The sequence below is a fragment of the Ceratotherium simum genome, chromosome 25 (assembly GCF_057802395.1).
Source record: "Ceratotherium simum simum isolate JZ-2026a chromosome 25, ASM5780239v1, whole genome shotgun sequence".
Lineage (NCBI taxonomy): Eukaryota > Metazoa > Chordata > Mammalia > Perissodactyla > Rhinocerotidae > Ceratotherium > Ceratotherium simum.
In genome coordinates this window covers 36955891-37100069 of record NC_141924.1, presented here as the reverse complement: position 1 = coordinate 37100069, position 144179 = coordinate 36955891, and positions in this window count along the sequence as shown.

The following is a 144179-nucleotide window of genomic DNA, read 5'->3' as shown; positions in this document are numbered from 1 at the left end:
ATATTTAAAATGTACATTGTGATGATTTGATATACATATACATTCTGGAATGAATACCGAGATGGAGATAATTAACATATCCATCACCTCACATAGTTAACTCTTTTTTGTGTGTCTGTGGTAGAATGCTTAAGAAGACCTACTCTCAGCAACTTTCAAGTATATGGTAATGTATTATTAACTATAGTTACAATGCTGTGCATTAGATCCACACAACTTATTCTTCTTATAATTGAAAGTGTGTACCCTTCCACCTATACCTCCCAATTTCCCGCTGCCTACAGGCCCTGGCAACCACCATTCTATTCTCTGTTTCTACGAAATTGGATTTTTCTTTTTAAGAGTCCATACATAAGTGGTACTATAGAGTATTTGTCTTTGTCTGCCTTATTTCACTTAGCATAATGCCCTCAGGTCCACCCATGCTATCGCAAGTGGCAGGATTTTCTTCTTTCCCATGGCTGAATAATATTCCATTGTGCGTGTGAATACACACACACACACACACACACCACATTTTCTTTATCCATTCATCTGTTGAAGGATTTTAAGGTTGTTTCCATATCTTGACTATTGTGAATAAGGCTGCAATGAACATGGGAGTACAGATATCTCTTTGAAATACAGATTTCATTTCCTTCAGACATATTCACAAGAGTGGGATTACTGGATCATATGGTAGTTCTATTTTTAATTTTTTGAGGAACCTCCATACTGTTTTCCACAATGGCTGTACCAATTGTCATTCCTACCAACCCTGTATAAGGATTTTCTTTTCCCCATATCCTTGGCAACAGTTGTTATCTCGTCTTTTTGATAATAGCTATCCTAACAGATGTGATATCTAACTGTGATTAAATATCTAACTGTGGTTCTGATTTGCATTTCCCAGTTGTTAATGATGTTGAGCACCTTTTCATGTTACTGTTGGCCCTTTGACTATATTGTTTGGAAAAATGCCTATTCAGGTCCTTTGCCCATTTTTTAATTGGTTTATTTGCTTTTTCGCTATTGAGTTGTATGAGTTCTTTATATAATTTGGATAGTAACTGCTATCAGATATATGGTCTGCAGGTTTTTTCTTCCATTTGGTAGGTTTCCTTTTCGTTTTGTTGATGGTTTCCTTTGCTGTGCTGAAGCTCCGTAGTTTAATATACTCCTATTTGTTTATTTTAGCTTTTGTTGCTTGTGCTTTTGGTGACTTATCCAAGAAATCATTGCCAAAGTCAAGTACCGATGTCAAGATCAATGTCAAGAATCTTTTTCCCTCTGATTTCTTCTAAGAGCTTTATGGCTTCAGGTCTTACATTCAAGTCTTTAATCCATTTTTAGTTAATTTTTGTGCGTGGTATAAGATAGCAATCAAGTTTCATTCTTTTGCCTGTGAATATAAGCTTTCCCAGCACCATTTATTGAGAGACTATCTTTTACCCATTGTGTGTCCTTGGCACCACTGTCAAAGATTAGTTGACCTTATATGTGTAGGTTTATTTCTGGGCTCTTTATTCTGTTCCACTTATCTATGTACCTTTTATTTTTTACACCAGTACCATACTGTTTTATTACTATATTTGTAATATATTTTTAAATCCGGAAGTGTGATGTCTCCAGCTGTGTTCTTCTTTCTCAAGGCTGCCTTGGATATTCAGGATCTTTTAGAGTTCCATAAAAATTTTAGGATAGTGTTTTTTCCATTTCTGTGAAAAATGCAATTGAAATTTTGATAGGGAGAGCATTGAATTTGTAGATCACTTTGGGTAGTATAGACATTTTAATAATATTAATTCTTCCATCCAAGAACACAGAATATCTTTACATTTATTTGTGTTTTCTTCCATTTCTTTCATCAAATTCTCATAGTTCTCAGTGCACAGGTCTTTCATCTCCTTGGTTAAATTTTTTTCTAGCTATTTTATTGTTTTTGCTGCTATTATAAATAGCTTTCTTAATTTCTCTTTTATATAGTTCACAGTTAATGTATAGAGAAGCAACTGAGTTTTGTATGTTGATTTTGACCTGCAGCTTTGCTGAATTCATTTATCAGTTCTGACAGTTTTTTGATGGAGTCTTTAGGGTGTTCTATATATAAGGTCATGTCATGTACAAACAGAGATAATTTTACTTCTTTCTTACTGATTTGGATGAGTTTTATTACTTTTTCGTGCCTAATTGCTATTATTGTATCACCATCTGTTTCTCCCTTTAGATCTGTTAATATTTGCTTTTATATTTAGGTGCTCCCATGTTAGGTGCATAAATATTTACATATGTTATATCCTCTTGATGAATTGATCCCTTTATCAATGTATAATGGCCTTCTTTGTCTCTTATTACAGTCTTTGTCTTTAAATATACCTTTTTGATATAAGTAGTCATGCATTGCTTAACGAAGGGGATACATTCTGAGAAATGCATTGTTAGGTGATTTCATCATGCAAACATCAAAGAGTATACTTACACAAACATAGATTGTATGGCTTACTAGATGCAAAGCTATACGGTACTAATCTTATGGGACCACCATGGTATATGTAGTCCGTCGATCAAAATGTTCTTATGTGGTGTATGATTGTATAGCTACCCCAGTTTTCTTCTGGTTTCTGTTTGCATGAAATAACTTTTTCCATCCCTTCACTTTCAGTCTGTCTGTGTCCTTACATCTGAAGTGACTCTCTTGTAGGCAGCATACAGCTGAGTCTTATTTGTTTTAATCCATTCAGCCACTCTATGTCTTTTGATTAAAGAATTTAGTCTACTTACATTTAAAATAATTATGGATAAGTATGTACTTATTGCCATTTTCTTAATTGTTTTCTAGCTCTTTTGTAATTCTCTGTTCCTACCCTCTTCTCTTTCTCTCTTCCTTTGTGATTTGATGATTTTCTGTAGTGATATGCTTAGATTCCTTTCTCTTTATCTTTTGTGTGTCTACTATAAGTTTTTGCTTTGTGACTACCATGAGGCCTACAATAAACCATCATAGAGTTATAACAGTTTATTTTAAGTTGATAACTACATTCAAAAGCGTTCTAAAGCAACATTTTTACTCTCCCCCACGTTTATATTTTTGATATCACAATTTACATCTTTTTATCCTGTGTATCCATTAATAATTATTGTAGTTATTTTTACTAATTTTGTCTTTCACGTAGATGTGTAAGTGAATGACTCATCACCATTACATCATTAGACTATTTTGAATTTAACAATATATTTACCTTTACCAGTGAGATTTATATTTTCATATGTCTTCCTGTTACTAATTAGTGCTCTTTCATTTCACCTTCAAGAAATGCCTTTAACATTTCTTGGAACGTCAGTTAGTGGGTGATGAACTCCTTTAGCTTTTGCTTGTCTAGAAAACTCTTTGTCTATCTCTTCTTCAATTCTGAAGGACAGCTTTGCTGGAAAGAGTATCCTTGGTTAGCATTTTTTTTTTTTTCCAGTGCTCAGAATATATTGTGTCACTTCTTCTAGCCTGCAAACTTCTGCTGAAAAATCTGCTGATAGTCTTATGCGGGTACTTAACAAGTTGTTTTTCACTTGCTGCTTTTAGGATTCTTTCCTTGTCTTTAACTATTGACAATTAAATTATAATGTGTCTTGGTGTGGAGGTGTTTGGATTCATCTTTTTTGGGACTCTCTAAGCTTTTTGGATCTGGATGTATGTTTCCTTCCGCAGGGTAGGAAAGTTTTCAGCCATTATTTCTTTAAATAATTCTTCCCCTTTCTCTCTCTCTTCTCTTTCTTAGATCCCTATAATATGAACATCTGCTTGATGTTGTCCCTTAAGTCCTTTAAGCCATCTTCACTCTTTTTCTTTCTGCTCCTGTGATTGGATGAATTCCACTGCCTTGTTTTTGAGTTCACTGACCCTTTCTTCCTCTTCATCTAGTCCTGTTGGCTTTCAGAGCTAGATGTTTTGGAAGCCCATCTCTCAGGTGGAAGTCTTAAAATTTAGGATGCCAGATGTGGGGTCCAAACTCTTCACTCCTCAGGGAGAAGCAGGAATTGAGAGTTCCCTCCCAATTGTGTGTTGCTGTGCCAGGGGTAGGGTTTATGACGAGACTGTATCTCAGCCTCTCCTACTTATTTTGATGTGGGATTTTTCTTGTTCTCCTGATGTGTAGGATTGGCTCAGCTAGTTTGGATTTCTTTCAGGGGTAGCTGATGTAGCTGTAGATTGAGTGTTTCCACGGGAGGAGGTGAGTTCAAGAGTTTCCTATGTCACCATGTTGAACTGGAACCCCTTCTTTTTCATTCATATTTCTTTTTTCTCCTCTGACTGGATGACTTCAGGAGATCTGTCTTCAACTTCACAGATTCTTTCTTCTGTGTCATTAAGCCTGCTATTAAAGTTCTCTATTGCATTTTTCATTTCATTTATTCACCTAAAATTCTTCAGGTCCAGAATTTCTGTTTGGTTCTTTTTCATGATTTCTATCTCTTTGTTAAACTTTTCATTTTGTTCATGCACTGTTTTCCTGAGTTCACTGAGTTGTCTGTGTTCCCTTGAATTTCACTGAGACTTTCTTAAAATAATTATTTTTGTGTTCCTTAGTGGTGTCATGATTCCTTGCTTCTTTTGTTTCTAATGGCTTTGTGTCGATGTCTGTGCATTTGAGGGAGCAGCCACCTCTTCTAGCTTTCTCAGACTGACGTCAGTGGGGAAAGACTTTCACCTGAAGGAGGCTGTGAGGACACTGGCTGGGTGGAGTGCAGTATCTCCGGTTCCAGAGAGGGCATAGTGGTGAAGTCTCTGTGAAGCTCCATCCGCTGAGGTCAACATCAGCCAAGACTGTGATAACCTTTTACAGTCAAGATTGTGGAGGTCCTGTGGGTGGCACTGGTAGCTAGGGTTATTGGGGTCCTTGGAGGTGAAGGCTCCTGATGTCCTCCTATTCTCTTTTTTTGTCCTTGGGAAGAAGTTCTAGTTGAGGCAATTCCTCTTGGTGCCAGATGTGGCACACTGGCACTCAGAGCAGCAGTAGAGCTGGCGTCCTGAGATCAGGTACATGCAAAACTACCACAATATCTTGGTCTGGGAGCACATGTGCTCTACTCTCAGTGTCTCAGGTGCAGGAGTGTGCAGATCTCCTGTGAACTGGGGTCTGGGTCTCTAAGGCTCACTGCAGTGACTTGGGCACTGCAGGCAGGACATAGCAGCAGCATGGGCTCGCACTGAACAGGGTGCAATAGTAGCATGCCCTGGGAATGGTGGGTCAAAGTCTCAACTGCCTGTAGGGGGCAGTTGCAGAACATCAGTAGCTCAGCCCACATGATGACAGGTCAAAAGCCATGACTTAGAACCCTGGGGCTGGAACACAGAGCTGAAGCAGTGTGACCTCAGTGATGATGGGTCAAAGCCTCAACTTTGGACCCAGGGGCAGGGTACAGAGCAGCAATAGTGCAGCCCTGATAATGGCACATCAAAGCCACGACTTAGAACCTTGGGACTGGGGCACACAGCTGCAGCAGTGCAGCCTGGTGATGGTGGGTAAAAGCCCTGACTTAGGACTCGAGGGTGGGATGCAGAGCAGTGGAAGCTCAGCCCTGGTAATGGCAGGTCAAAGCCACAATTTGGGGCCTAGAGGCTGGGTGAAAAGCAGTGGCAGCTCTGGTCTTGTAGATGGCAAGCTGCTGTGGCATCCCAGTACCAGATAGCAGGGCACAGCAGTGACTGGGGCACCTGGGGGCAGGTCTCACCACAGTGACATGTGCAGACCTGGGAAGGAGACACGCTAGCTGGGACTCCAGCCAGCTCCAAAAGCTGGGTTCAGCATTGGTGAAGACTGTGGGGTCCTCAGTAGCAAAGTCTGCAAATGTCCAAGGTGCTGATGTTTGCTGGGCTTCTCCTGCTCTCCTTTTCCCATGGGGTCAAATCTCTCTGACAGGAGCCCTCTTGGCACAAAGCTGCTCTGGATTGGGGGTGGTGTGACACAGATAAATGCTTCTTATGTTTTTCTGCAGCCATCCTTGGTTTTTAAACTTAGCAGGATTACTAGTGTTTCTTCATTGTAGTCCAGAACTTTCCCAGTGCTGTTTTCTTTGGTTTGCAGTTGTTTGTTGTTTTTATTCTTTTGGGGGGAGACGAGTATTGGGACCTCCTCGCCCTCCATCTTGCTCAACTTTGACTTGTTTTGTAATTCCCTGAACTCTCTTGTTTTTTTGTTTTAAATAACATCATAAAATATTGTGCTTATTTTCTTTTTAATCTTTGAATTACTTCATTTTTAAAGTTTTCTTTTTATAGGTTTGGATTGAGTCTCCAAGCCTGCTCTCTGTCTCCTTCTCCCTCTCCCTCCTCTTTCCCTTCTTTACTCCTTCTCTTACTTCTCTCTGATTTTAAAGAGTTCAGTTGAGCTCATTTACCTTTTTTAAGACAAATATATTTGTATTAGTTTTGTCATACTTTTTTCTAAAATATATTTTCTCTATTTTAAGGTTTTTTTTTTTTTTAATTTCAAAGGCTATCTTTTTCAGTTCAAGAATTTCCACTTAGTTCTTTATTGGATCTGCCTGATATTTTTCTTACAGTACCTTGTTTTATGATTCTGATTCTTTCATGTTGTCAATCTTTTAAAAAATTTTTTACTTATTTAAAATAAAAAATAAAAAAACAGTTCATCCATTTCTTCCAGCCTCCACCCCACCACTTCTTGCAACCACTAATCTGTTCTCTGTATCTATGAGCTTGGTTTGTTTTTTACTTTATTTTTTTTTTTTAGATTCCACAAATAAGAGAAATCATACAGTATTTGTAAGGTTTTTATAAAATAAAAGTGTTTAAGATGTTTTTTCTTGAAGACTAGAAAAAAGATTGGTTGGTAGCTTAAGAGGAAGACATGCATTCATTTATCCCATGAATATTTATGAAATATATACCATGTGGCCAGTACCTTTCACTGAACAAATGTAGAAGAACCCCTGTTCTATGGAAGACTTGTTTTTTTCTCAGAAGGACTAACATTAGACCAATTGAATAAGTAAACTACATAGTTGGCCCGTTGATAATATATGACATGGAACAAAAATAGAGTGTGATAAGAGAAAAGCATGGAGACTATGAGTTAGGGGTTTTAATTTTAAAGATTTTATTTATTTATTTTTTCCCCTTAAAGCCCCAGTAGGTAGTTGTATGTCATAGCTGCACATCCTTCCAGTTGCTGTATGTGGGACGCGGCCCCAGCATGGCCGGAGAAGCAGTGCACCGGTGCGCGCCCGGGATGCGAACCCGGGCCGCCAGCAGCGGAGCACACGCACCCAACCGCCAGGCCACGGGGCCGGCCCATGCATTTTAATTTTAAATAAGGGGGTCCAAGTAGACCTCATCGAAAAGATGACATCTGAGTGAAAATTTGAATGAGATGAGAGAATAAGCTGTATGGATATAAGGGGAAGGGTACTCTAGGCAGAGGGAATCCAGTAGAGCCAATTACTCTTCTGATAACTGAGGAAAGAGGATGAAGATTGGTGAAAATATAGGTGGAATTTTGAGGTAGACTGTCTTCATGCCTAGTTTTCTTAGAGACATAGGATATGAACACATCATTTGAGGATGGGTTGAAGGTATAAGGGAGTGTTTTGTGTCAATCTCATCTTATTGATAGTGATGCTGTCAGTTAGGATGGCTGGCGGCACTCACTTGGGCTTGTACTACTCTTGGGAGCCCCCATAGACATTTCCCTGACTGGAGCCAATGTTGTGGCAGCACCACCCCTTGTGTTTCTTATTATGGTCGCAAGATGCACCTCAGCAACAACCATCAGGGAACTTTGAAAAGACAGGTTTACTACTCATAGGTCCTGGAGGGTACACGGCATGCCTGCGCCACTCAGCGAGGCTGCAGGTAGAGAGAGAGGGAGAGAGAGTGAGACCGAGAGCATGGACCTGGGGTTTTGCCTTTATTGGGGTCAAGGCTGGGGTGCTTAGGGTTTCACGGACTTACTCTTTATTGGTGAATTTAAAACATAAGAACAGGACCAGCCCCTGTGGCCTAGTAGATTGAGTTTGCTATGCTCCACTTTGGCAGCCCGGGTTCAGTTCCCAGGGATGGACCTACACCACTTGTCTATCAGTGGCCATGCCATGATGATGGCTTGCATACAAAAAAAAAAAAGTAGAGTAAGATTAGCAACAGATGTTAGCTCAGGGCAAATCTTCCTCAGCAAAAAAAAAAAATGACAGAAAAACAAAAACAAAAACAAAAACATAAGAACAGGAACTAAAATACAGGAAGGGAAAAACAGTCATCGGTTAGTCAAATGGTCAATAATCTAGGTCAACCAGAGCTTCCTCTATAGGGGAACTTTATGGGTGGGGCAGCCTGGCCCTTTGTCTCATTGTGTAGCTGGCAATGTGTTTATTCAAGGTGGATGTCTTTAAAGTAGATGCCTCAGCAATCCAAAGCTTAGTGTCAGGCACTTACATTACAATCAAGAAAGCTAACTGTCAGGTACAGGGAGTTGACGAAACATGGAAGAATCATCTTGGGAAAGGAAAAGGGTACAAGCTAGGGATGAGCAAGACTTGTACCCAGAAACAATTTGGGCTGAGAAGAGAATGGATGTTATTCATTTACAGCAGAGCCATTCAGTGCAATTAGGCGATTTTCTATGAAACGCTGCAGACTAGATGTGTGTGAGAAGGGGGCTGGCGTTGGCTCACTACCCACTATATGCTGGCCTTTTGTAGGATGCTTTATAACATCTCCATGCTGGTGCACAAATGATTAAGTTTACGTGTAAGGTAACTTAGACTCAAACGGGATAAGCAATCTGATGTCAAAACATTAGTAAACATCTGAGCCATCATTAGAACACAGTATTGTTTAGGAAAAGAAGCAAAAAAAAATACAGTCTGGTTGATTTTAGGTAATATTTTTATTTTATCAGGTAAAAATGCCAAAGAGCCATGCTGATGAAAAGTGAATTTACACAGACAAGGCGCAGAGGCAGGTGTGCCGACAGGTGATGGACCAGGAAGTAGGAGACAGGCAAGAGGCTGAAAATCACAAGGAAGAACAAGGCAGGACACTTCTTCACACAACAAAAGATTTTAGTTGTTTTTATCATTAGAGTTGTGAATTTTTTAATGGTGAATAACAATATATACTTTGTGAGGTGAAATGGAATACTTTAAAACATTTTCGTCACTTATTTATTGTTTTTGTATTGTAGTATAAAAAAAAACTCTTTGTTGGGCAGACCTGATGGCGTAATGGTTAAGTTCGCATGCTCTGCTTTGGTGTCCCGCGGTTCATAGGTTCAGATCCTGGGCATGGACCTACACATCACTTATCAAGCTGTGCTGTGGCAGGAGCCCCACATATAAAGTAGAGGAAGATGGGCATGGATGTTAGCCCAGGGCCAATCTTCCTCAGCAAAAGGAGGAAGATTGGCAACAGATGTTAGCTCAGGGCTAGTGTTACTCAAAAAAAAAAGTCTTTGTTATTGTGAAGTGTATTTATGTGTACTTCTTCCTTTTTCACTCTTTAATGATATATTTTCTCAGTAAGATACAGCATTAATGTAAAATAAGACACTTTATTTGTGGGTTTTTTTTAAGGCTTATATTACACTTGCAGATGGAAATGCTTTCAAAATTATTTATATCAAACATTATCTCTGTGCTGCTTTCTCATGTATTGCTGTGTTGTAAATGTCATTATGGATATCTTGCAGTGGCTATAAAGCACGTTGAAAGGCATTTTCAAAGTAGTGCCAAATATAAGTGATACCATTGGATAGAATTTAATATTGTGGGAGTTCAGTATTTTCCAGTGGGAATGTGCTAATATTCTAATCATTCACTCTTTTGTTGAAAGCAATTTTGATTGAGGTCACAAATCAGATATCATTTGGTCCATGATATTAATGACTCATGATTGAATTTTTATATCGTTATCAATAACCACACACACCATATATGTGGTGCAGTGTTGTTTCAGTTTTCACAGCTAGGTTTTTAATATTTTTATGTCAATATAGTGGCATATCCCATACAGATGCTTCAACAACTATCTAGACACAATGTAAGGTTGATAAATATGAATTATGTTAAATTCATTTGCAATGAAATTGAACAGCCGACCCAAGGGCTTAGGTTAAGAGAGGCAAGTGAATGTATTGTGTGACATCATTTTTTATTTCTTTCGGGTTTGATATTTCTCTGTGATTTGTAATGAAATAGATTAATGGGCTCAATTCTATTACTGATTAAATGGATTTGACTTGGACCTTTAACAGGAAAGTCACAAGCAATCAGCTTCAGATGGAAAGCTTTAAAATAAAAATGAAGGATTGTTTCAGAGAGAAAAGGAACTAGGCAGTGCTTTAGAGGGAGACTTGTTCAAATTCAAATGGAACATTTGATTAAACGCAAGGATCATGCTGCTATATGTTGTTGATAAGCTGGCATGTACAAAGTGGGTACTGTTAAATTATGAAAACACCCCATGTATAGACCAACATTTTATCCATTCTTCAAATGTAGTTTGAATACTTACTATGTGTCAAGCAATATTAGCTGTTTCTATGAGTTGAATTGCATCCCCCCAAAAAAGATAATGTTGAAGTCCAAACTCGTGGTACCTATGAAATGTGACCTTGTTTGGAAATAAGATCTTTGCAGATGTAATCGAGTTAAGATGAGCTCATTAGGATGGGACCTAATTCAATATGACTTATAAGTGTCCTTATAAGAATAGAGAAACTTGGACACAGACTCACACAGAAGGGAGCACAGCCATGTGAAGACAGAAACAGACAAGAAGAAAGCCATGTGACAACAGAGGCGGAGATTGGAGTAAAGCAGTTGCAAGTCCAGGAGTGCTAAGGATTGACAGTCACCAGCAGAAGGTAGGAGGAGGCCAGGAAGGATTTCTTCCTTAAAGGTTTCAGAGAAAGCATGGCCCTGTTGACACCTTGATTTTGAACTTCTTGTCTCCAGAACTGGAAGAAAATAAATTTCTGTTGTTTTAAGCCACTCAGATTTGTGGTACATTATTATAGCAGCTCTGGGAAACTAATACAGAATTATGTATTCTAATAGGCTCTGAGAAAAGTTAAATGGTTTGATCAATTTATGAAGTAAATTGATGCAATATCTGATTCAGATACAATCATATAAATTAAGTATATAAGTTTATACATATAAGTATATACTAAAGGAAGACACTTTGCTAACCACTAGTGATAAAAAAGGGACTCAGTCACAGTAAATATATTTAGGTAACCTAAAATATTAGGAAAATAAGACATATTCCAAGAAAAAATTACAATATAAATGAGAATTTTTCTAGTTTATGACAGTGGTACAGATATGATGCCATGATAATTTCTAGTGAAGAAGAGACTTATCCTTGACTGGAAATGCTTCATGGAAGAGGCAGCACTTGAGCTGAGCTTAGGACAGTTTGGATTTGAATATACAAAGTTGGGGGGAGGAATTTGAAGAGGGAACCATTTGTGGACAAAATCACAGAGGCAGAAAGCACATGTAAGTGGGGCGTTAACACCCGTACTCTTGAGTCTATTCTCAATTTCTTTGGCAGTGACAAGGGCACTGGGCTAAGTTTTGACATTGAGACTATGTTTTTCCATTCCTTTTTCATGAGCTCAGCCTCTGAGGCAGCAGGGAGGGGTTTCTATAAACTATCCTCAGGGCAGAGATGATAAGAGTAAAACAAAAGGAAAAAAAATAAGAGCACTCAGATTCTTCATGTCTGAATGTCGGTAAACCTATGGTGGACACGATGTTTTGAAAAGAATGGACTTTCAATTGCAAGAAACTTGTGCTTGAGACAGAAAAGTATATTTATTTTCCTTTCACTGCCAGAAGCTTCCATTTAAATATGAAGGGCCAGAGCCTGTTGGAACTTGAGCCAAGAATTGATATCTTAGAGTAGGAAAGTAAGGTTTAGACTGATTAGCATATGGGAAAAGAGGTCACAAAGGAATGTGACTAGACCTTAGAAACAATAGTTTTGGGAAGTGCCCATCCCTGTTATTTGGACCAAGCCCCAGAGAGTGGAGGACATGAAGTAAACCCCTAGACACGAGGAAAAAAGACTATTGCTTGGCTTCTCACTGGGTAATATAGAAAGTGGCAAGTCTTATGGGAAAACCACTCTTTTTCCAAAAGGGCACCCAGGATTAGGGTAGCAGTGACTGAACTAAATTCTTAGTCAGATAGGTGTGAGGTTCACCATATAATGAAGTCATGGAGTCGTGTGGGAAAATAAACAGTGTTCCTGAGTACTTAGCCCCCACCAAGTATTCAGAATTTGGGGGAGCACCAAGAGACTGGAAGAGGACTTCTGGTGGGGACAAAGAGGATGGAGATTTTGTGGCTCTGAGAATTACAACCTGATATGGTGCCATGAACTGGGTCAGTGAAAGCAATGAGTAGTGTGGGCCAGATGGAGGTGACCTACATTTCTGGCAGAGAAGCCAGAAAGTAGCATGAGGACCAGATGCCTCCCTTCTAATGCTAGCATGATTTATAACTGCACCCTAGGATTCAGATGACTCAGAGAAATTAAGGAGAACCACGCCTGTGTATGTTGGTGTGTGCCTGGTGATGGTGTGTGTGGGAGGTGGAATTTTAACAGATTCACTATTAAAACAGAAGTAATTTAATTACCATGAATTGGTAGAGTTAAGCATTTTGACATTCGTGGAATTGGGATTTCCAGAACAGTAGTTGCAGCTATAAACAAAGTTATATTTTACATATCTGATTTTATGGCTATATTATGATTTTATGACAATATAGTGGGTGTCTACTATGAAAGAAGTTGACATGGAGGCTGCAATAAATGATAATTTGCCCCAAATCCTATATTTAAGCCAGGAATGACTGCTGATAGAGTCACAGTTGTGAAATACCATGTTTGTAGCAGGTTTAGGCTAAATACTTTCATGTTAATCTTCTCCTACACCATTTAGGCAACTTGATGCTTATTGGTCAGATGGAGGAACTGAAACTCATTGATATTTAATAATATGTCTGACATATTATAGATAGAGTTGATATCAGAACCCGTGTTGGTCTGAGAACCAAGTCTACCATATCATGCTTCATTCTAGTCAGAGCATGTTCCGTATTGCCCAAACTAAATTCTTTTTTTTTATTTATTTGGAATGATTTTATTTAAAAAATGTGAAACAATTTACTAAAAAGATTTACTGAAAAAGAACATTGTGAAAGTTGGGTTAGTAGATACAGAACAAAAATTTTTTTTTTGTTTGTTTTTTAAATTTTTTGTTTATTGCAGTAACATTGGTTTATAACATTGTAAAAGTTTCAGGTGTACATCATTGTACTTCTATTTCTGCATAGATTACATCATGTTCACCACTCAGCCATAAGAAACGATGAAATCCAGCCATTTGTGACAACATGGATGGACATTGAGGGTATAATGCAAAGTGAAATAAGTCAGGAGAAGGTCAAATACCGTATGATTTCCAAACTAAATTCTTTATATAAAAAAATGGCTGTAGTTAGAGGTGAGTTGTTATTTTGAGTTTCTTCCTCTGTAGTCTTCCTTGTTTTTCAATTTCAGTCACTGTGATTACATACATTTCTCCTTATTCTTTCTTTGCTTCTCCTCAGGCTTCCTCTCTTTGCGTATAAATTAGTCTAAAGCATTATACTCAAGAACAATGGAAAATTGTGGTAAGTCAGTATTTAGGCAAGTCCCACCACTGTTTTCATCATCCAGATGGAGAAAGAAAGTTTCTCCTTGACAGAAGTTAACAACGTACACTTGCCTGTAACAGTTTATTGACACAACCTGGTTCTTACACATATTCCAGTAGCCAAATTTAAAGAACACGGTGTCCCCGAAACAGAATGTGATTCTGCCTGTAAAAATGAGTAGGTAATCAATCCATTTTGGCTGCTGTGGTCTTGGTTACTATCGATGTCAAAAGTTAGCTAATTCAGGGAAACAACCAAAATGTTTTGATGATTCTGTCAAAATCACAGGTGATTTTGAGATAGAAACAATGAACATATTTAATATTAATAATCATATGATTAGCTCAAACAAAATCCATTTGTATTAGTTACAAAGATGCCTGAAATATCACGTTCTGTAAACCATGTTTCCCATCAGCTCTTATCATCTTTTGACCATAGATAAAGTTATGTGTCCATAGCATATTTAGGATGTTATCTAAATTCAATCGATCCTTGAGTAAAGTTCAAAATATTAAGAACTGTAGCTTTTTATTGAGAGAAAAATATAAGATAGAAGTGAGTAGTTGATGTTTTCATTACTAGCAAAATAGTTATAGAGATTGATATTTTGAAAAATGGAGTCAGGATAGGTTTTCTCACATTATATCTATTACTTCTGATAAAATATGGACACTTTTATATTTTAAAGCAGAAATATTACATTGTTGATATCCACCCTTTTACTTTAAACAGCTTCTGTTCCTGCTTGGTAAAGAATTCTTATTTTACATGAAGGAAATTTTGAAATGACTTATGTGATTATTTATTTATTTTTCCTTTTCAGGAATATGAAACATTTGGTGGTAATTATGCAAAAAAATCTGAATGAAAGTATCCAAAAAAGGCTAGGTCTAGCTTGCTCTGCTCAGCTCAGCTAAAACATTGATTTGAATAGTCTTTAAAACTTTTTTATACCTAATTTTTCAGTCAATATTTCCTTTGCTCAAGTTGTGCATTTAATGAATAAATATATGGAATAACTTTTTTCGTATTTATGTGGTTTCAGATCATATCTATTAGAATAATTCTCAAGTTTTTAAACCCCTACAAAGTTATTTTTTAAAATATGCATTTTACAACTTGTGGTGAATATTAAAATCTAAGCTTGCCCTTCAGTATTAATACTTAAATCAGTATGTTTCAAACTGGGAAAAAAGTAATTTAATAGCCATCCCTTATGTCTAGAAATGTATGCAAACTCAAACCTCTCCATTCCCTGTTTTTAAAATTTCCCGATCTTTATTCCCAGGGCCGGGGTTCTGCCAGACCTCGTTGCTGGGTAAGTGGCCACAGCAGGTGTAGTTCAAGGGAGGAGGGTAAGTCAGATTTGGGAAAACAAAATCAGTACCAGCGGAGCAATGTCTAACATCAGATCTGAAAGGTGAGTATAGGGCAATCAACACTACATGAAGCAACTGATAAGAAATCAAGTTGAGAAGAAGGTTCAAGAGCTCAAATGAAGAGTAATGGAAAATACTAGGACTCGGTCATGAACAAGGTAAAGAGGTCTAGACTATTCTCAGTGGATTCTGATTTTGAGGCAAGGGTCTATGTCAACCCGATTACAGGCAGGTTGGGATAGAAAAAATATTTGGAGAAAAAGAATCTTCAAAAGCGATGTGTAACTTCAGATTCTATACTGATGACAATTCTTTTAAAATGTTTGTCTTACTATTTAGGCTTTGAGATCATGCTCCCGTTTTCTCAAATTACTGAGACTTTGGAACCCCATTTTTCCTTCGTAAAATTTTCCAGAAGGACAAAAGAAGGTTGTAAAGTAGGAACTGAGAAGTATCTACTCAGCTCCACCCGGGTGAGTGCTTGTTAGTAGGCCTGCTTACTCTGTGCCTGCTGTGAGCGGAGCCAGAGAGTCAGCTCATGGCCACTAACCAGCTTATTTTCTTTGTTTGGAGAGAGCAAAATCTTCTAACATGGCCACTTATAAATTATTTTTGTAATATTTAAAACAAATAATTTTAATATTCCCGAGAATTGACCTTAAAGCACAGAATGACAGACTATAGGAGAAGTTGATTCATTGGAAATTAGAGAATACACTCTGAACTGCTTAGCCCAATTCAGATTATATAAAATAAGTAAGCAAACCAAACCAATGTGTTTTTTATTCCCTTTATTTATTCAGTAAGCATGCTGATATTTTTAGTAACCATAATGTTTTGGGCTATTCATATATGTTTAATTAACACCTGAATATTTTATGTAAGCACAGCTAGAAAATTTAGTAATAGAATCTCTTTTAAAAATGGAAATTAGATTTTTTCTTAAAATTATCTCCCATGCTTTAAAAAATAATTATTTTATTTATATTGTTAATAAAAGTAAATTTTCAATTAAGATATATTCAGGGCCAGCCCTGGTGGCCTAGTGGTTAATTTCGGCTTGCTCTGCTTCGGCGGCCTGGGTTTGGTTCCCAGGCATAGACCTACACCACTCTTCAGTGGCCATGCTGTGGTGGTGGCCCACATACAAAATGGAGGAAGATAGGCACCAGATATTAGCTCAGGGTGAATCTTCTTCAAGCAAAAAGAGGAAGATTGGTGACCAATGTACTTCAGGGCAAATCTTCCTCAGCAAAAAAAAAAAGATATGTTCAAATTCCCACAAAATGTAATTTACATCTCTTCAAGGACTGTTCATTTCTGGTATTTACAATAGTTTATTTCTTCAGCAAACAGTAAGTAATGGGATGTAAACACACAGCCAGCCTAGAAAGATACTTTTTCTTAACTTATTAAAACACAGAAAGACATTTTCCTCAGTGCCAAAGCTACTCCTTGTTTCATATTGTTGCTTTCAGGTCTCTGATGCAATGTGGTGAAATTTATTCCTTGGTACATCCATTTATTTCCTTAGTCAATATATATTGAGCAGCAATAGGCATTGGAGCAATCGCAATGTATTGGCACTATAAAATCCAATAACAGAAGCCTTTGGTTCCAGGGAGCCTATAGTATGGTGGAGTGGGTAAACACTATCACTCTGGTGACAGCTCACAGCTGTCACATGACCTCCGTATTAACAGCTAACATTTATTGAGTGTTCAACACTTTACCTGTATTAACCCATTTATTTCTTATAACAATCCAAGAAGGTGACTCCTTTTAATGTGATCTTCATTTTATAGACGAGAAAAGTGAGTCAGAGAGAGTAAAGTAATTAGCTCAAAGGCCACACAACTAATAAAGATCAGAGCCAATATCTGACCAAAAGCAGTCTAGCTCCAACGTCTGCTTTACTCCACTACACAAGCAATAAAAATGCACAGGAGGCTGTGGGAGCACAGAGAAAATCCATATCAATCAGGTTCAAGATAATCTTTACAGTGCAGGTTAAGTTTAGTTTTGGCAAAGGGGTAGGAGGAAGAGCTCTCTGAACAGTGGGAACTGCTGGCGTGAAGGTGTGAGGAATAAAGTCTGTGTGTTTGAGGACAGTTAGAATTTCTGTAAGGTTGATTAGAAGTGTGCATGTGGGAAAATGGCAGGAAACAAGGCTGGGATTTTAGGGCAAGTTGCAGGACGTGATGGATTTTGGATGATAATCTGAGAAATTTGACCTTTATTCTGGAAGCTGGGGGGAACTACTGAAATATTTTAAGGGCTTTAAGAAAGGCAACAATATGATCATACTTGCCTTTGAGAAAGTTCATCCTGGCAACAGTTTGGAAGATGAATGGAAGGAAGGCTAGTTAGGGGACAATTGAAGTAAAACAGTCAAAAGTTGATGAAAACCCAAACAGAAGTATTGATACGAGAAGGAGATAAAGATAAAGGATGTCTAATTTTAGTATTTAAAATGGCTATCATTTAATGAGCACTTTCTGCGCACTAAGCATTTTACTTGGCATTTCATATATATTTAATCTCTCTAATTCCCAAGCAGTTGTATGAGAGAGATCTCATTAGTGATTTTTTATAACGTGGTAATAAGGGCTTAGAGAGGTTACATAGCTTACTCCACGTTTACAGCTAGTCAGTGATCGATTAGGAATTCAAATCCATGGCTTATGTTCTTTCTAGTCTATGATGCTGCTTGCCATGAAAGTCTTTAAGGACAAAACTTTGCAGCTTTCAAAGCAAACAGGTAGTAGTAGAATGGTAAATTAGAAGTATGAATCTAGATTAATGCTTATGTTTCTGGTATGGATGTGAATTTTGGAGTCATTTCACTAAAATGTTGAGCAGGGAAATTCTAATACAGTTTTCTCATAAGAGATGTTTATAATTGCTGCATTCATTTATTATCTCTACCAGCATAGCTCTTGACAAGTCAGCAATCACCTCCCTGTCTCTAAATCCAAAGAGTAATTTTAATATTCTTGCCAGTCTGCTTCTCAGTAAGATTCAACACTATTTCCTACTTTCTCACATTGAGACATTCTCACCATTTGAATTTCTTGCATCAGTGCCCTTTGGTTTTCTTCCTACGTCTCTGTATCCACGTCAGGCTCATCACTGTGGGCCATAAAATACTGAAGTTGTTTGAACTTAGTGGTAGAACCTCTCCTCTTCTCATCTCTGATATTTTCATTCACCTTTATGACTTCTATTATTACTACCTATGCAGAGATAACACATGCACTTACCTGGGACCCTTCTCTGACATCTATTCTTGGAAATCTCAAAAGCACCTCAAATATAGGATATCCAAAAAATAAACTCTTGATTTTCTCTCTCTTTCCTAGTCCTTTTTCAGCTTTCCTGCTCTCCGTGAATGGCACTGCAATTAATTTATTTTTACAAACAAGGATCTTGGACACAGCGTTTTTCTTCATCCTCCACATCTAAACCAAGACCAAGTCCTGTCAATCATATTTCCTAAATATTTCTCAGATCATTTACTTTTTTTTCATGTGCATGGCCGACACAACATTCCCTGTTGTACTTATTGCTATCACTGGATTCTCAATAGACTACAAACTGGTCTCCCCAGCCTTCTCTAAGCTTAATGACATGTAGAAATTAAGACATTTCTGATCATGTTCCCTCTATACATAATACCCTTTAAGATACAGATTGCTCTGAGCAAAAAAGTCTAGAATTCTTACCATGGCCTTCAGGAGCCTGTGTCATGTGACCTCTACCTCCTACTCTAGCGTCCTCTTGTGGCAGTCCTCCTCTGCTTCCTCTCGTCCAGTGGCACTGGTCTTCCAGTCCTTCATCCTCACCATTTGCATATATTGCTCCTTTGGGTTGGAACACTCCTTTTTCCCCTCTTAGATATTTCCTACTCGTCCTACAGCTTTGAGTTCCCATATCACTTCCTCTAGGAAATTTTCTGACCTCCTTATGTCAAATCCCTCTATTAAGGACCTTAGAATATCTTAAGGGAAGGTCAAAAACAGTTCTTTATCTGTTGAAATTTTAGTGCTCCAGCTGACACATTTAATATAAAATGCCAGTGGATTAGATTAACAAATCACAGTTGGATTTACAGATCAAGTTTCCTTGAATACCCTATCTATAAAAGCTAAAAAATATGTTGGTTTTCTACAAAGTCTGCCTGTTCTTCTTGGATGGAATTCTGCGCCAAATTTACCAATACAAAGGTGTGTGTGTGGGAGTTTATGTGTACGATAGTGTGTATATGTTTGTGATTAAAGGTAATGCAGTCATATTTAATTGTTTCATTTTATAGGTTAAATCAGTGGCAGAAAAATATCAGAAAGAAGGTAGAGGCAGTAGGTATGAGAGGCAAGCTATTTGGGGGAGGATATGCTAATGTACAAGGGACTTGGGGAAAACCAGCTAGGGCAATAGGAGAGGAACAAGACACAAAGAGACAAAACATTTTAAGCCCGTTGGACTAGATAATGATTTGTTCCAAGTATATTTAGGCTTGATTTCATGGAAGGAAGCCTGCCTAGGCAATGGTGCTTTGATGCCCTGGCTTGTGACTTTGAATTCCTAGCTAGCTTCAAAAGAATGGCCTAAACTTGCTCTTATTCTCTTTTTATTAATTTGAATTTTCCCTATGGTTTTTATAAGCAAAAATGCTTTTCTTTGTCCTGCCAAAAATTTAAGAAACAATAAACACAACTAGACATCTCCCTCAAAACTCAGACAGAAAGAAAATAAACTTCTTTTAACTTAGAACTTTTTTCCCATTCAGGATGAGAAGATTTTTTGATCTTTTTTTAAAGAAGTGCAAAAGAGGATAAAAGATGAGTATGCAGATCTTCTAGCCCCACACAGAAAGAGATCAAAATATCACAGATAAATGTTTCATTCAAACTTCAACTCACTTATTACAATCATGTTATATAAATGGTATGGATAACTTTTCAAAAGAACCTTTCTTTGCTTCCCAAGCAAAATTATAATACAGCTCATACTCAGATGAAAACAATGGACTTGTGGTCCCTATCAGATAAACGCATTTGAATTATAATCGAATTTTAACACCTTAAACTTTGTGAGGCTCTCTGACTGCTACCCCAACTGCATTTTCTTCCAACTATGGAAAATAAAACTATTGGATTATGAGGGAACATGCAAAGCATATGAGACACCAAAGTGAATCATAATACATTTATTTATTGAAAATAAAATTCTGTACTTATAGAAACATAGACATAGTATGAATAAATCTACATGGATTTTTAAGACCCAAATATCAACTTGAAAAAACTTTGATACTTATCATGGGCCCTGGGTTTCCAGCTCACTTTCCTTTGATGTCTCAATGTCTTGATGGAAAAGTTTAAGGAGCCATGAATAGGCAATCTCCAAGATTTCCTTAAAGTTTAGTATACAATTTGTTTAAATATTTTTAATAGAAAAATACAAAGGTAAGTGTAAATATGGCTGTGGTAACTTGTGAACACTTTCTTAATTCATGACCCTTTCCTGATACAGCCAACTGAATGCTACTTCATCCTCTTGAAATTGCACAGATTCACATTCTGATTAAGGAGGGATACGGCCTAGTGAAACAACATGGGTTGAGGTCAGATAGATCTGGCTCCAAATCTTCATAATATTATTTAACATCTTAGATAGTTACTTAACTTCTAGGCTTGTTTCTTTGTCCATTTAATGGGGACAAGAATCGTACATTTCATGTTATGAGAACAGAGACAAAAGGTATACACTGTGAAGCAAATGGCTGTTGCTACACGTAAGGTGGCCATCATCATAAACATACATTCTCACTTTTCTAAGTGGATTGATATCCTATTGATAACAGTTAACTGTACCTTATTCATCTTGGTATCCTTAAGACATAATAAAGTGGTTTACAAATTGTGTTCAACACAATCTTTGAATTTAATTGTATTTATTAAGCCATTTGTTTTTTCCATCTTGCATTGAAGATTTTTTTATATGATAAATATATACCCTTGACTTGATATGAACTTCACAAGAAGAAAAGTTATGCCTTAATTGTCTTTCTGTGTCCTTGGGCTTAGCATACTGTTTTGATCATCCTGGGTACACACAGAATACTTGCTGAATCTCTCTTTTCAAACAGCTCCACCTCCAGTGGGAAAATTAGAGGTGGAGCTGTTTGAAGAGAGATTCATTAAGTATTCATCACCCAGGATGGTACCCAGGATGAACAAAACAGTATGCTAAGTACAGGGACACATAAAGACAATTAAGGCACAACTCTTATTCCTTACTCTCACTCTTATTCAAAATCCAATCCAAATTCAAGATGCATCAATATTCTTCTCACAATGTTTCTCATTTCCTTTCTACTTCCACTTACGCTCCCCTTTCTCCAATTGCTCATTACCTGAGAATAAGAATTTTGTAATTATTCTCAATCCATTTTACCTCCTCACTCTTTTATAGTTACACCATTTTGCATTCCACACACATATCAATCTTGACTTGCCTTCTGGAGCAAGACTCTCTTGGTTCTCTTTCTATTTTACTGGTCACTCCTTCCGAGTCTCTTTTACTGACTCTTCTTTATCTCCCTGTCCTCTACATATGGTGATGGCCAAGACTCCATCTTCAGACCTCTATTACTATTTACTCTTTTGGTTTTAAAGATCATTTGTTTGCTGGTGATTCCCAAATACCTATCTCCAATGAGATCTCACCCTGAACTCCAGATTTGTTTATCCCACTGCCTACACAACTTTCATACTTGGATGTCTAACAGGCATCTCGATTCATGGCAGTGGCATCCAAAGATCCTCTCATTATCTGACCATGTATATAGTACAACTATATTTCATTTACTCATTATCTATATTCCTATACTAAAATGTAAGCCTCACGAGGTAGAGATGTCATCTGTCTTACCGCAAAGTACTGTGCCTGGCAGATAGTAATGCTTCACACGTATATGTATTAGGTGAATGAAGGAAAGAAGAAAGAAATCAATCAGTGACTAGTATATATTTTTAAAGTTGACAAATGCTTACTTTTCAGATTGAGTTCCCCAGGAAGCAGAGTCTAAGATGAAGATTAAAGGTTAGGAAGCTTGTTGGGAAGTACTCTCAAGGTAAACTCCTGTTAGGCAAGTGAAGAAAGCAGCATTAGGTCAAGAAGAAGTTAGTCTGTGATTCCAAGAAGAGCTCCGGAGCTGAGCTGGCACTGTAGAGTTGTCCAGAATTGGGGCCAGGATAGGGGGAATATTTATAACCCTCATCAGGCAGGCATTGAAAGCAAGTTCCTTGGTGAAGGAGGCACTTTTCACATGAAAGTAGTCTCTGCCTGGGTTTCAGCCATCTACTGAGCGTCTGGAGGAGCACATGTTTTAGTGCTGAGAGGACCCACAGTATCCACTACACTATTATCTTCAAGGTCAGAGGATACACAGAAACTATCAAAACATTTCAAAATTATAAGAAGAGATTATAGGGACCCACATGATTAAATATATTTAGTTTGCTAAGATATTGGAGAAGTAAAGGCCATCATAGAAGACAGAAAAACGAGTAGAGCAGAACCTGAAAAATATGAAGGATTTCAAAAGATAGAGACAAAAGAGCAATTTTTCGAAGTGGAGGACAGTTCAAGTGCAAATGAAATAGGGCAATCAAGAGGACAAACAGCTACTGTTTTCAGGACTTTTCAACACGCATTTTTGTCAATTGTCTTGTAAGTGAACTCCACACATTTATGCTGCTGCTGCTCACTTCCTGTTTGTTTGAATTCCATGTCACTGTTCCCTCCAAGAATCTCATGGTCTTTTGGACTGCTCCTTCTCAATATCCTTCAGAAGGCCTGCCTCTTCTGATAATCTCTGGAGCAAACTGCTTTTATTTTTTTGGGAGGCTATGAATTGCCTACGATTAGCACTTCCTACTCTGTTCCTTAATAATAGAAATTTACTGGCTTGGAGTAGCGATGTGCTGAGGTAAAAATCTTCGCTTTCCCAACTCTCTTTCAGTTAGGTATAATCATTTGACAATTTTGGTGAATGAAATGTATTTTAGGGTATTTGAAAAAATGTTTTGCCTTTCTTATAATGAGACTTCCTCTTTCTACTTTGTTCTTTCTGTCTAGAATGTGGATATGAGAGAGAAGGGCAGTGCCATCTTATAATCATAAAGTAGCAAGTGTGAATATGACAGCCAACACACTGGTGGATTCCGAGTAGAAATATAGAAACAAGCTAGGTCCTTGAAGGCAAGGTTATACAGTTGGAAAACCCCTAGAGTGATCACCTCTGGATTTCTAGTTATGTGAGAAAAATGAGCCTTTTTAAATGCTACTATTTATTGGATATTCTATTATTATTTGTTGCTAACCACATTCTTATATGATAACATTTTCTTGGTTCCCTTCTCTCCTCATTCTGTATGTTTTCTCCAAATTATGGCTACATAACCCCATATGCTGATAAGTCATAAACCTATATTTCCAGTTGGGTCCCATCTCCTGAGATCCAAAATGATGTATTCAAACCTGTACTGAATATCTTTTCCTGCATTTACTTAAGCATTTGAAAGTCAATAGCTTGGGGCCGGCCCGGTGGCTCAAGCAGTTAAGTGCACGCGTTCCACTGCAGCAGCCCGGGGTTCGCCGGTTCGGATCCCGGGTGCGCACCGATGCACTGCGTGTCAGGCCATGCTGTGGTGGCGGCGTCCCATATACAGTGGAGGAACATGGGCATGGATGTTAGCCCAGAGCCAGTCTTCCTCAGCAAAAAAAAAAAGAGGAGGATTGGCAGATGTTAGCTCAGGGCTGATCTTCCTCACAAAAAAAAAAAAGAAAAAAAAAAAAAGAAAGTCAATAGCTTAATCACATACTCATTGTATTTTTCCCAAATTTTTCCTTTTCTCCTTATTATGCTCACAGGCATTGTCGTCCAGTCAATCACTAAGTAATGAAATCTGGAAATCAGCCAAGACTCCTTCCTCTTACTTATCTTGTTCAAATGGTCAAGTCTTATGTCACCTCCTAAACAGCTCTCAAATTTACCTCCTTATCAACAGCTTCACTGACTTGTCCAGGCTCTTAAATTTCTCTCTTGTTTGGGTCTTCATAGTGTTCGTCTAACTTTCATTACTGTGCCTCCAGTCCCCAAAACCTCCCAGACCTTATTCATGATGGAATTAAAATGACCTTTCTAGTATTGAAATCTAATTTCTAAGCCAGATTAAAAACTCCAATTGTTCCCTATAGGCTTTGGAATAATGCTGAAACTCTTTAGCTGGCCTGTGAGGCCTTAAATGATCTGGCCTCTTCCTGCCTGTGTTAACGTATTTCTGCCAAATCTTCCCTCCAACTCTGCTTTAATTCATCAGTCATGCCAAATTCCTTACAGTGCCCCATGTTCACACTGTTGATTTATGCTTCCATACTTTGCACATGTCAATTTATTTCCATGGAGGATTCTTTTCTCCCTTGTCCACTTCAGGGACTTCTACTGGTACCTTAGCATTCTAAAACATGAATTTGTGCAACCTCCTCTAGCATGCTTTCCTTCAAAAATTGATCTTTTGCAACTTTGTCTTAAAACTTTGCTACATGGATGGCTCTTTTATAGCTTTTAGGGTAGAAAACCTTATCATACGTTGATGTCATGCAAAGGGCTCCTTACCAAAACAACACTCACGGCCCCCTGCTCCACCTTTTACTCCTCCTCATGAAGGAGTGACTTTCTTAGCTGTTGAATGATAAACATCAGTACATATTTTTCAATTGGGTGGAGCTAATCTGTGTGAAAATTATAAGCGTTGTACATTGGGTCTCTGACTTCCCTTTCCACTCCAGATTAGTGTGAGCAACCACTCTAGGTATGTGTGTTTGCCCTACAGAGCCAAAATTTCCTGTGGCTATTTTAAAATTGATGGCAGCCAGCCCTGGTGGCCTAGTGGTCAAGTTAGGTGCTCTCCACTTCAGCAGCTGGGGTTCAGTTCCTGGGCATGGACCTACACTGCTCTGTTAGCTGCCATGCTGTGCTGGCGGCCCACATACTAAAAAATAGAGGAATACTGGCACAGATGTTAGCTCAGGCTGAATCTTCCTCAGCAAAGAAAAAAAAGAAAAGAAAATTGGGAGTCACAAGAAGAGCCAGCTAGCTCATTCGTGTCTCACCCTGTTCATGTTCTCCAACACCTTACTAGTAAAAAAGAAAATTTGTTGGTTTTTATTGTGTTGCTCTCTCAATTGGTTCTGAAAAGGGATATTATTTATTTCCAACATTTAGTGCATTCACTGTGACATTTGAGAAATAGACCAGGAACAAAATTTGGAGACCAAATAACACCTGGAGATAGATGCTTTGCTTGGAGCTATAGTAGGTGAATTTAGATGGATAGGTATATTTGGATATAGTTCTTATTTCTTTTATTTTACTTACTAGATTACCAGTTTATTTTAAAAAGATATTTTAAAGGATAGCCAGATGAAGAGATACATGGAATGAGGTCTGGAAAGGACCTGAGCACAGTAGCTTCTCTCCCTGTAGAGTTTGGGATGTGCTCCCCTCCTGGCACGTGGATGTGTTTTTCAGTGTTATTATTAATTTATTGTAGTACATACACTTAACATAAAATTTACCATTTTAACCACTTTAAAGTGCACAGTTCAGTGGTATTAAATACATTCACTATGTTGTACAACCATCACCACCACCCATTCCCATAGCTCTTCTCATTTTGTAAAACTTAAACTTTATACCCATTGAACAATAATTCCCATTCTCCACTCCCCCAAATCCCTGGCAACCACCAAAGTATTTTCTGTCTTTATGGTTTTGACAACCCTAAGTACCTCACATAAGTGAAATTATACAGTATTTGTTTTTTTTGTGATTGGCTTATTTCACTTAGCATAATGATCTCAAGATTCAACCATGTTGTAGCATATTGCAGAATTTCCTTCCTTCTTTAAGGCTTACCAATATTCCATTGTACACATATGCCACATTTTGTTTATCCATCCATGGACACTTGTGTTGCTTCCTTATTGAAGCTGTTGTTAATAATGCTGCTATGAACATGGGTGTACGCATATCTCTTTGAGACTGTGCTTTCAAATCTCTTGCATAGGTACCCATAAGTAGACTTGCTGGATCATGTGGTAGTTCTGTTTTTAATTTTTTGAGGAACCACCATACTGTTTTCCACAGTGGCTGTTCCATTTTACATTCCCACTAACAGTGCACGAGCGTTTCAGTTCCTCCACATCCTTGCCAACACTTGTGGTGTTCTGTTTTTTTGATAGTAGTCATTCTACTGGGTGTGAGGTGGTATGTTATTGTAGATTTCATTTGCATTTCCCTGATTAATAGTGATGCTGAGCATCTTTTCATGTGCTTATTGGCCATTTGTGTATCTTGTTTGGAGAAATATCTATTCAAGTCCTTTGCCCATTTTTGAACGTGGTTGTTTGTTGTTGAGTTTTAGGACTTCTCTATATATTCTGGATATTAATCCCTTATTGGATATATAATTTGCAAATATTTTCTCTCATTCTGTGGGTTGTCTTTTTACTCTGTGTATAGTATCTTTTGGTACACCAAATTTTTAAATTTTCATAAAGTCCAATTTGTCTATTTTTTCTTTTGTTACCTGTACCTTTGTTGTTATATCCAAGAAATAATTGCCAAATCAATATCATGAAACTTTTATCCTATATTTTCTTCTAAGAGTTGTATTGTTTTTGGTCTTACACTTAGATCCTTAGTCCATCTAGCTAAAGGTTTGTCAATTTTGTTGATCTTTTTGAAGAATCAACTTTTGGTTTCACTAATTTTCTCTATTGTTTTTCTATTCTCTATGATTTCCTTCCTTCTACCAGCTTTGATTTTTATTTATTATTCTTTTTTATTTCCTTATGTTGTAAAGTTAGGTTGTTGATTTGAGATCTTTCTTGTTTTTTAGTGTAGGCATTTACAGCTGTAATTCTGCCCTTAACACCACTTTTGCTGTGTACTATAAGTTTTGGTATGTCTTGTTCTCATTTTTCATTTTCCAATTTCCCTTGTGATTTCTTCTTTGATCCATTGAATGTCTAAAAGTGTGTAACTTAATTTCCACAGTTTTGTCAATTTTCCTTTTGTTACTGATTTCTAACTTCATCCCACTGTGATCAGATAAAATACTTTGTATGATGTCTATCCTTTTAAATCTATTGAGGCTCAACTCTCAATATTTATTTATTTCAAATATTATTTTAAATCTATTGAGGTCTAGCCTGAAAAATGCCCCATGTGGACTTGACGAATGTGTATTTGGTTGTTGTTGTGTAGAGTTTTCTGTATATATCTATTAGATATAGTTGATTTATTGTGTTAAGACCTCTATCTGCTTAACTTCTGTCTAGTTGTTCCATCCATTATTGTGAGTGGGATATTGAAGTCTCCAATTATTATTGTATTGTAATCTCCCTTCAAATCGGTCAGTTTTTCTTCATATATTTTGATGGTTTGTTACAAGGTGCATAAATGTTTATAATTGTATCTTCTTGCTGTATTGCCTTCTTTGTCCCTTATAAACTTTTTTTGACATAAAGTCTATTTCATTTGATATTATTATAGCCACCTCGGCTCCCTTTTTGTTACTATCTGCAAGGAATATCTTTTTACATCTTTTCACTTGCAACCTGTTTGTGTCTGGATCACAAGTGGATCTCAGGTAGACAGCATGTAGTAGGATCATGTGTTTTTAACCATTCTGTCAATCTCTCTTTTTTGATTTGAGAGTTTGATGCATTTATATTTAAAGTAATTTCTGATAATAAAGGACTTACTTGTTGTCATTGTGCATTTTGTTTTCTATATGCCTTATAGTGTTTTTGCCCCTCACTTCCTGCCTTGTTTAGTGTTTAGTTGATTTTTTTTGTAATGAAATGTTTAAATTTCTTTCTCATACTTTTGTGTATATTTTATATTTTGTGTACAAGCATACTTTGTTTTATTACTTTGCTTTATTCTGCTTCACAGATACTATGGTTTTTTACAAATTGAAGATTTGTGGCAATCCTGTGTCAAGCAAGTCTATCAGAGCCTTTTTTCTCTCAGTAGCATTTGCTCATTTCATTTCTCTTTGTCACATTTTGGTAATTCTAGTGGTATATCAAGATTTTTTCATAATCACTATATTTGTTATGGCCATCTGTAATCAGTGATCTTTGATGCTACTATTGTAATTGTTTTGAGGTGCCACAAACCACACTCATATAAGATGATGAACTTAATTGATAAATGTTGTGTGTGTTCTGACTACTACACTCGCTGGCCATTCCCCCATCTCTCTCCCTCTCCTCAGGCCTCCCTATTCCCTGAGACACAACAATATTGAAATTAGGCCAATTAATAACTGTACAATGGCCTCTAAATGTTCAAATGAAAGGAAACTTTGCACGTCTCACTTTAAATCAAAAGCTAGAAATGATTAAGCTTAATGAGAAAGGCATGTCAAAAGCTGAAATAGGAGAGTGACGTCAGCATCATGGCGGAGTGAGCTTTCCCATGAACTCTTCCCCCACAAGATACAACAAAAGCAACAGCCACAGACCAACAATGGAATCCCAGACACTGAAAACCTAGAGCGGAGGGATCCACACTGCCGCACATCTGAGAGCGGAACATGCTGGGCCCCCGGAGGAAGTGGGGAGAGGTAAGGAGAACTCTGCTCCCTCCCCTTCAGATCAGCGATCCCGGTCTGCACGGCTCCCAGAGGGGGGGAGGGGCGGCCCTCGGCGGGGAAACCATGGCTCTTCGGACTCTCTCAGCCAGTGGGAAACTCCCGCACAGAGGACTCAGAGGAGCCACAGGGCTACCATCAACATCTGAGCACCCCAGAGAGTGGATAAAGAGGAGCAAACGAGAAGCCCCCCATGTCAGGGACCCAGAGGGCAAAAGAGAGAGCTCCCCCCTCCCTGCAACCCGGAGTATGCAGCTCGACCAGACCAGACCTAGCGATCCGAGGCAGTCCTGATCAAACGACTGGACCCGTGGATCACAGCGGGGAAAAAAAAAACAAAACTGTGGATCGCAGCAGAAAAACTGGGGCAGAGCACAGGGGGCTTAGACTACACAGCCTTTTACCACCAGACAGTGGCGACAGGTGGAAATTGCAACCAGAGGCTTCCAGGATGAGGAAAAACAAAACCAACACAGGAACCACAATGCAAGAATATATGAAATCACCAGACCAGAAACAAAATGACAAGCACCCAGAAATCAACCCCAAAGACACAGAAATCCATAAACTAAATGACAGAGATTTCAAAATAGCTATCATAAAAACACTCAATGAAATACGAGACAACACAGACAAACAATTCAATGAGATTAGGAGTTTCTTCACAAAAGAGATTGAAATCATAAAGAAAAACCAATCAGTGCTGATGGAGATGAAGAACACAATGGAGGAGATAAAGGAGAATCTGGAATCTTTAAAGAACAGAGCTGACAATAAGGAGGAAAGAATTAGTACTTTAGAGGATAGGAATACAGATATACTCCAGATGGAAGAAGAGAGAGAACTAAGACTAAAAAGAAATGAAGAAAGACTCCGAGAAATATCTGACTCTGTTAGAAAATGTAACATAAGAATTATAGGTATTCCTGAGGGAGAGGAGAGGGAAAGAGGAACAGAGAGCCTATTCAAGGAAATAATAGCTGAAAATTTCCCAAATCTGGGGAAGGAGCAGGAAATACCAGTAAGCGAAGCCAACAGGACACCTATATACATTAACAGACAAAGGCCTTCACCACGACACCTAATGGTAAGGCTAGCCAGGGTCAACGACAAAGAAACAATATTAAAGGCAGCTAGACAAAAACAAAAAATAACGTACAAAGGAACTCCCATCAGGCTCTCAGCGGATTTCTCAACAGAAACTTTTCAGGCTAGAAGAGACTGGAATGATATATTCAAAATACTGAAAGACAAAAACTTTCAGCCAAGAATACTCTATCCAGCAAAAATACCCTTCAAATATGATGGAGAAATAGTAACTCTCCCAGATAAACAAAAGCTAAGGGAGTTCATGGCCACGAGACCCCCACTACAAGAAATACTCAAGAAGGCCCTCAGGTGTGAAAAAAAGAAGAGAAAGGGAACACAAAGCTTGGAGGAAGGAGAAAAGTAGGTAGACAAAATCAGAGAAATAGTAGATCTTTACCGGAATAGGTTAGAAACCACTTAAATACTAAACTCAAAGATCAAAGGAAGAAATTCACCAAAAATAAATTTAACCTCATCTCTGTAAACACACAGCCACAACACAAGATAGAATAAGGTATAACAAGAGCAACTTAGAAGGGGAAGAGGAAAGTGACTGAATTGACTTAGTATAAGGAAATAGGAGGCTATCAGATAATGGACTATCTCATACACAAGATTTTTTGCCCAAACCTCAATGTAACCACTAAACAAATAATCAAAGCAAAACCACATATGATAAACAAAGAGAAAACTAGAAGAATCATAAGACAGTACAACCAAACTGAATTGGCAGTCCAAAACAAATGGGACAAGAAACAAAGGAAATGCAAAAGAACCAGAAAATAAGTGACAAAACAGCAACATTAAGCCCTCATATATCAATAATTACCCTAAATGTAAATGGATTGAACTCTCCAATCAAAAGATACAGAGTGGCAGGATGGATTAAAAAGCAAGACCCAACAATATGCTGCCTTCAGGAAACACATCTTAGCACTAAAGACAAGCACAGGCTCAGAGTGAAAGGATGGAAGACAATACTCCAAGCTAATGGCAAACAAAAGAAAGCAGGTGTTGACATACTCATATCAGACAAAGTAGACTTCAAGATAAAACAGGTTAAGAAAGACAAAGAAGGGAAATATATAATGATAAAAGGGGCACTCCACCAAGAAAACATATCACTTATAAATATATATGCACCCAACATAGGAGCACCAATGTACATAAAGCAACTATTAACAAACCTAAAAGGAGAAATCAACAACAACACAATAATAGTAGGGGATCTTAACACTCCACTTACAGCAATGGATAGATCATCCAGACAAAAAGTTAATAAAGAAATATTAGACTTAAATGAAAAACTGGACGAGATGGACCTAGTAGACATATACAGAGCACTCCATCCAAAAACAGCTGACTACACATTCTTCTCAAGTGCGCATGGAACATTCTCTAGGATAGACCATATGTTGGGAAACAAAGCAAGCCTCAATAAATTTAAGAAGATTGAAATCATAACAAGCATCTTTTCAGACCATAAGGCTATGAAACTGGAAATGAACCATGAAAAAAAAACTGGGAAAGTGACAAAAATGTGGAGATTAAACAACATGCTACTGAGCAACCGATGGATCATTGATGAAATTAAAGGAGAAATCAAAAACTATCTGGAAACAAACGAAAATGATAACATGCCATATCAAACCATATGGGATGCAGCAAAAGCGGTCCTTAGAGGGAAACTCATAGCAATACAAGCCCACCTTAACAAACAAGAAAAGCCCTAATAGGCAACCTTAAATTACACCTAACAGAACTAGAAAAAGAAGAACAAACAAAGCCCAAAGCCAGCAGAAGGAGAGAAATAATAAAAATCAGAGAAGAAATAAATGATATTGAGACCAAAAAAACAGTAGAAAGGATTAATGAAACAAAGAGTTGGTTCTTCGAGAAGATAAACAAAATTGACAAACCCTTAGCCAGGCTTACTAAGAAAAAAAGAGAAAAGGCTCAAGTAAATAAAATTAGAAACGAAAGAGGAGAAATTACAACAGATACCATGGAAATACAGAGGATTATAAGAGAATACTATGAGAAATTATATGCCAACAAATTGGACAATCTAGAAAAAATGGATAAATTCTTAGACTTATACAACCTCCCAAAATTGAACCAAGAAGAAATGGAGAATCTGAATAGACCAATAACAAGTAAAGAGATTGAAATAGTAATCAAAAACCTCCCCAAAAATAAAAGTCCAGGACCAGATGGCTTCTCCAGTGAATTTTACCAAACATTCAAAGAAGATTTAATACCCATCCTCCTCAAACTATTCCAAAAAATAGAGGAAGATGGAACACTTCCTAAATCATTCTATGAGGTCAACATCACCCTGATACCAAAACCAGACAAAGACAATACAAAGAAAGAAAATTACAGGCCAATATCGCTGATGAACATTGATGCAAAAATCCTCAACAAAATATTGGCAAACTGAATACAACAATACATTAAAAAGATCATACACCATGATCAAGTGGGATTTATACCAGAGACGCAGGGATGGTTCAACATCCACAAATCAATCAACGTGATACATCACATCAACAAAACAAAGAATAAAAACCACATGATCATCTCAATAGATGCAGAGAAGGCATTTGACAAGATACAACATCCATTTATGATAAAAACTCTCAATAAAATGGGAATAGAAGGAAAGTACCTCAACATAATAAAGGCCATATATGACAAACCCACAGCTAACATCATACTCAACGGGGAAAGACTGAAAGCCATTCCTCTGAGAACAGGAACGAGGCAGGGCTGCCCACTCTCACCACTCCTGTTCAACATAGTACTGGAGGTTTTGGCCAGAGCAATTAGGCAAGAAAAAGGAATAAAAGGAATCCAAATAGGTAACGAAGAAGTGAAACTCTCACTATTTGCAGATGACATGATTGTATATATAGAAAACCCTAAAGAATCTGTTGGAAAACTATTAGAAACAATCAACAACTACAGCAAAGTTGCAGGGTACAAAATCAATCTACAAAAATCAGTTGCATTTCTGTATGCTAATAATGAACTAACAGAAAGAGAGCTCAAAAAGATAATATCATTTACAATTGCATCAAAAAGAATAAAATACCTAGGAATAAATCTTACCAAGGAGGTGAAGGACCTATACAATGAGAACTACAAGACATTATTGAGGGAAATCCATGATGACATAAAGAAATGGAAAGATATCCCATGCACGTGGATTGGAAGAATAAACATAGTTAAAATGTCTATATTACCTAAAGCAATCTACAGATTCAATGCAATCCCAATCAGAATCCCAATGACATTCTTCACAGAAATAGAAAAAAGAATACTAAAATTTATATGGGGCAACAAAAGACCCCGAATAGCTAAAGAAATCCTAAAGAAAAAGAACAAAGCAGGAGGCATCACAATTCCTGACTTCAAAACATACTGCAAAGCAATAGTAATCAAAACAGCATGGTACTGGTACAAAAACAGACACACAGATCAATGGAACAGAATTGAAAGCCCAGAAATAAAACCACACATATACGGACAGCTAATTTTTGATAAAGGTGCTAAGAACATGCAATGGAGAAAGGAAAGTCTCTTCAATAAATGGTGTTGGGAAAACTGGACAGCCACATGCAAAAGAATGAAAGTGGACCATGTGCTATCGCCATTCACAAAAATTAACTCAAAATGGATCAAAGACCTGAAGGTGAGACCTGAAACTATAAAACTCATAGAAGAAAATATAGGCAACACACTATTTGACATTGGTTTTAAAGGAATCTTTTTGGATGACATGCCTACCCAGACTAGGGAAACTAAAGAAAAAATAAACAAGTGGGACTTTATCAGATTAAAGAGCTTTTATAAGACAAATGAAACCAGAATCAAGATGAACAAACAACCAACCAGCTGGGAGAGAATATTTGCAAAACATACATCTGACAAGGGGTTGATCTCCATAATATATAAAGAAGTCACACAATTGAACAACAAAAAAACAACCCGATCAAAAAATGGGCAGAGGAAATGAACAGACACTTCTCCAAGGAAGATATACAGATGGCCAATAGGCACATGAAAAGATGCTCAACATCACTAATCATCAGGGAAATGCAAATCAAAACAACACTAAGATACCACCTCACGCCTGTTAGAATGGCTATAATCACCAAGACAAAAAACAACAAATGTTGGAGAGGATGTGGAGAAACAGGAACCCTCATACACAGCTGGTGGGAATGCAAATTGGTGCAGCCTCTATGGAAAACGGTATGGAGATTCCTCAAAGAATTAAAAATAGAGATGCCCTATGATCCAGCCATCCCACTACTGGGAATCTATCCAACACACCTGAAATCAACAATCCAAAGAGGCTTATGCACCCCTATGTTCATTGCAGCATTATTCACCATAGCCAAGAAGTGGAAGCAACCTAAGTGTCCCTCGACTGACGATTGGATTAAGAAAATGTGGTATATATATACAATGGAATACTACTCAGCCATAAAAAAAGACAAAATCGTCCCATTTGCAACAACATGGATGGGCCTGGAGCGTATTATGTTAAGTGAAATAAGCCAGAAAGAGAAAGACAAACACTGTATGATCTCACTCATATGTGGAATATAAACCAACACATGGACAGAGAAAACTGGACTGTGTTTACCAGGGCAGTGGGGGTGGGCACAAGGGGTGAAGGGAGTCATATATGTGGTGATGGACAAACAAAAATGTACAACCCAAAATTTCACAATGTTAGAAACCATTAAAACATCAATAAAAAAAAAAAAAGAAAAAGAAAATAAAGTTGTAGTGACCATGAAAAAAAAAAAAAAAAAAGCTGAAATAGGCTGAAAGCTAGGCCCTTGAACCAAACAATTAACCAAGTTGTGAAAACACAGGAAAAATTCTCGAAGGAAATTAAAAGTGCTACTCCAGTGAGCATACAAATAATAAAAATGTGAAACAGCCTTATTACTGATACGGAGAAAGTTTTAGTGGTCTGGATAGAAGAACAAACTAGCCACAAAATTTCCTTAAGCCAGAGCCTAATCCAGAGCAAGACCCTAACTCTCTTCAGTTCTCTGAAGGCTGAGAGAGGTGAGGAAGCTGCAGAAGAAAAGTTTGAAGCTAGCAGAGGTTGGTTCATGAGGTTTAAGGAAATAAGCCATCTCCATAGCATGAATGTGCAAGGTGAAGCAGCAAGTGCTGGTGTAGTAGCTGCAGCAAGTTATCCAGAAGACATAGCTGAGATAATTAATAAAGGTGCCTACACTAAACAACAGATTTTCAATGGAGACAAAACAGTCTTCTATTGGAGGACTTTCATAGCCAGAAAGGAGAAGTCAATGGCTGGCTTCAAGGCTTCAAACAACAGGGTGACCCTCTTGTTAGGGGCTAATACAGCTGGTGACTTTAAGTTGAAGCCAATGCTCATCTGCCATTCAGAAAATCCTAGGGCCCTTAAGAATTATGGTAAATCCACTCTGCCTGTGTTTCATAAATGGAAAAACAAAGCCTAGATGACAGCACATATGTTTACAACATAGTTTTCTTAGTATTTTAAGCCCACTGTTGAGACCCACTGCTCAGAGAGAAAGATTTCTTTCCATATATTATTGCTCATTGACAATGCACCTGGTCACCCAAGAGCTCTGATGGAGATGTCCAATGAGATTAATGTTGTTTTCATGCCTGCTAACATAACATTCATTCTACAGCTCATGGTTTAAGGAGTAATTTTGACTTTCAAGTCTTATTATTTAAGAAATACACTTCATAAGGCTATAGCTGCCATAGCTAGTGATTCCTCTGATGGATCTGATCAAAGTAAATTGAAAACCTTGTGGAAAGGATTCACCATCCTAGATGCCATTAAGAACATTTGTGATTCATGGAAGAGATCAAAATATCAATATTATCAGGAGTTTGGAAGAAGTTGAGTCCAACTCTCATGGATGACTTTGAGGGGTTCAAGACTTCAGTGGGGGCAGTAACTGCAGATGTGATGCACATAGCAAGAGAATTAGAAGTAGAAGTGGAGCCTGAAAGTGTGACTGAATCGCTGCAATCCCATGATAAAACTTCAACTGATGAGGAGTTGCTTCTTATGGATGAGTGAAGAAAGCAGTTTCTTGAGATGGAATCTTCTCCTGGTGAGGATACTGTGAAGACTGTTGAAATGATGACAAAGGCTTAGAATATTACCTAAACTTAGTTGATAAAGCAGCGGCAAGATTTGAGAGGATTGATTCCATTTTCAAAAGAAGGTATACTGTGGGTAAAATGCTGTCAAACAGCATCACATGCTACAGGGAAATTGTTTATGAAAGGAAGAGTCAATCAATGCAGCAAACTGCATTGATGTCTTATTTTAAGAAATTGGCACAGACATCCGAACCTTCAGCAACCACCATTCGGATCAGTCAGCAGCCATCAACATTGAGGCAAGACCCTCCACTGGGAAAAAGACTGAGTCACTGAAGGCTCAGAGGATGGTTAGCATTTTTTAGCAATAAAGTTTTGTTTTGTTCTGTTTTTTTTTGGTGAGGAAGATTAGCCCTGAGCTAACATCTGTTGCCAATCCTCCTCTTTTTGCTGAGGAAGATTGGCCCTGGGCTAACATCTGTGCCCATCTTCCTCTACTTTATCTGTGGGATGCCTCCGACAGCATAGCTTGATAAGTGGTGCATAGTTCTACACTCAGGATCTGAACCTGCAAACCCCAGGCCGCCCAAGTAGAGCACGCAAACTTAACCACTATGCTACCGGGCCAGCCCCAATAAAGTATTTTTTAATTAAGATATATACATTGATTTTTTAGACATAATGCTATTGCACACTTAATAGACTATACTGTAAACATAACTTTTATGTGCTCTTCAAGATGAAAAAATTTGTGACTTGCTTTATTGCAATATTCACTTTATTGCAGTGGTCTGGAACTGAACCTGCAATATCTCCGAGGTGTGCCTGTATATTTTATAGCTATTTTATTCATTGTTTCCATGGGGATTGCAATTAACATCCTAAAGTTACAACACTCTAATTTGAATTTATATCAAATTATATATATAACCTCAATAATATACAATAACTCTGCTCCTTTACATCTTTTTACTCACCCCATTGGTTGTTGATGTCACAAAATTACATTTTCATACATTATGTGCCAAAAGTGTAAACTAATAATTCTTTTAAATGTATTAGAATCTTAATTTATGCAGAAAACAATATTTGGAGTTATAAACCAAATTTACAACAATTCTAGCTTTATACTACTAATTATTTTTTTAAAAATGTATCAATCTCTTAAATCATGTAGAAAACAGAGAGCGTAGTTACAAACCCTTGTTACAATAATACTAACTTTTACAATTCCCCATGTATTTATCTTTGTTGAGATGTTTATTTCTTCATACAGCTTTGATTTACTGTCTAGTGTTCTTTCATTTCACCTTTTAGGACTCCCTTGAGCATTTCTTGCAGGGAGGTCTAGTGATCACAAACTCCCTCAGCTTTTGTTTACGTGGGACTGTCTTAATTTTTCCATCAATATTGAAGGGCAGTTTTGCCATATCTAGGATTCTTGGTGAACAAATTTTTCTTTTAGCACTTTGAATAAAGTCATGCATTGTTTAATGACAGGGATATGTTCTGAGAAGTGTGTCGTTAGGCAATTTTGTCTTGTGAACATCATAGAGTGTACTTACACAAACCTAGATAGTATAGCCCAGTTCATACCTAGGCTGTATGGGACTAATCTTACGGAACCGCCATTGTATATGTGGCTTGTCATTGACCAAAACATCATTATGTGGAGCATGACTGTATATCAGCCCACTGTCTTCTGACCTCCCATGTTTCTGATGAGAAATCTGCTGAGGATCTTATTGAAGATCCCTTGTATGTGACAATTTGCTTCTCTTTGCTGCTTTCAAGATTCTTTGTCTTTTGAAAGTTTCATTATAAATGTGCCTTGGTATGGATCTCTTTATGTTCATCTTGGAGTTTTTTGAGCTTCTTGGATATTTATATTCATATCTTTCATCATATTTGGGAAGTTTTCAGCCATTTTTTTCTTCAAAAATTCTCTTAGCCTCTTTCTCTTTCCCTTCTTTTCCTGGGACTCTCATGATGCATATGTGATCTACTAAATGGTATTCCATAGGTCTCTTAATCTCTGTTCACATTTTTCCAATTTTTTCCCCATTCCTCAGACTCAATAATGTCCATTGTTCTATCTTCAAGATTTTTGCTGACTGCTCATATTTGCCTTTAAATCTCTCTAGTCTATTTTTTATTTCAATTCTTGTACTTTTTGGCTCAAGAATTTCTTTTTTTGGTTTCTTTCTAGGTTTTCTATCTCTTTATTGATATTTCCATTTTGTTTATAAATCTTTTTCTTTCTTTGTTTTTTCCATAAATTGAGGTAATTTATTTAAATCAATGTTTCTGAACTTTTAAAGACATTTGTCCCTTTAGATGAAACTGAGAATTCCATACACACACCTCCCAATATTCTGATCTAAGAGGATATCCTTCGTGAAGGACCCCTAATATCACTTGTGTGCCTCATAGTCAGTAATGTATCACTAGGCTTTATTGAATATAATTTCTCTTACAAGAACAGTAGTTTTTTTCTCTTTTAATATAAAATTATAACTTACCATGTGTTTTTTTTTTGATTTATTATAAAGCAGTTTAATCAAATATTAAGATATTGGCTTAAGGGGTAAATGTATTTTTTTTTGTTCGTTTGTTTTAATTTTTTGTTTATGGCACTAACATTAGTTTATAACATTGCATAAATTTCAGGTGTACATCATTATACTTCTATTTCTGCATAGATTACATCATTTTCACCACCCAAATACTAATTACAACCCATCACCACACACATGTGCCAAATTATCCCTTTCGCCCTACTCCCTCCCCACATCCCCTCTGGTAACCACTAATCCAATCTCTATCTCTATGTGTTTGTTTGTTGTTGTTATTATATACTACTTAATGAGGGAGATCATATGGTATTTGACCTTCTCCCTCTGACATTTCACTTAGCATAATACCCTCAATGTCCATCCATGTTGTCACAAATGGCTGGATTTCATCGCTTCTTATGGCTGAGTAGTATTCCATTGTGTATATATACCACATCTTCTTTATCCATTCTTCCCTTGATGGGCACTTAGGTTGCTTCCAAGTCTTGGCTATTATGAAACGCTGCAATGAACACAGGGGTGCATGTATCTTTATGCATTGGTGTTTTCAAGTTCTTTGGATAAATACCCAGCAGTGGAATAGCTGGATCATATGGTAGTTCTATCCTTAATTTTTCGAGGAATCTTCATACTGTTTTCCATAATGGCTGCACCAGTTTGCACTCCCACCAGCAGTGTATGAGAGTTCCTTTCTCTCCACATCCTCTCCAACACTTGTTGTTTCCTGTCTTGTTAATTATAGCCATTCTGATGGGTGTGAGGTGATATCTTATTTTAGTTTTGATTGGCATTTCTCTGATTGTTAATGATGTTGTGCATCTTTTCATGTGTCTGTTGGCCATCTGTATATCTTCTTAGGAGAAATGTCTGTTCAGGTCTTTTGCCCATTTCTTAATTGGGTTGTTAGTTTTTTGTTGTTGAGATGCATCAGTTCTTTATATATTTTGGAGATTAACCCTTTGTCAGATGTATGGTTTGCAAATATCTTCTCCCAATTGTTAGGTTGTCTTTTCATTTTGTTGATAGTTTCCTTTGCTGTGCAGAAGCTTTTTAGTTTGAGGTAGTCCCATTTGTTTATTTTTTCTATTGTTTCTCTTGCCTGGTCAGACATGGTGCTTGAAAATGTGTTGCGAAAACCGATGTCGAAGAGTGTACTGCCTATGTTTTCTTCTAGAAATTTCATAGTTTCAGGTCTTACATTCAAGTTTTTAATCCATTTTGAGTTAATTTTTCTATAACATGTAAGGTAATGGTCTACTTTCATTTTTTTGCATGTAGCCGTCCAGTTTTCCCAACACCATTTGTTGAAGAGACTTTCCTTTCTCCATTGTATGTTCTTGGCTCCTTTGTTGAAGATTAGTTGTCCATAGATGTGTGGGTTTATTTCTGGGCTTTCAATTCTATTCCATTGATCTGTGTGTCTGTTTTTGTGCCAGTACCATGCTGTTTTGGTTACTATAGCTTTGTAGTATATTTTGAAATCAGGGAGTGTGATACCTCCAGCTTGTTCTTTTTTCTCAGGATTCCTTTAGCTATTCGGGGTTGTTTGTTGTTCCATATAAATTTTAGGATTCTTTGTTCTATTTCTGTGAAAAGTGTTGTTGGAACTTTGATAGGGATTGCATTGAATCTATAGATTGCTTTAGGAAGTATGGACATCTTAACTATGCTAATTCTTCCAATCCAAAGCACGGACTATCTTTCCATTTCTTTGTGTCTTCTTCAATTTCTTTCAGCAATGTTTTATTTATTTTATTTTTCCCCCAAAGCCCCAGTAGACAGTTGTATGTCATAGCTGCATGTCCTTCTGGTTGCTGTATGTGGGACTTGGCCTCAGCATGGCCGGAGGAGCGGTGCCTCGGTGCGCGCCCGGGATCAGAACCCAGGCCGCCAGCAGCAGAGTGCGTGCACTTAACCGCTAAGCCATGGGGCCGGCACTCAGGAATGTTTTATAGTTTTCGGTGTACAGATCTTTCACCTCTTTGGTTAAGTTTATTCCTAGGTATTTTATTCTTTTTGTTGCAATTGTAAAGGGGATGGTATTCTTAATTTCTCTTTCTGCTACTTCATTGTTAGTGTATAGAAATGCAACTGATTTTTGTATGTTGATTTTATATCCTGCAACTTTACCGAATTCGTTTATTACTTCTAAAAGTTTTCTGGTGGATTCTTTAGGGTTTTCTATATATAGAATCATGTCATCTGCAAATAGTGACAGTTTCACTTCTTCCTTTCCAATTTGGATCCTTTTTATTTCTTTCTCTTGCCTGATTGCTCTGGCTAGGACTTCCAGTACTATGTTAAATAGGAGTGGTGACAGTGGGCATCCTTGTCTGGTTCCTGTTCTTAGAGGGATAGCTTTCAGTTTTTCATCATTGAGGATGACATTAGCTGTGGGTTTGTCATATATGGCCTTTATTATGTTGAGGTACTTTCCTTCTATACCCATTTTATTCAGAGTTTTTATCATAAATGGATGCTGTATCTTGTCAAATGTTTTCTCTGCATCTATTGAGATGATCATGTGATTTTTATTCTTCATTTTATTAATGTGGTGTATTATGTTGATTGATTTACGAATGTTGAACCATCCCTGCATCTCGGGAATAAATCCCACTTGATCATGGTGTATAATCTTTTTAATGTATTGTTGTATACGATTTGCTAGTATTTTGTTGAGGATTTTCGCATCGATGTTCATCAGTGATATTGGCCTGTAATTTTCTTTTTTTGTGTTGTCCTTGTCTGGTTTTGTTATCAGGGTAATGTCGGCTTCGTAGAATGAGTTAGGGAGCTTCCCCCACTCCTCAATTTTTTGGAAGAGTTTGAGAAGCATAGGTATTAAGTCTTCTTTGAATGTGTGGTAGAATTCACCAAGGAAGCCATTTGGTCCTGCACTTTTATTTTGGGGGAGGTTTTTGATTACTGTTTTGATCTCCTTACTGGTGATTGGTCTATTCAAATTCTCTATTTCTTCTTGATCCTGTTTTGGAAGGTTGTATGATTCTAAGAATTTATCCATTTCTTCCAGATTGTCGAACTGGTTGGCATATAGCTTTTCATAGTATTCTCTTATAATCTTTTGTATTTCTGAGGTGTCTGTTGTAATTTCTCCTCTTTCATTTCTGATTTTACTTATTTGAGACTTTCTCTCTTTTTTTCTTGGTGAGTCTAGCTAAAGGTTTGTCAATTTTGTTTATCTTTTCAAAGAACCAGCTCTTGGTTTTATTAATTTTTCTATTTTTTTAGTCTCTATTTCATTTATTTCTGCTCTGATTTTTATTATTTCCCTTCTTCTACTGATTTTGGGCTTTGTTTGCTCTTCTTTTTCCAGTTCCTTTAGGTGCATTGTTAGATTGTTTATTTGAGATTTTTGTTGTTTGTTGAGATAGGCCTGTATTGCTATAAACTTCCCTCTCAGAACCACTTTTCCTGTATCCCATAAATTCTGGCATGTCATATTTTCATTTTCATTTGTCTCCAGGTATTTTCTGATTTCTCCTTTGATTTCTTTGTTGACTCTCTCGTTGTTCAGTGGCATTTTGTTTAATCTCCATGTATTTGTGGCTTTTCTTTTTTTATTCCTATAGTTGATTTCTAGTTTCATACTGTTTTGTCAGAAAAGAGGCTTGGTATTATTTCAATCTTCTTAAATTTATGTAGACTTGTTCTGTGGCCTAATATGTGATCAATCCTGGAGAATGTTCCATGTGCATTTGAAAAGAACGTGTATTCTTCAGTTTTTGGATGGAATGTTCTGTATATATCTGCTAGGTCCATCTGTTCTGGGGTGTCATTTAAGGCCAATGTTTCCTTATTGGTCTTCTGTTTGGATGATCTATCCGTTGGTGTAAGTGGAGTGTTAAAGTCCCGTACTATTATTGTGTTACTATTTCTCTTTTTATGTCTGTTAATAATTGCTTTATATATTTAGGTGCTCCTACATTGGGTGCATAGATATTTACAAGTGTTATATCCTCTTATTGGCTTGTTCCCTTGATCATTATGTAATGCCCTTGTTTGTCTCTTTTTATAGTTTTTATTTTAAAGTCTATTTTCATTGACTTTCTTTTCATTGACATTTGCGTGGAGTGTCTTTTTCCATTCCTTCACTTTCAGTTTGTGAGCGCCTTTAGGTCTGAAGTGTGTCTCTTGTATGCAGCATATATATGGGTCTTATTTTTTTATCCAATCAGCCACCCTATGCCTTTTAATTGGAGCATTTAGTCCATTGATGTTTAAAGTAGCTATTGATAAGTATGTACTTACTGCCATTTTTTTAACTTTTTTTTTTCTCAGTGTTTTAGTAGTCCTTCTCTGTTCCTTCCTTCTTCTATACAGAATTGATGGTCTCTTTAGTTTGACCTCTGTCTGAAAGCTCTACTCTTTCACTCCCCTCCTCCCTCATTTTATGTTTCTGATATCAAATCTAACCTCTTTTTTGTGCATTTGTATCCATTACCCTCTTATCATAGAAATAGATAATTTTTCCTATTTGTGGTCTCCTCTTTTCCCCTTAAATCAGTCCCTTTAACATTTCTTGTAGCACTGTCTTCTTGGTGACAAACTCCTTTAATTTTTGCTTGTCTGGGAAACTTTTTATCTTTCCTTCCATTTTGAATGATAACCCTGCTGGGTAGAGTATTCTTGGCTGTAAGTTTTTTCCTTTTACCACTTTAAATATATCATGCCACTCTCTTCTAGCCTGTAAGGTTTCTGCTGAGAAGTCAGCTGATAGCCTTATGGGGTTTCCTTTGTATGTAACTTGTCTATCTCTTGCAGCTTTTAGGATTCTCTCTTTATCTTTAATTCTGGACATTTTGATCATGATGTGTCTTGGTGTGGGCCTCTTTGGGTTTATCTTGTTTGGTGCTCTCTGTGCTTCCTGTACCTGGATGTCTGTTTCCTTCCTTAGGTTAGGGAAGTTTTCATCTATTATTTCTTCAAATAGATTCTCTGCCCCTTTATCTGTCTCTTATCCTTCTGAGACACCTATAACATGGTTGTTAATGCGCTTGATGTTGTCTCAGAGGTCTCTTAGACTGTCCTCAGTCTTTTTAATTCTTTTCTCTTTTACCTGTTCAACTTGGGTAATTTCCTCTAGTCTTTCATCCAGGTCGCAGATCCATTCTTCTGTATCCTCTACTCTGCTTTTGAGTCCCTCTAGTGAATTTTTCATTTCCAGTATTGTGTTCTTCATTTCTGATTGGTTCTTTTTTATATCTTCCATTTCTTTGTTGACATTCTCACTGAGTTCTTCTATTCTTCTCCCCAGATCAGTGAGGATCCTTAACACTCTTTGTTTGAACTCTCTGTTGGGTAGGTTGCTCATTTCTGTTTCACTCTGTTCCTTTTCTGGGGTTTTGTCCTGTTCCTTACTTGGAACATATTCCTTTGCCTCCTCATTTTGACTCTTTCCTTGTGCTTTTGTCTATGTATTAGGTAGGTCAGCTACATCTCCTGCTCTTGGATAGGTGACCTTATATAAGTGATGGCATAGGAGGTCTGCAGTGTGCTTCCCTCAGTTCTCAATGATCCAGGAGTGACCCATATGAGGGCGACGTGTTTCTTTCTGTTGTGAGGTGTTTGCTATCCCTGTAGGCTCCCAGGGAGGCTGAGTTATGCTCCTGGCCAGCTGTTGTAATGCTCAGCTGCTTGTAGTTGTTGTGGGCCCTTCAGTCTCTTTATCAGGTGTGGGAAGCCCCAGTACAGTTGGCTGCAAGTTCTAATAGCACATTTGTGTTGCAATATTTCTTTTAAGTGAGTAGGCCCCCAGCGTGGCAGGTTGTTAGGCTCAGAGGCTTACAATTGCTATAAGCCTCCAGCATTTAGGTCTCTTGTCAGCTCTCTGAGGATTGCAGCTGGGTGGGGCTGGCCTCAGGCATGGGAGCACACAATTGTTTCAGGCCTTGGAAGATGGGGCAAACCCCCTATGTGGGTCTTTGAGAAGCACAAGTCTACTGCAGCTGACAAGCCCCACCGCCCACACATCCACACATACAGTCAACACAGTCCTGCCCCGTGTGGGAGCCCTGACCTCCTGAAGTTGACCCAGTCTCTCCACGGTGGGAGCCCCACACTCTCCGTCTGCTCCTTGTGCTCGCCCTGCCCCACTGAAGTGGGCTCACTTCTTGGGCTGCAGTGAATCCAGTCACCAATCTATGCAGGTCCACAAGTTGCCTGAGGGCTTGTTGTTGGGTGTGGCCAGTTCCTAGGGTGGGCTGCCTGCCCTGGATGAGTTGGATTAAATTGATGCTCTAGTGGGTGGGGCAGAACCTGGGCTAGCAGGCCCCAGGGAGAACTCAATGGTGTCTGTGTCAGCATGCCCAAACCAGGCAACAACAATGGCCACTGCCAGTGTCCCAGTCCCTGGAGAGGTCTCACCTCTCACTGTGATGCACTCAGAGCCTATCAGGTGAGTCTCTTTTCACCAAATCACTCTGCACTTTTCTTTCTGGTGATTTTATGTTGCTTTCTGAAACAGGTGAGTTTGCACGCGGGTCCTTTAAGAACCAGTTTTAATTTCTTTGTGAACCAGCTTTTCTGGGGGTACTGCCCAATGTTTTAGTAGCAGGCAAAGTCAGATATTATGCCACTCATCTCGATTGTGCTGGGTCCACAAAATGCCCACAGCGGGGGCAATTCCAAGCTCTGGCCCCCACTCCTCCAGGGAGGCTGCGTACCTGTGAGCTGCTCCTGGCGACCGTGAAGCCGGCGGCTTGTGAAGACGACGTTTTTCTCTCCAGAAGGGAGTTTCTGCCTCTTCCACATCAATTAGGATTGTCCTTTGTTGCAGGAGTTCCTCTTAATCAGTTTTCAGTTCTCTCTCAGGGGTAATTTTTCCATGAGTAGCTATAAATTGGCTGTGTCCATGGGAAGAGGTGAGTTCAGAGTCTGCTTATGCCACCATCTTGACTTCTCTCTCCATACATCATTTTCTTGACTTTCTCCACATCTTCCTTTAGTTCTTTGAGTATCTTTAAAAGAGTATTTTTAATGTCTTTGTTTGATATATGTTCCATTAGGTATTTTTCATAGGTAGTATTGTTGGTTTTTTTTTTTTCCTTTGAATGGGCCATACTTTCCTGTTTATTTATATGCTTTGTGATTTTTTTGGTTCAACATAGGACATTTGAATCTAACATTGTGGTACTTCTGGAAATCAGATTCTCCAGGTTTTAGTATTTTGTTATTATTTTTGTTATTCTGATTATCATAGGCTGTCTCTGCTGAGGATCAACCTGAGGTGTTAACTTAGTCTTTTATCGTGTCTCTTCTGATACTTTTTCTGCTCATGCACAGTCACTTTCTAATTTTCCCTATATATGCAGTTGTTTTGGAATGTCCTTGTGTTTAATATCTGACTCCTGAAAGGGGAAAATACAAAAAAAATGAAGGAGAAAAAAGGAGTGCTGTTCCTTTAAATCCTCTGGAAATTACTTAAGCTGGAGGGAGGGGGCTTTCATCAATGCAGGGAGGTGCAACAACAATGACTGCTCACCTGTGTGTCTGCACCTCTGTGATCAAAAGCAGTGATCAGACCAGAGATTCCTGATATTTGGGAGACAGGGTCATTTTTGCCCACCTTAGATCCAGCAAGCTGTGTACAAGCTGTTCCGGGAACATGATGCACAACGGCCTGCCTTAGGGCTGGTGGTGGGGAATAGGTAGCTGCTACTTTGCTATGATCTGAAATTGACCAAAATTAATTGCAATTTACTGTCTAAGTCTTCCTCTGGAAGTTGAAAGAACGTCAACGGCCTTCAGAACTCCAAATAATTACATCAGACAGATTCTGCCGGTGGAATTGTTGTCCAGATGTGGAGAGATTCTTGGTGTTGCCTACTCTGCCATCTTCCCGGAATCTTCTTCTGGATATATTTCTTTGACTTTGACAGTCTTTCTCAGTTGGTAAGACCCATGTAAAATTAGCTTCTGAGTGTGAAAGTATCTAAAAATTGGTTGATAGAATTATTTAGTTCTTGTGGTTGTGTTTTTCAGCCATGTCTCTTGTACTACATGATATTTTTTCATTAAGTGATGATCTTCATGTAAGACCAATATACTTATGTCGAAATTACAGACTAGGCCATCTATTCCCTCTGAGATTTTACTCTTTATTGTCAATAAATAGTGGTTGTGAGAATTGGAAACTACATTGTGGCTTTACCCACATAAATACAGAGGGCTTTATTAAACACAAATAAAACTACCTTGGAATTTCATATCATTGGGAATATTTTCTTATTGGAAAAGTGGTAGAGACAAAGCTAAATCATTACAAACCCAAATGCAAAACAAATAACTAAAATGTGTCTGTGTCTGGGATATCTCAGTTTGGGAATTTAGACCATCCTACAAGCAATGAAAACACTTAAAGAAAAGTTGATTATTTTTGTAAGATAAAGAAAGCTGATTACTTTTAGGGTAGTGTTTGTCCACGGATGCGCTCTTGGTACTGGCATTTTAGGCAGGACAGTGTTCTAATGTGGAGGATAATCCTATTTGTGATAGTATATTTGACATTCCACCCCCACCCCCCAAATGCCAAATATTCCCTCAGTCATTTTGACCCTCAAAAGAGCCTCACGCACTTCCAGTCACCTCCCTAGTTTGAGGACCTTTCCTTTTAATGAAAGAGGATGGTTATTAGGGTAATTAAGAAAAAAAAGCTTTTCTTCTGGAAATAGCAAGGAATATATTTGGGAAGAATTGAGATATGTAGAAAAAAATTGATGAACTTCATTGGAGACTTCAAGTTTTAAACCCACTTAATCCTACATTTAAAAAAATAAAATAAAAGGCACGTGTTTTAAAAAATATACCTAGATGTAATTTAAAAAAAAATGCTAAAAAGAAGTGAGTTTTAATGGTTACTAGGTTAGAGAAGTCAATGTAAGTCAAAGAGAACAAACAGGATAAGAAAGGAGAGATCTCATGGGAATCCTGGAATAAATAACCCAGAGAAAACTAAGATCCAAAAAAATTGATATTTATTCTGTCAAGTTGCAGATAGAATTTCATAAGAAAGCTAAGTGAGGAACCACTGAAGTTTGGGACAACTATCGAATATAAGTACACAAAATTTGGACAGCTTAAAATACTGAAAGCATTATTGGGTGTGTTTCAAGGTGACTCAGTTATTAAAATGCAGAAGATGCTTGTGCCCTGGAAAAAAACGCTCAAGAAATTTGTGTAATTAGAAATCTAAGAGAATTTAGGAGCATGATGTAAAACTAAAGGGGAAACAGGCAAGGCCACAATTAGTAGAAATAAATCCTGGGCTAGATATCAAATAAGGGAATTTCCTCTAGATGGAATAACTCTAACCGGGAGAGATACGATGTTTTTGAACAATGAGTGGTGGTTCATGGCCAGGCCAGGCATTGGCCTAACAATACATTAGAAATAAAGAACAGAAGCTGTAACTGAGGTGCAAAAAGAACCATTAAATGCTGAAATGGTCCATCACCCAGTCTAATGGTGTAAAAAATTGTGGCCTGTGTTCTTCGTATTTCTGATCTGTTTACTCAGAGCAGCTTGCATTTACCATTGAACTTTGTGCACATCTCTATAAGGACCTGGGGAAGCATTGGGGAGCTATGTTCACATTTTATATATGATGTGCATTATCTGCTGATCTTTCAGTAGTTAACCCAAGTGAAAGTAAGTGAAACCAATTCTGAGTTGTCAGTCTTCTAGTGTTGCTCAAAATGAATGCTCCCGGATAATGTGGAACTCATAAATTTTAAATCATTTACTTTTGCCATGTCTATGTGGTTAAATTTGGAGACATACATTGGAATGATAAATTTATGTGTTGATAAATAGAGAGAAATTAAGAATAGTAGCATAGGGGGGAGGGAGGAGGGCGAAGGGGATAATTAGGTACATGTGTGTGGTGATGGATTGTAATTAGTATTTGGGTGGTGACCATGAGAACATGATGGAATTCATGCAGAAATAGAAGTATAATGATGTACACCTGAAATTTATACAATGTTATAAACCAATGTTACCACAATAAACAACAAAAATTAATAAAAAATAAAATGTCTTTTTGAAAAAAAAAAAAGAATACTAGCTTAACCAAGTTTCTAAATAGAGAGCAGGAATATAGATCATGGGGGACCCTAAAAACGAGCACTCCTTCCAAGGAGAGGAATAAATAGGATAAAATTAATGGAATTTAGAAGACTTGGGAAACTGAAGATAGCCATGAATGATTGGAAGGAGTGAGAGAACCACTTGGGGAGTAAATGACTGAGGTTATCCACATTATAAAGCTATGAATGTTGCCGATAGAATTATCTGCTATAAATATAAATTACCCCACTCTCAGGAGAAATCAGAGTTTTTAGAACTGGTTAGGAGTCCAACTGAGATAACAGATAAACCTGATGAGAGAGAGAGCAGACCAGTCTTATGGTCCTGGCACTTTGCTAGGCCTGAGGTGTCTATCTTAAACTCAGGGGATGGTGAACAGGTAAAATCCATGGGACTCCATTATTGATATTGAGGTTTGAATTTCCAAGGTTAAAGGTATCCTTCCTAAGACTGAAAGATTTGAGAGGTTGTGAATTCTGAGGCTATCTAGTTCAAAGAGGCAAATTTAAATCTGTATGTGGAGGAAATAGGTGTGTGAGGTCCTTTTAGCCTATTAACTGTTAGGCATCTGATTGAATTAAGAATCATTATAGATTTGAGCAAAACACAATTTGATAGAGGTTGGTTTATGTCATACCCATCTCTTGTGCATCCACAATTATTAAATCCTTAGGAAGTTAGGAGTGACTTCAGATGAACATCATTTAAAGAAATGGATGTCTGGCCCCAGTATTTAGGTAGTTGGTCAGCTCCTGTATAGGTGAAGCTCCTAGGAGGCCCTCCAATGAACCATAAACAGCATAGTATACCCTAAGAATCAATAATTGAAAGGGATATTCAGAAAAATAACTGATAGGCCTTACTTCTGTACCATATATTGACTTAATCTGTCTGTACAAAAGCCAAATGAGACTTTAGAGACTTATGATCAATTTTACGTAGGATAATCATATATCTCAGTTTGGGACTGTCTTGTCTGACTCTTGTTGTTTCTGTATGACTATTAATACAGCCATGTTTCTCTCTTAGAAGGGTCCCTTTTTGGAACACAAGTCACATGGTTATCATGCAATTGTAGAGGACTTAAAGCAAATATCAAACCAATTGCTTTCACAGTAGCCAGAGATTAAAATGGAAAATGTTTATAAATGGGAAAGTCCTTGGGAAAAGGACTTAGATTTAGGAAATAAATTTTGGTCTATACCCCTGAAAGATACGGCAGTACTAAACTGCATTTGGGGGCAATTTATACAGTGGGTGCAATTGTTATTCTCCACATTCTCTGGTACAAGTCAGGAAATTTCAATAGATATATGAAGGAAGCTATCAAGGATAAAACATATGATAGAATTATCTTATTAATGTCCACATCAGAGGATAAAGATCAGCCTATAAACAGACTATCTTAGGGACTTAACGATGGTTGTTTGGAAATAAATGAGAAAGAGGCAAGTAATACTTGAGAGTTAATTCTCAAGAGAGAAAAGAATAGATGGGGACAAGATCAAGTTAACTAGGTTACTACTTACGTCAACAGTGAAATATCTGACACTATTTCTGTTTTTACTAGATTCTGCCAGGAATTTAAACACAACATAATGTTGCGGCTGTTGCCCTGCCTAAAGACCCAGGTTGTATATGACACCCACAAGGACTGGACAGTCCATCCCAGAATAATGGAAAGTTAGCTTTCTTGGGCAAGTGTGTCTGCTTTTCAGAACCAAAATATCCCTCAAATGGGATAGGCATCTCAATGTTTATTCTTGTAAGTACAGGCGATGTTACAGGACTGGCCTTTGGACTTGAAGACTAAGCTTCCTTCTCTCATAGTTTTATTATTTTATTGATATTGTGGCCTCTTTCTGCATCTCTGTCTGAGTTGATTCTGAGTTTAGGAGGGGGAAATGAACATAATTATTGTATTCTCTCAAATTCCAACATTAGCTCATATTTTTTTATATCCAGGTCTCTAGAATATTTGTCATTGCAGCCACAGTGCCTAGTACAGGTCCTAGAAGATAGTAATGTTTGTTGGAACAATGCATTTATTTTAGTACATTTTAATTATTTTAATTGATTTTAATCCTTTAATAGCTTTGTGAGTGAGGTATAAAAAACCTGTTTTAACAAAATGGCGAACTATGGCTCAAGAGGTTGAATGACTGAGAATCAAACTCACATCTGTTCTCAAATTTTATCCCTCTTATCTTATGCCAGCCTTCCTTTCCACAGGGAGGGGAAGCAAGATAATCATCTTGGTGAATAACCTGGCAGGGACGTAGTAATTGGAGATAAACTAAACAAGTTGAGGGGCAATTTGGAAAGTCTTAAATACTAGATTAAGAAGTCTGAAATTATGTTGGTAAGTTATTGAGAGTCATTGAAAAAAATCTGAGGAGAAGCATGTGATTACAGTTGTGGAGACAAACAGTAAATTAGAGGGTGGTAGACTGAAGCTTCGAGACCATTTGGGAGACTGATGCCTGTTCTGGTGCATGAGCTTATAGCAGCCTAAATTAGGCTGGTGACAATAGAAATAAAAAATGATAGGAGTTTTAGGATATTTAATTTTTTTAATTAAGAAATATTAAAAATATTATTAGTGTATTATTATTAGTTTGGGTTTACATTCTGTCTTTGTTACTCAAGAAGTCCATCTAAGTAATTATATAGTCCCGGATTATTCATAAAACACCTAACAGATGCCAGAAAGTGATCATTACTTACTATAAGTCTATGAGCAACCATGGGTAATGTTATTTCTCAAAGGCAAACTCAATGCTCCCACATCTAAAGTAGTGCCAAGGTTAACAGCAGTGAAAAATTAAATTATCAATCATTAATCTTCCTCCTCCCTACAGTGCCACTTTGATTCTCCTATTTCTCTGCTAAAAATCCTTCCATGGTCCCCATTATCTTCCAGAATCCAAAACTGGCCCAACCAAACTTTTTATCCCTATCACTTCTATTTCCCTATATAAAATCCATAGATTTAAGGAAAAAACATAAAGGATCAACAAATCTTATTCTACACTCAACTTTTATTATCCTATCTTTGTATCTTTGTTTATAGAATTCCCATTTTTAGTCTTAGCTCTGAAGTGAATCTGCTCAGTTGTATGACTCTGGACAAGTTCTGTGACTTCCCTGTACCTTGATTTCTCCTCCTTTTCCTCCTCCCTCCCCTCCTCTCCTCTCTCCCTCCCCCTCCTCTTTTTTCTTCTTCTTTTGGTAAGAATTAAATAGGTAATATATAGCGAGACTTACAGTCATGTCTAAGAAGTAGTAGGCACTCAAATATTAGTTATTATCAATATTGTTATTTTAACTAGCAGGTCTGATCTACTCCAAAATAAAGAATATTTCTTGAAATACAGACCTGTTGTTTTTCCTTTAAAGTTTTTGCAATGATTTAACTAAAATATTATTGGTGTCATATTTCTGGGTGTGAGGTGTTTGGAACAAGAAAATAACATGGCTAATTCATTTAGTTTTTGAGCAGCTAAATAGATCAGTTTCTTTCTCTAAGCATCCATGTGGTGTGTCAGAGAGAACTCCGTTCCAATAGCTACTTAAGCTATGTGAAAGAAAAGAAAATACTAACTCTCGATGTCTTTATTTCTGTTCCCTGAGGAAGCATAAGGGCACATCCTAGCTGACGTCTATTTACTCCTGCTGACTTGAAAATTTTATGTCGGAAATGAAATTCGGCAGCTTACTCTAATTTCCTTATTGATAGCTAAATACTTTAAAGGTATTCTATGAGAAATTTCTCAGGTGAGTATAGTAACTAAACAAACAGATAAGGATTTTTAGCATCAGACTACCTAAAGAATAATCTATTGATGATACTGATGTATCTTAAGCAGGAAAGATTATTAACTGGGAAAATAAGGTCTTTTATAAATTACCTACTGGAATGCAGCCTTCTCATTTTAAGTCAGAAAGACTTGTTGTTTCATGATGTTGATTTTGAAATGCTTACATTCTTATTATACGACTTCAGAACTTTTTAGTGCCTTCTGGTATGACCTATTTGTACTTTTGTTGTTGTTAATTTTATTCCACAGATAAAATTATGTTAATTAAATGTTAGGTGCTATTCCATCATTCATAATAGCCCTGTATTTGAGTCAATAAGTTTTCTCTACATAAACAGAGATGAATGTTTACAGTCTGAGGTTAAGGTGGCAGAAAAGGCACGTGAACATATTTTGAGTTGTAGCAAAACAGATGATTGTTTTATTTAGTGTATTGGAAAAATATTTTTAAAAAATGGATACTTACTGTTTCTTTTTAAATAAAAGTGACTTTTTTTATAATGCAGAGTTCAAATATATAGAAAGATAATCTAGGTGCTGACTGAGATTCTCCCTTTTGGGACACTGACAGGTCTTGGCACATCCTTAACTACTGAGAGCCATTAAAAATAAAATGGGCTTCTTAAACAATCAAAAAGGTTTAAGAGAAAACCACGACCTAAGGCAGGGTTGAACAATAAGGTTCATCTTCTACATGAGGCCAGTCCTTCAAGGCTGGGAAGGTGGCTGTTTTTTCTAATGCATAGAAACCACACAGAGAGTCTAGGCAAATGAAGAAACAAATATGTTCCAAACAAAAGAACAAGGTAAAACCTTAGCAAAAAACCTTAATGAAATGGATATAAATGATTTACCTAATAAAGAGCTCAAACTAAGTGATAAAGATGCTCACTGAGTTCTGCAGAAGAATGAACACAGTGAGAATTTCAACAAAAAATATAAGAAAGTACCAAATAGAAGTCAAAGAGCTGATAAATTCAATAGACAGTCTCAATAGAGACTCAATAGTCTTTGCTATTGAGTTCACTGGCTGAAGAACAGTGAACTCAAAGAGCAATAGAACTCACCCAGTCAGAGCTGCAAAAAGAAAAATGAATGAAAGAGTGAAGATAGCTTAATGGACTTATGGGACAACATCGAGTGGAACAACGTCTACATTATAGAGGTCCCAGAGGGAAAAGAGAGAGAGAAAGGGGCAGAAAACTTATTTGAAGAAATAATGACTGAAAACTTCCTTTTCCTGGGGAAGAAAACAGACATCCAGATCAAGGAAGCCAAGAGAGTTCCAAATAAGATGAACCCATGCCACCCATACCAAGATACATTATAATTTAATTGTCAAAAGTTAAAGACAAGGAGAGAATTTTTGTTTTCTTTTATTGAGGTAACATTGGTAAACAACATTATATAAATTTTAGGTGTCATTATATTTTGACTTCTGTATAGATTACATTGTGTTCACCACCAAAAGTCTAGTTGCCATCTGTCACTATACAAATGTGCCCCTTTACTCCTTTTGCCTCCCCCTCACCTTCCTTTCTCTTCTGGTAAATACCAATCTTTTCTGTATCTATGTGTTTGTTTTTTATCTTCCACGTATGGTATTTGTCCTTCTCATCTGACTTATTTTGCTTAGCATAATATCCTCAAGGTCCATCCATGTTGCAAATGGCAATATTTCATCTCTTTTGTATGGTTGAGTAGTAGTCCATTGTGTATATATATACGACATCTTATTTATCCGTTCATCTGTTGGTAGGCATTTAGGTTGCTTCCAAGTCTTAGCTATAGTGAATGTTCCAGGGCTGTCCCCTGTATGAGCTGTGTGTGCCCTTCTGTTGTGGCAGGGCCACTATTGTGGCAGCCCCAATATGGCTAGTTGCTAGGCCCAGGTCTGTGCAACTGCTGCAGGCCCCTGGTGAGACAGGTTGGCTTTGCATCCCAGCAGTGCACAACTGCCTCGGGTGTACTGGTGGGTGGGGCAGGCCCCTGCACTAACAGGCTAGAGAAAGAATTCCAAAATGGCACCTGCCAACACCTGTGTCAGCATAGCTGAGTAGGTCACAAAAATGGCTGCCACTACTGTCTCAATTCCTCAACAGGCAGAGGGGGCAGCTGCCTCTCCAGGATGTGCACCAAGCTTAGTAAGTGAGTCTCTTTTACCAATGTACTATGCATTTTTCTACCTCGTATTTTTGTCCTGGTTTCCTGGTCAAGTGAGTCTGTGCATGAGCTCTTTAAGAGCAGGTTTTCCCTTCCCTGAAGTTCTATAGATTAGCTGAATGTATTCAGTTGGTTTTCAAAGCCAGGTGTTTGGGGATCTCATGTCTCTTGAGCTGGATCTAAAGGCTGGGTTGCCTAATGTGGAGCTTGAATCTTTCCCTCTTTCATGAAAAGCTCCATACCTTTGAGATCTCTCCCAACTGTGAAGCACCACTGCTAGGGGGTGACTTTTTTCTCAGCAATACTCTATCTGCCCCTTCCACCCCTCTTATTCCTTGTTGTGGAGGTTCTTTTCTTATATCTCTCAGAGGAAATTATTCCATATGTAGTTGTAGGTTTGTTGTATCTTTGGGATCCTCCTACACCATCTTCCAAAAACCTCAAGGAGAGAATCTTAAAAGCAGAAAGACAAAAATAACTTTTTATATACATGGAAAACCCCATAGGTCTATCAGCTCATTTTTCAGCTGAAATTTTGCAGGCCAAAAGGGAGTGACATGATATATTCAAAGTGGTGAAAGAAAAAACTGCCAACCAAGAATACTCTATCAGCGAAGGTGTCCTTCAGATTTGAAGGAGAGAGAGAGTTTTCTAGACAAGCTACAGGAGTTCATCACCACTAGCCTGGTCTTGTAAGAAATGTTAAAGGGACTTCTTTCAGCTGAAAAAAAGGGCACTAATTAGCAACAGAAACACATTAAAATATAAATCTCAATAGTAAAGGTAAATATGTAGTAAAATTCAGAATAATCTCATATGAAGGTGGGGAGTTAATCACTTATAAAGCTAATATGAATGATAAAAGACAAAAGTAGTAAAAATAACTAACTACAATAATTAGTTAAGAGATACACAAGATAAAAAGATGTAAATAGTGATATCAAAACCATAAAATGTGTGTGTGTGGGGTAAAAATGTAGATCTTTAGAATATGTTCAAACTTAAACTGTTAGAAACTAAAAATTGACTGTTATGAATAAAAGTTGTTTTATGTAAACTTCATGGTAACCACAAAGCAAAAAACCTATAAAGATGTACAAATATTAAGGAGAAAGGAGTCTAAGCATACCACTACAGAAAATCATCATCACAAAGTAAGAGAGCAAGGGATGAAGAAAGGAAGACAGGAATTATAAAATAGCCAGAAAATAATTGCATTAAATGTAAATGGACTAAATTCTCCTATCAAAAGACATAGAGTGGCTGAATGGATTAAAAAACAAAACCTACCCATAGCTGCCTAAAAGAGACTCACTTCAGATGTAAGGACACACACAGACTAAAAGTGAAAGGATGGAAAATGTATTCCATGAAAATGGAAACAAAAATAAAGGTTGAGTGGCTACACTAATATTAGACAAAATAGACTTTAAGACAAACAGTGTAATAAGAGACAAGGAAAAACATCATATAATGTAGGGGTCAAGCTAACAAGAGCATAGAATACTTGTAAATATTTATGCGTCAAACATAGAAGCACGTAAATATGTAAAGCAACTATTAACAGACCTAAATGGAGAAATAGATGGCAATACAATAATAGTAGCAGTCTTTAATATCCTCCCTTTCATCAATGGATAAATCATCCAGACAAAAACATAAGAAAACATTGGCCTTAAATGACATGTTAGACCAGATGGACTTAATAGACGTATAGAGAATGTTACATCCAAAAGTAACAGAATACACATTCTTCTCAGGCACACATGAAACATTCTCCAGGATAGATCATATGTTAGGCCACAAAGCAAGTCTTAATAAATTTAAAAAGTTTGGAATCATATGAAGCGTCTTTTCCAACCACAATGGTATGAGACTAGAAATCAATTACAAGAAGAAAATTGGATAATTCACAAATATGTGGAGATTAAATAACATGCTACTTAACAACCAATAAGTCAATGAGGAGATTAAAAAATACCTTAAGACCAACGAAAATGGAAATACAACATGCCAAAACTTATAGGATGCAGCAAAAGCAGTTCTAAGACAGAAGTTTATAGCAATAAATGCATACCTGAAGAAACAAGATCTCAACAACCTAACTTTACAACTCAAGAAACTAGAAAAAGAACAAAGGCCAAAGTTAGTAGAAGAAAGGAAAAAAAAGATGAGAGTGGAAATAAATGAAATGAGACTAAATAGACAATAGAAAAGATCAATAAAAATAAGAGCTTGTTGTTGGAAAATACAAACAAAATTAATAAAACTTTAGCTAGATTCATTAAGAAAAAAATAGGTCTAAAATAAAATCAGAAGTGAAAAAGGAGACATTACAGCTAATACCACAGATATACAAAGAATCATCAGACACTAGTATAAACAACTATATGCCAAAAAATTGGACAACCTAGAAGAAATGGATATATTCTTAAAACATACAACCTACCAAAACTTAATCATGAATAAATAGAAAATCTGAATAGACCAGTTACAAGTAAGAAGATTAAATTAGCAATCAAAAACCTCCCAACAAACAAAAGTCCAGGACCAGAAGCCTTCATTGGTGAATTCTACCAAACATTCAAAGAAGAATTAATATCAATCCTTCTCAAACTCATTCAAAAATTAGAAGAGAAGGGAGCACTTCCAAACTCATTTTACAAGGCCAACATTGCCCTGATATCCAAAACCAGAAAATGATACTACAAGAGAAGAAAATTATAGGCCAATATCCCTAATGAATATAGATGCAAAAATCCTCAACAAAATATTAGCAAATTGAATTCTATAATACGTTAAAAGGATCACACACCATGATTAAGTGGGATTATTCTTGGATGCAAGAATGGTTCAACATCTGCAAACAATCAGTGTGACACACAACACTAACAAAACAAAGTATAAAAATCATGATTTTTTAAATAGATGCAGAAAAAGCATTTGACAATATTCAACATTCGTTTATAATAAAAACTCTCAACATAGTGGGTATAGAGCAAACAGACCTCAACATAATAAAGGCCATATATGAAAAGCCTACAGCTAATATCATATTCAATGGTGGAAAGCTGAAAGCTTTTCCTCTAAAATCAGGAACAAGACAAAGATGCCCACTCTTGCCATTTTTATTCAACATAGTACTGGAAGTCCTAGCCAGAGCAATGAGGCAATAAAAAGAAATAAAAGTGATCCAAAGTGGAAAAGAAGAAGTAAAATTGTTACTATTTGCAGATGAAATGATCTTATATATAGAAAATCCTAAAGACTTCACCAAAAAACCATTAAAACTAATCAACAAATTTAGTAATGTTGCAAGACACAAAATCAATAAACAAAAATCTGTTGAATTTCTATACACTAATGACAAACTATCAGAGAGAGAAATTAAGAAAACAATCCCATTTACAACTGCATCAAAAAGAATAAAATATCTAGAAATAAATTTAACCAAGGAGGTAAAAGACCTGTGCACTGAAAATTGTAAGACACTGATGAAAGAAATTGAATAAGATGCAAATAAAGGGAAAGTTATTCCATGCTCATGGATTGGAAAAAATTAATCTTATTAAAATGTTCATACCACCCAAAGCAATCTACAGATTCAATGCAATCTCTATCAAAATTCTAATGGAATTTTTCATAGAAATAGAACAAACAATTTTAACATTTGTGTGGAACAAAAAAAGACCCCAAATAGCCAAAGCAATCTTCAGATTGGAGGCATCATGCTTCCTGATTTCAAACTATATTACAAAGCTACAGTAATCAAAACAGTATAATATTGGCATAAAAACAGACACATAGGTCAATGGAACAGAATAGTGAGCTGAGAAATAAACCCACACATATATTCAATTAATTTATGACAAAAGAGTTAAGAATATACAATGGGGAAACGACAGTCTCTTCAATAAGTGATATGGGGAAACTGGATAGCCACATGCAAAAGAATGAAACTGGGCTACTCTCTTAAGACCGTACACAAAAGTTAACTTAAAATGGATTAAAGACTCAAATATAAGACCTGAAACCATAAATCTCCTAAAAGAAAACATAGGCAGTAAGCTCCTTGACATTGGTCTTGGCAATGAGTTTTTGGATCTGACTCCAAAAGCAAAGACAACAAAATCAAAAATAAACAAGTGGGACTACATCAAACTAAAAAGTTTCTGTACAGCAAAGGAAATTGGCTACCTACCAAATGGGAGAACATATTTGTAAATTATATATAAGACATTAATATGTAAAATATATAAAGAAATCATACAACTAAATAGCAAAAAAAAAAAAAAAATCTGATTAAAACATGGGCAGAAGATTTCAACAGACATTTTTCCAAAGAAGAAATACAGATGGCCCACAGGTATATGAAAAGATGCTCAACATCACTAATCAGTAAGGAAATGCAAATCGAAACCATAATGAGATATCACCTCACACTTATTAGAATGAATACTATCAAAAAGAGAAGAAATAGGGGCCGGCCCAGTGGTGCAAGCAGTTAAGTGTGCGCGCTCCACTGCGGCAGCCCAGGGTTCGCAGGTTTGGATCCTGGGCGCGCACCGACACACTGCTTGGCAAGCCGTGCTGTGGCAGCATCCCACATAAAGTGGAGGAAGATGAGCACGGATGTCAGACCAGGGCCAGTCTTCCTCAGCAAAAAAAAAAAAGAAAGAAAGAAAGAAAGAGGAGGATTGGCAGATGTTAGCATAGGGCTGATCTCACAAAAAAAGAAAAAAAGAGAGAGAGAGAAGAAATAACAAGTATTAGAGAGGATGTGGAGAATAGGAAACCCGTCTGCACTGTTAGGGGAATGTAAATTGGTGCAGCCACAATGGGAAACAGTATGGAAGTTCCTCAAAAAATTAAAAATAGTACTATCATATGATCCAGCAATTCTACTTCTGGGTTTTTATCTGAAGAAAATGAAAATGTTAACTCAAAAGGACATATGCACTCCCATGATCACTGCTGCATTATTTACAAAAGCCAGGATATGGAAATAACCTAAGTGTCCATCAAGGAATGTATGCATAAAGAAGATGTGGCATACTCTCACACACACACACACACACACACACATACATATACACACTATTATACTATTAAGCCATAAAAAAGAAGAAAATCTTGCCATTGGCGACAACATGGATGGACCTTGAGGCCATTATAATAAGTGAAATGTCAGACAGAGAAAGACAAATATTGCATGATCTGACTTATATATTGAATCTAAAAAAAAAAAAAGCTTATAGACACAGAGAACAGACTGGTGGTTGACAGAAGTGGGGGGTGGGGGGGGGGCAAAATGAGTGAAGGGGGTCAAAAGGTACAAATTTCCAGTTATAGATTAAATAAGTCGTGGGGATGTAATGTATAGCATGGTGACTATAGTTAATAATACTGTATTGCATATTTGACAGTTGCTAAGAAAGTAGATCTTAAAAGTCCTTGTCACAAGAAAAAAAAATGTATAACTATGTACGGGGATGGATGTTAACTAGAGTTATTGTGCTGATCATTTTGCAATAAATACAAATGTTGAATCATTATGTTGTACACCTGAAACTAATAAAATGTTACATGTCAATTATAATCCAATAATAAAAATTTAAAAATTAAAAAAAATATTGCTAGCCAGTTGTTAAATTGTTAGTAGCTTGAAATTAGTCACTGTAGGAGGATTTACACCACAGAAATCAGCAAAGACTACAAATTGGGAGCCCCCCCCAACCCCTGTGAGCTGGCTTACCTGTACATCACTGCCCATTTTCTTCCTTTGCCTCTTTGGTTGAACAACCAGGTGGCTACTGAGAAGGCCTTTGTGCTCTTACTAAAGTTGAAGACCAGAGCTTAGTAAAACATATATATATGATATATACATATCAATGTCAGCTTATGCCCTATAAGCCATTGAAAGATCTGATCATTCCCCTTCCCACGGAGGCTTTTACTCTGGTAAATTGCCATGGGTCCCTTTGGGGGCCTGTAAAAGTAATCAGTACCATATAGACTTGCTGGGTGTTGCAGTGTCCTTCCTCAAGAGGACCCAGCCGCTCCTTCAACTGATTGGCTCTTAGACTGAGAACTTGAGACAATTGCAAAGCCTAGGGGAGGGTTTCAATATTTTCTATCGTCATGAACAATATCATCCTTCTGCTTCCCCACTCTTGATATTTTTTTGTAATTTTTTATTTTGACGTATTTTTTTTTTTTTTTTTTTAAAGATTTTATTTATTCAGTTTTTTCCCCCCAAAGCCCCAGCAGATAGTTGTATGTCATAGGTTCACATCCTTCTAGTTGCTGTACGTGGGACTCGGCCTCACGTTGGACGGAGAAGTGGTGCCTCGGGGCGCTCCCGGGATCCGAACCCGGGCCGCCAGCATCAGAGCGCGCACACTTAACCGCTAAGCCACGGAGCCGGCCCTGACGTATTTTTAAATTCAGAAAAAGTTGCAAGGATGGTACAAGGCTCTCCTGTTTACCCCTTACTCAGATTCACCAGTTGTTTATGTTTTGACCTCACTGCTCTTTCGTTGTCTTTCTTTCTCTGCGTGTTTCAACATTTTGTTTCTGAATCCTTTGAAAGTAAGTTGAAGATAACACGCCCTCTTTAATCTTAAATCTTTTAGTGTTTATTTCTTAAGAACAAGGACATTCTCTTAACAACCATTGCACAACTAGCAAAATAAAAATTGACAGTAATGTACTTCTGCTATTTAATCAAAGTCCACATTCAGATTTCATTAGTGGTGTCAGTACTGTTTGCTGTAGCTGTTATAATTTCCAGTCTAGGATCTAATCCAAGAACATACATAGCATTAGGTTTCTTGTCTCCTCAATCTCCATTTCTGTGAAAGAGTTCCACAGGCTTTAATTGTCTTTCTCAAACTCGGCTTTTAGGAAGAGTAGAGGGCAATTATTTTGTAGAATTTTTCTCAGTTTGGGTTTTTCTGATATGTCCTCATGAATAGACTTATTTTTTTATTTTTTATTTTTATTATTTTTTTTTAAATTTTTTGTTTATTGCAGTAACATTGGTTTATAACATTGTAAAAATTTCAGGTGTACATCATTGTACTTCTATTTCTGCATGGACTACATCATGTTCACCACCAAAATACTAATTACAACCCATCACCACACACATGTACCGAATTCTCCCTTTCACCCTCCTCCCTCCCCCCTTCCCCTCTGGTAAATAGACTTAGATTAATGCATTTTTGAGCAGGAATATGATGGAAGAGAGGTGAAGTCTTTCTCATGACATTATATCAGGAAATGCATGTATCCATTTGCCCCAATATTGGTAATGGTAACTTTGATCACATGGTGTCTGCTTGTGGGGGTGTGCGAATGGCAAGCATCATCTTTCAAGGTGCCTGCCTTATCTGAGGACTTTGCATATGATTCCTAGATTTGAATAAATCAGTTTCTTTGTTTCAATAGGCTAAGGCAAAAAAGCTGTGGTCTATAATGATATAAAGAGTGTAAAATTGACTATTTTTTCTCTGGAGATATCTCTAAAAGATATTTTTATATGAGTATTTAGAGTCAGAATTTTACAGTTGTTAGAAATTACAACTAAAATTGTCTTATTTTACAAATAAGTATAGAATAACACAAAAAGTTGTTTATCTATGGTCTTGGAATTATGAATGCTAGAGTCCAAAGTGGAATACTTCACTTGGCTTAATGGTTATTTGTTTACTTTAACGTATTTTTCTCATCATAGCAGCCATTGTAAATTATGTACTGGATGATTGCTTGACTGTTCCAGAGAAACATTATGTTATATTCTTTGTACATAAGACAAACATAACCTTTCCTGCACCATGATATTAAGTATTTGATTACAAAGTCACATATCCTAATTCTGGGTGGAATTTGATGTCTATATGACACACATCATTTGGTTACAAAAGGAAAATGCAGTTAGCAAGTGGGTTGCTGGTCCACAGCTATATAGATATAAACATTATGAATGAGGTGAAGTTTTATTTTGGGGTCATTTAGTCTCCTACATGTTTGCTGCTTTCAATCTGCACTCATTTTAATGTCATCAGGCAATTTTCTGCCTCCTCTCCGGAAAAATTGATGGCAATATATTTGTAGTGAAACCTCAGGAGCCAATTTTATTTTTCACGCCCACACATTCTCTTTCCACAGTTACTCTATAAATCTTTGTTTTCCTTGTTTATCTAGAGTTCTCTGACACCACACTTCAGTGACGGCTTTAGTTTTCTTCCTTCTTGGCAGTACTTTTTGCTAGTGGCTCTCCTAGGACCATGAGAGTATCTGGGAAATTTAACTGGTCTGTGGAGCAGCACAAACTTGGCTTTATACCCTTCTGAATAAAGCCTACATATAAATATAGAGAGTTTAAATAATTTTGATATGATTTATTGTCTTTATATTTATATAACTTAGATGTCGTGAAATAATTCTTGTTCCAAGGATAACAATTTGATCATCCATATAGAGGACTGTGGAATAATGTTTGAGTTAGGGTCAGTGTATATAGTAAGTTCAAGCTCGTAAAGATTCTGTATTTTACCCACTCTGTGTAAGGATATAACAGCTTCACCCAGACTTTGAATGTTAGAGATGTAAGCTAATATCACAGAATGATAAAAGGGATACTTCTTGTTCCTTCCTAATAGATGAGTAGGGCCCCAGCTGAAAACAGAGGCATTCTAAAGAGAGCAACAAAGAATTGGAGACATAAATATTTTTTCAGGATTTGTTAAGAGGCTGTACATTGAGTCCTGCTACACTCAACCATTAACCAAACACTCAACCCTCCCTCCTGGCAAGAAACCATTCCTTGCCAGTTGCAGAGTAAAGGAGGAATGAAAGTATGGATCATGTGCCTGCTCCTAATGCTCATTCCTTAAGTCATGAGTCTTGTGTAAGATGGAGAAGGGAATAAATTGTGCATATTTGTGTGTGTGTGTAAATTGAAAACATGCTGTTTTATAACTAAATCCTTTAATTTGTATGTCTTAAGAACAAAAGCATTCCCTTACATAACAATTGCATAATTATCAATCAGGATATTTAACATTGGTACATTATTATCTAATCCACTGTCTATATTAAAAATTTTCATCAATTGTGCCAATAAAATTTATTTTCTTTCCTTAATGTATATCCTTCTTTTTTACATATATATATATATGTTAAACATAGGTCAACTACCTTGTGGGATACCTCTCAATATGGATTTGTCTGATGTTCACTCATGTTTAGTTTCAGCTGTCACATTTTGGCAGGAATATCACAAGAGGAATGTCATGTCCTGCTTAAGGCATCATGTAAGAGCACATGATGTCAGTGTATCACAACACCGGTAATATTAACGTGATCATGTGGTTAAATGTTATCCACAAGTTTTATCTACTGTGAAGTCACTATATTTCCCTTCATAATTATTAAGTAATTTGTGGAGAGATATTTTGAACCTATGTAAACATAATGTTTCTTATCACGCTTATGCTGTCAATTATTTTAGCATTCATTGATGATTTTCTAATTCCATCATTTCTTCTACATTTATTGATTGATATTTTATGAGAGCCAATCCTTCCTCCTTCCTATCAGCATGGCTTTATGAATTCTTAGTTATTTCAATGGGTTTTAATTCCTTATTATTATTTATTTTGATGTTCAAAATATCCTGAATTGGCCAATTTGAGCACCTTCAAGCTGGCATTTATATACTTTTTATGTGTTCCCATCATTCTTTGAACATGTTCTTCATTAATTCCATAACAAGAAGTTCCAAGAAAGATTCACTTTTCCTATATTTAGATTCGGTCTTTTTTCCAACAGCTCTGTTTCCCTTTAGTGGAGAATGGCTTTTAAAAACGAAGGTCTGGGCTCTGAATGTGCTCATTGTTGTTGGTATCTCATTGCTTTTATGCCCTTTCAGTGGACAAAGCTAAGGAATATTCATCAACAATGTTCTCCCTGGCTCCTCTTACTTTAATGCATTTACTTATTTGCTCATATCTATATAATACACAAAAAGTAGTTTGAGAATTGATAATCCATGCCATTGTGAAAAGCAAACTTATTGATCAAAAATTGTTTGTAGTTATTTTTTAACGTAAAATGTACATGTAGCGAAATGTTCAAATGCACACACCTATGTAACACACACATTTATCAAGACATGGAATATTTTCCATACCCCTGAACCTTCCATCCAGCCACTTCCTAGTCAGAAGAGATAAATCAGAAATGAGATTAGAATTTTAAAATATACCAAAGTGCATTTTGATAACTAAAGGAACTGATAAATTATGAGATTTTTTCCAGGATATAGTTTAGAGAGAAGAAAATGGTTTTTGTTTGTTCATTTGTTTGACAGCACATGGCTAAAATAAGTGATTGGAAATATAGAAGTATTTTGTATACTATTTTACTGAGGAATATGCCATTACACAAGGTTTGACTTCAGTAACTCCAATCTCGTTCTTTACCGATAAGATGACTGAAGCTGAGAGAGGATCCAGGCTTATCTCAACTTACAAAGTTGCTTTGTACTATCAATAAGATGAAAAGTTACAGATTTCCACACACAACAACTTGAAATTGTTTTTATATCCTTCTTAAACAGAGGTCTAGTTCAACTCCAGTTTTTAAAAAACAACAAAACAGTATGCAGGTCATCAGTTCAACATCACGACTGTCTCACAAGCTCCAACATGATCTCATTTAATTTCTCACTAACATATCATTGGATACACAGAAAAAGATCAAAACTTGCAGCACAAAAAGCCCAGATTGACAGATAACTTAATGAGAGAATCTGGAAGGAAATGACATTAACCATAAAATCTGCTTATGCTTCAACACAAGATAAACCTTGGGTTTGCTACATGAAGCACAGTGTGGTAGATATTGCTAATTTGTTCCCAATTCTTCACTCCCTTTCTGTAATAGGACTAATCAATGCACTTTCTTATTTGACTTTGCAGTAGGTAGCTCTCAGTAGAATGGGCAAATTATATTTTCCTGCCCCATTTATTTTGAACTTGACTTTGTAATTTGCTTTGACCAATAGAATGTGGACAGATGTGACAGTGTACCCCTTCCAAACCAAGATCTTAAGAAGTATACTGTTTCCACTTATTCCTCTTGCACTCCTACCAGTCCCCATGTGGAGGATGTGTCCCAGGCACAAGGAGGGTGGGAGACACATGGGACACGTGGGAGACCTGAAGCAGCGCCTCCCAGCTGACCAACAGACCAAGGAGCAAGCAAAATAAATGTTATTTTAAGCCATTGAGACATTGAGGTTGACTGCTTCATAGCAAAAAGAGATTAATGCACAGAGAGTGCCTGAAAATAATGCACAAGGTTGGGAAAAATTTCCGACTTAGGGACACAAAGTATTTTTTTTACCCTTCAAGAACTGTTTGGTGAGGATGGTGTACTCTTTACTCTGTTATTTTCAGCTCTCATTGCAATGATTGTTGCATACAGGCAGAGACTTCAAAATAAAAACTACAACAACAAAACGCAAAACTTCTTAGTCTGAACTGGCAGTTGTCAAGTGGTAAGATGGACCATTGGGTGTTCGGGATATTCTAAGAAATGTAGGCAACAAGGGAACATGACTTTAGATAAACGCTGCCACATTATGATTTAGCTAGCACAGTGTGCTAGGAATAGTAGTTTGTCATACACTATATCTGTCTATAAGAGTAGAAAATAGTAAGATGAGTAAATGCCACCTGAGTCGAGACAAAGCTGATGAAATCCTGTTAAAGATGAAGAATTGGACTGGGGGTGGGGAGAGCAATTTGCATTCCAGCATTCCAGCTGTAGATCTGAAAAAAAGACCACACAAATGAAGAGAGATTGAGACCAAGAAAAATTTCTTTATTCTTTCTGTTCACAAACACAAAGACTTGACTGATGACAAGCAAGGAAAATCGCTGTTTTTTTGACTGATGATGAGTAAGGAGGAAAGTAACACAAAACAAGGTAGGGCCCATGAGCGAAAAGTGCTGTGGGTGAGAGGAAAGTTGTTGGGAAAAAGACTCAGTATACTAAAAGGGAGAAATCCTCTGAATATAATCCACTGCTAAATACAAAGAATTTCTATAAAACCATTTGATGAACTTAATAGTATAAAAGAATACAGAAAGAATAGGAAAAGAGAAGAAATTCACGAGGAGGAAGGGAGATAGTGAAAGAAATAACACTACTACAGAATTGGATTAAAAGACAACAAGAAGATATCTAGATAAATATAGATAGATAAATGACAAAATAAAAATTAGGAAAAATAATATTTAATGCTGATAATATTTTTTGGAAGCATGTACCATGATTTAAAGTGTCCATACTATTGAATATTTAGGTTGTTTCCATTTTTTGAAATTATAAAGTGTTTTCTTAAGGATATTAACATTTTTATTTTAGATGATCATTTTCTTTATTCTTTATGAAGTTAAATATTTTGGATGTTTTTAGATGGCTATAATCTTTTATATGTATGACTCTGGAAAATAGTAATGGCACCCTTAAAGCCCTTTCATCTAACGATAAGTAAGGTTTTGATTAACTTTTTGATGAATAAAATATTTTTATTATGATTGTTTCCTAAGATTATATTCTAGGAATTGGATATTTTGGCCAAAATATCAAATTTTAGAGGTGCTATGTGACTTCAAAAAGTTTATTCATGTTCCTCATAGTATACCGTCTCTCAGATGTTGACAAATTGCCCTTCTACAATGGTTCTACTAATTTGCACTCCCGTAAACAATGTAATTTGTCAAGCTTTAGCTAGCACTGAGTATTTTGTTTAAGCTTTAGGAATTGGATAGAATTTTAGTAATCAAGGGACCTTTTCTGGAATTCCTGGGAAAGAGAAGCTCTCTTTCTTATACTTTGGAGCTGGGAAGCTGTAAGTCTGTAATGGCCAGGGACCCCTATGGGGAGCAAAATGAAGATAACACAGAGAAAAGAAGAGACACGTTTCAAGAAAATCTAAATTCTGACGGCATCACCTGAATTCTAGTATTTAATATTACTTCAAGCAGTATCCCAGAATATTTTATTTATATGTTAGTGAATTCCTTTTTTTTTCTTTTTGCTTAAGACAGTTTGAGTTGGATTTCTGTAACTTAAAACAAAATGATATCTCCTAACACATAGGTAAATGGTTATTTTCACACATTCAATTTGAATATTTTTCAGTAATTGCAACTTGTGATAATAGCATTGCCAATTATGCTAAATAAGCTCAATATACATTTGCAATCTAAGCTTTTCAGAGTTTTGATCTCAGCCATTTAAAAGCTCTCCAGCGAACATGAAGTTGCCTTCTGTTTCAATATTAGAAGCTTAACTCTGATACCTACATATTGGGATTTAAAAAATTTTTTGTTTTGTTTTGTTTTGCTCTTGTAAACTATGCGTATAGGGCATGGCTATCTATTAATGAAGTCTATGTGAATTTTACTTTATTTTTGTTTTTACATGAAGAAAAATAAATTATAAACCTAGTCTGAAGAGAGCAGAAATAAATGTTCTGCTTTCTTAAACAGCAAGCTTATTTTGTCATTTCCATTGAATTCCTTTTTTGTTGTAAATAATTCTATTCTATCATTTATTTTTGGAAAATAATGTATTCCATCTGAAATAGGATTTATTTTTGTTAAAAAGACATTGGCAACTTAAGGAAAGTCTCAGATACATCATTGTATTTGTAACATCCTGTGCCTTTTATTAAGCTATTTCTGTTTTATATACAGAGAATTATTTTGTGATTGATGTTTCAGAGTTCACCAATTCATTTTGACCTCAAATACATTTGCACGTTTTAGTTATTTTTATTTATATTCTATTTTTGCACAAAAATTCTTTCAAATACAATGCCAATACAAATGTGTCTCCACCAAGGATGCTTAGAATCTTTGCCTACAATCGTCTATCAAAAGAAGAAGAAGGTTTTCCTGCAAATCTGGAGCTCTTCTCTTTCTTAGATACACAAATTTTTAGAGATCAATAGAGCAAGAGAAGAGTCTTTGTGCAATTTCTATCACGTTCCATTTTACCTTCTTCTTGTAAATCAGGGGTCAGCAAATTTTTTCTGTAAAAGACCAAATAGTGAATACTATAGACTTTGCCAGCCGTAGAGTCTGTCACAATTACTCATTTCTGCTGTTGTAAGAGAAAAGCAGCCATAGACATATGTAAATAAATGTGTGTTGCTGTGTACCAATAAAACTTTATTTATAAAAACAGGCAGTGGTCAGGATTTGGCTCAGGAGCTGTAGTTTTCTAACCCCTGCTGCAGAGATAATCTTCTCATTGGCAATGAACTTAGGGGACACTTACACTAGAGAAAGATGCTATGCTTTAATAATTGCAGTATTTGTAGACTTCCAGTGTCTATAGCCATAATTCTTGCCCCTAAGACATAAGCAATATTGTGAGACAATTTTTGCAAAAACAAAAACAGGCAGTGTACTCAATCAATATAAAAATTAATACAGTTCACTTTGATCTATAGCAGGCTAGACATTCTCATGAAAGTAATTGAGTTCTGAAGGGTCTGAAGAAACTATTTTTTATTTGGATGTAACGAGTAGGGTCGGGAAAGTAGTTATAGGACAAACAGCTAAAATTACTGTAAAGTTGATAATTGGGACTTCAACAGATACACTAACTTTTTTCCCCCCCTTCAAACCACTATTTGTGAGAAGCAGGCAGAGGGTAAAAGGTGCAGAACAGAAAGAAACTTGCAATCAGCTTCCCAGCTGTGATCCAAGTCAGTTGATCAGAAAAATATATACATTAAATCATTGAATAGAAGTGGCTAGACTGGATATCCTTGTCTTCTTCCTGATCTTAGAGGAAAAGCGTTCAGGTTTTCACTGTTGAGAATGATGTTAGCTGTGGATTTATCATATATAGTCTTTATCATGTTGAGGTACATAATACAATGGAATATAATAATAAAGTGGAATATCCAACCTTAAAAAAAAGAGAATCCTGCCATTTGCAACAACGTGAATGGACCTGGAGGACATTATGCTAAGTGAAATAATCAGACACAGAAAGATAAATACTGTATAATCTCACCTATATGTACAATCTAAAATAGTCAAATTCATAGAAGCAGAGGATAGAATGATGGCTACCAGGTGCTGGGGGGAGAGGAAAATGGGGAGGTGATGGTCAAAGTGTACAAAGTCTCAGTTATGCAAGATGAATAAGCTCTGGCGATCTATACAGTATTGTGCCTATAGCTAACATTACTGTATTTTACACTTAAAATTTTCTAAGAGGATAGATCTTGTGTTGTGTTCTTACCACACAGAAACAATAATGATAATAATAATGGAAGTAGGAGAAATATTTGGCAGGTGATGGATATGTTTATGGCCTTGATGGTGGTGATCGTTTCATGGGTATATACTTATCCCCAAATTCATTGAGTTGTATACTTTAAATATATACAGGTTTTTACGTGTTAATCATACCCCAATAAAGTGGTTAAAAAAAAACCCATTTGTATTTGAGTAATAAGCGTAAGGTTTCAACATGATAGCTATTTCTATATACTAACAGAAAAAGAAGAAGATCATAAATCACAGACCACTGGAAAAAAAATACAAGAAAGTTGTTCCAGAAAAAGACATTTAGCAAAAAAAATAATACCCCATGTTCTTAAAATTATTGAAAACAAGATACCCCTTGATTCTGTAAAATATTATTCAGAGAAGAGTTAATAAGATAACAGAATGACATCGAAAGTGAAAACAGAGAACAGTGCTCATCAAACTATAGATTACAACCTTGTCATTACCAAAATAAAATACGCATGAGAAGCAAAGAGAAATAGATTGCATACAAAGTCAATTATGGATGACAGACTGGAGGGGAGAAATATGATAGAAAATTTAAAAGATCAACAGAAAAAACTTGATTAAATAAGAGTAGCTATGAAATATGAAGACAGTCTGACATAAAATTGTGTTCCTGAAAATAAGTACAAATGGAATGGGAATAATATTTAAAAATAAAGGAATAGTTGTCTTGAAAGAAAGAGGACCTTCAATTGTTATCTAACAGGTCAGAGTTTATCAATGATAAACTGATAAAGAACAAAAAAGAGCAAAGCATATCTTGATGAAGTTACTAAAATTTAAGTACAATGAAAGAATCTTATAAGCATTTAGCTATGTAAAAGATCTCAGCTATAGGAAGAACAAAAATATTTTGGCCACAGCCTTCCCCGCAAGCAATGAAAAGTGCCAGAAAATTATTAAAAATATCTGCAACAGAAGTAGTTCTCAAAGTGAGGTCTGAGTTCCTTAGGGGGCTCTAAAATCTTTCAGGTGGCTTATAAAGTCAAAACTAATTTCACATAAATATTAAGATATCATTTGCTCTTTTATCTTTCATCTTCTATTAATGTATAACAGAGTTTTCTAGAGACTATATGATGTGTGATATTGCAGGCAATTGAGGAAGCAGATATGCGAGTCCATTCATTTTCTATTAAACTGAACAGTCAAGAGATTTGCAAGAATGTAAAATGATGTGGTCGGAAAGATGCTTGATATGACTTCAGTCTTCTTAAATTTATTAAGATTTGTGGTCTAACATATAATTTATCCTGGAGAATGTTCCATATGGGCTTGAGAGGGCTTTAATTAACTTAATAACCTTGAGCTAGCCATTTTAACTTTCTAAACTCTGACTGCTTCATTTGTTAAAGAGAGCGGTGTGCTGTGATTTTATAATCCCCAACACCATCCTTTTTGTGGCTCTTCATGGGGTTCTGGTCCCATGGTGGCACTACCAGAATTTCCCCTCCTCTTTTGTACTTCATTGTCTCACAGCCTTTTAAGTGAAGGCCTCAGCAAATTAACGCGTGTCCTCTTCTGGTTACTTTTGCATTTTGAATCAGGAGTACTATAGCGATTTATGCTCAGTAACCCCTCCTCCCATGATATAATCCAGAAATACGGAAAAGAGTGGTTAAGGAAGTAGAGGGCATGTTCTGGATATTTTTAGTGTTTACTATATGTCAGGCATTCTGCTAGATACTCAGGGTATAAACAAGGAGCTAGAAAAAGTATAACAAAGACAAAAAAGGCATCTACAGAGAGGCTAAGATAGAGGCTATTAGAAGGACACATGGAAGCAAGTGAAGTGAAGCTCATTGCTGGGGTTGTGAGGTTTCTCAGAGGACCAAACCACTAAAGGGCACGTAGTGATTTCGAACAATGGTAAAAATAATATTTTATCCCAAGGAAGGGAAACATTAAAATTATTTTTCCAATGTCTAGCTTCTCCAAACAGAGCTTTTCATATATAAGCCTCATATTCCAACCAAATACTCATAGGCTGGTGATTCATTCCACAAGCACATGAAATAGCCAAAGAGTATCAGACAAAGTAGAGCAAAACATGGTCCCTAGCTTCAAGATGATCTCAATTGTCTCTCTATTTTTCAAAGTCAATTTACTCTTACAGATCTAACAGTTCTCTTAGTGAGTAAATGTGCCTGACATTTAGTTTCCTCAACTTGAATTTTCTCTCTTGCCCACATTATTAGTAAAAATAAAGTAATTTTTTCCAAACTCCCATAAACTGCTGTTCATTGTTAAATATCCCCCCTTCTCTTACATGTTTTCTCATCATGAGTTTTAAAGACACGGTAGCCAGGTTCAAATTCCAGGTTTGTCACTTGCATGCTAGGGAAACATGGGCAAGATGTTTAAAATTGCTGAACATCCATTGCCTTATGAATTAAAGATACAGTATGTAAATTTTCAGCACAATGCACGGACATAGTAGGCATAATAGTGACTAGATCAATTATAGATATGCAGTGAGAAACTTGTCTGCTCTCTCACACCAATGCAAGATGGAGAATACTCTGCCTTCACAACTCTCTCCGTCATTTGTAATCTCATGTGGTGTTGAAGGAAACTCCTTCCAGGGTTTCACTGTTCCAAATCAAAGGTATGGGAAGAAAATGCAGTCTGATTCTGCCTAATCACGTATTCTCCCAACACTTTTTATATTACATCTGGAGCTCAACTTTTGAAATTAAAAGTCACAAATTTATTACTATGAACATACTGTCTGGTTTTGCCATTAAAAAACGCCTGTTAAGAAAGTGGTGGTCTTATATGGTTAATGCATGAATTGAAGAAGGCCTGAGGATATCAGATAAACCCTCACAATATCATCTCTCTTCCCCAAAAGGTCACTTGCTCTCTCGAACTTTTCTTTAACCTAGATGTCTACCATTCTCCTCCTGTGTTAAACATAAATTCTATTTTAGAGTAGTCTTCACAGATATCTTCAGCACTTTCTCACCTCCCAGAAGAAAAGCAAACCACACAGTTTGTGAGTGACACACACTGGCAATCAGTAATTTATTTATATAGCAATTTGATTTGTGACACTTTTTCATTTATATGGGAACCACACAGTCAAGCAAATAAAAGTAAAATTTTTTTTAGTATTACATGGATTTGACTATGCCAGATAAAAATAAAATGAGCAGAGGGTTTATTAATTAATGGTGCTTAGAACGGCATATGCCTCCCTTGGCCTGAAATGAGATTGGGGCATTTTCCCTGAGACATGATCAAGTGACTTTCTGAATAAGGATAAAAGTGTTATTTTTTATCAGCTCCATTTTATAATTCTAGTAAAAGGCTATCAAGTTTTACTCATGATATTTTTAAACCTATTTAATAGTCCCAATACTACTCTATGTTAATGCCATAGTTTTACTAGGAATTGAAGTTGGGCTCAGAGAAGTATAATTTCCAGGGACATATTTCATGGTACTTCATAAGTTATTTTATTCTCTTGGCTTCACTTCATTGGCCTTTTTAATATATTGGCTGCATTATAGTACAAAGCTCACAGTAAATTCTAAGTCTGCTCACAGAGACCCTGTATTATATTTACTATGCTCTAATTCAAGGTGCCTAAAACATTTTAACGGTCCTGGTGGTTCAAACAACAATGTGAAAATTCCAAGGATGTTTGAGAACCCGACTGATGTTACTACAGAGGAGAACAGCAGTTGGAAATAAACATTATTGTACATTTATTTTAAAATTATGTTAGACATGTCCACAATGACTTATCCACATTTCCAAATCCACAAAGCTCTAAAAACACAAGGACTTTCTTTTAAAGTTTGTTTGTTAGTTTGATGCCAAAACTCATTTAGCAGCTAAATCGGACACAAATGGAAGTGAGGCTATTTATAATCTTTATTTATCCCACTTAGTGTGAATATTCATATGCTTTCCTATACATATATTAATGTGGTTAGAGAGTATTGCCCTAGACTTAGCTGAATATTACATAGTAATTGGTAGACATGTCATAATAAGTTAAAAAAATTAGTGTAGTGTAATATGCGTAAAGAATAACACACGTGTCTTAGTTTGCTAGGGCTGTCATAACAAAATGCCATAGACTGCATAGCTTAAACAACAGAAGTTTATTTTCTCACAGTTCTGGAAGCTAGAAGTCCAAGATCAAGGTGTTGGCAGGTTTGGTTTCTTCCGAGACCTCTCTCCTTGGCTTGCAGGTGGCCGTCTTCTCACTGGACCCTCATACGGCCTTTCCTCTGTGCACATTCACCCTGGCGTCCGTGTGACCTAATCTCCTCTTCTTATAAGGACATCAGTCATATTGAATTAGTGACCATCCCAAGGCCTCAATTTAACTTAATTATCTCTTTAAAGGCTTAATCTCTAAATACATTCACATTCTAAGGTACTAGGGGTTATGGCTTCAACATATAAATTTTGAGGGGACACAATTCAGCCCATAGCAAGTAATTTGGCAAAATTTTCACACACACACCATTGTCAGCACCACAGAAGCCCCTTTTGTGTCTCCTTCTAGTCACTACTCCCGTACCAACAAGGAAATCTATGCTAATTTCTATTGGCGTAGATTAATATTTTTCTCTTGTATTTTATATTAATGGAATCATGTATCACATGCTCTTTTGTGTTTAGCTTCCTTCATTTAGCTTCACCCATAATGACTTGTATAGTTGTAGATAATTCATTCAAATTATTGTATAATAATTGTGTTGATAAATCATTTTGTTTATCTATTTTACCACTGATGGGCATTTAGATAGTTTCCGGTTTTGAGCTATTACAAATAACAATGCTATGAACTTTCTTTTACATGTCTTTTAACGAGCATTGTCGAGGAGTGGAATTGTTGGTCATAGGGTATGCTTATGTTCAGTTTTAGTAAATCTGCTATATTATGTTCCAAAGTTGCAAGACCAATTGAAACTACCATTTGAACAATATTATGTACATGATGTCTGTTTCATGAAGGAAGATACTGTAATTTAGAATCAATATAGGAAATCAAAGATGGTACAGGGAAAGCATTAGAGAGGAAATGGTAGCCCGCAGAACATTTACTGATGATTTTAAGACGTGACACATACATCAGATAAGAAAGCAAAGTAGTATTGTAGTAACACTAAGAAGTCAAGGCTAAAAGTGAAATGGCTAGGTTTCATAACCACTTTTCTTAACTGACAAGAACAATAGATATTGTTCTTGAAATATAAGTAACTTTCTGACTCAAGGAGCCATGATTAGACCACATAACTGATTACCAAGGAAAGTTTTGAGGCAATCTTTCTTCCAGGAACAAAATGATTAGAAAAAAATTAAATTAAAAAATGTGATAATCTCTTAAAAACTCAAATACCTTACTACCCTTCAATCTCTGAAGAGTGGTCATGACAATAAGTGTGCTTGTCACTTCTCCATTTGCTCTCAATCCATTCCCTGAATTTCTCCCAACCTAATTTGCATTGATGGGCATTGAATCCTTCAAATTATCTTTCCAAGGATCATTTACCAAGAGGATTCTAGTTGGGTTTAGCCAATAGAAACACAATAAGGAGTTTGGAGGATTTGAGAAAGGGAAATAACCAGCATTTTCTGTTTCTATTCAATTTTTCCAGCTCTTGTCAGGCAGCCTCCACCATAGTTCCAATTTCCACTGGTTGGACCTGACTCTGGTCACACCATCTCCCTCTTTGGTTTCCCCAAATCCAAAAGTGTTCATGGTCTTCTGCTGTTAGTAATTTTTGGTTGCCTCACCCCCCTTGTTTAGCTTTACACATCTTCCATCTCTTTGGAATTAATTCACTTTACTGAACTAGTCAGGATGGGGTGTTTCGCTGATTAAACCCTACTAATCCAGTCTTAGTACCAAGAGCGGTTCCACAAAAGAGACTCTCAGTGTGGGATTCTGGGATTGGATTGCTCTTCTTTTGGAGCTTGACTACATAACAGCTTTTTTTGCTAAAGGAAAACGTGATGATAGCAATCTTTGGCAAGCAGATGCATCGGGATTGTTCATATTATCACATATTATCACTTTTAGTCATTTGAGATGAAATGCCAATATAGGGAAAAGCTTTAAGATGTCAAGTATTTGCTGACTACTTCTAAAAATTGTGAAGAGCTTTAAAAAAGACAAAGGCTCAGGCTTTTAAACTTTTATCTTAAGAAATCAGAGGATGAGAGAGTTCTCATTGTGGCCTTAAATGTCTTATTTTTTTGTAGCTGTAAGACAGGCATGGCTAAAAGTCTTAACCCAAATCTAATTAGGCTGATTCTAGAATTAAAACAGAACTCAAATGCACAACATTGCCATGTTTTTTATGTTAAGATCTGGGCATTAGAAAGTGTGGAACTCTAAGACTGGGATGAGAAAAACTGAGAAGACAGATGAATCTGGAAATATTTGAACCTTCAAATTATGCTGAACCTTGCTCATCAGCAGAAGTACCCTTCCCCTACTGTCTGAGGAGACCAGCCTTCCCTTTCTTGAAACTCTGTAATAAATTCATCTGAGATATTTGTTTGTAAGAAAATATCTGTCATGCTCAATTGTATCACATTTTGTTGCCTCAAGACTGGTAATTAAAGGAATGTAGGAAGAAATTTTGATGAATGAATGACTCTTATAACTGTTCTAATCCAAGATATCAAAATATATTCATTTGGTTCAGATCTGTGGAATTGATAAATGCAAATCATCATAAGGCATTAATCACAGGCTTGCAGAAAGTATACGCAAAAAAATAAGTACCAGGTATTTTCTCACTTAAGACACAAACTGTTAATCTAAGAATGTGGCTTTTTGTAAAAGCTAATTAACCACTTGTTTTTTTTTTTTAAAAAAACACAAAACTTGTCTTTTACTTGATATTTTGTAAAAAATTTGAGCACTTTTAAAAAATGGTAGTTTCTTTCTGAAGATTGAAATAATTGCTATCACTAGCCATATTTGTCATATTAACTTTAATTATAAATTATAACAAGGAGATTGGGAGACAGGTTGAAAATGGCACATACAATCAATAATCTTTAAGGTCTCATTTTCCTAAATGTTCTACTTTTTATATTCTGGCAGGTTCTGCTATGTCCATATTATGATGAAAAAGCACATGATTTATCTATCAATCCTGTTCCAACAGAATCTACTTACTCCTCTAAGATCTATGAGGTTAGGAATTATGTAGGTGTTTATTCAGCATACTCTCTTACATAAAGTTGGCTCTTATAGTGGCCATTACTTCTGTATTCTGATATTTTCAATTTTCCTCCTTCATGGCACAGAGTAGGAGTAAACTCCCTTACCTCTTGAAGTTAGATGTGACTGTGTGATCTGCTTGGATGATGAAAAGTCAGCAGATGCACCCAGCAGCGTCATCCCTGGAAAGAAAACTGTAAGGGAGAGTGAATGATTTGCCTCCTATCTTTTTCTCTGTCAGAGTAAACAGAGATGCTGTAGATGGTCTCTAATTATGGACAAAATGGAGCACAGCCCTCTGCTGAATATATAGCATGGTTTTAAGTCCCTAAGATTTTGGAGTTGTCTGTTAACAAGACTTATTAAATTTTTTCTTGATCTGATTTCTGATGATGGAGATTTTTAAAAAATTAATTATTACCCAGTACAGTAGTTTCAATCCTGTTTTAACCATGGAATCTTTTCTTTAAGTAAAATTTTATGCCAGATAATAACACCTGAAATTGGACTATTCTGGGTTGGAGGGCTTGGTTGCTTATGGTCCGCTGGTCTGCCCACCCCTATGAGTTGAGCTGTCCAGGGGCATCTCTGTGGCTCCACCAAGACTCAGTTGAGCATAGTTAAAAAACTGAGTTGGAAATCAGGAGACTCGTTTAATCACAACTAGTAATTGATGATACATACACTTTGTCTATTCTTAATCTTCAAAAATATCTCCATAATTCTATTTTCTTACACACAAGATATACATACTGCAAGAATCATTCCTAAATCCTACCTCATATTGGTTGTAGAGTATCATTTGGAATGAGGGGTGAAGAATATTTGGTTTGGCTTTGTGTTTGTGTGGGCATGTATGCGTGTTTAAGAAATGCTATAGGACAGTAAAAGGATATAATGAGATGGTACCTTTATGGTTTCCAATCAAATGGATTTTCTGAATCATAAAGCACTATGAGGATATAAAGTGTTATTATTTTAATTAGTGCATTTAGAGAAAACAAAATATAAGCACTATTTTTTAAGATGATGGGCTCTGAGTTCTTAGTTCTAATCCAGGAAAAGGAAACTGAATGATTTGGCTTTTTCCCCCACTTAATGTACATAATAAGACTAAACAGGCTGGGCAGCATTAGGAAGGGTAGGAAACAAATACAAAACATGAGCTTATCCTACTGTGAAATTATTGGAAGGCCCCATCTGCAATATTCTGTAGTATGATTTCTAATGAAATGAAAGACACAATGTTGACAGAAAAAACTCAGGAAGATGTAATTTAAATGGCTAAGATGATGGAATGCCTCCATGAAAAACCAGAAGATTAGGAGTCTTCAGTCTGAGAAAAATGAATGTGAAGAAAGTTCATTAAAATGAATTCATTAAATTCATTAAAATGAATAAACTGGTCTCTGAGGCCCATTCTAGCTCAAGGTAATCTTGCAGGAAATGACTAAATAATAATGGTAGCGAACTTTACTGAATACTAACAATTTGCCAGATTCTTTCTGAGAGATTTATACATGCTTATTTTTTTTTCAACACATAACCCAAGCACTGACTTTGTCCCCACAAGGAATTATGAAGTAGCTATTATTATTATAATCACACTCCTACACAGATGAGGTCAATAAGGCCCAGAGAAGTTAAGTAACGTGCCCAAAGTCCTCTACAGTGGGTAAGGATTTGAGCACAGATCTGAACCTGGGTCATGTGCTGACAAAGCCTGCAAGTTTAGCCATTGAGCAAACCTGCCTGAATTTAGTCCTGACACACAATCCAATCCACTCCCTAATTTGCTGAGGCCAGTTTGAGCTGGGTTTCTTTCCCCTGTAATGATTTCCTTCTCCTACCGTTTGCCTCATTTTTTCTTTTTTTTGGATTTGTTTTCTTTTTTGAATTTACGTATTCATTTTTACTGAGCATATTATTTTTTTTATTGAGGTAACATTGGTTTATAAATTTGTATAAATTTCAGTATACATCATTATATTTCTATTTCTGTGTATTCTACATCATGTTTACCACCCAAAGACTAATTACCATCAGTCACCATACATATGTGCCCTATCACCCCTTTTGCCTTCTTCTCTCCCCACTTCCCATTTGGTAACCACCAATCTATTCTCTATATCTATGTAGTAATCTTATAAATACATAACATTCTCAAAAGGGAGAAATATACAAAAGCATATATATAAATCAGTAGAAACTGAACAACTCATACAACTAGAATAACAACACTCATATAATTAGAATAACAACCCCTTCCGGGACATGAGTAGTCAGAGGGCTTAAGCTTAAATTTCAACTCCCACTTACTGTATTTGATCTGAAACAAATTTAACTTCCCTAAACCTAAATTGCATTATCTATAAAACTCATATGAGATTAGATAGTTACAGATTATTTTAAAACTAAAGTGAAACAACATGTATAATTACAGATATGCCACTGTATGAGAAAGTAACAAGATATAGCAATACTTTCTCTTGAATTATCAATATGCTCTTATATAAAGTGTAGTATACTTTAGTGATTTAAAAACTAAGTTCTCAAATCCAAAGATTGAAATTAAACTCCAACTCTACCAATTTATAGAGGTGTGATCTTAGGCATATTTCTTAATATCTTTAAGCCTCGGTTTCCTCAATTGGAAAAAAGAAATTTAATTTATTGTACCTCACCACCACGTAGTGACACTGAGACTTAAACGAGGAAATGTATATAAAGTTATTAGCATAGTTCTTTGAAAGTCCTTAGGAAGCCTTAGAGTGTTCAATATCTTGTTTTTATAAAAGTGTATAATTAAACATTGTTTAACATGTTCAGACACCATGGTAAATGAACATGAAAAAGACTAAAAAATGTCCCCTAAATTTCCTCTGCTTCTTCCAGTTTTACTATTTGTGTGGATATCGATGCCTGTGAGGTATTCCATTTCTAATCTATAACGATATGTGATCGTTATATAGCTGCTGCTCCAGGGCAATTGGATTTGTCTATTTAAATATAAAAATATATTAAAAAATATTTAAATATTATCAGACTTTAAAACAGAGATATAGTTACTAACCTAACTCAAATGTTAATTGAATGACTTTTTCCTTGCATCATGAAATTGTAGAAAACGAAAAATAAATATTGCCTTACTATTTACTCATATTTAGTAGTTTAGCAAAAGGGAGATGAAGGCTTTGAGTAGAATGCTTTTCTCACTCCTAAATACACCAGGCCACGGAAAATCTGCATTTGGTTTCCCTTACACATCTTGAATGTATTTCATGTATTTTTTTAATGTTTTCTTATGATCTATTTCTCACCAACCTCCGCATGCCTGATGGAAGATGTAAAAAAGCTATTCCATATGCTTTGTGTAAAACATGTTGAATGGAGAAAATTGGGCATGAAACTGTCTACTTAGAAAAAAATAAGCAGAACAACTGCATGATTTTTCCATCTGAACAGGCGAATTATATTTAATTGGTCTTTTCAGGTTTAAATTTCCAGATTCAAAATTCAGGTGATATAAAATTTAGTAAACAATTAAATAACTGGTCTTTTATTATAAAGATAAGCATGGGTTACTTGAGGTGCACTTTCTAAGGTAACTTATAACACAGCTATGACAGATTAAGAATCATGCAAAAATAGGAACAAGATTTTATCTAACTCATTAGTTTACAATTTGTGCACTAAATAGCTCCCATAAAGAATTTAAATTCTTTCAATTCACGAGCACAAAATAGCTTTACATTTCTTTGTGTCCTCTTCAATTTCTTTCAACAATGTCTTATGGTTTTCAGTGTACAGGTCTTTCACCTCCTTAAATTTACTCCTAGGTATTTTATTTTTGTTGTGATTATATTTATTTATTTATTTTTTGTGAGGAAGATCTTCCCTGAGATAACATCTGCCAACCTTCCTCTTTTTGCTAAGGAAGACTGGCCCTGGGCTAACATCCATGCCCATCTTCCTCCACTTTATATGGGAAGCCGCTAGCTACAGCATGGCTCAACAAGCGGTGCGTCGGTGCGCGCCCGGGATCCGAACCGGCGAACCCCAGGCTGCTGCAGTGGAGCGCGCGCACTTAACGGCTTGCACCGCCGGGCCGGCTCCTATTTTTGTTGTGCTTATAAATGGGATTGTATTCTTGGTTTCTCTTCCTGCTAGTTCACTGATAGTGTATAGAAATGCAACTGATTTTTGTACATTGATTTTGTACCTTGCAACTTGACTGTATTCATTCATTATTTCTAGTAGTTTTTTGGTGGATTCCTTAGATTTTTCTCTATATAAAATCATGTCATCTGCAAATAGTGACCTATTTTGCTTCACATAATACCCTCAAGGTTCATACATGTTGTCATAAATGGCAAGATTTCATCTTTTTTTCTGGCTGAGTAGTATGTATTCCATTGTCTATTTATATATATACACACCACATCTTCTTTATCCATTCATTCATCAACTGAGTCCTTAGGTTGTTTCCAAGTCTTGGTTATTGTGAATCATGCTGCAGTGAACATAGTGGTGCATATATCTTCTCAAATTTGTGTTTTCATGTTCTTTGGATAAATATCCAGAAGCGTATAGCTGGTCATACGGTAGTTCTATTTTTAACTTTTTGAAGAATCTCCCTACGGTTTCCATAGTGTCTGCACCAATTAATATCCCCACTAGCAGTATACCAGGGTTCCTTTTTCTCCACATCCTCTCCAATGCTTGTTATTTCCTGTCTTTTTACTAAGAGCCATTGTGACAGGTATGAGGTCACATTTCATTGTGATTTTGATTTGCTTTTCCCTAACAATTAGTGATGTTGAACATCTTTTCATGTGACTGTTGGCCAACTCTTTATCTTCTTTTATAAAATGTCTATTCATATCCTCTTCCCATTTTTTACTTGGGATGTTTATTTTTTTTGTTGTTAAGTTGTATGAGTTCCTTATGTATTTTGCGTATTAATCCCTTGAAAAAGGTAAAGGGGGATATTTGTATGGTGATGGATGGTAACTAGATTTTTGGTAGTGAACATGATATACTCTACACAGAAGTCAAAATATAATGATGTACACCTAAAATTTATATAATGTTATAAACCAATGTTACCTCAATAAAAAAATATAATAAAAGAATTTAAAGCTTAAAAGGAGCATAGTCAATAAGTTTTAATAAGCATATATTTATGAAGCAAATCCTATGTTAAATACTTTTGTTAATGAAATTCATATTATTTCAAATTAAATTTAGATCTTAGTCTTTCTGTACAGTATACCTTAAAGAAAATTAAAAATTGAAATAGGGGCCTGCCCGGGGTATAGCAGTTAAGTTTGTGCATTCTGCTTTGGTGGCTTGGGGTTCACTGGTTTGGATCCTGGGCGTGGACCTACTCACTGCTCATCAACACATGTTGAGGCAGTGTCCCACATTGAAGAGCTACAACTCTACAGCTATGATACACAACTATGTACTGGGGCTTTGGGGAGAAAGTGAAAAAAAAAGAGGAAGATTGGCAACAGATGTTAACAAAGAGCCAAACTTCAAAAAAAAATTGAAATAATATTTCCCATAAAATATAGTTTTAGTGTTCAAGAATGTATGAGGCCATACCCTAGGTCTCATAATGTGTCATATCTTAGTTGATATTCCTTACAACACAAGAGAAGGTATTATTATTATTCTTTTACAGATTAGGAAACTGAGGTGGAAAGTAATTTAAAAAGCCATGCAAGTTTACACAAAAGTAATTTACACAAAAGTAAGTGATGAAAGTTAGGATTTAAATTCTGATCCCTCTAATCCAAATGCCAATCTCTTTCCCGCTGGTTAACATGTCCCTCCATGATCTCTCCTGGAACACATTCTTGCAAATCACCAAGTCCTGCAAGGAAAGCCACACATACACAGAGAGAAGAAAGTCTAATAATAATAAATTAAATATAATAATTAAGGTATTTAGTGGAATATCTATTACATTTTCAAATGTAACCAAAAGATCTTCATCTAGGTAAACTTATTACAGGATATTGGCCTAAGAAGTCACCAGAAGAATAAATGATTTATGTGTTACTTATTCCCAATAGTAATCCTTACTCTAGAGAAATGAATCAATTAACACTCCCCAGTTTCCTGACTAAAATCATGTTAATGATATAATATTATATGACGAAAATTGTCTGTCTCCTATTTTGCTGAAATTACTTATAAATATTTTAAAGTCAGATATTAATAATTAATAATATCCACATTAAATTATCATTGGTAATGTCTGAAATGATGGTAACTTGGACTAGAGTGGTCACAAAGGAAAAGTTAATGACTAAAAGTGGTATGGAAGACACATTTGATGTGACTTGATAAAGGACTGGATACAGAGAATGAGGAAGAAGAAGTCAATGACTCCTCACTTTCTGACATGTGAAACTGGACGAAGAAAACTGAAAGAGGATGAGTTACGAGGTGACTTTAAATAACTGTGTGATAATGCCAAATAATGGGTGACTATATCCATCTATGCTGAGAGGAAAGATTAGGGCATAAAATATAAAGAAAACTTCCTCAGTTAGAGAAGTTCATGAGAAATACATGCATGTGGCTAAGAGAGATAATGTAAAGTGAGAAGAAAGGAGACTTAGGGCTAAGCCTTTAAGTAACTCCAGCATTTAATGGCCAGGTAGCAGAGAATGAGCCTACAAAGTAGATGACCTAGAAGATACCAGAGATGTAGAAGGAAAACAGATATAATTCCACCAATGTAGGTGGAAAGAAATCCAAAATGAGAGAGAGCATTGAATAAGTGAAATGCTGCTAAAAATAAAATGAGTTGAAGCCTGAAAAATCCATTTCATTCATTCATTTATCATAAAAAAGCTTTTATATTTATGTTTGTTTCCAACTTAATCTATTAATGTGTGGTTTTTTGCCATTATTTTAATGCAAAAGTGTTCTGTTGGACACTTAATTGATAAATTCTATCAACTCTTTAGCTTCTAAGCATTAACAAATTGAATTCAATGAAAGAAATTGTAATGGAGAATTAAGGATACAGGTCTTTAAGGCTTAATAATTTCAAAACAATTGCTTTATATAGACCCAGATTTATCTTTGAGAAGTATTTGCAAATTAATATAAACAGCTTTAGTGTAATGTTATCTCTTGAAAACTAAGAATAGGTATTAGATTAAGAAAAATAATTTAAATAAACTTAGTTAAAATAATTTGCAAAGGATGAAGATTACATTGAAGAATCAGTTTTCTCTTTGAAGTTCTTCTTAAGTATATTTTCATCTAACATTTTCATCTCATCTTCTTAACCTAAGTACAATTTAGATACACAGAGTCTTTACTACGAAAGTATCTCAAACACATCATGAGGAAGAAAAATAAAATTACTTTAAGTTACATATAACTGAAATCTATGGAAATCAAGTTTCAATCAGAATAGAAACTTATAACTCATTATCGAACTGCGAGTTGCCTCAAAATGGGAAAAAAAAATATTTCACAGAAAGGTCTTATGTGGATTCCTAAGTGTGTGGATACCTATGCACACACATATACATTTAGTGTTTCCACATGTGGATTAAATGAATATGTGAAATATTTACCATACTATCGTGAATGAAAATTAAAACTGAAATCTGTTTCTCTGTGTTTGGGTTTTTAAGTTCAAATAAAAAACATCTTTTTTCCCCCTCTTAAGTTTGGAATTAATTGTGATATAAGGCATAAAAGACAAAGATGTTGAGATGAAAATGTCAGTTTTATGACAGTAAGGCTGTGCAGAGAATTTGCATTAAATCTGCATCATAGAGGGCTTGCTAATACTTCAAACTAGAATTAAACGCACTTGAATAGACCTAAAAAATTCAAAGCTTCCCCTGGCAACCTTTAGACTGAAAACACAAAAATTTGAGATTTTTGAGGCTGATACCAAAATAGAGAAGGAAAAGGGAGATGAATTGAATGTACATAATTCCTTCTACAAAATTTAGCAAATAAATCAGTCCTTTGTCTATAGACGTATACATGTGAGTAGTGGGGAAAAAGGCCAAGTATTGCTCTAAGCCAGAAAGTCCTTTTACATGGAAATCTGAGTGGAGGAGAAAGGTTGGTTCCCCTACTCAATACTATGCATTGATAAAATACACTTAAATTAATTTGAATAAAAACTCAGTATATATATACGTGGACCTCTCAAGTATACCATAGCAAATTTTCATTCCATTAGTCCCTTATGTTATATTTTTAAAAATGGTAGAATTCTTCCATTCTAAGAAAAAAATTTAGACTACTAAGAAGACTAATAAGCAAGTAAGGACTTTTATTAATACAATGAACTTAAATTTCAGCAAGTTCATGTTGCCAATGAGAAAAATAGTGCAAAAAAAAGTAAATTTGCAAGATGCAGAATGACTGTATGGCTATACAGAGAACTGATTTGCAAATATTTTCTTTTTTAACACCTCCATCTCACTTATAGGAAAAAAGTGTATATAATATATATCATCTCTGTCATTTTGATGATACTTGCTAACTTCAGTGTTAATGTTGACCTAATAAGGTCTATAAATTGCATCCCAATCAAAAGTATCAAACATCTGGTAAATTTCTCTAATATAAAAACATTCTTATTGGCCAGACCAACATTTTCCATTTTAATTGGTTTTTAGTTTTATTACAGCATCTGCTGTGAAGAGAAACCACTGAGAGTCCTTGTCTCTTCTTCTTTACACCTTTGGCCTCTCCTTTCCCTTGCCTCTGTGATTTCAGGCATCTCAGAACATACCAGGGCACTGTACTGAAGCTCTATGGAGAATCTATGGGCCAGTTTCAGTCCAATCTGAAATTGTAACATTTTTGAATAGAAAGTGACCAAATTTGAATTTCCAACTCATTATGACAAATGGACTCCAAATATCAGAAATTAGGGAAAAACTGAGGATAAAAACATATAAGAGGCAGAAATGCTAGTAGAAAACAAGACAGTCTCAGCAATCAAATAGCCAAGTTTGGAGAGGATTCTGGCTTCCTCGCCAACTTGTTCTTAGTGGCACCTTCTTACACCTCACACAGTCACTGTCATGGTCCCTGCCACACTCGCACTCATCACCCATTGGGGCTATTTTTTCTTTTGTGGCAATAGAAAAATGCCACAGAACACTATTTAGGAATTCGGCAGTCTCCCAGATCTCTTCTCTGCGTGTAACCCTATTAATGTAACAAGCATGGACTAACCAGGCCAGTGAAATTACAAAACAGCCTGCTGACTTTAATTCCACCCCCATTAATATGTTGGTAGGTTGTGGAGGTTCACAGAAAAGGCATATACTCCATGAGCAAAGGGAACATGTCTTGTTTACTACTATATTCCCAATTTCTAGGCACATAGTAGAGACACTAAAATAATATTTGTGAGATAGGAAAAGAGGAAATAAGACACTGGTGTAAAATTGGGGAGAAATATAGAAGAAAGCAGAGTTAGAAGAGAGAGCTTGATTATCGCAATTAGAGGAAAAAAATCCTTGGGGATTTATTTTTTTTAGTTGCTAGAATGTCCAAATAGACCTTATGTGTCTGGAGAACAATCAGAGCTTGTTCTCATGGCAAGAAGGCTCCATCAAGATTCATTGACTTTTGGTCACCATTTTCTATGAAATCTTTGCCTGGAAAATAAGCTGATTATAGGTCAGAAGAGATGTACATCAGTCCTTTCAAAACTAAACCAATATGCAGGTAATTTTAGATGAAGCATTTCTCCCACATTGCCCCACCACCCTACTCAGTCCCTTTCCCTTCTCTTCCTTTCAGCTGCTTGGCCACATGGAAGACTAGTACAGAGTCTTAAGTACAGAGTGTCAGACCTTTAGTATAGGAGCCTCTGCCTCATTCTGCTTGTTCTCTCCAGGCATTAGGCGGTCAAGTCTGTAAGTCTTTCAATAAAAAATTTATTGAGAAATCCCCCAGCCAGGAGCTAGATTTATTCAAGCTCATACCCTGACTGAAGAAATAGAATAAGGTATCACATCAGCAGCCATTGGCTCAGTTCATCTAAAGTTAATTTGCTGATTTCTCACATGGCAGGAACACCATAATATGCTTAAATTTTAACAAAATGCCTGCTATTGCTAGATACAGTGAATACACACCACATATGAGCCTGCTCACCTCTCTACCATCCAACATTTACTCCTTCATTCAAAAGTATTTGTTCAATGACAAGCACAATGCTGGGTACTGGAGAGGCAACTGTGAACTTGACTTGACCCCACTCTGTAGAACCCTTCTGCTGGAGGAGGTATTTAAAATTCTTAAGCAGTAAATATAGTGTTTCAAAATTCTAGTAAATGCTATAAAGGAAACAAAAAAGAGGCTAAAATAGATGATAAGTGAGACCGTTGAGGATGTACTTTAGATGGAGCGCTCCAACTGTTTCCTTGGGAGGTGAAATTTCATCTGAGAAGTGAAAGAATAACGAAGGTGCTGGCTAAGGGCAGAGCTGGGAAAAGAGCATTTTAACATGTACCCCTGATGTAGTCATGGTGTAGTACTGTGTCCCGTAAAGAGCCAAGAGTCGCACATGGAGAACTTTTTGATGGATTTCTGACTAATAGAGCCATGCAAGTTTTTTCATACCGCAGATCTTTTACACAGGGAGTTTTTAAAGGTCTCAGACATTTCCCATCTGATTCTTAGGCAAAAGCCTATTTCCACAAAGCTTTGTATCCAGCCAGTTGTCAATCCAACCACCAATAGTTTTAAACAGTTCTTGTTCTTAAGGAACTAGAAGGCAATGACCTAACTCTCTGTGGTATTTCTGTTTTAAAAGTGGACACAAGAAGACCATAAATCCATTAAGATGCAAAGGAGTGAAGCTCTAATAGATCACTCGGCAGAAGAATGAGTTGGGTAGGTCATGCCCACCCACTGCTACAGAAGCTAGTTTTGTAAATCTTTTCTCATAAGAGTCCACATAAAATTGAGACATACACCGAGAGAAGTAGAGAACTGCTGATTGTTTATATAAAAAAATGTGTTTGGTTGTAATTTTAGGAAATTACACACACACACAGTGATCAATGTTCTGCTGTGACCAGGTCACATTCTGGTTTTTTCTTTCCCCTTTAGTAAATTCAAGCTATTGTTACAATTATTAGAGTCATTAAATTTTAGAACAAGTTTATGTTTTCTAAAATAATTATGCTATTTCTCAGAAAAAAATAATTCTATGGCTGTGCTGTGCTATGGCTATTAGCTTGAGTAGAGGATATTTTGTATAGCTCTGTCAATCCTTGATTGCTGCTAAATTATCAAACAATTTACATTAATACTCTGAATAGTTTGACATATTGCCCCATAATCACTTAATTTGTACCAACGTAATATGGTTTATGATTCTATAAGTAAACACAGATTTTTTAAGGAATGTGTATACTCAGTAGCATTTTGATTCAATAAAATGTTTTAAAACTATTTTTTCAAACATTTGAGGTTTGGCAAAACATAAAATGCCTTGGCCAAACACTCTTCCTCCCAATTTTTAAACCCAGTGCATTTCAAGGGAAATTTACTTCATATGTTTTCAGTATATTTACACTTAGTTTATTTAAATGGTGTTTTGTAAGAGCTCTGTGAGGTCCAAGAAGTCAATAACCAGTTTATAAAGTGTTTTAAATTTCCTTTATATTGAACCAGGTGAGCAAATTTTGTTTAAAATAATAAAAATTGATGAATTTACCTTAAAATGTAATATTCTATAACATTCATTATATTTAAACTGTGTAAAAGTTACATATTATTTCCAGATAGGTCTCAATAATATGGCATTAGCTGCCACTCAAGCATCCTGTGTAGGTCTGGGCTGGAACAGAGTCGAAGGAGCAGGCTGGGATCAATCTAGGATGTGAAACATCTGGCCTGTGGCTTGATGACCCAGCTAGTTAGACAAAAGAAACTTCTCAAACTCTTCTGGAAGTAACTGGCTCTACTAACCATATCCTCATCCTCCCATTTACTAACAGCGACTTTGGACAAGCATCTTAACTTCCCCCCGGCCACTATCACTTTCTTTTAGCCAAAAAAAAAAAGGTGATAATAAGGAACTAATTTCATAGAGTTAGAATGAGGACTAAGTCAAAAAATAAGGGTAAAGTTAGAAGTCTCTCTGAAGCAGGTCTGCCTACAGTAAGTGCTCAATAATAAAAATGATAGTTATGTGCATTTAATTTAAGATTACTGACAAGAACTACTTCAGCTAAACTGCCTCTAGTTAGATGCCCATTAGTTGAAGACCATTTTTCAAAAAATTTATTTAAGTGATTCTGGCTTACGTGGAAAAATGAATCAGGAAACAGAAAATAAGCCACAATCAGAGCAACAATGAGAGCTTTCTATATTGTTGGTTAGTTTTTTGTCTACAGTGTGGGTTAGTGACTGGTCTGGGAAGGAGACAAGAGTTCCCGTTCTCTGCATTGCTGTTAGCTGTATGATTGCAGATAAGTTACATAACGGTGCTGGCCTCCAGTTGCAGTGGCAAAATGACGGCTAGACTAGATGACCTGAGGTTCCACCCAACTTTCAGATAGAATGGTTCTATCGTTTGCCTGAGCATTAAAGTAAGCTCAAAATCTCTCAGGAAAGTTAACTAATGATAATTATTTTTCCTAAATATATTGGGTTGGGGACACCACCACTTGCTTAAATTTTAGAAAGATGCCTGCTGTTGCTAGATATGATGAATACACACCAAATACGAGCCTGCTCATCGTTCTGCCTTCAAACCTTTACTCATTTATTCTAAAGTATTATTCACTGCCAAACACAATGCTAGGCACTGGGGAGGTAACTGTGAACTTGACTAATAAGGTTATTATTATTACATTATTAATATGTGTAGTAATTCTTTCTTCACTTTCTAAAAAGTGTTAGGAGGAGAAGTCAAAAAGAAGCGCTTCTAAACTGGTCCATATAGGCAACTATGCATTCCATTCATATTTTCAAAAATAGGAAATGTAGAAAGATAAACAAAAATAGAATTATAATTCCAAGTATCTGACAAGCAGCATCTTGGGGGAATTTGTATAATATCAATTTGCTTTTTCGAACTTTTAATTCGGAAAATTTTCAACAGTAAGGAGTCAATATATTTTTATTCATAAGAGCACAAGCACTTTCAAAACATACTTATATCCTCTGTTTACTATTTTTTGTCATATGTTACCACTTTTTACCACTGCCCCCAGACATAGTTTGGTCACCTTGCAATTGGAGAAACAGCATTTTCTGAGTTAGTCTAATACCAAGCAGAAAGTGCAGGCCACAAAATAAGAGGCCTGAAGCCCATTAGTCCATCAACTGCTTCTCACTATCCATGCCATAGATAATCATTATTCAAATTGAGAGTGAATTATAAATGCAAACAAACAAAATCTTACGTGAAGAAAGAAAGCAAATTGTCAAGGATCTGAGAACAGAAAGTGCAGAGCTAAAATTGTGACTAAATCATCTCTCTTAATCCAGAAATATTTGCATTTCTATTTCAAACATCTGTCTTTTAGGGTTTTTCTTTTTCTCACACTATTGCCAAGATAAATTCAAGAGGAGCATACATTCTCAGCCAGATTGAGCCAGGCACGTAATTATTTTCATATTTTAGATTGAGGCACAAATGTTATTGTTCTCTTCACAAGCACCTTCATATATTCCCCTCCTTGAACTTTCTCCTCAGGTTAATAAAATAATCATAACTAATGCATGAAGTAAGTCTTTTGCCACTGTGTCACTTCTGTGAAAATAAATTATCTCGTTGTTGCCACCTTAAAATATACTAATACTTATACATCAGCTATATAACTTTTGTCTCTCTTTTTCCTAGATATTAAAAGACATAAAAGTTTAAGAAATTAATCTGCTTTCCAGATGCTAACATTCTTGTTGAATGGAGAATATTAGTGCATATGATGTGCTGAAAGTCAGACTTCTAACTTGCATGACTTACTTGCATGACTCAGAGCAGAGAGAGATTTCTCTGGATTTGAGGAATCAGAATTACTTTTGGAAGTCCCCAAAGGATGCCACACATGGACCCATAAACCTCTCAGATTTTGCCCTGATGTGCTTCATCCTTCATCCTTTGATCTCACTTATTCGTATCTGCTACCTGAGATGCTTGCTAAAGAAGCTTCATTACCACCAGGGCCAAGCGGAGAATTCTGATATCTAAGCTGTAGTTGTTGGGATCAATGGTCCCCAAATTTCTATTCTTCTGGGTACCAAAATAGTGCTGATTTGCAGCAAAAGTAGAGGGGGGAGGGTCTCGTCTGTGTCCACTGTCACCATGGGCCCCAAGTGTCTCTGTGTCCAGATCTAACAGAAAGTTTTGAGTGCTGTATTAGCTCTGCCTTTAAACATACCTAATCTCCACTTCCCCTGGCTCAAAAACCAGTATAAGAAACCTGGTGGTGGGTAGATACTCTATACGAATTGTGTCCTTTTCCTCCTCTTCTCCCCATATCAATCCCTCTCTTGACAACACCTGCTCTCTCTAAAATTCAAATTAAAAAATCCCACAAATATGAATGGACTGGGAGAACATGGGAAGGCAGGGGAGGAAGCTGTTATTAACATAGTCGGTAATTTCCCAAAAGTCATGAGATATGCTCCTTTACAGAAGTGAAGTTGAGACAGACAAATTAGGTGACTTCCTGAAAATCACATGTCAGCTAAGGAATAAAACAATGCTTAAAACCAAGTCCAGATGTAGTCAATACTACCTTCCCCAATTAAATTAGAAAGAATTTGTACAAGATGATGAATGCTACTCCAGTAATGCTTGATAGAATTATTTGGGATTCAAATCAACATTTTGAAGCAGACTTAATTCATTGGAAACACCATCAAAGACAGAATACTAAATTGGTCAGATTCAACACAATATTATTTCTTCGTTACATTGATACGAGTTCATGATCTATTTTGTATTCATTAGTTTTTAATTTACGTGTGTTTTGTTTCAGAAAATAATTTATATCGACTGCTATTTGGATATATACGCAGAAAATTTATTTTTTAACTGAATCAATATATTTGGGATATTTTTTCTCTGAGTCTCAGTTTTATTCACTATAAAGGGATTGTTTTAGATGATCTCTAAAAATTCTTTTATCTTTAATACCTAATGATTCTATAAAATCTATCTTTATTTAAATAAGATGTACAAATATATAAATACACACAAACACAAGACTATATAATGAATGTTACTGATTTCTTTTAAATTTCTTACAAAGAACATTTGAAACAAAAGCAAAATTTGCTACCAGAGAAATAAAATAAGATATTTTGGAGAGAAAAATATAGTCTAAGTTTCTCAGAACATTTTAACCCTGAATGTAGAAATCTGCCTATCCTTTACAACTATACAGTTTTAGAATTCTGACAATAAATTTGAGCTTTTAAAGTTAATCAGATAAAAAAGAAACTTGTATTAATTCCTTTAACATTATAATCACTAGGATGAAATGGAATGCAGCAATATAATTCAAGTTTTTTCATTACTAAATTCTCTATTGTTATAAAAGAGTTGCCTTTTGATAGATCCATTTATTTTTTTAGTATATTAAGAAAACAGTAACTTTAGCTGTATAGTAAAATGTTGCTAAAATATCCCAAGGGAAAAAAAAAATCATAGCAAACACACAGATCTCTTCAATGGGCAAAGTTTAAAGCTTTGCTTCAAGCACTATATTTCTTTTAAGCCTCGTGTTATTGCAGAACGACATATCACATGGTGTATTTGAAAGCAGAAGCAGAATAAAGAAGAATTTAACTTCATGGTGGGTTATTACTTTGCTTTTATATTTAGGAATTTTAAATGTACCCACACTAAGTTTTCTCACTTGGTTTTCTTTAAATATTATCAGTGACTTCTTTCTTCCTACCTCTGTTACATTTCACATATGAAAAAGATTAACACAATGTAGCATGCCTCTCTTTTGTATGTTAGCCTTTCTACTTTTGATGCCTTTATTCAAAAATCTCCAAAAACAGTTTAAAATACATGGTTTTGGAGAGATCCAGGTGAGAAATGCTAGGCTGTCGGTGGACATCTGCCCAGAAATAGAAATCTTTGTGACTCATTTCAGAAAGCAGTTTCCACTGCCTCACAAATATCTGGTTATGAAAGACAATCTGGAGAGTGAGGTTTAAACCCATTTTCAGTGTTCAAAGAGACATTTTTTATGAATAGTGTAAGTTTTCATTTGTCAATTTCTGAATCAAAGTATCTTTGTACAAATTAAATTCAACACAATAACTACTTATTGGATCCTACTGTATGTCAGAGAAAGTACTCTGGATACCTAACAAAAAGAAATATAAACTCTGATCTCAAAGCATTCAAAATAGAGCATAGGAAACAAAAATGGAAGTGACTAACAATTTTTTTTCCTCATCCTCCCCGTGGGATCATTTTCTTCCCCAGACAATAAAACGAAACACTACAGCTGCTCTTTGCTAACATTCTATATCCTGGTCTTCTTGCCATTGTGTCTCACAAGACTGCACTTTCTAACTCACATGATTCTATTCCCTTTGCTCCTAAATCCAGGCTTCTGAACAATGTTACAGAGCTGTATACAATCCTAGAGATTGGAGGTACCCCAACTGCCAATTCTCTGATATTTGGTAAACCTGAGCACCTCGCAAGCACTTGATTTCAAGTACCATTAGCCAGCTGGCACTCACCTTTAAAAAAATCATTTTTAACATGTAAATTTTATGTCTCTAGATAAAATTTTTTCTAATCTCCTCAAGTCCCTATGCTGCCTCACTTCTTACAACTGGTTACATTCTACATGACTGAAACAATCATGGCTGCCCCATGGAACTCATTTAAATTGTTGTCTTCTATAATTGTACCTACAGCTGTACCTGCCCTCACTGCCTTTTCTCCAACCTTGGAAGACTAAGTGCAACTTCTGTCCTTCAGGGATGTTAATTCCACTTCTACTTTTTGTGACATACTCTCTCAATTCTTTTCAATTCTCTTTTTCAACAACAGTCTTAAGTTCTTTGAGGAGAGAACCATGTTTGGGTCATAATAAGTGTTTGAAAAGAAATGTTAAAAAATATTGTTGAAGAAGTGACTGATTTATGTGTTTGGCACTAATTATGGAATGTCAAAACATGGTGTGCTTCATAAAATTGCATATCTTAATAGTGGGTCAAATTTCTGTTCAAGATTGTACAGTGAATTAATATGTAATCAGAAATAGACTGTTCCAGACACAGCAATGAGAAATAAAACATAAAAATGGAAAGACAATAGGACATGTCTAGGCTGAAAAATAAGATTTTTATTTCCTCCCTGGCCTTAAAAAAGACCACAAATGCAAAGCAAAACGCAAGGTCACTGCCATAGGCTTGCTAGGCTCAAGTTCTGGAAGCATGCTGTGGCCACCAGAAACGTGAACCATCCTGCGCGGTAAGAGGACTAAAGGGCTCCTGGTCAGACAGGACCTCAAAGCCAGGCTCAGTCATTAAAGCCGGGTGTGATCCCAACCCTGCTCAATGACAGAAAGCAAGATATCATCCTTCAGTGACAAGACTGGGGCTGTGCCAGCAAACAGACTAAAGCCTGGGTCTGCAAAGTCGTTAATATTGAGATATCATGATATAATTGATTAGAAATAAAAATTGTAAAGTATATTAAAAAGTATACCTAAAAAAACCTATGAGTTTGGAAGGATAAAACATAAATTACCAAGTGGTTAAAGAGAAAATTAAAACTAAAATTCTGAAATATTTAGAAGACTGGAAATTCTTAATATAAAAACTTATAGGAGGGGCCGGCCTGGTGATGCAAGCCATTAAGAGCGTGTGCTCTGCTGCGGCGGCCCGGGGTTCATCGGTTCGGATCCAGGGCGCGCACCGACGCACTGCTTGGCAAGCCATGCTGTGGCGGCGCCCCATATAAAGTGGAGGAAGATGGGCACAGATGTTAGCCCAGGGCCAGTCTTCCTCAGCAAAAAAAGAGGAGGATTGGCAGATGTTAGCACAGGGCTGATCTTCCTCACACACACAAAAAAAAACCAAAAAAAGCAACAAAAAAACAAAACTTGTAGGATTCAAGGGAACAGGCTTTCAATGGTCAAAATGTATAGGCTTAAAAGCACACAATAATTTTAGGTGCTTTACACAAAATCTATGAAAATAAGAATGAAGGAAAATAAACCAGAAATGAAAACATGAACAGAATTTTAACACTAAGAGTTGCTTATTTGGGGAAGAAATAAAAAGAAATGAGAAAGACAAACTCATAGCCCCCACCCCCCCAAGAAAAGCTTACAAATTACTAAGAAAAAGAGAAATGGCCTAAAAAAATAGCACTGGGAATGAAAAATGGTTGCAACTACAGATTAAGTAGATAGTAAACAATTTTTATGTTTCCAGATAAAATACATAATTTTCAAAAACAGAAATAACCAAAGTTAATTCAAAAAGATATGAAAAATTAAATAAAGCAATAAATACTAAAGAAATCAAATCCACTTTCAAATATACTTTATGGCCCCTGCTTCCTAAAACAGACCCTGTCAACTTCATAAGAGAGTTTTCTATATCATCACAGAGTAGAAAATCCATGTTATATACATTTTCCCCAGAGAACAGAAAAGAAGGAAAGTGCTCCAACTAATTTTACGAGTTAAACCTTGGTAACAAACAATGGAAAAGAACAAATCAAGGAGAAAAATATATTCATAGAACAATCCTACCTGTGGCGTTATATGGGAAAAAATTCAAACTGATAAGCAACTTAATCTAGCAGCGATTAAAAACAATTAGACAATAGTCATTCAATGTTAATGGCAAGCAACATCAGAAAACTGAATAATAAAAATTAGCATATTAACAAATAAAAGGAAAAACCATATCCAACCCCCCCCCCCAAAAATCCATTTGATAAAATCAAGCCCTTATTTATGATTTTAAAAATAAGTCTTTGCAAATTAGGAATACAAGATAATGTCTATAATCTGATAAATTTGTTGTTCTCAAACACACAGCAATCATCCTACTTTGGGAAAATTTTGGAATCTGGCCATTTGAATTCAGAATAAAGCACCACTTTTATTCAACTTTGTAATAGAAGTTATAGTCAAGTTGATAAAAAAGAAAAATAAATAAAATTATAAGAATTGGAAAGGAAAAAGGGAAGGCTACCTTTATTTGGAATAACGTAAATATGCACAAAACAAGGGAATCTACAGAAAAATAGAATGAAAATTTTAGTTCAGTAAGATTGTTGAATACAGGAACAGGAAAAAAGTTCTATAATACAGTAAAACTAATTAAACAATAGATCCCATTTACAACAGAAATCAAATGCAAATATCTGCATATGCACATGCTCTTGCACACACAAACACTCAGAAACATATGAAAACACAATATTGAAAACCATAAGGAAGTCTTGAAAAAATGTAGAGGACTTATGGGACTTTCATGGATAGCAAGATTATATGTTGGAGAGTCACTCTTCCCAGATTATTCTCTAAATTCTCTATAATCCTCCTAAAATTCCAAGAGTTTTCTTTCTATTTAAAATTTCTCAAGTTTTAAAGTCATTATATTGCTATGATAATTAAGTGTAACATATTTTCAAGAATTGACCCATAGAACCATGGATCAGTTTGAAGATACAGAAACAGACTAATGAGAGGGAGAGAGAGTGGGGGATAGATTTTCACAACAATGAGAAAATGATGGATTATATAAACAATAATGGTAGAATAATTATGGATACATACAGGAAAAATGAATTTAAATTATTATCTCAGACTGTAAAAACATAAATTACAAGTGGGTGAAAAGTCTCTAGGTAAAAAATAAAACTTTAAACATCTTGAGAAAAACGCTAAAGAATCTATTACTTTAGGATCGATGAGTTTTTTAACAAAACACAACAAAGCACAGACTATAATACAAAAGACTGATAAATGAGAGTAAATTGAATAAAAATTATGCATGACAAAAAATAAACCTAAGCATCTAAAATGACAATCTACAGGTTGAAATGTATATTCAAGATTAATATTCAAAATACATAAGGAATTCTCTCAAATAAATAAGAAATCTATAAAGTATACAACAAAATACCCAAATGATTTAACAAATAGTTCATACAAGAGGAAATCTAAAATTCCAATAAATGTGTTGAAAGATGCTTAACCTCACTTTCATCCAGAGAAATGAAAATTAAAAGCATGTGATAATATTAAATAATCAATTTAAAAAATTAAAAGTCTGTTTATAAAAAACAGTGTTTACAATGTGGAGAAACATGAAATCTAATAAACTGTTGGTGGGGACATAAATTGATAAAATCATTTTTTATAATAATTTAGCAATAATGAGTCAAGTTAAATACCCTTGACTTAACCATTCCACTTGAAGTATGATATTTTAGTAATGCATAGTTGTACCAGAAGACATGCACAAAAAAGTTTATGGAAACATTTATAATAGCAAAGATAAAGGAAATCAAGCAAAATCAATTTCAAAAAGGGAAATTTTTTAAATGTTCAACAACGTGTAAATGGATTGAACAATCGTCACTTACACAATGGAATACTTTGCAGCAGCTAAAATGAATGAAACTAGAACTACGCATATTAACATAGAAAAATATCTTACAATAAAAAAGCAATTTGTAGAATGCTATAAATACAATTTCTGTAAAGATTAAAAATTTCACATCTGTACTATTGCTGCTTAAGTATATGTTCATATCTAGTCAATGTGTACACATGCATGAAAAAGTGAAACAATTTCAAGATAGTGACTCTGGAAGAAAAGAGATGACAATGGAATAAATGGTTAAGAGTTAAACATGGGGTTTCAACTATCTCTGGAATGTTTGATTTCTTAAAAAATAATATCTGTAGCAGATATGAAAAAATATTTAGTTTTGCTAAAACTCAGTTGATGGTATATTGGTTTTTATGCTATTTTTTATAATTTTATTTCTGTTAGAAACATTCCACAATTAAAAAAATAAACAAAAACAATAACCAAAGTGTCCCTGAGGTAGATTTTCTTGTTTGCAAATCTTCAGTCTCCTCTTGCCACACTTTGTGGGAAGAATATCCTTCCTGAACCAATGATATGCCACCTGGTCTAAGGTTCGCTTTGGCCAGTGGAATATGGATAGAAGGGAGAAGGTGCCAGTTTTGAGTAAAGGCTGTGAGAAGCACGGCAAGTCTCTGTCCCCTTTGTGTGTTCCTGTACTTTGCCATGGAAGCATCACCTTCCAGATGAGGGCGCTGCATCATGCTGGTCTTGGAATGAGAGCACATACTGGAGCAGACCTACATCTGACATTGAACTTGGACAAGGGTCAGCATCTAGCCCACAGGCACTGACATAAAATATGAGTGAGAAATAAATCCAGTTATGTAAGCCACTGAAAGTCAGAGGTTATTTGTTACAAAGGCTTTTTGCAGCAAAAGCTGTCAAATAGAGTCCAATATTATTATAGTATAGAATATTAATGCAAAACATCGTAAAATTGCATATTAGTATATAAAACTGCTCATATATTCAATATCAGAGACATGTTCATAAAATATACCAAATGACCTTGATTTGAAGTTGGTTCATGTTCACTACCCCCAACTCAGTTTACAACATAAACACAGGCATCATGCAAACTTCTACAATTAATGATCAGCAAAAATTACTCCTATAGCTAACGTGTATAATTCCTTCTAAGGGAGAACAGAATGAGGTTTGAATATTGCTAAATTATAATGCATATTTTAAAATATAAAATCAGCAAAAATAGAATAAGATAATTTTGAATTGGTATGTAAGACCTTTCTCATTTTGGGAACTGATTTTTGAGGTTAATTTTCATCAGCCAAATACTACTCATATTCTGTCACATAATTTTATTCATAGAGAAAATAGTCTCTGAAATATAGGCATTCCTATAATAAGTGATTATGGGAAATTTCTAAACTATTAAGCAAGGATGTCAACGTAGAGTTTCTGCTTTTTACTCCAAGAACAAGAGAAGAGACAGCCACAGAAATTCTGTGTTCTCTCTAGTGGAGCTAAGAGCAGGGAAGAAGCATTAAGTGTTTGGATTCCACCCAATCGCTGCATTACAGTTACAGAGTTGAGCTCTACCAAGCCACTCTACTCTCAGATATTGACAATGGGAAAAATTGTCTCCCTGTCTTTGGCAACCATCAGACTTCCTATTCAGAATAATCCTCCCTCTGAAAGCGATTAAAATGCTAATTAAAACATTTAAAAAAATTATTTTAAAAGATTCCAAGAATTGATTATGATAAAAGGAATTAAAGGGCCAAAATTTTAGTATGGAATTACCTGGAGAAGCAAGCAGAATACAGAAGCCTACTTTTTCCCTAAAGGCATTTGCCAACCGTGACAATATTGTGCTGATGCATTTTTGATCTTGTAAGGCACAGAAACAGAACCTAAAGCCCTAGGCCTTCCCGTGATGGGGAGTCTAGTGAGAGACCATCTACATTCCTCCGTCAAGAAAGCTAGGACTCCAAAGGCTACCTTCAACGTAAGGGTGAATCAAGAGTAAACCTATCTTCACTCCCCCATTCCCAGGGGACTTTAATATAGCTGATTTGGCAACAGCAGAGTTAAGAGTGTGTAGAGTATGTATGTAATAAATCCAAGCCTCAGTTGTGACCATAACACTCTATCCAAACAAATACAAAAGTGCTGACTGCCATCAGGGAAAGACATCACATCTAATCAACATCACCATATGATGGTTATCTAATTTGCATATACATAAAACTGGAGCCAGATGGCTAGGGTACCACAGTGAGATGTACATAAATAGCGTCAAGGATTAACACTTTACAGTTGCCTGATTTACGTACAGGTGAATCTCACAACGAGTTGGGTGGGATTAACAACAAGCATGTGCATTTTTCATAGTTAGGACCAATTTATTATGGTTCACTAAGTATATAAACCCCAAACCTTCCTAGCTTAATGATACTTGTTCCCACTGCAAGGATTTCTCCACTTTTCCAAGAGTATGTGTTCACATCTTCAGTCAGAATCTGAACCTCCCTCTGATGAGAAAACTTGTGAGGCCACATCACAGTGATGAGCTATGGGCAGAAAAGTGGGGTGGGGAGGGGGGAGACAGAGAGACTCAGAGAAAGAGTGTTAGAGAGTTAGAGAAAGAGAGTTAAAGAGAGAAGTCAAGAGAGAAAGGAAGAATTAGTTCATATCTACTAGGTGACTAATGTACCATTAGAGATACCCACCTGGATAAAGTATTTTACCCCATGCCAATGAAATATATGTATGCAGTAATAGGAAGGCTTAGTTTAAATGAATGAGACATTTTTATATTGCATAATGTTTTTGCTATGTTGAATAATTCATAATAACTACAAGTAATTTGAAAAAACTACCTCTGGTTTGTCACACCTTATTTTATAGATAGTGGAGTAAATGTAGTGCAGTTTATTGTAAATCTTAGGCCCTCCTCTTCCTTGCTCCCACTATAGCTTTAACAAGTTGTGATAAAAAACATCTCTTAGAAGTTGAAATCACATTTAAGCCTTCTCAGCCCAAATTCACATCACTTAAGTAGTAAAAAACAAAAAATTTAAGCTACAAATTTCAATTTCCCCTAGTAACTTAACAGAAGCAAAGACAAATCTTCTCTGGAAGTTTTTAACTTCATCCAGTCACAGAAAATTCCCACCTCTTTCCAAGCAAAGGAAAAGCTCCCAGTCAAAATAAATGGAGCATAAAAAGAAATAAGACAGCATGCTCAAAAACCAACTTATAAAACAGAATGCAGAAACTGACCCACAATGAGCTGAGTTGAAATTTTCAAGTCCAGATTTTAAATTAACAATGAGGGGTCGGCCCAGTGGCGCAAGCGGTTAAGTGCGCACGCTCGACTGCGGCGGCCAGGGTTCACTGGTTCAGATCCCGGGCACGCACCGACGCTCCACTTGTCAAGCCATGCTGTGGCGGGATCCCATATAAAGTAGAGGAAGATGGCATGGATGTTAGCTCAGGGCCAGTCTTCCTCAGCAAAAAGAGGAGGATTGACAGATGTTAGCTCAGGGCCGATCTTCCTCACAATAAATAAATAAATTAATTAATTAATTAACAATGATATTGAAATATTTAAAGAAATAAAAGACAAGATTGTTAATTTCTGCATGAATGATAAACTGCAAAAATAATTACTCAAATCTGGGAAAGGAACAAATAGAAATTTCCAAAATGAAAGTACAATAAATTAAAAAACTCAATGGATTAGACTAGACACAGATGAAGAAAAACGTAGTGAGTAAGAAAATAAATCAGAACAAATTAGTCAATATACAGAGAGATAAAGAAATAAAAAAGGAATCAAATAAAACAGATATCTAATCAGAATTCCAGTAGGAGAGGAGAGAGAGAAAATGGGGTAGAAGCATTTTTGAAGATATAAAGTCTGGCAACATTCTAAAACTGATAAAAGATATCAATTTCAAACAATTTAATGTAAGATAAATACAAAAGACTTTCATACCTAGACACATCATAGTAAAACTGCAGAAAACCAATGGCAAACAGAGAAAATTAAAAAGCAGGGAAAATAAATATATATCCTTCAAAGTGGTGATAGTTTGATGGACAGCTCACTTCTTAACAGCAATAATAGAAGCCAGAATGCAGTAGAATGATCATGTTAATAGACTGAAAGGAAATAAGTGATAACCTTAGAAATTATATCAAGAGAAAACTTTTTTCAAAAATGAAGAAAAATAAAGACACTTTCAGACAAAACTTAGTTTATCACAGGCAGAATTGCACTGAAGTCTACAGGATATACTCTATGCAAAAAGAAAGAGGTCCCAGATGAAGAGGCTGAAATGAATAAAAGAAAGAAAAGCACAGGAAGCAATAAATATCTGGGTAAATTTAAACCAACACTTACTGAAACAAATGGATAATATTATAATAATATTATATTATAGACTAATAGACTTAAATATGTAGAAGTAAAATACAGAACAAGAATAATTTGTCAAGAGAAAGGTAAATTAAAGTGTTCTCTGGGTCTTATATTGTCTTGGAAGAAAGCAATGGTACTGATTAAATTTAAAGTTCAGTTTTGAAAGCATATATATTATAATTTCCATGGTAATCCCTATAGCATTAAAAAAGTGAATATTTCACAACTAGTAGCAGGAAAAAAATATATCATGAGACAAAATTAATTCCAAAAAAGGAGAAGAAAAAGAGTAAGTGAATCAGCAGGAAAACAATATATAAAAATAAATCAAATTATATTAGAAATCACTCTAAATATAACCAGACTAAATTCTCTAGCTAAAGAACAAAGATTTTCAGATTGAATTTAAAAATCAATATAGAAAGTAAAAGTATGGAAAAAGATGAGTCAGGAAAATTCTAACCAAAAGGAATTGGAGTTGTTGTCTCACTTACTGAGAAAATAGAATGTAAAGAAAGGCATTAGCAAAAATAAAGACTTTTATTTCATGATAAATAAAACTTCAATTTGGGAGGAAGATATTGCAGTGTGAAATTTCTATGCAGCCTAGTAACAGCTATGTGTATCAGCATTAATTAATCTTACATATATAATGTTGAGCAAAATAAGTCATTGAGATAAAACTACACCATGACTCCATTTTTATAAATTTAAAAAACAGGCAAAACTAAATGACATTTTTTAGGGATAAATATTTATGTGGAAAAAGAAAAGGAAAATAAGAAAATGAGTAACATAAAATTCAGGGTGGTGATTTTCTGGGAGAAAAGGGAAGGAGATGCAATAAAAGAGGGGCATCTCAGGGAATCCTAAGTAGATGGCAATATTTTCATTGTTAAACTTAGTGGTGGTAACAAGGGTGCTTGCTTTATTATTTTTATTTAAAATATGTGTCTATGTAGTATATATTTCACAATTTGAAAGATGTGAAACTTAAGATCTAAAAAGGATAAATGGCATATTTAAGGTAACACAGCCAGTAATAATGGCTATAATCTTTGGCTCCTATGTTATTTTTCTTTTTACAATATGACTTATTTAACTTCCTTAATAACATCTTTTATTCTCTACATACCTCAGTGGCCCATTGGTACAAAGATGTCTGATGTGTTTATACATACCTCATAGATTTTTTGGGAAATGTATGTAACATTTTTATTTTATCAACTCATTTAGTAACTCAATTATGCATTTCTGAATAACTACAGAGTTCCCTAGTGTTATATCTTAATTTGTAATTGTCTTGGACAACTGTCATTTTGTCCGACCTAAATCTCTCTCCACTTCTTCCATGAACAGAATTCTTTGCTGTGGGCATACTATTCCATGAGTTTCAGATCAAGTTAATTCTTCTGGCTCCTGCCACAGAGATGAACCAATAACCTAGAACCTGGACCTGGTCAATGAGAATACCACACCCCCCATGGCAACGGTGATTGGTTAGGTTGGGCATGTGGCCTGACACAGGCCCGTGAGAGCCCTCCAAGGTGTTACACTGGAATTGTTGGGAAAGATACTCTCCCTTCATCTAAAATTATGGGCGTTAAAGACTATGTGAGCCCAGAGGGACCAGTGCCCTCGGTCATCTCACTGCTACAATCAGCCTGAGAATGTGGCCATGAGAGGGTACAACGGTGCCAGGAAATGGAGAACAGAAGAAATAGATTTCTGATGACATTATTTTGGCCCGCTGAAACAAATAATGTGAGCCAATAACTTCCCGTTTTTTGTTTAAGGAAATTTGAGTTGGTTTTTGCCACCTGTGGCCCAAAAGTATTGACTATCTCAATCTTTCTAGAAACCTTAAACCAGGGATTGAAACTGAAGGACCTAGAGGAGCCAGGAAAGGCAAGGGGTTAAGCAAGCCAGGTAGACAGTTGTTACCCCCTTACTCCCTTGTTTCCCAAAGGAATAAAAATATTACTGATTTTAAAAAGGAATTTGTAAGTTTTCTTTTGCCTTAGCCAAATGCTATAAGCAATAGAACACTTAACACTGACAGATCTGGAGAGTTCATACCCCGTCAGAACAGATAGCTGCTATTAGGCTACAGCAGACTTTTGTCATTCAAGCATGTGGGCCCAGCGTGGATGTATTTTCTGATTTTTAAGGGAAGATGGATTTTCTTTTCATTTGGGAGAAATTCCCCAATTTTTTAAACGTGGCAATTAATTCAAGTTTGTTTTAAACACTGTGTGTGCCAAATAAAACACATCCACAGACCAGATTCATCTGGGGAGCCAGCAGTGCGGAACATTTCCCTCATTGTAGTTGCCTCAGTACGACCTTTTGGATAATTCTTGATCATTCTCTCCCCCTCTCCCTCTCACACACACGCATTTACATCAAAACATCGCTTCTACCCTCCTTGTATTCAGCTTGACCATTTCCACTTGGTAGTTAGAACACCTCTAAATTAGTGAAGTTAAATAGGAAAAATCGTAAGTTGTTTTTTCATGCTATAAGGAAAAGATACATTAATGGCTTATATCGGTTAATGATTATTAATTGCTAGTTCTTTTTGATAAAATAAAGCAAAAAGCAGATGAAGAGTAATAGGAAGTATTTTTCAACAATAGGGATACATTGTTAAATATAGAGAAAACATCTTATTCGAGGTAATCTAGGAAAAAGTTTTAATTATATCATGCAGTCAGGCATATTTTGGAATACACGTACACATACAAACACACACACACACACACACACACACACACACACACACACCATAGCTTTTGAAATAAGAAACCAAGACATTGAATTAGAATTAAGTTTGACTTAGTCCACAAAGTGAATTGCTTTGTTGAGGAAGATAGATGAAGGTTCCAACAAGGTATGGGTATGTTGCTATTCTATAAGATATTTTGCCCTTCTTAATATCATAAAACAGAAAACTGGGATAGATTTTGAAAATAGTTTTTTCAGAAGATTGTCTGAGGTCATTTATTAAAGAACATCAGTAATGGATAAAAGTGATGCATGAGCCTGTTACTCAAGGAATATTTTAGCAAAAGTGCATGCCTCTTTTCTCAATGATATAGATGTAAAAGTTGTAATTAAAATAAATATATGTAAATACATCTAATATTGTATATTTAATTATATTATCTATCTAAATATTGTCCATTTAATAATAGAGTGAAGGCAAAAGACATTATCATTACAGCATTTCTAAATTGGCTTGGATTGCTAGCCATAACCCATCAGCAGAAAAATTTGAGTCCATTATGAAGGCTATGATTAGGAGAGACCAAACAAACCAAAAAGTTATGATTCATGGAATCTAAAACACTGTTCAGGATACAACCAACCTATAGTCATGTAATCTCATCCACCTTAGTAATGGTACTAAGACGATACTTCTACAGTTACGGTACATAAAGAATTTCATCAGTCAGCTATTGCTGCATTACAAACCACCCCAGAACTTAGTGGCTTCAAATAATATCTGTGCCTTATTGCTTACAAGTCAACACCGTGGCTGGCAGTTACTCTGGTCTCATCTGGGCTTTCTCATGCATCTGTGGTTAGCTGTGGGACAGATATGCAACTGCGTGAATTTTGTCTGGACTCATTCACATAATTAGAGTCAGTCTACCATTGACTGTGGCAATTCAGCTCACTTCCTTGTGCTCTCTCATCCCCCAGTAGGCTACCTCAGGCTTATTCTCATGGCAAAGGCAGAGCAAGAGGGAGAACAAAAGTGTGCAAGGACTCTTCAGTGTTAGGCCCTGAACTGATGCACTGTCACTTCTGCCACAATCTGCTGACTAAAACAAGTCATAGCCCAGATTCAAGAACTAGGAAAATACACTCAAGTCCATAATGGAGAGAACCATAAAGTCGCACTGCAAAATGTGTGAATACATGGTTGGAAAATTTGTACCATCGTTGTAATCAGTCCACTGAAAGGTGTCCAGCAGAGATAACGGACTTGGATGGTCTTTGAATTTTGTTTAAAAGAGGAAATACAATTTACAAACACCTTACCTAGTCTGTCACACACTCACACACACACACACACACACTCTCCCTCTCTCATCCCTCCTAAAATTGGTGCATTTTACTACAGCTCCAAAATCAAATGAGAAAAGGTTTAGCTAAAAGCCATTTTTTGATGCAACATCAAAGAGAAAGTAGAGAGCAGCAGTGTATTAGTTATGAAAACGTGCTTCCTAAGTACTAAGGCTGCAAAGGCGGAACATCACCTAGGGCAGAGAGCATCCCATAGCAAGTAGAATGCCATGACAGGGCGTTGGGAGGACTGAAGCTTCTTCATAAATCCAGATCAGCACCATAATCAGATTGGCTTCAAACACAGGAAACGATGTGTCATTTTTAGGGCATATAATCTTAGCACCTGTGGCTTGTTATTAGACAGGAGTACCTGCTGGATATTCAGGGAAATAGCAGGTTTCAGAGATGCAGATTCCACATCAAGCTTTGTATAATTTGAGAATTTCAGCGTTCAATCTTGAGAGACTCTTTAAATGTTAACTTGTATTTCATTGACTATATTATCTGTGAATAATTGAGTCAGATATCTTTCTAACATTTCAGGGTATCATTTATTTACTAACAAAGTTTGTAAAACTTACAGAGGTTTTTTACATTGGTTTTTGAAGTGTTCTGAAATTTACTTAAAACTCATCTTAGAGAATGTCATCATCATATATCTATTATCCCTATCCTCAAACAATGGTATCATTTTTACTTCCCCTACACACCCTAATTCCTACCTACCTCTGTCACAGAATCCATCCCTATGTCCTATCTCCTTAATATTGTTTTAATTTTGCTCTAATTCATCTTCCTCTCTCACTTCCAATATCACAACCCTCAATACAATCACATTTTATTGCCTAGAATATGCCTTAAAATTTGATTTATAATTAATGCTTTCCAATTTATCTGTATAATCCACATAAATTTTTTAAAACACAAATCTGAGATCATTTCACTATTTTGAATCCTCTCAGTACTCCCTGAAAGCATTGGAAACAGTAATGACATAATTATTAAAACACCAAAGGCTTCCATAGCATATTTCTAGCCTACCTCTACATTCCACTTTCTTCCCCTTCCTCTCTACTTTTTATCTGGATTCAAATCCCTATAGATCTATAAAATTTGTATCCAGAATTCCTTATGCTGCAAATAGCCTGTGCTTTTTCTGATTAATTCTAATACATCCTCCCAGTTTCATCTTCAGAGTTACTTCCTCAAAGAACCTTTCCCTAATTCACCTAGTCTACATTAGCATTCTTCTTCTGCTTGTATGTCTCCCATAACACTTACTCCCATACATGGCTGCTTCCATCACGAACAGACTATATATTGTTTGAGGAAAGGTTTCTTGTTGTGTTTGGGGGGTACGTGTGGTTTTAACAAACATTTATAAAATGGTTGTCATTTCACCAGCAGAAGCCAGATCCAGAATCCAAGATTCCCATTATCCCATATTTTACCCTCAAAAAGTGAATCTTAAATAAACAAAATATTTCAATTAAATGTTATTCTAAGAGTATCCAGATTCCAAAATGTAAAAACTAAAAAATTGATGGCTCTAAGGGAAGACAACATAATTCTGAGTTTAATAAAGTGACAGAAAATCAAAGAATTGGAGGAAACCCAAATTCATCTAGTAAAATCCCATCTACTGCAATAATGTCCTTCGTAATGTCTACATGTCTATTCTGAGTGTGTTCTTAGTTGTGTTTTATGAAGAACCATTTAGAGAGTTGTTCAATATGTCTGTCTTTACTAGAAAATTCTCCTTATACTGTTTAAGTAAGGAAAATTATTTTTAGAACCTTCTTGAAGTTGATATTTCTTTGTTAACTTCACTATAAACAAAACTAAAACCAAATTGTCCTGAGCAAGCTTATGCTGTCTATTTAACAGATTGCAAAAATGTCTTCAAAATGGACTTTATTAATAGAAAAGACATGATTAACTGTTTGAATGTGATAAAAATGAAATGAAATCACGAAATAAGTAAAATAGCCTCTTTTAATATACATTCAACATTATAAAAACTCATCTCTGTTTACTACTTATGTTAGAATGTTATGAATAGAATCATACCTTTAATCCATATAACATGACAATGATTTCCAGAGTAATTCAATCATAGACTAAGGGCAAATGATATCCACTCAATTTTTAATCACTTTAGAAAGCTACAAACACAGATGGTATTAAAATATACAATAGCAGTGCCTATAAAATAATAACAGCTTTTTCTATCATTAAAGTAACTTTTACTCACAATCTTAGGAGATATTTCAATAGAAATTAATCTATTGTGATTCAAATACTAAACAGTAAATCTGAGCTTGGAATTTTTATTTTATTTTTTCCCAGAGCACATTTTGTAGTTTTTGGCAATATTTTTGGAAAATGTTATTTACCTACTTACACATATATGTGGACAAATTATTGTTGCAGTTCACATTCTTTTTTCCCCTCCTTCTGTCTCTCACCTATACACCCAGCTCTCCTATAGAACATTATGTCCTTGTCTTCTAACCTTCCCCATGTATGCTCTTTTTCTTAAGGGATAATCGTCAAATACTACATGGGGAAATTGGTACATTCTCCAAATAAAAGTAGTTGTCAAAAAACAGAATGGCCCACATTCCTCCAGAGAACTGCATATGACGAGGGAGCATTTTTGTTGGAGATTTTGTAGGAAAGACTATGTAGTAGATGCAGGTCATACAAAAAGCAAGATAACAATCTTGAGGAGTGCCAGAGGTTACAGAATATGTGTGGACAGGAGAGCTGCAAAGGAGAAGTACAGGCACCCCTGTATGATCTTTGAGCACAGTTAGTTAATGTTGGAATTATTTTCTCTAGTGCATATCTGTGAAACAATCTCACTCAAGACACCCTGGGTTTATGGCTATAGCTTTGGGTAGTTAGCATAAAATTCTGCCTAAAATAGGCTTAAGCAATAAGGAAATGTATAAACTCAAATATAAAAGACATGGCAGTTGATGGATCTCTAGGCAGGGTCTGTTGGTGCATTGTTTCCACTTCTCAGTGCTCCTCTGGGTTCTGTACTGCTCTTTGTGTATTGGCATTTTATTGGATTGTTATGAGACGGCCATGGAAATTCTAAGCTTAACATCTTTATTTGCTAGTGTTGATATGAAGAAGACGTGTATATCTTTTTTACCTTTCCTTTTCAGAAGTGTGTAAACCTTTCTGAGAAGCCCCTAGCAGATTTCTCCTTAGTTCACACTGGTCAGAGTTGTATCATGTGTTCAACCTGGTTAGGTCATGTGCCAATCATTACCAATAAAATAGTCATGTGAGGACGGCCTTAGAATAATCATTGGGGATAAAATCGATATTAGGAAATTAAACAAGGACACACTATAGCCACATACATTTAGTAATTTGGTGAGCCAACTTAGGAGAATAAACTTCAAAAGCAAAGGAGCTTTCCTTTACTGCTTATCATTGAATTTATATCACCAAGCCCTATACCTTTTTTTCCTAAATGATTAAGAGAACGGATATTGCAAATGAACTGCATTTTTCTTCAACATCTGCAAGTAGATGACCCATTACAGTGTGGTAGGAAAGAAAACACACATAGTCTTTCACATTCAGTACTTGAGAGCCGTCCTTTCATATATTTTCCAAAAACAATGATATTTTAGAGTAAATACAGAGCTCTCTTTGTAAAGATCTTAGGTGACTAAATAAGGAAGGAGTGTATCTAGAATTATGGGTACATTCATTTTATATTTCTGTTTAACTAGGTTAGGTAAGGGTGACCACAAAGACATGAAGGTGAGAGAAGAGAAAAGATGACCTAGGGTGGGCTGGACACTCTTCCTCAATGATGTCAGTACCCTCTCCGAAATTTCTTCAAACGCCAGACAATTTTGGACTGTTTCCTTCTTTAAATAACGAATGTCTGTTGATAAGCTCAAGCCTTATTCATACCTTCAGGTGCATACTGAGTGTTTAATTTTATTCCAGTTATCTTACTAGGAGAGGAGCCTAGCTTTAAACCCTACCTTGTTTTCTGAGGCTTGCTGACCTCACTCCTGGAAGCTGGAATTGTTTCCTCGGTCACTGAAAGCTTTACTGGTATAATGTTGCAGGTCACACCGTGGCCACGACATTACCTCCCATGCCTCTCATGCATATACCTCTTCAGTGCTTCCAGGCACACTAACTCTCTAACACACTATAGTCACCTCAAGAACAAGATCTGTTAGACCCTTCTTCATATCTACCATGATCCTTGTTAAATTGTCTGCCTCAGAAGATTCTCAGTGAATAATTGTAAAATGTACATAGGAAGGGATAATTGCTGAAAAATTTCCCCAATATTATATCTATCAGTGTAGTGATCTAGCTTTGGATTAAAGAGAGCAGGAGTCATATCCTGAATTCCCACTTACAATCTATGTGACTAAAAATAAGTTAATCTCTTTGAGCAGCAGTTCTAAAGCCACAAAAGTGGCACAATAGTAACTAACAATGGATACATAACAATAGAATTGTTTGACAATCAAATTAGGCAATAAATGAAATAAATTTGGAATGTGCTTGACGTATAAGACACACTCAACATAGCTCTTGTTATTATATAAATTATAAATAGTAAAAGCTTGATTAAAATGTCTTTGAAAATAATTCTACTATTAAAATATGGGCAACTCTTTCCTAAAAAATCTCTTTCTTAGCCATAGAAATGTATAAATTCCAAGCAGTCATTCTAAACTGATAGTGTGTATCTTATTCTTCATATCTGCTCTCCACTCTTAAACCATGCTTCTGTTTCATGAGGCAGATTTGTAGGAACCACATTAGCAAGTTCTCATGTCTTTGAGATTCAGGTTGTTTTTGGCCAATAGGAAACCCTAACTGGAGAACAAAGGGAGACAGAACAAGGTGGCCAGGTTATTTTGCCCTGGATCTGTCCTTACAAGGATTCTTGAGCTGGTTATTTCCTTTGACTGAAGATCCACACTAACTCTATAGAATTATTTCCTTCCAGGTTCCTGTAACCATCTTCCCCCAACCCCTTTTCCATTGGGACTAGGAATGGTAAGAGGTCCACTGTGACTAAGCCCAGCACTATCCCTCATGATTCTACTACATGTAGATGTTTATAAATCATTCCTTTGTAAATATAAGGTCTTCAAATTATCCTATTTTGAGTGAGCCACCTATCTCCTATTGAGGACCTGATTGGTAGAGTAATTGGTACATGAACTGATCCCAGGAAACAGACACTTAGAATAGTATTCTGGGATTGGATTGGTTAAAGAGTAAATAAAGATTGGGATAAATTCATTGCTAGTGGAGGGTGAGGTGGAGAAAAGGGCCATGGATAATCTGTCAAGCAGTGGCATCGGATCCGAACAAATTACTATCTTTTGAGGCATGAGTTGAAGTGTAGGTAAAAGAAAGATAACAAGTCGCTATTGGTATCAATAGTAGTGATTATAAAGATTGTGAAGTCAGTTGGCTGTTTCCTACAGCTCTAGAGAGTTTACATAGGGAAAAAGAGAACAAAATTTACAATCTTAAAATAAGAACATATTCATAGAAACAGAGAGCGTGCATGGAACCTTTGAAGGAGCATCTCTTCTCCAGCAATAGAAGAGCAAATATGGCTGAAGGCAAAGTTTAGGTTGGATTGTAGGGGAGGCAGATTTGCAGTGCCTGTTGTGTAACCACACCAGGTAGAGGCACCAAGGAGAAAGTAACAGACCTTGACATATGGGATAGGTATGTTTGGGCATACATGGAACAGCCTGACGACTTTGAACTTCCAAATTTCTGTGAGCTCTTCCTGGACAAGGCAGCACTTCCCTTCCCCAGGAACCAACTCTCCTTTATATAAAAGCCATTCTATTGTTCATTTTGAGAAAGTTACCTCATAAGCTAATGCCAATTCTCCTCAGGATAATCTCTTTTCACAGGATTGCCTCCAGGTCTACGTAGAGACTTCAAGTCCTATTTAATTCAAAGAGATTCTGAGCCTACTTGGAAAAAGATAGATTTTACATCAAAAAGGTTCTAAAATCTAAGCATGTGTGTCTTCAGGAAACTGGGAAGTATTGGGGAGTGCAATCTAAAAGTGTTGGACTATATGGGAGAAGAGATACACGACTTGATCATGTATCATGATAACACCATACATGACTTGATCAGGCTGAATTCATTAATGGGGGTGCACTTCCCAAGAATCTGGGCTTTAATGTGATTAGCCTGATCTAATCACTGTTGCCTACAAACATTCTATAGTCATTTTATTCTCATTTTGGTTTTAGTGTCTTTGTTCAATTCTGGAGACTATTTCTTTGATAATTGCTCCATATATTACTATATCACTGTCTGCCGTGGTTGGTCTTTCACACCTGTGATTGGTCTTACTCTGAATAGTCAATTAGATTACTGATCAAAGTCTGGAATCAACAATTGCTTACAATCAATGAGGTTGAAATGCAGCAGCTTCAAAAACATGGGATTGAGAAAGGAGTCCATAGGCTAATGAAATGGTAGTGTTTTAGTCAACCTACTCCTCCAACCCTAAGACAGTCTAGAAAACACTTCTTTCCAAAAGCATTAAGGAATGCCTTGGGTTGGGGGGTGGGTATCAGAATATTTGAAGAACTCTGAGCTAGTTCTATTGTACAAGGTATGACTACGGTGGGAAATGCTTAAATGGATTGGGTTCCCTTATCTCAAAAGGAAAAAGGAGATCCCAGAAGAGTAGAAATCGGGTGGCATCATTCAGCTTTCAGAGAAAACGTGTGTGCATGTGCACTGTAAGGCACAGAGACAAAAGGGTAATCCGTTGGTTTCCAAACTTTGCTGCATCTTAGAATCACCTGGAAAGTTTAAAAACTTCTGATGCCCAGGTCACAATCCATACAAATTAAATTACAATGTATGCAGTGGGAGCCAGGAATCAGTGTTTTTTAAAAAGATTTCTCAGGTAATTACAATGTGATAAGAGTTTGAAAAACAATGAGTTAATCAGTTTTTTGACCCCAAGGATCTGTGGCAAGGGCCTATTGATCACAGTTTCCCTAGGATGTAAAAGTAAACAGATAGGCAGCCTACTAAGATATTATTTGACATGTAATGGAATTAAAATTCTGAGCCCTCTGGGCTGAAACCTACTAAAGCATCCTTATCATATGAGAATTTACAAATTGTAAATTGGAAAGAGGCCTAACGAGACTCAGGACATGAAGGAAAACACTAAACATGATGAAAAGGAGTAGGATTGAAAATAGCAATAGAGTTTGAAATCCTATGTTCAGAGGGGTCAAATTGTCAGTTATTAAGGGGCAGTTGCTGGTCTACACTGCAAATATTTAAAGTTAAGTCTAATTGTCCTTTATTACACCACCTTTGGCTATAGTTTTTAAAATTTACTTGAAGAACTTTATGCCATAATTAGAAAAGAAAGTATATATTGATTCCTATATATTGCAATAAAGGATATTACCTATATGTCAAAGTGTTCAATATCCATCCAAATGCTACAATAGAGTTCAGAAACTGGAGAGCCCATAGTGGGCCAAAAAGAGTCCAGGAAACTTCTTGGCGGGTGTGATACACCAATGTAAAACTCCGTATAGACAGTGTGAGCCTGCCTGCTTCTCCCTATGCTAACCATCGCACTAACTCTGTATTCGGTCTTCCATTTATCCTGGTGATGGCAGAAGGATCAAAAATTGAGTGAACTCTGCCTGGGCCCCAGATTTTCTTTAAGATAAATTCCCAAAAAAGTAGACTGATAAGGAAGGTTTTCTCTTGGCTAATTTCTCTGTTTTTAAATTTATTCTTTTTCCCCTTTTTTAAAAAACCACTCCCTCCTACTAATTTCTACGGCAGCTCTCCTCTAGCCCTCCTTTCTACAGTCATTCTTCGAGGCTGAGTGAAGATATCTATTGAATTTCATTATTCTCCTTAATCTGCAATCTGACTCCAGTCTCCCATATGTTGCCTGAAACTGCTTTCTTGAAATCACCCAGGAACTCTTTGTCAAATCTAATAGTCTTTCCAGTTCTCATTATTTTATTCTTTTCTATAATTTGATACTGTTGCCTAAATCCAGCTGCTTTTGCTTATTTCTTTCTTCTGTCCCTGGTTATTTTTCTCCTCTTGCCTTCCTAACTGTGGACGTTCCCACAACGTACGTCCCAAACTGTTGCTGTTCTCTTCTTTTATCCTTAGAGAGCTTGTTCTTGCTCAAGGCTCCAACGCTGCAGGTGACTTTTGTATAGTTAAATTCACTTATTACTTATTCAGAACTGCAACACAGAACCTTGTATTATACTCCAAATAGCCACCACAATTTTGAGTTGGGAGTGTTGCCATAGCTTCAGATTTCGTTGAAAACCGATGTAATGTTTGTTTTTCCTCTCTGAACAGAGTGACTCAGTTATGTGACTTTGTTGTTCAAAACGTTCCTCTTAATCTGCCTCTTTCTTTCCATTCCCTATGCCGTCCCTTTTCTCTCTTGCTGGGATTAATACTGTAACCTCTTTAAAGGTCAGCTTGTCTTCAGTTTCTCCTCACACTACTCCCACAACAGATGGCTGCTTGATTAATCTTTCAAAAACACTGATTTTATTAAAGTGTGTCTCTGTACACAAACATGCCCTCAGGATGAAATTTGAACTCTTAAGTGTGACTTTCAGAGTCCTTCCTTATCTAACTCCCTCCACCCCTCCTCCCACCGGCCTTATCTAATCACTGTTGCATACAAACATTCTATAGTCATTTTATTCTCATTTTGGTTTTAGTGTCTTTGTTCAATTCTGGAGACTATTTCTTTGATAACTGCTCCATATACTACTATATCACTGCCTGCCATCCAATAATTTTAAATTATACCCTCTCAACATTAAGAAATAAATTATGAAGCAGCCACAAAATTGACTTCTATGAAAATAAATGGATTATTTAGTAACACAGGAAAATGCCCAGAGTTCACTGGTAATTTTTTAAATTATAAAATGTAGATTATACACTGTCAAATTAATAAACAGAAACCTCATTAAGTTGGAGTCAAGAGGGCAAAGGAGGAGCTCTCCCTCCCCATGTGATAGCAGAGCCCAACAGGAAGAACAAAGACTTGCTCTTCTTGTCTGGCATGAAGTTCAGCCAATGAGAGACTGTCACAACTCAGCCAATGAAAATGCACTACACATGAAACTCAATTCCTCCAATGGACTCTGTGTACAATAGCCCTCCAAACTTCCTCTTCCCCTCTATAAAAGAGTTTCTCCTTCCTTGCTGCTCTGGGACTTGAATGTGTCTCATCATAGCTACAGACCCCAAGTTACAATTCTTTACTGATCCCAAATAAACCCATTTTTGCTGGAGAAATAACTGGCTGTCTATTTATTTAAGGTCAACAACACACATACACACATAGATATTATACTACGTATAGTATGACATATTGATATACATTTATGTATCTAAATATTTGTAGCGCTTTCCTTTTAATATTGGGAATATGAGTGACTAATTTCATTATTTATGCTTTTCTGTAATTTCAGAATTTTATGCAAAAAATACTAGTTATTCATGTAATGATAAATATAGGTATAGGATTAATAAAAACATTAAAATATACATATCACACTTCTTTAGATATATTGAACTATTTCTCTTATATAAAATTTTTTTGAAACTTTTTATAATTTTGTCTTTATTATTCAATATATTTATTTTACATTCTCTCTCTATACATATTATTAATGAGTCCAGCTGTGTAGTTTCCATCCTGAGGTTTGGTCCTCGTGTATGAAAATCTGGCTTCCAGGAATATTAAGAAAGCTTTTCCGTTCTCTGCTATAAACACTCCAGGCTATTATATTGACATTCTTGAAGAAGTGCTGCTTAAAATTTTTCTGCAAATGGTTTTTGGGTCTCTTATTACTAACCCTTGAATTGATCATCAAATGTCTAGTTACAGAAAGAGGGAATCAAAAGCTGATTTTTCCCTGCAGTAGTTACTTTGATACTTGCAGTGAAAAAGCCTGTTGTTACACCTTCATTAGACCTTTAAAAATCTACATTTTGTTTAATGCAAAGAACAACTGGAAAAGTAGGCCTGAAGCACTGTACAACTTAGTCGTACAAGTAAATTGTCACTGTCCACACCGTCCCAGCGTATGTGAGTTAGCTCAAACGGAGGCACCCATGGGGAGGAAGACAAGACACAGCCTCTGAATCCAATGAATTGAAAGACGATTGTTGAGTACATATTATACATTCAACCGGGGGTACTGTCCCCCACTTACTCCAATGGGAGCATTTCTCACGCTATTTAGTTCTTTGAAAGTATTCTTGAACCAATTTACAGTTCTACAATAATATGTAACAGTGCCAGTCTCATCCTGAGTAATGCTATTTTCCAAAGTATATTCTTGATAACTGCAAAGTCCGTATTTCTGATTCCCTCTTTCTCTTTCTCACTTGAGAGCCATATTCCAAAGTACCCAGATGTTCCAAAGCCACCTCGGATTTAGTAAAATCTAAACTAACTCATTACCTTCCTCCAAAAGTTTATGCCTTTTCTTGTTTTCTATTTCCGTGAATAACGTCAGAACTGTCTACTTCCCCAAGCTTAAAGCTTCAAACTCATCCTCAACCATCATCTCTCCCATTTCTCTCCAAGGCAATCAATTGAGTCCTATTAATTTTATATGATAAATGTCTTTCAAATTTTTTCTTTCTCCAACTAATGTTATTGCTTTATATCTGTTTTTTGTAAACTCCCAACTAGTACATGGCAACCGCATCCTAAGTGGTCCCTTTCTACCCCCCAAGCATCTTTTAACCAGTCACTAAAATTACCTTCATAAAAAAATTAAAAGACAGACATTTTAAAAGTCAATCTCTTGCGTAATATATTTCATCACCCTCCAATGATTATTAAAACTCAAATTCCTAAACATGACATTCAAGTTCTCTACAATCAAATTCTTCAAACCAGGTTTCTCACTTACCTGTCTTACTCTTACTATGCAAGTCAAAGCTTTCTCAAAGAAACCCTACCTGAACCTCCAGCCAAAAGCCAGTACCACTTATGACGTACATGAGTAAGTCATCTTAAACATCCCAGCCCTGGTCAAGCCACTAGATGAAAGCAGTCCAGATGGTACTATATGGAACAAATAAAACTAGTCCAGCTAAGCCCAGTCAACCCCAGAGAATTGTGACAGATAATAAATGGAAGTTGTTATTTTAAGTGATACACCAATAAATAGATAACTGAAATAGTTAATAAAAATCCAAAAAGATTTCATAAACTATGAATCTACATATAATGCATTTATGTTCAATCTAAGCAGGCTTCTAATTAATGAATATTTCTCACCTCATTCAAAATGAGGTGAGATCTGTTTATTTTACATTTAGAATGAAGGGAATATTTTCTATACTCTTTGCCTAAGAATTTTGAAACCTAGAATGTAAAGTTGTATTATGCAATAGAACTAAGATTTGTCTTGCTAGAGGAAGCAAGTTTTCCAAGTATTCTCTTGTCAAATATTTATTGCTTTTATTTCGTTTTTATTTATTTTAAAAAGAAAAGAAAGACAAACAGCAATGTAAGCAAACAAATAAAACAGCAGATATTAACTGCGAGTCCAAGGAATACATACTCTAGATGGGGATTCAGACAAGTGAGCAAACAGTTATGATACACTGTTAACCCTGTAGAGAGCTATACATGGGTTGCGATAGGAGTAAAGTAGGCAAGTACTTAAGTCCTAAAGGGAAGGGTAGTAATCGGAACAATTTCCTATGAGGAGGAATCTATTTCCTTCTGAAAGATAAAGAAGAGATAGCCAGGAGGGAAAACAAGAAGAGGTAAGTTTCCTGACAGAGAGATTAATATATACAATGTAAAAATCCAATCTATACGATATTTTAATATAACTTGAATATGTGAATGGTAGATGTCTGGCCACAATAAAGGTCAGAAATGTAAACAGGGAGCAGGGTGACAAGATATGTATGTCCTCAAAGGGGAATTTCAACTGCATCCTGCGGGGGATGAGGACAGGAAAAATTTTATGTTAATTATTTGGTGCTATCAGATTTCTATTTTACAAAGATCTCACTGGAAATAGATTGGGAAATTGCTATAAGGGTAGTAGAGATTGAGGTTGGTGTAACAGCTAGGTAAATAATACAATAAAGCAGGTTAAAATACACATACAGTGTATAGATTCATAAACAGTGACATTCGGCATGGAGATAAAGGAACACAGGTATGACAGTTTTTTGGAGGTAGAATTTAAAGGGCTCGGTGATTGGAATTGTAAGTGTGAGAAGTTAACAATGGCTCCTAAGTGTTTGCCAGGCCTGATGGGGGGAATTGTGATGCTATTCCCCGAGAAATTGAACTTAGGAGGAACCATGGTATAAGTGGAACTGATGAGTTTGAAGTGCCTATAAAATATTTTGTACAGATTTTAAATAGAATAAATAAGGTTTCTACTATACCACCTTGAGTTTTCTACCTTTTTTCCATTTCATTATCAACAAAAAAATAGATATTAGTATTTAAATATATATTAGATAAAGTGTTCTATTTGGGTTAAAAAGATTAATTACACACTTATTTTTGCCCTACAGGAATAGTGTTCCTAACCTCTTGTCTACCTCCACAGTCTAAGGTTATTGGAAGAAATGTCGTTAGCCATAGATAGATTGTGCTTTGCGTTCCCTTTCAGAGTGATTTGTTGATAACAGGAATACAACCAATTGCCTCAAATTTCATGTATCCATTGAATACATGTAGTTGAGGCATGTATTCAAATTAGTATTATATATGTTTGGTGGCAGGGAGAAGGGACATGGCTGTCTCTCATAAATAGAAAATATCTATCCAAAATTGTACGCCTTTGTTATGGACTGAATTGTGTTCCCCTCCCTCCAAATTCATATGTTGAGGTCCTAACCCCCAGTATCTTAGAAATATGACTGTATTTGGAGATAGGGCCTTTAAAGAAGTAATTCATGTTAAATAAGGTTAGATGGTGGGCCTTAATCCAATATGACTGGTGTCCTTATAAAAAGATGAAGAGATACCAGAGATGCCCACACACAGAGAAAAGGCCATGTAAAGACAGAGAGAAAAGGCAGCTGCCTGCAAGTCAGGGAGAGAGACCTCAGGAGAAACTAAACCTGCCAACACCTTGGTCTTGGACTACCAGCCTCCAGAACTGTGAGAAAATACGTCTGCTGTTTAAGCCAACCAGTCTGTGGTGTTTTGTTATGGCAGCCCCAGCAAACTAATATATCCTTTTCTTATTAGGAGGAAATAATCGAAACAACTTTTGATGCCCTATCCATCACTATCCGCCAGGAAATAAATTAATAGATTTGTCCTCAATTTCAGTCTACTCATCACTCCATGTCTTACTAGTGGGCAGTATCACTCCAGCCAAAGCCAGTGTTCAGGCATTCGGCATTCTCTTTTTTCCCCTGTAATAAGCATGCATGTCTTAAATCTTAAAGAAGTCCTTGTTCATGCTGCTTCTCAGAAAAATAAACTCAGGTCTGTCTTTCAGATGCATTTTTTAAAATTTTAAAACAGCATAAATTAGGAAACCCTGTTTAGGCCTCTTCTCTGAACTATGTTTCCTGATACTGGCAAGTGTTGGGGAAACTGCACTTAAAATATTGGGTATTGGGAACTTGCTTGGTGATTTATAAAAGTATTATTTTATTTGCTTTATTTGTTTGCTTATCGACTCAGAGAAATTTGAAAGAAGAGGAATAAGAAGTAGGATCTGGGCTTCAATACTTTACCTCAACCCCCTAAAAATAAATATCATATTTCCTATCAAAGGTATCTGATGAAGAAGGCCTACTGTAAAAACACAGCATCTATTTTCCATGTGCTCATGGATACAGCAAACTGCATGGCCAAATAGAATGTGGAGTTTCTTTAAAACATATAATTGGAAAGTGCTTAAAATTGAGGTTTTTCTTAAAATATCAAAGTGATTTTTTTAGTATGGCCAATTACCTGATTACTTTGTTCACTCACCAGAAAATTTTATTGTCACATTAAAGATCACACTTTTTAAAATTAAAGATTCACACTTTTTAAAATCAGAGCTGATTAAACTGAAATTTCATAGATCAAGAAATTGTTTTGTGTTATTTTAAGTTATTTACTCAATATACTGTATTTGTATGATTAGAAGTGAACCTGAAGGATCAGTGCATTTAAGAATAAACTGTAGATATGTTAAAATTAGCAACAAAAGCATGACATTATCAAGCTCTAGAGTTCCCAAATTTAAAATATTATTGTTATAATTTTAATGAACCTGTGGGGGAAAATCTCACATAGACTAAAATGAGTTTAAAATAATATAGAGTGCCTAAAATATAGTAAGTTAAACTATTTCTACCTAATATAATGGACTTTGCTAGAGGAAGAATGGAAAGTTATATTTAATGTTAATTATTCTCTTTGAAAACAAAGTATTCCATTTGAGAATGATACTTGAAATGTTCAGGTGAACATGCATTTTTATTGAATGCTTTTTTTAACTGAAAATGGTTTACATGGTCTTTTAATGAAAGATAGTGGATTGTACACATACATTTGATTTCATCCTTTGCCAATACCCTAATGAATAACAGAAAAGAATTTTTAGGGGCCAGCCTGGTAGCGTAGTGGTTAAGTTCACTGTGTTTCGCTTTGGTGGCCCAGGTTTATGGGTTCAGATCCCCAGTGTGGACCAACACCACTCATCAGCCATGCTGTGGCAGTGACCCACATAAAAAATAGAGGAAGATTGGCTGCAGATGTTAGCTCAGGGTGGCTCTTCCTCAGCAAAGGAAAAAAAAAAGCATTTTTAAGAACTTATGCCTATGAGGAGTAATGAGACACGAGATACGATGGCAAAAAACAAGCAGCAAACAAACCAGCAATTGAATCAACACGGTAGAAGGAGCCTAGAAAAAGTTAAATTGTACTGTAAAACATACACAGTAAATGGACTAAAATGAAAAAATTTAAAAATACCAAGTTTTAGCCAGGGCATGGAAAAACTAGAATTCATATACTGCTGGTGAAAGTGTATTTTTATACAAACACTCTGGAAAACTGTTTAATCCCTCCACTAATTCTAAATTTATGCATGTCCTATGACCCAGATATTTTACTCCTATTTGTACTTTAAAACAAATGTGCACCTATGGGCACACAAGATATTTACAAGAATATTCATAATGTTGTGATTTATTTATTTTTTGTGAGGAAGATCAGCCCTGAGCTAACATCTGATGTCAATCCTCCTCTTTTTTCTGAGAAAGACAGGCCCTGGGCTAACATCCGTGCCCATCTTCCTCCACTTTATATGGGACGCCGCCACAGCATGGCTCGACAAGCAGTGCATCGGTGCGCACCCGGGATCCGAACCGGCGAACCCCGGGCCACTGCAGCAGAGTGTGTGCACTTAACCACTTGTGCCACCAGGCCGGCCCCCATAACGTTGTTATTTGTAACTGCTCCTACCTTAAAACAATCAAACTTTTCATCAAGAGTAGAAGGGATAACAAATTGTGGTGTATTTTATACAATAGAACATTATATGTAGTAAAAATGAATGAGCCACTATGTTGTATGACATGAATTAATCTCAAATAAAATATTGGGATATTGGGTAAAAGAAGTCAGACACTCAAAAGATACTTACTCTTTAATAAAATTTATATAAAGTTTAAAAACAGACAAAATTAATTAATGATTTTAGAAGCTAGACTAGTGACGACTGCTAAGGAGGAAGTAGGGTTTAGTGATTGGGCATGAGAGGAATTCTGCATCGCTGGTTATATTCTATTTCTTCACTTGGGTGAAGACATTGAAACCGGGGGCCAACTTGCTTTAACCATACTCAGTGAGTTGTCTATTTGCAAAAGTAGTTGGATAATGCATTACTAAAGCCCACTCTATAGATAACATCTCTGACACTTGGGTCACCATGGTAATAGGTGCTTAAGTTGTTTTTCAGGAACTGAGAGTTGATTCCTTGTCTAGTCCAGGCTGGTTAAGACCATTAACTCATCAACTGGGCCTGTGTGAATGTCCCATAGGTGATCCTTTGACATCAGGGGGCCAAAAACTCCACCCTCCGATCATGCTAACACCATTTTGTTAACATGCGTCCTATGAAGAGCCATGAAGCTTGACTGTGCTTGTGCAGATCCTTGATTACCTCACTTTTCGTTACCTCCAATTATCTATCCCCACACTTCAGATCATCCTGCCCCTTTATCCTATAAATATCCCTAATCTCATTTTCAGGGAGGTGGATTTGAGACTTGTTCTCCCATCTCCTTGCTTGGCTGCCTTATGAATAAACCCTTTCTGTTCTGCAAACTCATAGTCTTGGTGATTGGCATACCATGCGGTGGGCAAAGCAAGCCTGGTTCAGTAATGACATGAGTGTATTAACTTTGTGATAATTTATTAAGTTGTACAATTATAGTTTTGCAGAAGTTTTTGCATAACTTTTCTGAAAAACTCCGAATATTTTATTGAATCATAACAATTAAATAGAAATGTATAGTTTTTCAAAAAGAGGCAATTTGGTCAACCAAATACTGTGAATTAGGCCAGGCAAGATAAATTATGGATATTCATTGGATTTAGCAATAAGGCAAGAAGAATACTAGTGATGTCCATGACAAGAATAGTTTTGCAGTATGGTGAAAACAAAGCTCTATAGCACTTCATTAAAGAGAGAATGTGAAGTTAGGAATTGGAAATAGTAGTAATAGTTAGTTCTGTTAAGAAGTTTTACTATGCAAGGGGAGAATTTGAAAAACCGAAGTCAAGGGAAGAAGTCCTACAACATGTTCATAAGCTGATTGGAATACACACTAGAGAAGGAGAAATCCATGAATCAGGGAGAGATATCACAGCTGTAGGGAAGAAAGAATGTGAAAGAAGAGGGGAAGCAGAGCCTCAGTGGATATTACCTCCATGGCAACAGACGGAGAGTTTGAGTACAGATGCTGGCCTGATAGTAGATTCAGCCCACTGAAAGTCAGAGAGTTTATGTCTTCTTGCTTGACCTGTGAGTTGAGAGGGGTGAGAGTAAAAGAAGGGTGAGGAGAGAAGAGAGGGTTTGAAATGGTCATTTTGGAAGGAGGAAAAGGGAAATGTCACAGTAACGCCCAGTAACACAGTTTTCTTTACCATCACTGTGTAAATTCAAACAATGTTAAGTAATTTTTAGAGATTTAAAAGAACAAAAGACATTGTCCTTGTTTACGAAAAGTTATCAATTTATTTCAAAGGGTTTAATTCCTAAAATGAGCATCTGATTAGAAGAAACTAGAGAGGCCCTTTAAGGTATGCCTTAAATTGGACCAAATAAATACCTGAAAGAACAATCAGGTTACACTATTATCTAAGTAGGTAAGTGTAAAATCATTTTCATGAGCGAAAAAAAGACATATGTTGCTAAAATTAAATGGAATTGGTATCACTTCAATTATATTTCTACAAGGTATTTATTGATTATCTTAAGTCAAATGTTAGAGTAGGATTTGAGATTTTAAAAGTTACGATTAGAAAAGAAAGAATGAACATCATATCCTTAGGAAGTTTTCTATCAAGTAGGGGAGATACACTTGGAAAGAAATCTTAGCTATCATCGTAAAGAATACAATCAAATAAATCGGTACAATGCCCGGTGCTTAGTGATGGCTGCTGTAGCAAAGTAATTAACTCTTCTTTGGGGCAACCACATATTTCAGGGGTTTAATACAAAGAAGGCAGACACCATGCTTTTCTCAGTTGATTTCTGATTAACTCATCTCTCCATTGAACGTGTATTTATTGAGCACCAACTACATACCAGAACTGTTTTACACGCTAGGGATAGAGCAGTGAATAAGACAGATATCATCCTTGTCCTCAAGTAGCTGACATTCTAGTAGTGGAGGGAGACAATGAACACACAAAAACTATATCATCTAGAGATAACTATTAGAAAGAAGTTACTAACTGATGTACAAAGTTAGAAAGGCAAAGGAGCCTTTACTAGGAGCTAAGAAAATCCATGGCAAAGTGCAAGGAAAAGAAAGGGGAAGGAAATAAGAGTACAGACAGGTTCAGTGAAGTCTGTGATATCTTTTGAATGTTGTGTGAACAGTGATTTTATTCTGAAGGCATGTGAAACTACTGGAGGGTAGCAAGAAACGGAGTGACTTAGTTAGATTTTTATTTTAAAATAAACGCTTGGACAGTGGTGCAGTGTTTGAATCACAGTAGAGAGAGACTATAATTAAAATAGCCTTTTAGGTAGGAAAGAAGAAAAGAAAGACAGAAAGAGAGAAAAAGAGAAAGAAAGAGGAATGGAGAAAGGGAGGGAGAGAGAGAAAGGCAGACAGAAGGAAAAGAAAAAATTCAGATAAAAAAGCAAGTATTCACAAGTATTTTGTGAATGAAATACAGGGAGTGAACTCAAGAGATAATAGTACAGCATAATTATTTGGTCACAGGCTCTACAACCAGGCTCCCTGCCTCCTAATCCCATCCTGTCTACTCGCTCCTGTGTGACCTTGGTTAATGTCTTCCTTTGTCTCAGATTGTTTGTAAAATGAGGATTATAATGGAATATAACTCATGATTGTTATTAGGATTGAACTAATTGATATACGTGTTTTGCTTTGAAGAGTACCTGGCACATAAGTGATCAATAAATGTTACAAAAGAAAATTAAGAAGCAGAATATGTCAGTTTGGAAGATATAAAGAAAGACACAGAAGGGTGAGTTGAAGATGACCTCAAATTTCTTGTTCAGTTAATTGGACTGATCATAGTAGCACCAACTTAGAAAGGGATTAAAAGGGAGGCAAATTTGAAAGACAATAGTAAATTCAATGTTTAACGTGTTGATTTTGAATTACCTGAGGGACATCTTATTAGGTTTGCTCATTGGGCAATTGGATTTTTAATCAAGAGTTCAATGAGGTCTGTATTGAAGATAAATATTTGTGAATCATTTCTGTGTAGGAGCAGATGAAGGCACTCATGGCAGATGCTATTATCTAGGGAAACTATGTAGACTTACAAAACCTAAAGATGCACCTAATATATATAGAATAGAACAAAAAGAGAAAACTGAGAAGACATAGCCAGATTTGAAGAAGAAATATGAAAGAAATATGTAAAGATATTAAGGAAATAAAGATTTTCAGGAATAAGGGTGCTCGATACTACTAAATTCTAACATAGAAAATAGGACAAGAATATAAAATCCTTTCACTTCTTTCTGCATCTTCTCTAGCAGAGTCATCCATATTTCACCTAATGGTCTTGACATCGAACCAAGTGGGCTCGCCTCCTGGTGAGTTAAATAAGACTCTACACCAGTGGAAGTTTTCTCACAAAGTAAAGTGTATTTGCGGCAAATAGGAGGCCATGGGGAGTCACTTCCAAAGTCATGGCGTCCCCGAACAAAGGAAAGCAGAACTTTTATTTGGTTCGGGAATGAATATTCAAAAGGGAGAGGCAGGTATTTGCTTGCACAGGCTCAGTTGGAGAACATGCTTCCACATAATGAGGCCTAAGCTCCTCCTGGAGAGATCTTTACATTAAAAATAAGGCAAAGGTCATGGGCATAGCTCTTGTGGTGAGGCTTGGTCAGTTTCAGGATGGCTGCTGGTTACATCTCCTTAACATACAAAAGGAAAAGAAACAACTTGGACAAACAGTTAATTGCTTCCAAACCCACCTTTGAGTTCCTTGAGGCCCCTAGTTGGTGACAGTCTGTTCAAGGCAATCTAGGTTTTTTCTATTATGCTCTTCAAAAATCGAGAGTCAATTGTCCAATCCAAAAGTCATTTCCACATTTTTAGGTATTTGTTACAGCAGCTCCCACTTTCAGTAACCAAGACTTATATTAGTTTCTTATTGCTGCAATAACAATTCCTCACTTAAAACAACACAAATTTATCATCTGACTGTTCTGGAGGTCAGAAGTCCAAAATGAGTTTCACTGGATAAAAATCAACAGGTTGATAGGCCTGCATTTCTTTCTGGAGGCTGGAGGAGATTTCATTCTCTTGCCTTTAACCTGCTTCTAGAGATTACCTGCATTCCTTGGCTTGTGGCCTCCTTCCATCTTGCAACCAGCAATGACTAGTCTAGTTTTCTTATGATGCCATCTCTCTGGTTCTAATCCTTTTCCTCTCTTCCCCTTTGAGGATCTTTTTGATCATATTGGTCCCACTGGATAATCCAGGATAATCTCTTTATTTTCGGGTCATCTGATTAGCAATTTTAATTCCATCTGCAACCTTAACTCCCTCTTGCCAAGCGACATAATATATTGACAAGTTCTAAGGGTTAGGATGTGGACATCTTTGGGGACCACTATTCCACATAACACAACATTATTCATGGCATAACTGAATGTTGTTCTAGGAAAGTGAGCCTGACATAAACCAGATTACATTGTGTTGAGAAATGGATGGATGTTCAGGAAGGGAAGACAAGTTCACTTATAAGAAATAAGGTGAATAAGAAATAAAAACACCAAAATGGGAGAAACAGATAAAACAGTAACTTCCTTTTTGTTGTTTGTTATTAAGATAAGTGATACTTAAACATGTCCCTAGGGTGTGGTAGGTAATGAAAATGACATCCAAATTTTTAATTGAGGTTGAATCTTTTTGAAAATCAATATATGTATCATATAGCATATCAGTCAGCTTCCCTGCCATTATTTTAATCAGGTGTCTTTGCTTCTGTGGATTAGAAGTAAAAGTGGTCAAGATGTAAGATCCTGATTCATGTTGAACATGAGAAAACTCATAAATATCATAGCACAGCAGTTAAGAGAATGGGCTCTGCAATAAGATTCTTTCCAAAGTGATATCACAACACATTCATCTGAAAGAATGATGTTTAAAAGTTGATATTATTAAGTGTTGGTGTGGATGTAGAGCCACTTGAACTGTCATACATTACTGATGGCAGAGTAAATCAATACAACCATATTTCGAAACAAGCTGGAACTCTTTCAATCAATTTGGAAATTCAATTCGTTGAACAAATGTAGAACATATGAAGAAATCCACTCCTAGGTATATAACCAACAGAAATGCATATATATGTCACTCTAACACGTGAATGATGGTTTTATCAATCTCATTTGTAATAGCCCAGTCTGGAATCAATCAAAATGCATATAAAAAAGATAAATTTTTTCATGTTCATACCATGGAAAACTATACAAAATTAATTACTGCCATACAAAACAACATGAATGAATCTAACAAATATAGTATTTAGTGACACCAGCCAGATTCAAAATAATGCCTATTTTACAATTCCGTTTATATAGAACTCTAAAACAAACCAATTAATAATTAAGTCTGGCTAGAGACCTAGACTTTGGGAATGAGAGGAGTAGTGACTGGGATGGAGTACAAAAGGGCTTCTATGAAGCAGCTCAAGTTCTATTTCTTAATATGGGTGATGATTACACCACTATATTCACTTTGTGAAAATTTCTCAAGGCATGTATTTATGATTCATGCACTTCATATGTTTGCTACATGACTAAGTAAAAAGTAACATGAAATAGTATAATATATAAATTTAGTAGTGAAGAGGTAAGAGATATTTGTGCCATTTTCATGTGAAAATACTTAGGGTATTTGGTAATGGCAATGAGTGCATATAGCTATATTTAAAAAAAAATTTTCCAAATTTAAGATTAAAAAGAAGTGGCAATATTCAAAGAAAATTTCAAAATCAATCCGTAGCTTATTGCTCATATACTTTATTGAAATCAGAGAATATAAATGAGAAAACCAACTTGCTTGAAAATAAATGTTATTTTAGCCTACAAACTAGTAAAATTTCAAAATGGTCATTAGAATTCCAAAGAAGTTTTGATGCAACTAAATATAAGTTGTCATGTGCACAGATGTTACTACAGTTTACCCTATATTAACTATAATTTTAGCTTGTGATATTTCTCCTCTTCAAGCAAAGGCTATGATCCCAAATGAATTTCCAGATGGCAGAAAGGTCGTACCGTACTCTTAGGAAACCAAATCTCAAAATTTTGAGGGCTGTGTTTAATAGGCCCTTGTTGTATTTGGCCTAGATTATTTAAATATTAAGCAGGATGTAAAGCCCAAACAAGAACTTCTTTAAAAATCATGTGACTTTTTATATTATATAATTTCTATACATGCAATCATTTTTTTTTCCTAATTCCCCAAGTTGTTTTAATTTACTATGATTGCCACATAACCACTCATGTCATCCGTTACCCCAGACATAAATGCTGGAATATTCATTGGGTTAAGTTCTGGATCATTTCGTAGCATCTACCTTTTGACTTCAAATGGCTCTAGCCAGTATTTGGTTTTAAATATACTTTGCTAGGGAATTTGGCAACTTAACAATATCAATTTTTTTCTGAAATTGAAAAGCCAGTTTTTAGCTCCACCAAAGAAAAATGACAAATTTAGAAATTTAAATAAGTATCCAATTTAAAATAATAAATCCCTTCTACTTCCTAGCAGGGGGAAACTGATCATTTACAAAGACTGGTAACTGAGAACATATACAAATGGAATACGTTCTATACAAGACTAGAGTGCTTATTTTTATTGAAGGTGTATAATAGAAAACCATCTCAAACAACATTTTCTCCTGTGAAGTCAAAATAAAAACAATCACAAATGTTTTGATTATAAAAAATTTCTTCTGTAAAAGTAAACATAGAAAGTAATAAAACTGGTACTGATCAAAGACTACTCCATTATTTAGGAAACTCTGATTCTGACAGAAGTAAGCATTATTGTATTTGGGAAAGAATATCATCAGAAAATTTGGTTTCTAATCCTTAGTTTATCATTTATTAACTCTGCAACCTTGAACAAGATGGCTAAAATTTTGGTTCTTCTATTTCCTCCTTTAGTAGGCATTTGCATTTGATGTCAATAATCCCCATGATCCTATTTATCTCCAAAAGTCTATAAATTAACATAACAATTCAGGACAAGTATACTTTTGTGTATTGTCTTTAAACTTATCCTTTCTGCTATGTATACATTATAAATAACCAGATCATTGCTTTAAGTGTTTCAGCATCAGATACCATCTTTCAAATGAAATCTTGGTACAGAGCACAAAAACAAAGAAAGTAGATGAAAGTTGAGCTGCTCCTATTAAAGGTGTTGGGGAGCTGCAGGCCTCTTAACCACTGTTTGACCTTTCTCTTTTTAGGACTTTCCAGAATCTCTCAGGCTTTTCGAAATACAGTTCAAAAAATTGCTACACTAGACAACTCCTAACAATAAATGTTTTGGACTTTAGGATTGTGGTATGGAAACTCAGAATATGATATGCTATCACCTATTTTCCGCTTTACAATTTCTAGAGAATAATATATGCCTTTCTTGTCCTTTACTTATCACCGACCATAATAATTAGCCATCATATATTAAGTAAAGTAAGCCTCTCTAATAATTTCACAAATGAGATCCCTAGATTAGATTTTTAGTTTAATTAACTTCAACTATAACAAATAACACTGTCAAATGTGATATTATTTTCCCTTCTTCAAATATGTAATGTCATAGGCTACTAGAACTATGAAATATATTATCAATTCAAATAAAATTTTAACATAATTAATATAATTGTTAATGCAAATACATATGAGGAACAAATATTTTGATAGTAATTTAGCATGCAAAACACTCATTTCTGCCTTAAGATGACCCTTAACACGAAACTTCCCTGATTACTCATCATTGAGTAATGCGTGGTCAGAATACAATCTGGCATTTATGGAAAAATGATAAAGATGGCAATAAAAACAGCAATACAACAGGTTTTGGAATATGTGACATCACTTTGTAATATGATCCATGCTTAATTTTGAATATAAAAATCTGTTATATAGAGAGGTAGAGAGAGATATAGAAGGACTGAATAAAATGCACTAAACAGAATTTCTAAAATAATGTGGCAGGACATTTACAATTTTCTACATTGTGTGTTTAATAAATTATTTTTTCTTTACTATTTCATGTAAAATTAATATAATTGAGTTATATTCAAAGAAAAAAGGCCTATAAAATATGGAAATGCAATATATGAAATCAATATTAGAGTTACACAATTTAAGACAAAGCAATAATTATACATGCCCAAAATAAAGTCTAAATTTCTACAAAGTAAAAAAAAAAAAACAAAATATTTCTTGAACACCTATTATGTAACAAAATTTGAAAATTTTAATGTCATAAATTATGTATTTTTTTCTTTAGGATTCTATATCTTACCTGAAATAAGGTAACAATTTATCAAATGATTGATGAAATATCAGTCACTGTGATGATTTCTTACTCTGTTTAGCCTCACAGCAAAATCCTGTTACATACAATGAGGTGAGAAAGTAGGAAGAATATTGTTCAAGTTGGTGAGTCTTTTTTAAAAAAATGGACAGTTTTATATGTGTTCTGGGTTGTATTAGTTTGTAGGGCTGTAATAACTAGGAACTGCAACTGGGCGGCTTGAAAAACAAGAATTTAATTTCTCACAGTTCTGGAAGGTAGAAGTCTGAGATGGAGGTTTGGAAAGGGTTGGTCCTTCAGAGGGCTGTGAGGGAGAAATCTGCTCCAGGCCTCTGTCCCAGCTTCTGGTGGTTTGCTCTCAGTCTTGGGCATTTCTTGGTTTCTGCTGCATCCCCCTGATCTCTGCCTTCATCTTCACATGGTGTTTTCCCTGTGTGTGTATGTGTGTCCAAATTTCCCTTTTTTATACGGACACTGGTCATATTGGATTATGGACTCATCCTACTCCTGTATGACCTCATCTTAACTAATTATATCTACAATGACCTAAGGTTCTGAGGGTTAAGACTTTAACATGTGAATTTGAGGGGGACACAGTTCAACCCATCACACTGGTAGAGTTTCAGCCAGTTATAGCAAAAACAGAATTATGAGACAAGGTAACAGAAGAAACTAATGAGTCTTAAAATAAAAAAAATAATATTTTCTAAGAATGTATCTTCCTGGTAGTAGTATTTCTGTTTGCAATTGCAAATCACAAGGATAATATACTTGGAAAGAATACAGTGCAGAGAGCTAGTGATCAGAAAGAAAAAAAACCTGAAAGTGAGACAGAGAGGAGCATCTAGTCGAGACTGGAAAAGAGTTCAGCATAATGTGGGGGCAAGTAATACCATCATCTACTACGGCCAGTAAAAGGGAGCTGGACAATGCATCCGTATTGTTTAACAAGCCCACACCAGAAGGATGTGAGCAGTGAAAACACTACCTCTTGGCCGTGGGATCACAGTGGAACTCTACAGAAGACTCTGTAACCTGAGACTTATTATTTAGGGAAGCAAATTGTCAAGGAAAAGTTTAAACTTGAACACAGATGTCTAACCAACCCAAAAAATGAAACCAGACTCATGATAAGGTATTCAATAAACAAAGATCTTCAATGACTAAGAGAAAGCAATTCAAATGAAATAGAGAATCTTTCATGGGAAGGGCTGAAACATACTCTACTTTAATATCTGGACGCTAAGAATATATTTAAAAAATCTGAGTGCCAAAGACACCTGGAAATGTGAAAGTGCAGAAGAAAAGTCTAATCAGATTTGAGATTTAATAGCTGGAAAAAATTATGAACTCATTTGTGTCGTTTATAATGAGCTCACAGAAAGATCTGCATAATTTATTATTTGAGGTTGTATATTTAGTGCAGTTTGCATTAATTGGTTATACTCACGTATCTTTTATATTTCTGAGTCATTAACTAGTCTTTAGTTAGGGTATGTAGCTTTTCAAAACTGAGAGTTGATTGTGTCAGTTACTCTAACAAGTGCTGAAATACAGAGATGAATAAGACAAGAGTTCCTGTCCTCCAGGAGTTCACAGTCTACTGGAAGAGCGAGATTGAAATATCAGTGGCTAACTGCTGAGACCAAGGAATGAACAAAGGTTTCAGGAAACCTGAGATATAGTAGCTTAAAGATTAGATTCATTTAGTTTCCTTCCCCAAGGAACATGTAAATTTTTCAAGCCAAAGAAAGTAAAAAAGACTCCTTCAGTTGCTAGAAACCAAATATCTTAATCTTACAGATGATCTACTTGTACCTGCTGATGAGATCCAGAGCAAACCAAGACACCTGTGTGCGTGCATCCTGTTGCTCAATCTGACAGTTTATGGATTACTTAAATAATTTCCTTAACCAAGTTTCCAAAAAGGCACCTAGCCCCAATTAGGAATAGCAATTTACAAAGCATTTAGAACTTACATGGAGTGCATCTTTTCCATGTGATGTCTGACCAATTTCATTTTCATCACTTAAATAGCAAACAGCAATTTCTTTGGGCAAATTCATGATATATTTGTATCAATCCAGTAATTCTCCAGAAAAGCCAAAACCCATACTCCTGCCAACTAAAGGAGAGAACACGTAACACTGACAATTAGATAAACTAATGTACCATGACATATTCCTCAAAATTTCTTGCTTTCTTTTGTAATGAAAATTTAAGAATGGCTATTTCCTTCCTATTATCAGTAGCTGGAAGTGTCTGAGAAGGCTATGAACAGTAAGGTGGTTGTGGGAGCTTCTAGACCTTAAATATGCAAATAGCTTATCAGATTGATTCTCAGCCTAAAATCATTACTATTTCTGCATTCATCTATAAAATGGGAATGATAATAATATAATGCAACCTGAAGTGTTACTGTGAAAATTAAATGAAATAACATATATATAATGTTTTCAAAACAGTGCCTGGCATAGAAGAAGCCTATAGAAGTACTAACTTTTATTATTATTCTTTAAATTAGTTAGTAAACTAATATATCTATTCTTTAAATTAGTTAGTAAACACTCTATAATAAAGAACAAAGACCAAAGCCCAATTTCTTATGATTACCAGTTTCAAAAAATTATGATAAAAGTGATAACTAGGATAGCATACAGGAACACGGAAATTGTACTTTTGATTCAGCTAACAATTCATGCTTCCAAATTAATTTCATTTCATTCACCTGGTCATGGTCTGGGTATATAAAAATGGAGATTTAAATATTTAAATATCAGTAGCAAGTAAATTATTATATCATGGATTCATAACCAAACTAAAAAAAACTTAAAAATCTTAATATATGTAATATATATAATAAAACCAACATTTTTGATTAAGTAAAAAAGCAAACATGGCCATAAATCTTAACCTCATGGTAGGTCATCAACTTCCTTAAGGCATCTTTTTCTTTAAGCCATCAGTGTGCCTCAATTCCTCATCTGTGACACAGAAAAACAGCACTTACTTATAGGGACACCCTACAGCTAAAATGAATACAAATTGATTTATGTATCAAATATGTATTTAGAACCAAGGAGGTGAGTTGATTTAGTACATTGTTACGAGTATGGGTCCTATTCTCAAAAACCTTTGCTTTAAAATTTCTCTGCCTTCTGTTAGTTAGTCTTGTAACTTCAAATTATTGAACTTTGAAATCAAGTTTGTGCAACAGTAAAGAAAATGCTGAAAGTAATGTGAGGAAAATAACAGTACCCTGCTATGGTAGTGTTATGGGAGTTGAGAGATGGAATTCAAGTTAATTATCACTAAGTAAATATTACCTTTATTCATTGTTATTGAAAGGTTAAATGAATAAATGAGAGAAATAATCACTATCCTCATGGAGCTTATAAAAAAGGCATGGCTTTTTTCCTCTCATGAATAAAAGAGTTAAACCTACATAGTTTAGGCAAACTGTATAAAAGTTTTAATAGGATTCAGAGATTCAAAAAATTTCCTAATCATTAGAGTTATGAAATACACAATGACCACATACATTTATGTACACATTTCAAACTATACTATTATCTGTTTTGTCCTTTACAAAATTTTCAAACATTTTTGGCTCTGGCTGAGTTTGAAAAGGAGGAAAAGAGATGAATATTAGAAAAACAAAATATAATTATCTTCATGGGAAATTTTTCTTTATACTGAAATTAATGTTCTTTTATTATGAAAACCTGAGTTATTTTATTACTGCAGGTCTTCTGTATCTTTGTTTTAGATTTCATCTAAAATACATATGACAGGATTAATTTCTTCCTCTCTCAAACATGAATGGTAATAAAATTATTTTTAAATACTTTGAATCCAAAGAAAATTCAAATAAACTAAAAGATGAAAAACATGGAATTTTATACCCAAGATACTGAAGTAAGACTGCTTATACAACTAGTACAATTTTTTATCTGGTAATTCAGAAGGAATGAAATTCTATTGCATGAGTACTATTGCAGTATGGTTATTTCGTTTCACAACCTATCTTTTGAAATTTCAAATGTCTCTCCAGTTTGTGAAATTTTCTTAAAATTTCTGGTGCATCAAGAACGTTAAGTAATTCAGGGCTGCTGGGAGATAGTTTTGTTTCACTTTTCCCTTCCTGTGAACAGAGGGAACAACATGGTAGAGCACTTGCTTCAGCTTATATGATTAATTTAACGAACACCATCTGGAGAAAGAGAAACCTGAACATTTGCATACATCTGGGCACAAATAATATGTTGCTACAAAACTGATTAATAATTGTATTTAGGAGGTCACAATTAGCTATATTTACATCTCGGTGCCAGTGGGAAAGTAGAAAACGAATATTTATCATTCCTCCCTCGCCTTAATTTGAGAAGGCTCTTAACCAATGTTGTAACCTGTGTGAGCAGTATTTCTGAAAAGTTTAATGTAAAAATGGATGCTTTCCTTCTATTCATTCTCTGTGGTAGAGGGTATATAAGCACATTAGATGATTTACTAAAAAAATGTTTTAAATCCTGTTTTTATTTATATATTTTTGGTAAGAAAATAAACACTTTTTATGGTGAAAGGAGTCAGTATGTTTCCTATTAAGATCTATACAGACCTGAGAGCATTTTCAATCTTAAGTAAGCTTTCAGAAATAAAATTGTGCATTGTTTTCTGTAATTCTATACAAGTCTAAATAAAGTATAGATATTTGGCTTTAAATAATTCATCCACACCCCAGAATCATAGGGAGAAACCTTTTGATTCCACACTTTTGACAAAATACAGAAATGATAAGATGATTCTTTGTAAAGTGGGGTTGGTGGAATTTTAAAGGGCAATTTAAAATACTCTCATTCACCAACTCTTTTTATAAAGAGAACAACTGGAATCAAAACAATCATTTTTTTCCCTTACCAACTATGAAATCTCAAAAATATATAATTTTCCCTTTCGCTGCTTCTCTCCCTCCTGCCCCCTCTCTCTAACACTCATGCACACAGGCACACACAAGCAAGCATGTGCACACACGAAACCAAAACCCTAAGCCGTATAACCTTAGTGTAAATAATGAGATAGTGGATAAAAATATAGCTTTTGAACAAATTCTTTTCTATAATAATACCACACTTTTTCTCTATCCATCTTTCTTTTAGCATTTAGTGAGGACATATTATATGTAAATACAGTCATGTTTTCCATGTACTATCAATACTTCTCAAATTTAACATACATGCAAATCTCCTGGCGATTTTGTAAAAATGCAGATTCTGATTCAACACGTCTGTAGGGAGCTCCTTGCTAACAAGCTCCCAGTGTTTCAGATGCCATGGAGGACTACTCTGAGGACAACATTGGGATAGGAAGGTCCTAAACCATTTGCTCCTCCCAATACTCCTCAAAGTAGATATGACTAACATTTCCATCTTACAGGAACCTCAAGCACAAGAGTTTAAGCAATTTTCCCAGGGGAAAAAATTAACTTAAATAAAATAAAAAATTAGCAAGGGGTGTAATGTGTGTTTGCATCCAGGGAGTTCATCTCCCAGACCCGACACTTTCATCCCAACCCTATACTGTCTGGCAGTTGGTTAAGGCTGAGTATCACAATGTGCACTCACATGGGTAAGGCAGAGAGAGAGGAACAATGGGAGGAGGCAGGGGGCGGGGCTGGAGAGAGGGGAAGTGAGGAGAACAGGAAAAGCAAAACAAAAAAACCTAGTTTATGATAAAACGTGGGCTATTTCTCTTTAAGAAATCAAAATATATAGTATAATCACCTGAAAATTACATGCAGAAACATCTGTATGATAACCTCTGAAAGACAATGACTAGGAAACCGGATATGTCTCATTTAATTAGGTTTGTCCTACTTCTGCTCTCTGAAAGAGATTATTGATCGACTATCACTTATGGGCTGTTTAGACTCCATTGGAGATCAAGTTAAAGAGACACACCTGGAAAAAAACCACTAAACATTATAAAAAAACCTTTAAAAAACAAAAACCGTAAACATTACAAGACAGACACCTGGAACAAAAAGATCACATTAAGGGGAATTTTCAAAGTCTATAGTGGGGTTGGCTTATCATCGTTTTTATTAAATTATTTTTGCAGATATCACTCTCTTTTTATTATTATATTCATTTCCACTCCATTGTTGTCACAGACCCAATTTGCTTTTGATGCTATAAAGATATAGCTATACAGAGTCTATATCTTATATAGTCTACAATCATTGAGTGCTTTCTATGTGCCAAATAATATTACAAATATATTCTGGGTATACAGTGGTGAAAGAAAAAAAAAAAGACCCTTGCCTAATGGTCCTTACACTATAGTAGGAGGACAAATAACTAACAAATAGATAATAAAATGTCAGGTAATGATAAGTTCTAGGAAGAAAAAAAAAATAAAGACCAAAGCTGAAAAATAATGGGGGAGACGATACAATTTTAGACCAAGCACTCAGGGAAGTGTCTTGTAAAAAGGGGCATTGGAGCAGAAGCCTGAATGAAATGAGGGAGGAAGCCAGATAATTAACTGCAGAAAGCATTTTGGACCTAAGGATGCGTGTGGAAGGCACCAATATGGGAAAGAGTTTATTGTTTCTGAAGAACATCAAGGTGATCAGTGTGGCTGGGGAGGAGCACAAGAAGAGCAGAGGGTAGGAACTAAGGTGATAGAGCTGACTGCAATCCAGACTGGGTATTTTCCTAAGAGTGATGGAAAGCCATTGGAAGGGTTTCAGCCGAGGAGTAATACGAACTACACTACTTATAGAGTTTTAGACGCTGCTTTTGGGGAAACCCACAAAGACAGCATACTTGAAATTTTTTTATTTTTTTTCCCCCAACCACATATCACTACATGGATGTGAGAGCAGAATAAAGAGAGAGGTGAATTTAATCAGGTAGGGTTATTTTTACTAATCTTATCAGAAATATTTCCATACATAAGTAATATATACATATACATGTAGGCATATGGTATATATACAAGCTTTGCTTATGAAAGTGCTTATTTCTAGAGAAATACCAACAGAAAGTACTATAATTTTTTTCCTAAATGCAAATTTTGATTAATAAATTATTCATTCATTTATTCAATAAAATAAGTCTGAGCGTTTTCTATGTGCCAGGAAGAATTCTTGGTGCTGGGGATAAAGCAATAAACAGAAAGACAAAAAATATTTGCCTCTATATATGATTACATTTTAATTGACATAATTTAATTATGCACACACATAAACATTAGCAAGAAAGAAACATTGTGCAGAAAAAAGAACATAATAGATGTCATTAAGTGTTAGTTATGTTACTGAGGAAAAGAAGTCGGAGTAGAAGGAAGGAAATATTCAAAACATTAATAAAAAATTAAGAATTACTATATTAAAAAATAGAAAAATGGTTAAGCGGAATTAAGACACTTGACGAAAGGAAATAAGGATTAAAGGAAATAATGTGAAGAGTAGAAGTCATTCATATTCATTTTGAATACATCCTGAAAGTTCACATGCTTGCTACTTTCTTATGTCATCTTTTTTCTCTTTTTTGCTAATTCCAAAAAACCATCTTAGTCCCCCATCAGCACCTGGGGCCAAATCACTCTATTTCCTTAAAAAGTGCCATGAATGTAGAATGTGTTTCTTTGTGTTAAATACCAGTATCCCAAAGGCAAAGGCAAGATTAACGACAGATGTGAATGTTTTCTACATAGACAATCATGTCATCTGAGAACAATGACAGTTTTATGTCTACCTTCCCAAGCTGTATACTTTTTCCTTTCTTTTCTTGCCTTATTGCATTAGCAAAGACTTCCAGTACGATGTTGAAAAGGTATAGTGAAAGGAGACTTCCCTGCTTTGTACATGTTCTTAGTGGGAAAGCTTAGAGTTTCTCCCCATTGAGTATGATGTTAGCTGTAGGTTTTTTTAGACAGTCTTTATCAAGTTGAGAAGTTTCCCTCTATTCCTAGTTTTCTGAGAGTTTTTATCACCAATGGGTGTTGGATTTTGTCAAATACTTTTTCTGCATCAATTGATGTGATTGTGTGATTTTTCTTTTTTACTCTGTTGATGCAATGGATAACATTAATTGATTTTCAAATGTTGAACCCACCATGCATACCTGGGATAAATCCCACTTGGTTGTGGTGTATAATTTTTTTTATACTTTTTTAGATTCAATTTACTAATATTTTGCTGAGGATTTTTTGCATCTATGTTATGAGAGATATTGGTCTGTAGTTTTCTTTTCTTATAATGTTTTTGTCTCGTTTTGGTATTAGGGTAATGCTGGTAAAATAAATGTTAGAACTATAGTTAGTTACAAAGCTCTTTTTGCATTAATTTGCTTTCCTTAACATAGGCTTCCTTCTCTACATAGTTGAATTCATACTCTATATTTTCCATACTGCTATAAAAAGATGAATATAACTTTATTTTAAAAAATAATTTATATAGTGAAAGACTATGCTTTAGTCTAGAAATAATGTATTACTAATTTGTTGACAACATTCTCTCTTTGCTGTTTTTTAACAATAAAAGTGGTAAACATACAAAAAGGTAAGAAGGCAATATATTCATTTCCCATTAAGAAAGTGCAGATAAGTACATAATTTGAATTACAAAAAAATTGAGAAGGTTGTTTGAAATTCACATTGGCAATTAATTTCCTTATATGATCAAATTGGTCAAAGGGTTATATGATATTGAGTATCTGTGATGATTTAAATTCTAAAACATTTGTATATCTACTTCTTAAAATGTATTTAAACTAAAGGCATAAATATGTAAGTTAATGTGTATTGTGTTTAGACATATTCATAAAAGCATGCTTTTCAATATAAGTTCACTAATATTCTTTTTTTTGAACATTTGTTTTAGAACATTAGTGATTTTATTGCATTTTATATACCTTCTTTTCTTTTATCTTCTAGTTGGCATGTAAATTTACCATCTTTCTATTCTGTATTTCAGAATACTTGATAGACTGGTTTGAATTTAACATAATATATTAGCACAAGTACTTGAATAAGTAAATTCAGCCAGCTGTAGAAGGCTTTGTAGCCATATACTTTGTTCTCCTGAGGGATAAACCTACAAGACAATATTGCTTCCAAAACAATCCTGTCTTATCAAAACAAAATTTTGTTAGCAGTGATCCTCCTTTGATTATTTTTTTTTTATAGTTAGGACAGGAAAATAGCAGTTTCTTCACAGAAAGTTAATACAGCTTCCACTACTATTTTGATGATATGAGCTGTCTTACTCTGCTTAGGCTGCTATAACAGAATGCAACAGACTAAGTAGCTTCAACAACAGACGTTTATTTCTCACAGTTCTGGAGGCTGAGAAGTCAGAGATCAAGATGCCAGCAGATTTGGTTCTTGGTGATGGCCCTCTTCCTGGCTTGCAGACGGCCAGCATCTTACCGTGTGTTCATATTACGTCTTCTTTGTGAGCGTGGAGAGGAAGGTCTGGTCTCTCATCCTCTTCTTATAAGGGCACTGATCCTATCATGAAGGCACCACCCTCGTGTCCTCATCTAAACCCAATTACCTCCCAAAGGCCCCACTTCCAACCCCCACCCTTTTGGGTTAAGGCTTCAACATATGAATTTTGGGGGATATACACAAGATATACACATAAATATACGTAATTGAATACATTGTTTCTATTATTATTTTGAACAAACTGTTTTCTATTATGTCAATAAGAGTAAGAAAAATCAAAGTTTTTGTTTCATATTGTTTTCCTTCACACTAAAGAACTCCTTTTAACATTTCTTACAAGATAGGTCTACTAGCAACAAAACTCCTCAATTTTTGTTTGCTGAGAAAAGTCTTTATTTCTTCTTTGCTTTTGAAGGATAATTTTGCAAGGTACAGAATTCTACACTGGATTTTTTTTTCTCTCAACATTTTAAATATTTCACTCCACTCTCTTTTTGCTTTCACGGTTTCTGAGGAGAAGCTGGATGTACTTTGTGTCTTTGTTACTCTATAGGTAGAGTTTTTACCTTCTGGCTTTTTTTTTTTCTTATTCATCCTGCTTGATGTTCTCTTAGCTTCCTGGATCTGTGATTGGTGTCTGACTATAATTGGGGAAATTCTCAGGCATTATTGTTTCAAATATTTCTTCTGGTCCTTTTTCTTTTTCCTTCTGGTATTCCCACTACATGTATGCTACACCTTTTGTAGTCGTCCCACAGTTTTTGGATATTCTGTTCTGCTTTCTTTTAGTCTTTGCTCTCTTTGCTTTTCAGTTTGAGAATTCTACTCATATATCCTCTATTTCATAGGTTTTTCTCTTCAGCCAGTATCCAATCTTCTAATAAGCCCACTAAAGTCATCCTTCATTTCTGTTGAGTATTATCTCTAGCATTTCTTTTTGTTTTTTTTCCTTAGAATTTATATCTCTCTGCTTACATTGCCCATCTGTTCTTGCATACTGTTTATTTTATCCATAGAATCCTTAGCATATTAATCATAGCTGTTTTAAATTCCTAGTCTGAAAAATCCAACATCCCTACCATGTCCAGTTCTGAGTTTAGTCTGTCTCTTTAAGTTGTATTTTTTGCCTTTTGGCATGCCTTGTAATTTTTTCTTTTGATAGCTGGACATGATGTTCTGGGTAAAAGGAGCTGCTATAAATAAGCCTTTAGTAATGTGATGATGAGGTGTGGGGAAAGGAGATGTGTTCTATGGTCCTATCATTAAGTCTTAGTCTTTTACTGAGCCTATACCTCCAGACTATGAACCTCACAAGTGTTTCTCAGTTTTTTTCTCCCCTTTTAGGTAGGCAGGATGGCTAGAGTGGCCTGGAGTTGGGTATATCTCTTCCCCAAATCAGTTAGGCTCTGACAATACCCTGGCAGGTTAGGCTCTGGTTAACTAGTTTGTCTTAAAGCAGGCCTTGTTAAGAAGGACAGAGTGCTGTGGCATATTTCAAAATGATTCCTTTTCCCATCTCCCTGCCAGAAGCCAGAGGGACTTTTTCTCTGATATTTACTCTTGGAATCTGATTATGCAACTGGAGACATATCCCACAATATTGTGGATCTGCTATGACTTAGGTCCCCTGGAGTTTTTAACTCTCACTGTTGTCCACACTGAGCCTCCAGCAATTCATCAATTACAGTTCAGATTTTCCCATCCCAGCACTGGTTCCCCAGGCAATTTCCAATCCTGAGTCTCTGACCTAGTACGCTGGACTCTGTGTGCAATCTTGGGGGCAGTGGTTTGCCCTGTGACCTCATTCCTCTTATGGATCTAAGAAGAATTGTTGATTTTTCAATCTGTTCAGCTTTTTACTTACTAAGACAGAGTGGTGCTTCCAAGATCCTTACACGTGGATCTCGAAAGAAGTCCCTATTCCCTCTTTCAAATAGTTATTTTGTTTTAACATTCAACCTAACAGAAGTTAGCTTAATGCAAGTTCAATATAAGAAATAGCTGCAAACAGAACGATATAAGGAAGGCAGGCCACTCTATGTAACGAATGGTTCCTATCTCTAGAATTTCTCAAGCAAAAGTTAACTACCTGTCACTGATCCCATAGAAGAGATTTCTGACATATGGGAGAAGAAAAGAAACAACATCTGAGTGGAATGACCAAATAATTTATCATTAACATTGGGAAAAGTGAAAGAGAGTAAATGAGAGCATAACAACAAATATGATGGGCAATAATTGTAAATCTTGACTGACTCAGGCCAAAAAAGGATGAAAGGTGACCCAAACTCTTAAGTTCCTTTGAATCTTATGACTTAGAGATTAAGACATGCCAATACATCTCAACATTATTTTCAGAAAGTTTTAATTAGCTTTTACTGAGACTAGATATAGCACGAATTCTTTCTCTAATGGATAGTCTCTGGCAGCAAAAATTTGAGTCCAAAGATCAAGTCAGATGGACCAAATCTAAAGACCAGCTCTGGACCTCTGTCTCTGATATCATTACGTAAGACTGAAAAGCTGATAGTGGCAGATAAAATAGTTAAATTAGAAACACAGCAATGTTGAAAAAATTAAAGTAAGACCTGGCTTCAAATCATATCACAAAATTACAAAGCATATACAGAATTAAATGATAAAATTAGCATAGTTGTAGACGATCCTTCTAAATACACTGGGAAAATCAAATCTGTGTAACTAAGAGAGAATTATAATATATTTACACTAGACAATAGAGGAACTAAGGAAATAGAGGGGAAAAACATGCCAAAAATCAGAAAGTTCTGGTTGCTTGAGATACATTATTACTTTGTGCTGTCATTAGATAGAGAGCTACAGGCTACCTGATTTCTTCTTGATTAACTGGCCTCAGGAAGTAATCCTGCTTACTGTTCTCGTCACTTGGTGAGAAGGTGTAGGCTTATGAAGCAGAGACTCCTTTAGTCCAGTCCCAGAGCTGTGTGCATTTAAGAAAACACTGAACAGAAATGCAGACCCTTATTGAAACTGCTTTAAAATACTTAAGGGCAGAGCAGATGCACAAATGGAATGATATCAAAAAGAAATGATGTGTGAAAAAGAATCTCTTTTGTACAGCTATCCTTTTCATTTTAATCCTAAAAGAGTAGGATCAAATATCAAGGCCTTTGCTTTCTGGTTTTTGAGTCCTGAGTAGCAGGCAAGAGAAAGGTTTCATCTTTTTATCCATAGAAGGTCTGAATTTAAGTTATTTCAAAATCTTCCACTTTGAGAAATGTTTATGTGGTTCTATGAAAAATGTGGCAATACATGTCATAACAGTACCAATAAAAAATTATAGAATAGTTGAAACAATGATTTCTTTTGAAATAATCATAAGTTCTGAAATATATAATATTTATCACAAGCATTTGCCACAAAGTATAGTGGTTATACAAAATACTGGTAATGTTCTAAAGTAAGATCCACTATCATATTCTTTATAATAGACTCAACCTCAATGGGTTAAATACTTTTAAAAGGCTGGTATCAACCCAATAATACAATTTTTTCTTACTTTCTCTTTACTTTTATAAACAAAAGAGAATTCTATACCCCCAATTTCCTATTCCAGTAATTCTAGTCATTTTTCATAAACTCCCAAATTTAATTTTACATCTCTGACATTTCTCCTGGCTGCTTGAATTCCTCGCATCTTTATCTGCCCCTAAGGACATTAGCACAAACTCCCACTGTGTCTTTTCCAGGGCAATGGTTATAGAATTCACTAATGACCCCCCTTTACCTCCACAGTAACCCATAACACTACCCTGATATTACTCTCCTCAGCACTTTCACTGACCTTCTAGTGCCAGTCATTTGTTCTTTGTCTCTTGGAGATGGTAGAGCTACTAAACAACATTTATGTTGAGGTGAAAAATTAAATAAAGATTGGCAGGTGCATGCTTGAATCTCTTCAGCTCTACTTT